The 123360-nt window shown below is 33.4% G+C and overlaps 11 protein-coding genes and 1 pseudogene across 14 annotated transcripts; 5 read left to right on the top strand and 7 right to left on the bottom strand.

Annotated features, from left to right (window-relative positions):
• The first annotated feature begins 9176 nt into the window (after positions 1-9176).
• Positions 9177-11743, top strand: LOC123005231 (mediator of RNA polymerase II transcription subunit 17). 2 transcript variants are annotated; one of them, XM_044398890.1, is made up of 5 exons: positions 9177-9355; positions 9408-10096; positions 10147-10352; positions 10401-11312; positions 11365-11743. In XM_044398890.1, the coding sequence occupies exons 1-5, from the start codon at positions 9267-9269 to the stop codon at positions 11368-11370; spliced, it is 1902 nt and encodes a 633-aa protein (XP_044254825.1). In that variant the 5' UTR covers positions 9177-9266; the 3' UTR covers positions 11371-11743. The 2 variants fall into 2 exon arrangements, with proteins under 2 accessions (XP_044254825.1, XP_044254824.1); XM_044398889.1 differs by having other exon boundaries at positions 10401-11743.
• An 829-nt stretch (positions 11744-12572) lies between these two features.
• LOC123005233 (RNA-binding protein Rsf1) lies at positions 12573-14060 on the top strand. Its single transcript, XM_044398893.1, has 2 exons — positions 12573-12680; positions 13065-14060. The coding sequence occupies exon 2, from the start codon at positions 13069-13071 to the stop codon at positions 13624-13626; it is 558 nt and encodes a 185-aa protein (XP_044254828.1). The 5' UTR covers positions 12573-12680; positions 13065-13068; the 3' UTR covers positions 13627-14060.
• A 375-nt stretch (positions 14061-14435) lies between these two features.
• LOC123005232 (peroxiredoxin-5, mitochondrial) lies at positions 14436-15872 on the top strand. The gene is made up of 3 exons (XM_044398892.1): positions 14436-14607; positions 14696-14830; positions 14882-15872. The coding sequence occupies exons 1-3, from the start codon at positions 14503-14505 to the stop codon at positions 15203-15205; spliced, it is 564 nt and encodes a 187-aa protein (XP_044254827.1). The 5' UTR covers positions 14436-14502; the 3' UTR covers positions 15206-15872.
• A 174-nt stretch (positions 15873-16046) lies between these two features.
• LOC123005008 (malate dehydrogenase-like) lies at positions 16047-17389 on the top strand. Its single transcript, XM_044398595.1, has 4 exons — positions 16047-16590; positions 16640-16840; positions 16892-17114; positions 17159-17389. Exons 1-4 carry the CDS (start codon positions 16114-16116, stop codon positions 17386-17388), a joined length of 1131 nt encoding a protein of 376 aa, XP_044254530.1. The 5' UTR covers positions 16047-16113; the 3' UTR covers position 17389.
• Positions 17390-17393: 4 nt separating this feature from the next.
• LOC123005009 lies at positions 17394-18472 on the bottom strand. The gene is made up of 2 exons (XM_044398596.1): positions 18325-18472; positions 17394-18276 (listed from the first exon to the last, which is right to left on the bottom strand). The coding sequence occupies exons 1-2, from the start codon at positions 18394-18396 to the stop codon at positions 17422-17424; spliced, it is 927 nt and encodes a 308-aa protein (XP_044254531.1). The 5' UTR covers positions 18397-18472; the 3' UTR covers positions 17394-17421.
• A 22-nt stretch (positions 18473-18494) lies between these two features.
• Positions 18495-40130, bottom strand: LOC123005010. Its single transcript, XM_044398597.1, has 4 exons — positions 39850-40130; positions 39476-39542; positions 26348-26922; positions 18495-20571 (listed from the first exon to the last, which is right to left on the bottom strand). Exons 1-4 carry the CDS (start codon positions 39913-39915, stop codon positions 20497-20499), a joined length of 783 nt encoding a protein of 260 aa, XP_044254532.1. The 5' UTR covers positions 39916-40130; the 3' UTR covers positions 18495-20496.
• A 2672-nt stretch (positions 40131-42802) lies between these two features.
• On the bottom strand, positions 42803-60795 carry LOC123005743 (protein bark beetle). Of its 3 annotated transcripts, XM_044399672.1 has the most exons (12): positions 59630-60795; positions 53188-53351; positions 46991-53136; positions 46725-46936; positions 46314-46669; positions 46135-46260; positions 45167-45181; positions 44713-44974; positions 44453-44660; positions 44149-44402; positions 43977-44095; positions 42803-43925 (listed from the first exon to the last, which is right to left on the bottom strand). In XM_044399672.1, exons 1-12 carry the CDS (start codon positions 59930-59932, stop codon positions 43205-43207), a joined length of 8886 nt encoding a protein of 2961 aa, XP_044255607.1. In that variant the 5' UTR covers positions 59933-60795; the 3' UTR covers positions 42803-43204. The 3 variants fall into 3 exon arrangements, with proteins under 3 accessions (XP_044255607.1, XP_044255605.1, XP_044255606.1); XM_044399670.1 differs by having other exon boundaries at positions 42803-44095; XM_044399671.1 differs by lacking the exon at positions 45167-45181 and having other exon boundaries at positions 42803-44095.
• LOC123005745 (metallo-beta-lactamase domain-containing protein 1) lies at positions 60303-61663 on the top strand. Its single transcript, XM_044399674.1, has one exon. It carries the CDS (start codon positions 61047-61049, stop codon positions 61644-61646), a length of 600 nt encoding a protein of 199 aa, XP_044255609.1. The 5' UTR covers positions 60303-61046; the 3' UTR covers positions 61647-61663.
• LOC123005744 (ribonucleoside-diphosphate reductase large subunit-like) lies at positions 61657-64731 on the bottom strand. The gene is made up of 4 exons (XM_044399673.1): positions 64378-64731; positions 64225-64313; positions 63995-64172; positions 61657-63833 (listed from the first exon to the last, which is right to left on the bottom strand). The coding sequence occupies exons 1-4, from the start codon at positions 64409-64411 to the stop codon at positions 61729-61731; spliced, it is 2406 nt and encodes an 801-aa protein (XP_044255608.1). The 5' UTR covers positions 64412-64731; the 3' UTR covers positions 61657-61728.
• A 167-nt stretch (positions 64732-64898) lies between these two features.
• On the bottom strand, positions 64899-68123 carry LOC123005977 (ribonucleoside-diphosphate reductase large subunit-like). Its single transcript, XM_044400088.1, has 4 exons — positions 67966-68123; positions 67818-67906; positions 67590-67767; positions 64899-67115 (listed from the first exon to the last, which is right to left on the bottom strand). Exons 1-4 carry the CDS (start codon positions 68003-68005, stop codon positions 65002-65004), a joined length of 2421 nt encoding a protein of 806 aa, XP_044256023.1. The 5' UTR covers positions 68006-68123; the 3' UTR covers positions 64899-65001.
• Positions 68124-87178: 19055 nt separating this feature from the next.
• LOC123005364 lies at positions 87179-87982 on the bottom strand. The gene is made up of 3 exons (XM_044399072.1): positions 87868-87982; positions 87622-87818; positions 87179-87570 (listed from the first exon to the last, which is right to left on the bottom strand). The coding sequence occupies exons 1-3, from the start codon at positions 87965-87967 to the stop codon at positions 87283-87285; spliced, it is 585 nt and encodes a 194-aa protein (XP_044255007.1). The 5' UTR covers positions 87968-87982; the 3' UTR covers positions 87179-87282.
• Positions 87983-88193: 211 nt separating this feature from the next.
• LOC123005193 lies at positions 88194-97845 on the bottom strand (annotated as a pseudogene).
• Between the last annotated feature and the right edge of the window lie 25515 nt (positions 97846-123360).

Below are 123360 nucleotides of genomic sequence, written 5' to 3'. Positions count from 1 at the left end.
TTTTTTGTTCCAGTACTATAAAGATTGATATTGTACTTATTTAAAACGATCCTCATATCTTTATTATAAAACTCTTTTCCTCTATCAGCATGTAAATTTTTCGGTGGATTGTGTTTATCTTTAATCGCTTGTTGTATGATTTTTAAAAACGCATTAGCTACTTCTAATCCTGATTTAGTTTTTAAAGGTTCTACCCATACAAATTTAGAAAAGGTGTCTTCAGCAACTAGAATATAGATAAATCCCTTATTGATCTTTTTAAATTTATTAAACTCATTTGACTCCTTTGACTTTAAGTTTTTTGTTCTTAAAGTATAGCTTGGATCTACTGATTTTCCTTTTGGTCTATAAAAAACATAAATATCTATTTGCCAAGTATCATCAATACCTCTGTGTTGAAAGCGACGTGTTGGATATTTTTTTCTAGCGGGTTTAAATAATTCAAAAATTAAAATATCTTTAGGTGATTTAGAAATATTATTTTTTACTGATTGACAAATTCTGCAAGTTGATATTCTTCTCCAGCGTTTATATTTTACAATAAATTCTGGTTCTCCAGTGGATTTAGTTTTTGTTTTGCATATTTTACAATAATCCATTTAGTTAGCAATAAACTGAATTAGCACGAATTGTCCAACTTGTCGAACACGATTGTTATTTTTAATTAGACGAATTTTAAGAATTTATTCAGATGTTTATGAGCTTCTTCTGGAGGTAATTTTGTAAGTAAAATAACAGTAACCTTTCGTAACAATTCAACTTCTTCATCTTCTGTCAGAGTAAATTCAATTTTTTCACCGTTTACTGTACAACAAACAGTGGAGATACCATTTTCATTTAAATTGATTACTATATTGCTTTCCATTTATATATGTGTAACCGGTAACATTATACTTCGCCAAGCGCCCACCAGAATAGCGCTGCAATCGTCCAACTCCGTCCGAAGCGTACCGAAGTCACCCTCTACCCCGAATAGTACCGAGCAACCCTTAATAAAATGACAACCACCCACGCTCAAGAGGCAGTTGCTTACAGGCCAACAAATCTAGCTTGAGCTCTGAGATCTCGATGCGCAGTGGACAAATTCCCCTACTACCGATTTAACTCATTTCTCGACTTGTTGGTCTCGCGGTGCTAACGTTTGTACAGTCCGAAGAAAAGTAGTTTTACTTGTAGTTTACCTATTTATTATTGGAGTAGATAAATAATTAGTTATACAGGTAACAAATTACTAACACTTGCATATAGTTTTTTGTTTTTTTTTTATTAACAGTATGCCTTTTCGTAGTAAAGTTAGAAACAAGGTTTTGAATAGCCAAGTCGTGAGATTGTTAGTACCATAACAACTTTTATGGAACAAGAGGCCATTAACGGTGAACCAACAATTCCTCTTGCAAGGGTGAATAGTACACAACTTTTTTATACTTAATTAAGAGGTGGATATTTTAGTTTATAAATTGTTTAAATTTATGAGGTTGATTAATAAATGTTACTGTAAAAATTTAACTACAAATCCATTTTCTTACAAATACAAAAAAAAATATGCCACTGAGTGTACTCTCGCTCATCTCTCCTTGTCCCACATAGTTCTGTGTCGCTTCCTCGTCTGCGCATCTCGCGGTTCAAGCTAGGTTTGTTGGGCTGTACTTGCATCAATCGGGCATCCTTGGGGTCCCAACTGGTCTCGTAGGCTATCTTCTGAATCACCAGGGCATCCGTGGGGTCCCAAATTGGTCAGAAGTCCGCGAATATTTACTTTCGGTTACCGCATTCTATAATCGCGCTGATTTGAATCGAACTTAGTGTAATTTAATATTAAATAAGTTGTAATAGTGAGCCTAAATAAACAGTTTACAAAGCCCCTTATTACATATGTTTATTTTTGTAAACGCGCAATGCGCATGAAGGTCAAAGACTGATAATTATAAAGAAAACTTGACTAACATATAAAAAAAAAATTGGAATACTTAATTTATATGGTTTATTGTGATTGTAAACACCGAGATTTTCATCTGTGTTTACTTTGTCTTTTTTTATCCTAAAAAGTAATAAATCAGTCTCTTTAATAGAAAAGGGTTTTGAAAGATCTATTGTTCCTTTATTAGTACTAATATCCAAATCTTTCAAATTAGCCGTTGAGTAGAATTTTATAACTTCCACATCTATTGGTATTCTAAGAAATAGTTCACCATCAAAAGAAAAGTCAAGCAAAGTAACAGCCTTTTGTCCATGAACTTCTTTAACAAAACGAATTTTTCCTACAAATTGTAAAAAAGAATAATGAGTTTTTTCACTAATTCAGTTTCCACGTTAATTAACCTTTCTCCGTAAACGGCTGTCTTTGGACTGCCTCTGCCAGGTATCATCTAGTTGTCCTTTATTGACAACATCATATTTATCAATTGCATTAGCAGTTTTAACTAATCTTCTAATACCAATATCGATATATCTTTTGTAGCGGTTATATTCACCGAATCTAACCATTGCTTAACGATTTTTAAAACGCTTTCTGAATCATCTTTTTTGATCATGTTACTGAGTTCAGGTTTAACGATTTTTAAAACGCTTTCTGAATCATCTTTATTGATCATATTATCGTTGACTTTATCCATAGCAGCATGCAAAGCACTAGTCCATTTTGTGGACGCTGATGCTAAATATTGTAAATTAACAGCATCACCGGGGTTTTCTGGTTGTTTTACATTAACTAATTTGTGTCCTGCGATATCATAATCGCCGTTTTCTGTTAGATTAAATCCTATACCTGGCGGTCCTCTTGTTGCTTTTCCACCTTTTCTTCTATTTTTTCTAAGAACGTATTCAGATGTCATCGTCTTCGGCTTTGCTTCTGAGCTGGCCTGTGGAGCCGTAGTCCCTTTCAGGGACGCCCTGCCAATCATTTATGGGCGTAAAATTCTTTCTATATTTCATTTCAGGAGTTTTGAAATCAATAGTTAAGCAATCAAAATTTTTAATATTATTTTCATAATATTTCCTGAGTTTCTTATCCAACCCTTTTTCTCTAAATATTAAGCTTATATCATTACCATCACATGATGGAAATATTGAAAGATAATTACATTGTAAACGAATTGATTTTGGCACTCTGTACCAATCCTGCGTTATATAAATCATTGAAGCATTCATTTTTCTTCCGCGTATAGCTAAATCTATCAGTTTCTTTTGATCTTTTTCCGTTACGAAATCATCAACAACAATCAAGTTTTGTTTATCTCTATCCAGTTCGTCTACATCGACTATGTCTTCTATATCTGATGAAAAGTACGATTCAATTATCGGTTTTTGATGTTCATGAGGTTCTTTAGGCCTAATTTTTTCATCATCAAACACATTTTGTAATAACTGATAATAAGGTTCTTCTAAATCTTTCGCATACAAATAAAAAGTATCAAAAAATAAATATTTTAAAAGATTGACAACAGTATTTGTTTTACCAGAACCGCTTCGTCCTATAATTATTAATATAAAAGGCCATTTTGGCGCTAATTTATTAATGTTGTAATGTTCTTTTTCATCGGCTTTAATAAAATGAATAGGCAAAGACGTATTCATTTATTTAACACAAATACGCACGCTTATCGCTAAACCGCGATACCGCAGAAGTTAAAGCGTCGCACACATTTCGCTGCGTGTTCGAATCCTGATAGCGGGCAAATTCTTTCGCGTTAGACTCATGACGTGTTTCACACGAATTAATTAATTAAACTAAAATAAAAATCAAGTTGTAAAATAAAATTTTCAAAACGAATCATAAAATTCAAAACAAATCCAAAAATTCAAAAAAAGTCGAAATGCAAAAATTGATACAACGATACCCGAAATATCAACTAAATTGAAATCATTAAATGCGCACCTTACAAACGCAAAGAAATCACAAGAACAAGAAAAAATTGATAATTTACAATTGAAAAAATATAAAAGTGTTTTAGAAGATATTCGAAAAATTCCTTTCTATGAAAAAGGAAGCGGTATTTTTTCAGATCCGAATGAAATGGTAGAACGTCTTAATCTATTAATTGCGTCAAAAAATGCTGGAAATGATTCAACTGATGTATACAATGAATGCGTGGAAATACTTGATAAATTGTTAAACCTGAAACTCATAAAAAAATCAGATCACAAAAAGATATTCTCGACGCAACTTGCTTTTTTAAACTGAATAAATGAGCCTAATACACATTAGATCTAAAAAAAATGATTTTGAAATAAGTTATTCTGAAAATCCTATTAATTTATCTGGATTGAAAGGTGAAATTGCTTTAAAAACAGCAAGTCTCTGGTATAGTTGGGATAACATTACCGAAGAGTATAAAAATAACGAAATAAAATACAAGTCTGGTAAAAACGACTTCGCAGTCAAACTCAAAAATAACGAAATCAAAAAAGAAGACGATAGAAATGAATCGGAGTGGAAAATATTAAAATTACCAAACGGTTTGCACGATGAAAATGAATTAAATAATTATATCCAAGAATATTTTGGAACGTTTGAAACACCACCGTTTTATTTTGATGTAAATTATGCAACTAATCGTTTTATGCTAATTATACGCGACAAAGACTATGAAATTGACTTTTCCCACGGTAAGATACATGATCTTTTAGGATTTGATAAAAAAATATATAAAGAAGGAATAAACTATGCAACAAAAATTGGTAATATCACCAAAGATATTGATCAAATCTTGATTCACTGCTCCCTAGTTTCATCTAGTTATCAAAATAATCTCAAAAGTGATGTTATATACGCTTTTATTCCAAATATTTCACCTAGATCTTTAATTAATATTGAACCGACGCATCCGAAATATTTACCAATTAATCGTACGGATTATATATTTAATATTCGCATTTCCGTTACAAATTAGCTAAATCAGTTGATAAATTTTAATGGAGAGTGCTTAAATTTTGTTCTAGATATTCAGTAAGTCTTTCTTGTAGAATAAATGGTACTTGTTGTTCATAAAAAACAATTATTTCCGAAACAATATGGGTTTGGTCTTAAATATCATAGAGATATTAGAGGTGGAAATATTTTTCAATCTATAAAAAAATTTGCTATACCTGCATTAGGCTTTTTATATCGTAATATATTAAAACCTTTTTGGAAAAATAATAAAGAGGATATCATTCAAGGTGTGACTTCAGGGATTAAAAATATAGCGTCTACATACGTATAATCGCCGCCGTTTTCTACTTATAAAGAAGAAATTATAAATCCAATTCTAAACAAAATGAAAGAAAAATCGATGAATGAACATTTACGAGGCGACGGATTGAAAAAGGCTAAGACAGGCAGGGCGAATCGATTAACTAAAAAATCAAAGGAGATTATTAAAAATCTGCTGAATGCTTAAGTTTCTTAAAAGACTTCGCCTTTGGCTCTGGGGCTGATTTCATCAGACTTCTTTTTATTTAAATAAATGGAAAGCGTTGTGGACAATTTATGGCGTATTGATGAAATGCATGTAATCGATGAATCAACAAAAAGTTATACTTACAATGAAATAAGAGAAAGTAATATCAATGTGAAAGAACTTGAACAGTATACGCTYGAAACTAACATAAGCGGATGGAAACATTTAMCAGGTGCTTATATTTTTGTCAAATCTAAAATTAAAAACAATCCAAATAATTATGCAACTATATCAAATAATGGGATAAATGATTTTGACTATGTGAGGCTATTCTATGAAGAGGTATTAATAGAAGAAACAAATTATGTGGGTGTTGCTACGTTAATTTCAAATCTGWTTGAATTTTCTGGAGATGTTTCTGATACTTCAGCATCACAATTGTGTTGGTATCCAGACACAGCAGATTCAGCAGATACGTCTCAATACAAATATGAGGCGCAAGATAAATCGGTAAAATTTAAAGATTTAGACGTTGATATAAAAACTATTATTTCAAAAATCACAAATAATTCTGCATTCAATAAAGGATATTTAGAGAGATGGTTGTTAACAAAAGATGAAAAAACAATTTTTTTAACAAAATTTATTCCTTTATCTAAAATTTTCCGATTTGTACGAGACTGTAACAAAGTTTTGAATGGAAAAATTCGTATCGAATTACGTAAAAATAGGGTAAAAAATATATTACACGCTAAAGTTGATGGAAATTATGACTATGAAATATCTGATATTAGTTTGTGGATCCCAATAGTAAAACCCTCATTAGAAACTGAAAAAATATTATCATCATTCTTAGTTAGCAAATCTAACTTTCTTTCTGGAAATGGGAACTGGCGCGTTGTAAATAATCAAAATAAAATATCTAGAGTTTTTATAGTTTTTTCTAGAGCTGAACGAAACMATAATTTTACCAAGACAATGATYATTTTTGATAATATGAATTTAGAAAGAATAAATATTAAAATCAATGGTACCCAACATCCTACTTATGAATATCAGGTGAATAATGAGGATTTACAACGCTTGTATGCCGCATTCCTCTCTTGTAATTATAAAAAAGATTTGGATGAAGGTACGTGCGTTAGCTATAAAGATTTTTGTAACCTCTATTTAGTAGTTGCTTTTGACGTAACAAAAGAAAATGATGAAAATTTATTTAGTAAAACAAAATCATCTGAACTAGAAGTTAATTGGATATTAAAAGATTATCAAAATGTTAATTACTATATGTATGCCGTAGTTGAATCTCAAAGAATTGCAAATATGAATATCATAGATGAAAAATTTATTTGGAAATGAAGTAGTTTTTAATTAAATAAATGAATGATTATAAAGTATATTTATCACCCAATCAAATAAAGAAACTCCAAAGTTGTAAAGAAAAAAGAATAGATTGTAATATAAGATTCGATTTAACAGAAAGACCTAATAATACTATTAAATTAAGAGAAAATCAGATTGATGAAATTAAAAAGTGTAAAAAAGAGAAGAAAAAATATTGTAATATCAAATTTTCTCCAACACAGATAGGTGGATTTTTACCTGCTTTAATTCCTGCAGCGTTAGCTGTAGCCAAAGTATTGGGGTTAGGTGCTGCTGGTTATGCTGGTACTAAATTAGCACAAAAAGCCTTTCAAGATGGTATAAAAAAAAGAAGACGAAGACATATGGACAAGGAATAAAATTGATAGGAAATCGGGTTTAAGTAATATAGAAATATCTGATATTATGAAAGATTCGGGTTTGCCTCATGAAGCTACGCGAAATTTTCGAGGTGTTTTTTCAATTGACATGTTACCAAAAAAAATTAGTAAAGATGAATCAGGTATAATTAATTTTCAACCCTCTAATTGTTATAGTTCACACTGGGTATGTTACATAAACAAACCATATTTAAGAAATATTTTATATTTTGACAGTTTTGGAATATCTCCACCAGAAAAAATTAAAAAATATTTATTAAGTAGCGGAAAAAATATAGCGTGGAATAGCACGTAGTTACAAATGAGTTCTTCTGTTTTATGTGGTCATTACTGTTTATATATGATAATTAATGTCAACAGAGGCAAAGATTTTTATGATATATTATATTCTTTTAAACAGATACCGTGTCGTTTAAATGAGAAAACTACTATTTCAATATTTGAACGTAATTCATGACAGAAGCGAATTATATATTATCTATATGTTATAAATGGAAAAATATCTTCAAAAACGCTTGTATGTATACAGAAAAAGTTACTTATATTTTTATAAAATTGGAATTGGATTATCTATTAGTAAATTATTATTTATGTACCTACCAGAAAAGTATTTTTTTAATACAATAACTATTGAATTTCAAGAAAGAAAAGTATATCTTTTCTTCCCATAAATGAAAGTTACTGCCCGAGACCACCAAAAAAGGAAAAGACACTTTCCTCCAAAGTTATTACTTAGGTCTATCTATTGATACATATTTTTCCTAAGACCCAGCAGAAAAACTTCAAAACTAACAATTACAATTAGGTACCAGTATCGCTATTGAATCTATCAGTATGTTTTCGTGTTGCTATTGAAGAAGTGAAAAAAGATAAAAGTCTTACTTCTCTGAAGAGTAATTCAAGTAATTGGCCACTTTCCTTTCTGAAATTAGGGGTAGAATTTCACAAATAAATTAACAAGTTAAGTCAATGTAAAAAAATGCAAGAATAGTATATTAAAGTACAAGTTGCAGAAGGTTTCTATTCAAGCACAAATCTGAAATGCCGAAACGAACCGCGTAGCGGCGAGTTGAGGAACAAATGAGTGCTTGAAGAACCTTCTGCAACAAGTGCTTTATACTATTTTTTCTATTTTACCGCTTTATATCATTTTATAAATTAAAAAACGAAAATTTTGTTTTTTTTTCTAGAGAATTTTGCGACGGTTGGCGACATTTATGTGGAATAATTTTAGGCTGTTGTAAAAAATAAAAATAATTCTTATTTTCACATTTGGAAATGAATTGTAAAGAAAGTCCGTCATTAAAATTAAATTAACGCCAACGAGTTATTCCAGCACTCAAATGACGTCATTTGGGTGCTGGAATAGACTTATTCTAACACCGAAATAGAAAAAAAAACTTATTTTCTGTTAGAGTCGTAGAAAAAATAATATTATTCTTGATTATTATTTTTGTCCTTGCAAATTAAGCGCTATCATATTTGTTTGCTTATTTTACCTTAGATTAAAAAATATAAAGAATAAAAACCTTATTCCGGACCTGTTTGAGGTATGTACAGTTGCGGAATTAAAATTTAGGGCAGTATTTTTTGTCACTTCAAAAAGTTTACTATAAACTGTCATCATGAATGACATTTGACAATTAAACTTTTCTATCGGTGACGTTATTTTTGAAAGTATTTAAATAGGTGAGACAAAATGACATAAACATGACAAGAGTAGAAAATGACGTTATTAATGTTCCTAAAGGTTGTTTTAGAGTTTAGATTATGAAAATGACAATACCTACTGCCCGAAATTTTAATTCCGCAACTGTACATACCTCAAACTTTCAAGTTTACCATTGATAAGACTTGATAAAGTAGAAGATATTAAAGTGTAAAAAGCAATTTGTTTTTACATCTGTTTCCTTAAAATTCTAATGATGATTAAACGGATTAATAGTTAAATAATTATAATTATAAAATTATTTTTGCTAAATTTAAAAATTAATTCAAATCCAGCTTTCTACTTTATCGACGGACGCCGTGACGTTCAGGGTTGCGCTAACCTCAAAACGTCAAAAAACGGTACCATAAACAAATAAATGTTGTTTTGTTAAATTAAATAATTCTAAGTGTAAAAATGTCTTACTCGGTTAATATATCTGTGGAAGCCCCCATAGAAAACCAAATACAAGAAATCACATACGATGGGACGGAAATATACCAACCGTAAGCATTCAAACTTTTCAGGTCATTTAAATGATCAACATTTTCATTCCAGTCCATTGACTTTATCCGAGAGTCTCACTAAATACGCCCAAAAAATTGACTTTAGCAAAACCAGTGACATTGACTTTAAAAAAGAACCAGGGGACGCAATTGACGACAATAAATCCGATTCTGATAGCAAAGATGCTTTCCAATCAAGTCTGTGGCCGTGGGACTCGGCTAGAAACAAACTACGCAACGCATTCCAAGAAGTCTGCGTCTTGGCTGACGTTCTCGCTATTGCTAAAGAGAAACGTTACATGGTTTTGGACCCAGTCCAGCAAGAACCAATTGAAACAAAACCCATGGTACAGATTTACGCCCGCAAAAAGGCACTAGCGGGCGCTGCCAGTGTCTTACTCACTGGTGCTGAAAGACTGAAAACTTCCCAAAATGAAGCGGCAAGAAATAGGACAATTCCTGATTTTCATATAGAGTTATTAAGGTTGAGACAAAACTGGAGACTGAAAAAAGTGTCAAATACCATTATTGGAGATCTCAGCTACAGAACGGCTGGTTCGAAATATACGCAAACTGGGACTTTCGAAGTTACTAAAGCCGAAGACGATGACAAGACAAATAGCCCCCCAAGTAGTCCAGTACCTGGAGGGGCAACACCCGCTAAAGCAAATTCAGCTTTAAGAGTGTCAATTCCGTCAGAATTACAAGGGGTTGCATACATTGAAGTCTTATGTCAAAAAGGTGCTTCTAACTTGAATTGATCGAATTTGATTGTAATTCATTTATTTCAGATCAAGAAGATCTCTGTAGCGTCAATGTGAATTTGTTAGGGTCAGGCCCTCCAGCTTCAAACCCTGACATGCACTGGCAACAGAAATTAGAAGCAGCACAAAATGTTTTATTTTGTAAAGAGTTGTTTAACCAACTTGCTAAAGAAGCAGTTCAGTTGCAAGCACCTATCCCACATATGGTTGTAGGAAATCAAATTATGGCCACTGTAATTGCGTTTATTAACACTTTCATGTTGACTTATGACTAATTTTAGGTTTTTCCCGGAATTCAGTTAATAATAGGGTTATGTCACTCAACTGCAGGCGACAAGAAACAACAAAATAATAACTCATCAAAAACAGATCATGATCACGTATTGGAACACTCATTGCATCAGCTGTTGAGAGAAGTGCACCACAAAAACACCCATCATCCGTTTCCTCACCCAGCGACAGGCCCATTGGGCCCCTCTAAGAAACGCATGTTGGCAGGACCAATGGCCGCAGACAGATATGAATTACTCGAAATGACGAAGTCTGAAACACTTCTTGAACAAATCATCAAACAAGCGCAACATTTTTTCATGAGATTGCGCACTGAATATGTTCTTGATACAATAGCGAAAGAAGTCAAAGATCCTCTTATAAGTTCCCACTGGAACACTTTAAACAGCCCTACGCAATCATGCGTTAAAATAAATATTTCCACTCATGGGTACGACGCCCTCTGTCGGACCCCTCTCGTCATCCACGTGGGTGAAAAAAGCCTTAAATGCATCTGCAGAGATGGCAAAGTCATGCATATGAGTTATGAGCCTCAAGAGCTGCGCGATTTGATTTTTTGTCACATTAACCAACATCAGATTTTGGCGGTGCAAGCGTTGGCGAAGACAATGGGGTGGCAGTTTTTGGCCAATTCTAATCATTTAGGCACAGGGGCTGTCGAGCCGTTGGGAAATGCCAGTTCTTGTCTATTGGCCTCTCCAACTGGTGACAGGATTATAGCGGTTAGGTGTGAACCACAGACGGGTATTCAAGTCTCGGTGGCTCATTCGCCAAGAAGTGACTTTTTTCCAAGTAGGTTGGTTACTGAGAGGAAGTGGGAACATTTAGGGGGACAGTTTAGAGATGTTAGGTTGGAGAAAATGGAAGGCAGAAATTTCTTACATAAGATGGAGTTGTTAATGGCGAGTTTGACGAGTAGCTCGTAGGTTTGGAAATAATAATTTTTTGTAAAAGTTATAGGAATCAAACCATGGAAGTTGTTTGTTTAATTCGTGATGTAACTTACGTCACAAGGATCATTACGAACTTTTTCAAATTTCTGTTTGTTGAAAAAAACAAAAATTACTTTACTTCTAAAGTCGCACAAGCTGTTCTTTCAACTATATGAACTAGGAAAAGAAAGAAGTCTTTGATTTGATTGATTGATGTGCGATTATCAAAAATAATTATTTAAAACCTTCAAATCCCTCTATTTTAGATTTGTGTTTAAAATATTACCTTCTTATATGTATGTATATATTACATTTACCTATTGTCAATGCGAATGCGATTAAAAGTTGTATTTATTTAAAAAAAAAAGGCCAATTTAAGTGATTAAATTCTATTTAAAAAATTTTTCGTCTTTTTCTTTACTTTAAAATGGGGATAATTTTAAATCGATTGCCATTCCTTCGTTTCAAATGATACTTCTCAATTTGTCTCTGATTTTTTAATATCTTTGTCTTCTATTTTTTTTAAGTGTTAAATAAATCCTATTTTTTGAGTTCAGTTATTATTTTCTTAAAAATGAAACAAAAAGTCTTTGGTGGTCACAAAAAAATCGTCCATAGGCACAAAAATATTGAACAAAAAGCCACTTGTGGCCTTATTTTGTTAAGTAAATAGGTATTAGGAGTTTGAGTTGGACTTTTAAAGATTCTTCTGATAACAAAAAATAGAAAGAAATCGCTCGAAGGAACAAAGAAATAATTTAACAAAAAAACACTTACCTATAGTCTTTATTAAATATCAGAGGGTTGGATTTTAAAAAGTATTTTTAACAAAAACTAGAACAAAAAGTTGCTCTCGCAATCATAAAAAATTAATCAAAAAATCGATTACGAACACAAAGAATTATTATTAAATATAAAAAATTTATTTTAAATTTTTAAAAATTGCTTGTATAACAAAAAAATCTTTGGTGGTCATCGGTCACAAAAATTGAGCAAAAAACCACTTATGGTCTTTCTTAAGATTTTGTAAAGTAAATATCAGAAATTTGGGTTGGATTTTTATAAAACTTTAATTGTGGGACAAAAAAATACTCATAAGTTAAAAAAGAGAATCAAAAACCCAAAAATGAATCACATGTGGGTTTTTCAAATATTTGTTTGGTGTTTTTCTGTTTACCAGCGTGGCAGCCCCGCTTTGCCCGGGCCTATCACAGCGCGTCGAAGATCCGGGGCTCGCGGGTTGGTCCATTTCCATTCATTTCCAAAGCAAACTTCGATCGCTGTTGTGTTACCTATAAAAACTCCGTTAATCTCCGTTGACCAACGCTTCGAATTTGGGTAATCTAGTTGTAAAAATAGTATCTGCGACAGCGCAATCATCGTATTTATAATTTCTTGTAACCAAATCGGCGTTTTGGCTGCGAATCTCGTCAGTATTCTGTACCTAAAAACCGACGCCCTGCCATACCCGACATTTTGTTTTTGATTTGCTTTGCAAAGTCTCGACGAGTGCGTCACCACCACGACTTGGGTACTCATCGTTAATTTAGTTAAGTATTCCGAATTCGGACCCATAACTAGCTCGAGCTACGATGAATCATCCACGGCCGGTAAATTGCACGTTAACCTCTCTTGTTTTGTACCCAAATCGCTTAAAAGTACGAATTCGCCCAAACGACTGATAGTTTGACCTTATCTACGCAATGCTTCTACGTTCCACAGAACCATGGGCGAACGAGACCCCGAAAGAAGCGCCAGAGTCTACGTCGGCGGTCTTACAGACAGCGTCAAGAAGGAAGACCTCGAAACCGAGTTTGAAAAGTACGGAAAACTGAACTCTGTATGGGTGGCTTTCAATCCCCCAGGCTTCGCTTTTATCGAATTTATCAATCACAGCGACGCCGAATCGGCCTGTGATAGTCTCAACGGCACCGATTTCTTGGGCTCGAAACTGCGAGTCGAGATTGCTAGGGGCAAGTCTCGCCGAGGAGGGTTCAGAGGTGGCCGAGGCAGGGGTGGCCCGCCATACCGCGGGGGCGGTTATGGGGGCGATCGCGGCTTCAGAGGCGGCCGAGGCGGAAGGCCCGGAGGCCGCTTTGATTCATACGGGGGAGGAAGGCGCGACGACGGGGGGCGCTCATACGGCAGGGATTTTAGCAGAAGGAGAGATGGATATGGCAGAAGTGATAGCTACAATGGAAGAGGTGGTGGCGGAGGCAGGAGATTCGACAGTAGCTCCAGGTTCAGGTCAAGGTCGCCGGCGGCAGCCCCACCAAGACACTAGTTAAGCTACGTTTAAGCAATCTTTATTTGTATTCTTATTTTTTATATATTTCGTTCAGTACAACATTGAGGAAAGCTGGTGATGTATGACATTAGATTAAGTACAATAGATCTGGAGTTTATGAAGACTTTTTCGAGAAACATAATTGTTGCAAAAGGCAACTTTAGATGTTTATTTTATTACTACATAAGAGTGAAATAAAACCTAGTACCTATACAAATATCACGTGTTACTACACGATTTTTAATGGCTTTCCAATGTATACACAGTGTGTATCACTGTTTTTCATCAATTAATTTCTTTGTGGGATGAATCACTGTTACGGTAATAATACCTTCAGTTACTATTACCGAATCGATGTTTTTTATAAAGTAGCATTCGCCACCCTTTATTTGTACAAAAGCTCAATACTAATAATAAAAGTGTTAGATCTATCGTTCATTTCTTATCCATTGTTGCCTTTTAAACTTTCCTTTTCTAGTAATTCCATCTTAAGATTTTAAAATAAAAACGCTTAACTTTTTAAACGAGTTATTGTAAAAAAGTTGTATTATACATATTGCAATTTGCAAAGAATTTAAAGAATTCTTAGTGTGTTTTTACATTAGCACGATTATGGTACTTATCTAATGTACAAACTTTTGTTTGCATTACTTTTATTAGATACAAGTTTATATGCAGAATTTGAATTTTAGTTAAAAATTTACTTTCCGGATGAATTATTAAAAATTAATTTACAATGAATTGCCTTGGGAATTAAAAATTAAATAATACAGGTGCATGCATGATTGCACTGCGCAGTCGTTTTGAACACCAAGGTCATATCTGTCTCTGTCTTATTCGTTTTCTAAATAATTAAGCCGGTGTGCATATAAAATGAATGTTTGTCAACTAACATCGAGCAGAATCATTTGCAGTTCATTGAGTCAGTTTATTAAGAGAACACTGAGAACAACAGCAGCACTCAACATGCCTGCAAAGGTAGGTATATTCTTTCATTATGTAATATCACATTTGACAAAATGGTTATATTATTGTTTACCATAAACAACACGATTTCGTACCATAGGTCGGAGACTCCCTCCCCAACGTGGACCTCTTTGAAGACCTCCCAACCAACAAAGTCAACTTAGCCCAACAGGCAGCTGGTAAAAAAATAATCGTTTTTGCAGTCCCTGGTGCTTTTACTCCAGGTTGTTCGAAAGTAAGTGGCCTTGAGTAGCGCAATTGCCATTGATTTATGCAATAATTGCAGACTCACCTACCCGGTTATGTACAAAAAGCTGACGAGTTGAAGAGTCAAGGGGTCAGCGAGATATTCTGCGTTTCTGTAAACGACCCATTTGTTATGGCAGCTTGGGCCAAGGACCAAAAAACAACCGGAAAGATTCGACTTTTGGCTGACCCTTCAGCTGCTTTTACTAAAGCTCTAGATTTGACTGTTGATATTGCCCCTCTTGGGGGAACTAGGAGCAAGAGGTACTCCATGGTGGTTGACAACGGGAAAATTACGTCGCTTCAGGTTGAGCCTGACGGGACTGGGCTGACCTGCTCTTTAGCTAACGCCATCAAGTTGTAAAATAACATTCAAGAGTAATTTCTGTTTGTAATGTTGCATGATTTTATTTTATGGATAGGGACTTTGCATAACTTTTTTAAGAAATGATATTTTTTCATAGAAATGATATTTCTGTTAAGTGCAAAAGTTCACTTGGTTCCTACTTTAAAAAATTAAAAATTGTTAGTGTAAGCAATAATTTCAAGGCTCGTCACAATGACCAAATAATATTCACTGGATATTTTATAAATAGGTTTATTAATTATATAGTACTAGTAATATAATTATCATAAACCGTTATAAGAAACTATTGAGCAATTATTTCTTCCTTCTATGTATTAAGTTCCTAAAAAATAATTTTATAAAATTGAGTGCAAGGAAAATTTTCTTGCAATTCATTTGTTAAGTATCGATAAGTTTTAATTATGCAAATCGTATTGATTGGTTCTGCAATTTCTACAACTGACTGACCTCAGTTTAAACCATGATACGAATATTACTAAATAAATAATTAAGAAAGATTCTCTTGTATTTAACAGGAATATTAAATTCAGTAGAATATTGATTAAATAAGTAATGCTGAATTATTTAACCATCCAAATGCGGATCTTTGTCATTTATATTACAACAGTTATTACATATTCAATAAATTATTTAAAATACAAATAATATAAACACGTCGCACAATTATACCATTTTGAAAAATTGTTAAACAACATATGCAACCAAGTTAACACTTCAGACAACCCAGTTTTAATATTCGTTTTTTACTAAATTCAGAATCATTGCAAACGATAAAATTTAATGTTTATTTACTTTATTTGGCAAAATTCTTTAAACAAAACCAAAAAGTTCACATATTTTGTTAAATATCACTTTACTGAAAATGTCAAAAAAATGCCACAATCACTCAAAATTCCCTCTGAAAAATGTTTTTGCAATCAAAATTAGCCCCCAGTGTCCTTAACAAAACCCTTCGTTTCTTGTCTTCGCTGTGTCCCCCCAAAGACCCCATCAAACCCGTCGTTACCCTCTTGGATGCCTTGAGCAGTGCCGGCTCCAACCTCGCCCTCCTTCTAAAACAAAACCCTGACATACACGAATTGCGACTCTTTGACGAAGACCACGACACGAATGCGTTCGCTTGCGACTTGAATGAAATAGATACGCGAACGAAATTGAAATCGTTCTCTTGCAAATCTATGAAAAATGCCATAACGGGGGCGCATGTGGTCATATCCACGGGCGGCTGCCAGGAAAAACCTGGAACGACCCAGAGAGAGTTGTTTGATAAGAATTTGGACAATGTGAGGAATGCGGCTATGTTTTTGGCGGAGTTTAATCCGGAGGCGGTTTATTGCATCGCGAAACCCCCAATTGAAGCTTTAGTGCCGATGGTGGCCGAAGTAACCTCATAAACACTTATCAACTTTCTCTTAATCACATAATTTGAAGGAGTACAAAAAGGCAGAGACTTATGACCCGAGGAAAGTTATTGGAGTGACAACAGTAGCATCGATGATTGCCAACACCTTCATTGCTGAACACACCAATAAGGACCCTGGAGAAGTCCTCTGCCCGATCATTGGCGGCTTAAGTCCAAAAACCACAATTCCTGTCGTCTCACAAACAAAACCAAACGTTCAATTCAATCCGGTAAAAAATTCATTGTACAAAATTAGGCAAAACCTGATGTGAGGCTTCCAGGACTTGTACAAAAAATTACAAGAAGCTATAGCACACGGCGAGGAAACCCTTCTCTGCAAAGGTTCACTATTTTGCTACTCGAAAGCAGTAGCAATCTCGCGTTTCATTGATTTAGTCGTAAAAGCACTAAAAGGGGAGAAACACTGCGTGGAATGCGCATTTGTGGCTCAAACAGGCCACATTGGGGAGTTTTTGCCATACATGACTTCAATAGTCAAACTAGGTAACAAAACCACCTCCAAATTAACCCATTTTAACAGTTTTTAGGCCCGCAAGGGGTTATGTCCACACATATGCCTAAAATAAACGAAATGGAAACGTCTCGATTGAGGGCCGCCGTGCCCCACATCGTCGAGAATATTCTCCTGGGGCAAACATTCATCCATGGAGACTTTTCAGTACCCCCAAAATTTAAAGTAAAAAGGACTTGTGACGAACTTTTGAAACAGAAAGTACAAGAATGCAACAGAGTTGCCGGTATACAATATATTAATTGACCAAGAATTTTTCAATCTTTTATTTGGTGAAATTTAATGCCGGTGAGTTCTGATGTATTTGGTTTTACTGCTGAAGTTGCTGGAGATGATTATGGGGCTTCCTGGACGCCCCAATCGGTGGCTCCCCTTACTGAAACTGCTGTCTTTCTTCAGGCATGATTTTAAGGGGTAGGAGCCCCCTCTGATGTAATTTTTCGACGTCAATTTTGCCGGCTTTTTGTACAGTCTGATACATTTGGGTTGGTCGAAACTTTCCTTCTCCTCGTGCTGTTTCTTCAAGTTGAGTATGAAGGAGTCAGTGTGTTTTAAAAACTTGTTATCCTCGAGCTCTTCCTCAGACTTTTTCTCCACCAAAATTTCTTCAGTGCCAGCCTCCGCATCTTCTTTCAATTTAGGAGTTTCGGGAATATCATCAGTTTGGATTTCTTGTGACTTACTCGTGATTTTAATTTTTTCAATTTGGGTCTCGTCGAGATGGTCTCCAGGGCAGGGGTACACTAGAATTTTTCTGCGCCTTTTATCAGAGGCGCTTTTGATCACTTGAATTTCCAACGACTTCCTGTTGCTCATTGAGTCGATAAATTTTTGCTTGGATTTATTTTTGTCCGGTTTCCAGTTTGCCCAATACGTTTCTTCCAGTTTCTCAATGACTGACTTCTTCGACTTGGTTTTGATCTTTTTGCGGTTTTTAGGGACAAAATCACCGTCATTTTGATCGCTCACACTGACGTAAATGTGGTTGTAAATGGGACATCTCTTATGTCGCGAAGTGTGAGCTTGAATTGAGTAACTATCACTGTCTGCTGACTGTCTTAAATTTTGGGTGTGGTAACGATCCAGGTCGAAATCTGGGGGTAATTTTTTGTGACGAAAAGATAAGTGATGTTCCTGCAAAAATGTGGTTAAAATGACAAAGGAGAAAGGCTTTATACCTACACATTCCTCTGTATACAGTTTCAGGGACCTTGCATTGTGTAATTTGGGACATTCGAACATAGAATACGCCATTTTAGACAATATAACATTTGAAAAATTTTTGACGTCTGTAATGACAAGAAAAATGAGATGTGGTGATCTGCTGAAATTGGATTAAAAGAAATTCGGTGTTTTAGATGATAAAAAATATTTTATTGGGTAATTTTTGTTAGTTATTAAAAAAATCGTTAAACTTAATATGTGTATTGCAACTAAGTATTACAACGTGCAAAAATAGTCATATAGAAACTAAACGAAAGGTTTGTATGATGATTTCTATATGGCTATTAATAGTTTGTATCACAAGAATAATGTTTACTCACAACTGCACGTAATGGTGCAAAGAAATACTTAAAACATATCACTGGTTTTTAAATGTAATTTATTACCCATTTCATAGGTAGATAAAAACTTAATAGATCTCAGAATCACAAAAAATAAAATTCGAGTGTTATAAATCTCCCAAATTCAACAAAAAATCAATAACTCGTGCAACACTGATGTTTCCAAAAAATGGGCAATATCTTTAAATAATATATAGTTTTACCCTACACAAGATCGTTTTATATAAAAAAATTATATGTACTATACACACCTTATAGTATCTACTCTTGATTATACAATTTTTGACAAATTCTGGTTTCTCCATTCCTACAAAATCGCAACATTTCCATTTTAAAAAAACACAATTCACTCACACACAATTTAAAAAAAGTCTTTCAATTTGTTAAAAGTCCTACTATCTTTACCTCTATGTTACAAACATGATCTTTTTCAAGTTCAAACACCCACTTTAAATTAATTTTGATTTCACCAATGCACCGCACAACTTCTGACGGCAGTTACCATTTGTGGTTGTTGTTTTTCTTCAACAGGGCAGTTGTTCGTTCGGCAGCATTGTTGTTTTCGAACTGTTCCTGGCCAGTGTTAAAGTTCAGTAAGCGGTAATATGGCAACAACATGGCTTAGAATAATTTCCCAGTTTAGGTCCACTACACACAAATTTTAAAAGTTTCATTCAAGTGGTGAATTTTGAAAAATTCCAAAATGGCAGTAAATGCATCGCAACAATAATTTTGTATCTAATTAAAGGCAACAGATTTTTTTTAAATAAAACTTTTAAAATTTGTCGCATGACGCATCGTCCATTAATTCAAAACTAAATCTATTACAGACACTCAACTACTTTGTAAAAATATTTCACATTGCAATAATCAACATTATATAAAAACAACGGTAGTATTTACAAAACAACTGAAAGCGAAACACTTTTGTTTTTATATAATGTAACATTTTTTTTAAATGCACAAATTTAAAATTCTCAATTATGTACAAAAAAGTCGACAACATTAGTAAATTGCACGAAAAATGCTCTCATATCTACAATATAAATTCGTAATTAATTGTAAATTTTTAATGCTTCGCCGAAATAACGTTTTGTACATTGAAAAAACACCGAAAATGTTCATACATACATGAAATATACAATTTTCCCAATCAAAAAACTTAGTCTGTAGGCCTGGAAACCTTATAAAAAAAACATCAACTTTTAATTATTCGATAATGAGCTACCGTTCCTCTTATTAGAGGTTGGTAACAAGAAACATTCCAAATTTGTTGTACAACTGCATTTTTGAAAATTCGATCCTCTAAATATTACTGTTACAACTATGATATTATTACAACATTAATGTTACTGAAGATTGTGGCACTGCTTATACAAATGGATATATATTGTCAAAAATTTGTTGAAATGTGTTTTCGTCGGTAAATTAGGCGAAAGTATGCAAATACAGGTGAGAAGGCCGCTCCACAGGCGATAATCTTCAGTAATTCGAAAAATTTTTGTGCTGTAAGTATAGTGCATTGAAGAGCCAATTTTATTCAGACCATATAAATATACCACATTGAACTTGAGGTGATTTGATTTAAATTATTTACAGTCATAAATACAAGCACTAAGTTTTACAGGCCACCACTTTTTCCAGTAATTACCCAATTTACTGACCAATTTCGAGCCAAACAGCAGTTTTACTCGTTTGGTGAGTGATCGGGCCATAACGCTGGTAAACTGCTCATGCATGGAGTTTTTGATAGTTCGCAGGGCGACGGTGACCGCCCTTTAAGCTCCTCTCACCAACAAAACACGGAAAGCTCGCCGCCGTGGTCTCCGCTGTGACGCCATGTCCTCACCGAGCGAGCTTTCAGCTGTAAAAAGACAATTGGTTAAATTATCATCAAAAAACCTTGAACTTGTTATATTTGTTTACTTGTGCAAAAAAGCGAGTAAATACGTGGCGGATGGAATAATTCGAAATCAAAACATTATCAATAGTAATTTTATGCTAATTGGAACAATGGTTGTATTTCTTTTATGTTAATTTGTGCAAAAAAAGGCCTTGAAGCTCCGGTTCAAGATCAGAGATAATTCGTTGCTTAATATTATACTAGTTTCAATAAATGACGAGATGAAAACAAATTTTTTAAAATCTGTTTATCCTTCGAAAGTCATTTCAAGTCCTGCTTTAAAATAAACAGTTTTATGAAATCGCAAGATAGCGGTTTTACTCCAAAATAAAAATTAATTAATCGTACTCTGATCTAAGAAAACAAGTTTATCTAATTACATCTTTCCTTTTTACAGTCGCGCAGCTTTTCGTATTTTTAAACAAAATTCTCCCTAATGATTGCTCATAAATTTCAACAACCTGAATATCTAGGCTTTATCTTCAAGTCAAATTAAAAATATCACTAATTGATACCACGATAACAACAAATCACTCAAAAATGATTAATAATTTTTAAACCTAAAATAAACATTACAGTCCTAGCTTTAGTTATCAATAATCTTTAATGCTTTATATCGTTTACTGGCATGCATACGAACGTTTTGACGTCAAATGGGTTAAAATCAATACTTTTTTTTGTAAATTTGTAATCAATGATACGAGATTGAAATGAAGTTTTTGAAAGATTGTGAAACCATTGTAAAGAACTGTTGCCAAACAAGATTCTTTCAAGGTGAATTTCAGCTCAAAATTGTATTTTATTCACAAGTCAAGCAAATAAAATAAATGACATTTAAAAAGCGAATTCACATTTTTTTAATAAAAAGAGTGAACATTAACAGAAAGTTAGAAATGGTGGAAAATTCTCAGTTAGATAGCATGTATGTAAAAACTAGTTTTACGTGAAATTATTCTTAATAAGGAATCAAACACGAGAACAGTCGGCAAAATCTTGCTGATGCCGTGTCAAAGTGCCTTTTTGAGTAGGTATTTAGTATTACAATTGTAACATTTCTGTCCATTTGGTGTGCATAGGGTAGGTATGTGTGTGTATTCCAAGTTGGAGGACATTCAGCATTATGAGTTTTGTCTTGGTGCCAAATGCGAACTAAAAACAGCCCAACAAAGACTCAACGTCACATTGTATTTCGTGGCCGAACAATGCAAGTAAAGTTATTAAAGAGACAGAAGCGATAAATCAAAAACTAAATGAAATTGACTACTTTTTAAGTCGGTATCGAAATAATGAAATGCATTGTCTTGTTTTTTGGCGCGAACCAACAACCCGATTGAAATTTGGCAACCGAGAGTGAGTAACGTTACATAATTATAGGTTGTATAAATTCCATCGCGTTGAATGCAAAAAGAAAGCGTGGTTTTATTCGTGAACATGTTGTTAATTCGTGGAACATTTTGACGGTGAAGGTCAAGCCGTATATTGAGGCAGGTTTTTTGTTTGTGGAATCGCAATTCGCGTAATCACCGGATATCTGTTAATGTTGTTGGACCAGCTCCAAATTGTATCTTAAATACTATCGTTGTCGTTTAAAATAATCGCGTGAACGTCGCTTTTATGCCGGATTAATGCGATCCAATGTGGCACAAAAACGGGACGTGCATACACACATTTTATATCTACTTTATTAAATTATTATTGCCGTGACTGTAACTTCCTCATTGGATATTTTGCAGTAAAACTTTCCAACCTTAACTGAGTTTGGTTTTAGTCTGCACCTCGTAAAATCGCCTGCTGCATCGACTTCCTGTAATGACAAAACATTAGCTGCAAATACCGAAGAAATAGATTCGCTCTCTGCAGCCAACCATTTCACTCAACGTCGCCAGAACCCAATAAAAACAACCAATTTTTAAAACACTGTTCAAATTCTTATTAGCTCGTTGAAACGGACACTTAATTATGCAATAAAACAGTTGTATTATTAATCGACAGTTTTGCCGATGATAAACAAATCCATTTAGGTCTTTACTACACCAGAGCGAGTTTCTACAATTTATTGAATGTGTTTTTAACATCATTTCCGTTTTTGAATATTTTCTCAAGAACAAATTTAAAAAAAAAGTGAAAACCAGACGAAAGGTCTTAAGAACTCTAAAATTTTATACCCCACTTGGTTGGGCTTTACACTAGAGTGAGGTCTCAAATTATCGCTGAAATGCATGACACCATACCTGTTTTACAACAGCTTTTCAATGAATTTTCTTGCATTTCTTGTTGTTCACAATACGGGGTGATTTTAAAGTATGAGCAAATATTTTAACAGTAGAACTCAAAGGAAGACAAAACAACTAAACTTCCCTTATCCACATGTTTATAAAGTCGCGGTCAATTCATAGTGGCCATTTAATTTATTGCAAAGTTGGCAGCTCCTATCCCGCCACGTCTAGTGTGTGAGTTGTGTCAATGTTGACAGCAGAAATAACTAAATTGTGTCAACAATTGTGACAGGCGCAGTAGATTTTTAGTGTGAAGTATTCCCCGACTTTTTGAGAATTGTCATTTTTGATACATATGTCCCTAAAAAACAATTGGATGTTTAAAGTCGGATTTACACAACTCAATTTTTACAAATTTACAAAGTGGCCACTATGAATTGACAGCGATTTTATGTATAGTTTCTGAGATATAAAGGATGCAACTTCTACTTTGGCAAAATTGACGAAAACATGCAAAGTAAACGCAGCTTGAACATTTTGAGTACTTTATCGCAAAGTTTACATTGCTAATTGTCGGTAACATTTATCTAATAAAAAAATAGATGCAAAATTTTTACCGTTTTATGCTGTTTTTTATATAAGGAGACTTTTTTTTCGACTAAATTGAGTTCTACTATCACCTGTTAAAATATTTGCACAAACTTTAAAATCATAAGTGGTTTTCCTTCCTTTATGTGGTAAATGATTTTACAAAAGTTATTTATTATAATTGGTCGGATTCCTCATCATTTTTTTTAAATCAGTAGTACTGAATGTTCCATCGATGTTTTTATTTGTCTCTGACTTGTCTAAACTTAAGTCAAAAAGAAACCGAATATGGAGTGCTATAGATTTCTACATTTAGCGATAAAGTGAGGTGATAATCATGGAAAGCAAAGCTGCCCCTTTTAATTTGTTTAATTTAATTTAATAATCGCAACTTTCTAGCAGTTTTCATTTAAGAAAATATTTAGCAGTGCGCCACTGGCGAAGCAACGCAGAAATTACGCAACATCCAATCCATCAACTGCAATAATCCAAATCTGATTTTGAAGTGGGTTTTAAGGGAGGTGCAAGAAGCGTGGATCGATAGCAGTTGGAAAAAATTCTCATCGGTTAGTCTAATGAAGCTTATTTTTAATCTGCGGGTTATTTCCATCCACTATTGATAATGAACGTTAATTATTCAAGTGTATAAAAACCAACGGGCTTAGCGGAAGAATAGCACACATCCCTGTCAAGAGTGGCAGTCCGTCTTATAAAATATTAACGAACTTGTTGAAGTGCCACTAAACCATCGATTTTTCTACAAAGTAGTACATTTTGATGAAGTCATTCGTTACTCACACCGAATGTTATATATTTTTTTAGCACACATGCAAACCATTCTTGCGGAATATACGTTGGCCCAAAGTTCATTGCTATTTACACTGAAATGAATAGCGCACGAGTAAGGCAGGCAGATTTTCAACAAAACGCGTTCCTAATTCCGGCCTTTACAATAGTCGAGTTTAGGGGTCATTTCAGCGTGAATTTTTGCCTCACTCTCGAGAGCTTTTTAAATATTTTGAGTACTGAACACTTCACGGTGGTAATGACAAAAAAGATAAAAACTCCGGCTTTGGTTTCTTACTTTTTTGTCAACTACCGAAAAACTCCTTTCAAGCACAGTGCATCGCCGAGTATTTCACATTTTTAATTAGTTTAATTAGTATCGACCGCTCCTGGCTTTCTTCACGAAAATATCACCCCAAAACTGGAGGGTTTTTCAAGTGCAGACTTACTCAACAAAATTATTTGCAGTATTCGGACACGACAAGAAGCTCCGGAAAAAAAACAACGTGAAAACTTCTTTGAAATATGTTTTCAGGATTGAAACTACAGCGGGTTTTTTATTTTTTTCAAAATGCACATAAATTTATATATAAACTACCGGTAAACGTTTCCTGGAAAGAGAATTGCAGTTTCAGGAAAATAGGAAATTGGTTGCAACATCGTGGAGAAACGAATAGACGATAATTTTAGCTTTCCACCAATTGATATCGAGTTCAAGACGAATTTTAAAATAGTTTAAAAGGAAAATATATTACTGTCTGTACCTCTATAAATCTATAATAGGTGCAAAGTACACGAAAACTACAAAATCGACTATGCATTTTAAAATATTCATAAGAACGACATACACTCAATCAAATTATACATTGCCAGTGATACTCTGCTTTTATCATTTATTATAACATAATTTATAGCCAATAAAATGATAATAACAATAAAAAATTCAAATATACAAATTTTTCGATAAAATGAGCCAAATTTAATGACGGAATAAACAAACAATTTTAATGTTATAAAGTCCAGCAGGATTCTCTCAAGAATTTCAATAAAAAGCCTATTTGCGCAGACTAAACCGCCTGACTATTAAAAAATGACGAATCAATGTTGAAACGTCACATGCATTATGCAAAAACCACCCTTTTTCAATTAGTTATTGGTAGTCAATTTACGTCTTTCTGATAACATTGAAAATGCATTAAATCGTCTGCGGAGGTTACATAAATTATTAACATCCTGCACCAAAAGTAGAATTGTGTGTGATTTAGGTAGCTGCTCTTTGCTTGTGACTTCACCATAAGCTATTAAAATCTATTTGGAAACTTTTAATTGCATTGTAAAGAGTAATGTTTCATGAGGCTATTAAGCGTTGCTTAGAGTTCAACCAATTCCAAACTGGAGGCTTTAAGTCCAAATTGCAAATGTTACAAAACATCTCAAATTTTTAAGTCAGTTTCAACTATTATCTTGAATTTTTGTCTTTTCAAAGTTTGCGGTAAGTGAATTTCGAAACTCGAGTAATAATAGAGCTATTAACATTTATGTTTTATTGAAGGCGGTACTCCATTGTCCTAATACCAATACAAATCGCAGTTGCATAATCTGAAATTGCAATTTAATGCACTAAATTAAGCTGAGTGGTCTAATTTAATTAGCAGTCATTAAAAATAAGCCAAGTTTTTGTAATTTAACGCTTGTGACTAAAAATTCGTGTGGGCGGAATAAATTGTAACTAAATGAGTTTTTGTGATTATAATTTATAAATTCAAAACCTGTAATTAAAAATTTGTGAAGCAAAAATAGCCAGGAATGGAAGTTAAACACACATGATAAAGATCTTGATAAGTATTACGTTTTCTTTGTGGTAAGTTTTATTTTTTCCTTTTAAGTGAAAATTGTGTATTTAAGGTCACCTTACGCAATGAAATCGATTTTAACTTCATCCCTAATTTCCTCATTTGAATGTATAAGTAGTTTCAGTATAATGAGTCATGTTTGCATATTAAAGTGGAAAACAACAATTTTTTGCACACGCTTTTGTATCAATAGAGAGGTAGTACAAATGAAGTCAATGTCAATGTCGATTAATTGCTATACTAGTGTTATAATTGCTCGCCATATAAACTAGTACCTTAATGACCCATACTTACATGCTGCATTTTTTCGAAGTCCAAATAAGGTCTCTGTACATGCGCGTGTCTGGTGTGCTTGGACCTTTTCCTTGGTGACTCTTCATAGTGCAACAATTTGGGTGGTGGACTCATGGATCGTCCCTTGTTCATGGGGGTTTTCCTCCCCGGTTTGACCGCCTCCAAAGGTGGAGAGGTGCGAAATTGGACCGGTGTCGCCATACTGGCGAGCAAATGATGGACTTCTTCGTCCGAAGAACCGGAATGTTCGATGTGGATCCCGTCCTCGCCGTAGCATTTATGATACGGGGAACACGGCGATGACGGACTCAGATTGCCATAATGTGACATGTTTTCTTCGTTTTCTGGCGTGTACTTGTGGCGAGAATACGAATCACCGACTTGAGACCATTTACGTTTTTCCGGCAGGCAAACGGACGTCGCACGGAGGGGCCGAGCGGGACGTTCCTCTTTGTTACTGTTAATCACCTCGAGCTCTTCTTCAGAGCTGTGAGGGTCGTGCTGGTCCGGTGCGGGACTCTCCATGGAACAACCGGTGTCTGCCGGGGAGACGCTACACATGCGTTCTGACATCACTGCAACAACAAAAACCGTAAAGTTTATAGAGTTATGGTTGTAGATAAGTGGTAAGAGGTGCAATGTTTGGTGAGCTATGAACAGGTTTCATGTTTACAAAGACGAGACCGGATTTATTTATTTAACAATTAAAATTGTTGGGGTGCGAAACAAAAGCAAGACAGTTAAACAGAGACGAATATCAAAGTAAAGGAGAACAATAAAAAGAGCAAGTATATTCTGAAAACGAATGTTGAAAGATGACAGATTTTTACATCTTCTATTCAGCTGCTGCTGGAAGTAGTTTTTGTGTATTTCGTTATTGAATTTATGAAAAATAAAAAATAAACCTTGGTTCTCAAGCCAGACACTGTGGGTCATGTAACAGTCAAAATTTTTAAAAATTAAGTAAAAATGCACAGTTGTACTCAGCAAACCTCAGTACGTTTGAGTTCTAGTTGCGAGAAACAAGTGGCGTAGCCTTAAACACATTTTTGTTTTAAAATATCACATTACACTATTCCGTAGCCATTCCTATGCTAGCATCTGGACGTCATATGAGGCGAATGGCGGGATTGCAATAATTGTCCGAGTAAGGTACTTATTCGTGGTTCAGTGCGAATTTTTGTAGAAATGTAGCCTGTATTATCAGTGCGTGCGTGTTGAGTATTTTCGAGTGCCTAATAGGCATTTAGTAGTGTGCAATTTTTAAAATTTCGAGTTATTAGTGAATGCCAAAGAGGGAAATGGAGGACGCAATGTTGCTAAAAGGATCCAGATTAAAAGGACAGCGAACATTTTCAACAGATTTTAATAACACATTAAACTGATTTTGTGATTCTTTATTTTCAGTAGGTCCGTTTAAAAAGCAGAGGCGAATTGCTACAAAGGGTAGCAGAAGAAGATGCCATATAAGGTTAGTATGTAGGTATATTTTAATTTATTATTCTGTTGTTTATCGCAGAGTAAAGTGTGTAAATTTGTGATTTTTGAGTGCAACATTAAGTATTGTCTTTTTTCTGAACAGGAAAGAAAAACCAAAAAAACTCGAAAAATCTCCAATAAATATTAAAACAAGTTTCAATTTCACATTCAGCCTCCAAAAAAATATATCTAAATCTACAGGAATAGAAATAAGTGTAAATTTGTCATACAGTGTAATCAGATTTAATTTTTTTTTGAATATTAGTTGTTTACACATAAGAAATTTGGTCAGATCCTTTAGTAATTTTCTGTAGATTCTAAATTTGATATTATGTATTACGTTTATAAACACTATATTTACTATTTTATTTAGTATGGTTAAAGCTTGATCTGTCTCAAAACTTATTAATATTCTAGTATTGCATTTTTTTAAGTTGTTAGAGTAATAAGAAACAGTTTCAAAGAAAAGTACTGAAATATTGTTCTGTCCATCTAAAACTTGTAATATCGTTCGTCCTTAATTCAAAGACTTTTCAAAAGCTTTTCGTACTGTTTTGAATTTTTTTTTCTCAAAACATTAAATACTGAATTTCGATAATGGGCCTGAGAATCGGTTCAAAAGTAGCCAAATTTCATTTTTCTTGTTTCATTATTTGTTCTGTAAAGGATAAAGGTTTTTTGGAATGAAAAGGTAAAAATGTTAAGAAGCCCTGTTTGTTAAGTGCTTGTACATGTCGGTTAATGGATAATACAGTCGTGTAGGTATCATAATAAAGTGTACCTCCTGAAGATAAATATTGTGGAAGCGAGCGGTCTTGTATGAAATCCCGAGTAATCGAGATAAATTCCCAAATGCCATATGCGGTTATGAAACAGCAGAGATATGGCCCGTAAAGTTCGCGTAAACCATCGTCCGATATCATACGGCATTCTTATCTAGAATCCTCATAAATACAACGCTATCTCACAAACAAATTCACTGCCCTTTATCTTAACTATAATATTATATGGCACCCATTGCATTATATGCAATGCTGCGTCCAAGTTGCTTTTTTAATACGCCATCAATCTTGTTTTAATGTAAATCATGTCCAACTCTAAACAATGCACACCTGAAAGAATGGTTATGGGTTGAATGGCGAACGCAATAAATTCAGAGACGTCGATGTGCATGAACAAACGATGGGAGTGCCTCGATCCATGATATGAATAACAAACCAAAATTAAAACTAATCTTTCTTCCCAGATTTGAGCGGCGACCTTTCCCAAAATCACGCAAACCTTACCCATTTCATTGTTCCACAACTCCAATCTCCCATAAACACGTTCTAAATCAGTTTTACATCATCGAACAATTTTTACTTAATCACGAAAATCACGGAAAATCGACATTCACACTCGAGAATTTTCAGACGAGCTCGATTTTCCCTCACCGGAAGCAAACAGTTTTACAATTAATTTTATATTCTGCCAGCACTAAATGGATGTTCTTGTATGGCTGAGGGGCTAAATATAGGGGCTCAAGGATTGCGATTTAATTATCCGGAAAAATCAACAAACAAAAACAACGACTGTATACCGAATGAATAAGATTACTTATCTTACATTTACTTAGTATCTTAATGTATAAAGTCGTGGTTACAGTTATTGCCCTGACGTAATTTCCTCAAATACAAAACAATGATAAAATTTGGGTTATTTCAAGTTAGCCCAGTGTGTGGTGCAGTTAATTAAACCTGCGCAGATCTACTAGTCATCATAAACTGGAATCGTAATTCCCAATAACGTATCCTGATCAACATAATACGGATTATTGTTTGAGGCAATAGACAAGAACCGTATAATTCTAGAAATTCAATATCAACACGATTGAAGCAATAATTGCGATCAGAATTGTCGTTGGGGCACCTTCAAAGTCACTGTCTATAATTGCCTCCAACAACCTGCATTATTATAATCGCGATACATAAAAGAATTCAAATCTTCATTGTTCTCCCAGCTATCGTATTTGTTATTGTTACGGTTGTAATTTTATTTTGCATTTTAAACGTGAAAAAATCCATCTTAAAGTTATTTCATTAGCGATGACCCATGTCAAAAGACATGAACCGGATGTGTGTAACAACTATTCCTTTTCTTTGCAACTTGTACTATTTACATTTAGCATCCGGAAATAAAGGTTTAGGAGCAAATTGCATAAAACTTTGCTCCACAACTAATAAAAAGGAAATGAGAACAACGGAGTTGTATGACAGAACAAGCTTTATTTTAAGATTAAGATTTTTCAAGATTTGCATCGTCCTACTCGCGATTGCGAAAAATTACAAGTAGCTTATTGTTAGAAAGGCTAAACTCAGCTTAACACGCCCTGTATTCCGTTATTTATATAATTGACAAAGCTGATGAAAAAATCACCTGCTTTCACTTTACCATCGTTACTTTTGACGGTTGCATGTCTGCAGTCGTTTCAATCGCACTCTTCGAGGTGCAAAATGCAGCGCTAAGTGGAAAATAGTATACTATAAAGACCTAGACCTCATACATGGCCGAGTACAATGCACGTATGACCATAAACATTTATTTTATACTTTTAAAACAATCTTGTACGAGTGGTTGACTCACTCCTACAAAGGTGCGGTTTCCATAAACGATTATGCCAACATTTTAATACTCCGTAATTATGGTGATGGTAACAGCACCTTTAGGTTTTCAAACGTTGCTATTTTTCAAGAGTATCATTTAATTACAATTCATGACCACAAGGTTATATTTATATTATATGTGTGGTAATGCTAGTTCCAATATCATTCGCTAGCTCCAGATAAAAGTGGATTTTTGCAGGCTTTCCAACTATGATACTGTTACAACTAACAAACGCCATAAATAACACAAAGCAGGACAATAAAACTAACAAAATTACCAAACTTTCATTTCATGTATTCAATAAACACAAAATTCCACGAATTAATCAAATCAATTAGGCCTTCTTTTCGCAGAGGTAGCCAATGACTTCGTTTCAAAAACAAATTGTCTGGTTTCAACAAGGAGCTTAAGGTTGAACAATATAAAGTAAAAAATTAACTCAACATTAAAATATTCCGAAAAAAAATGTACTCGTATAGTGTAGTCAGATTTGTGCTTTTTTTATTAAAAAAATTCAATAAATGTTATAAATCGTCGTTGATTTTCTAGATAGAACCTTCTATGTGGAAAAATCATAATTTTTCAGGAGAAAGAAAAAAACTATTAGGTACAACTTTAACTTTATTGTTTTGATATTTGGTTACCACAATTATGGAAAATACCAATACACCTATGTAAATAATTTATACATACGGGATGCGCCAGAACTCGCGCCCCAGAGAAAAATACCATATAAGGTAAGATACCAGGCACATGGAAAAAATGTTAAAAAAATTTTATCTATAAAAATTTAGAAGTTATGAGGGTTTAAAGTTTGCACTTTGACTCTATTTATTTCTGTTGGAAAAATAATTTTCCCAGTTTTTTTGCTATAGGCTATTAGAAGAGGAAACAAGGAAGCTATATCCTAAATTGTAACTTTATTCAATGTTATTTTTTATTTTACTAAATAATTGTAAAAAAACATATACAAGAATCATTAAATAAACATAAAAAAAATTCAAATGTCAAAAAATAAATGTCAAAATTTTTTGACAGATTGAATTTTTTAAACATTTTTTCCATGTTCCTGGTATCTTATCTTACTTGAATTTTTTCTCTGGGGCGTGAGTTCTGGCGCACCCTGTATGTAATTCACTAAAATTTCATTAAAATATTATTATTATTTCTTAAAATTGTGACGAAAAGTATCAAACTGCTAATTTAAACATATACCAGCTTTCTTTATAAGGAATAGAAATACTTATCTCAATTAAAGAATAACCTGATTATTATATATCACAATTCGTAATTAAATATGTTTATTATTATGAAACCAAATAAAATAAATAAAGAGAATATGTGAAACAAAATAAAAACCTCAATAAAAACAAAGAAGAAACAAAACTGACCGATTATGTAGCTGAAAGAAGCAAAACAAAAACAAAAAGATGAAAAAAAGATAATTAAAAAGCATATAAATTTTCACGGCAAAGAAAATTTGAAATACCTTTGAAAGAAATAGTAAGAAAAGAAAAATTTAAAACAGAATTAAAAAAAATAATAAAAGAGACAAATATAAAAGTAAGCAATGAAGGTAAATACATATGAAGTCTTAAAACATAGAAAAACAAATACCACCTAAAGTTAATAAAGAGACAGAAATATTGAAGAAAGGGGAAAAATCAAAAATACCAAAACCAAAGTACTTAAAAAACAAAGAATGTTAAAAAAACCAAAAGCACAAATCCAAAAACATAAAGAAGTGTATCTATTATAAACAGAAAACGAAGAACAAAAAGAGAAAGTAAAAAAGTTGAAAAAATTAGAGGATTTTTTGTCAATTATTAATTTCTCCAATGTTACCTTAAAATTGCAGAAATGAGAGGTTTTTGATACTTTTTGAAAAGCCAGCTGGTTTCGTGGCTATTTTCTCATCTTTCAGGCATGTTTTTGGTACGGACAGGCGTGTAGATTGTCGAGTGAGAACAGGTTCTTGAGAGGCAGTAAGTAGATTGGTGTCGATAGTTTGTAAGTAACAATAATTATTTTCGTTAATTACCATTAATGTGCACGAAATAAAAACGTTTTGCATAAGTAATTAATGAAAGAAGGGTGACCACGCGAATAATCCGAGCAATGAATACATAATAATGACAGCTTCGTGTGCTCAACACTGTCGAAGTTAATTAGAGAGAAACGCGTTGAATTTAAAAATAAATACACATTAGAAATAATTTGGTGTTGGAATAGGAGCGTAGATTAATAATGGAAATCATTTAGAACGGACTTTCTCCAGATTGCATCTTGTAATTTACTGGTAGAACCATCATGGAAATAAACAGTCCGACTTGGCTGGCAACTAATTGGAACTAATGCGTCCAGGTTATCCAATTTAATTGAATTATGATGTGAATTTATTATTAGTATCACCTTCCAGTTGTCTCATAACCTGAAATCGTAAAGGTAACGATGCAGAAAATGTCGCTGCAACTTCAATTTAATAAGACACCTATCTACAGAGGAGGTGCTAATACACTATTCCTTGCACAAATTCAGGACGATAAATTTCTTACACGGCCATTTTGTCTGCAACCGTCTGATTTATCCCGAAGAAAATTGCAAGAGGTTTTTTTTCTATCCTAATCATCTTCAATTGCACATTAATGGCTACAACAGGAATTCCGCAATAATCCGTCTTCGTCTCTGAGACTGTTTTATGTTATTAGCGACGAAATGGTGGTACTAACTAATTCATATCCCTGATTAAATTAAAATAAAGTGAAAAGTCGAGTGATTTCTCTACTTTGAATGAGAACCATACTCGAAATGAATTGTTCAAGCCCGAAGGCGTCAAACGCTAAATCACTAATTAAACTAATTAATAATTAGAATACATGCATATTATTTATAATGCGAATTTAGGCAATTAATCGATCGCAGTTTCGCAACATTTGCATTACTAAATAGATTTAATAAGCTCGAAAAAACACAATGACATATAATTGAAGTAATGCATATTATTTTAATATTCATTAAAACGCACAAGAAGTACAATTATCATGCAGTTTTGCCAACAGTAACGCCAAAGTCTTGTAATTGCAAATTGCAATGGTTACTACCTCTGCACAATAGAGCTGTAAATATTTTCAGTCAGACTAGTATGTTGACGTATTGATCAGAGGGAAAAGAACAAAGAACTCGTTTTAAATCGTTTTTAAAATTGCAAATGTTTCATTTTAACTCAAACTAAACATTCCAATTTATTCAGTAAATTTTTGATATTTTCTCGAATTAAAAACGCCGACTCCGGGCATAAAGATTTAGAAAGTAAAACCTAATTTTATGGTGGGTGTTCATCACTGGAATTCTTGGAAAAAATATTACCAGAGGCGTAGATATGTAATGAATACAAATTGGGCACCAAAAATCTCCCTCGCGAGCAGAGAGATTTAATTTGAATTTACACGATGCATTTACAAAATTATCCACTCTATGCATTTTTTTAATAAGTCTTCTGTAGGTGACAATTCTCGCAAACTTGTCTGCATAAAAGAGGTATTAGAGTTAATTCCTCACTCTATATTTATGAAACAAAGAAAAGGGTGAGAAGCGGTATTTTGTTCAACTAGCGTATGAATAAAGTAATTTAAATTTAACAATAAAAAAATTAAATTTTTACATCGGTTTGGACAACGTTTTCAATGGAGCGACAACAGTCGACATTTTATTAAAAATTCTTTAAATTTTAATTAAAGCGCATTTCAAGCGTTAAATTTAGATTTTCGATTTAAAAAATAATTATTTGCGGACATTATAGCCCCTATAAAAAGTACAGCTTTATACCACACGATCCTGGACATTAGAAATTATCGAAAAACGTTCAAAATAATGGACACAGGCACAACTATTGTTAGTTTCCCGGAAGGATCATGCTTTCACAGGCTTTCCTATTGATTTCAACAATACAAAACGAACCAGCGTGACAAAATTTCTGAGCAATTTTTTACCCTGAACGAAAGTGACGTCTAAAGACAATTGTTACTTAATTGGATTTAACCAGTCTGTTTCACCAACTGATATGTCTACCTGTTTAAGGAGGGCTTAACGGTTTAATTACTGTAAACGTTTAATTAACTGTTTGTTATTCTTCCAGACTCTAAACAAATCTAAACTATTCCCTGACTTACAACTAAACCCACATCTAATTAACTACACCTGAATTTGAAAATTTTGAATGCTGCTCAAGCATTGAAAAACAATGCCAGAACAGAATTCAGGGAAAAACCACGTTTAATTCCATTTTAATTTATAATTTCTCACTTATTTCTTCTTCTTGATTCGAAATAATCGAATTAACGACGATTACGACTTCACTTTTATTCGTTAACTTGGCAATTAAATTGTTTCGCTACTTGCCCCTAAAGTTCACTTTTTAATATTGCAAGTAAACAACAAAATAAGGTACTTGAAAAAACAGGTCGAGTCGAGAGAAACAACTTGTACTAAATTGATAACGGGAGCGATAATATTAATCATTAAACAATTAACTATGTTTAAAATTCATCCGGAAATAGCATTCAAACACCAAAAGGTTGATAACTATATTTGTTCTATTACCACATCAATAGAGAATATTTTTTATCAATCAATGTTTATTCCGTTGAAAAAATCACCTTTTATAGTAATTCCAGAATACCAAGTTATTAAAATCACAACGTGTTTTTTCTAAACATATTTTTTGTTTTCCACTTTTCCGCACATTCCTACTCTCATTAATAATTTATTATAAAGTATCCGACACAAAATTGAATAGCTTTGTCGTGCAGATCAATTTTTTATCCATCAAGACAAAATATACGAATAAATAACTCAAAGTTTGTCAATATCAAATTGATTTAGCTTGTTGAATGATTCCAGGGTTATTTTTGTCATCAGAGAAAATATAGTTAAATAAGTTTCTTTGAAAAATATGCCGTAGTCATTAGCGTCTAGTTAGGACGTAACCCATTAAAACTTAATTGAAAATCTTTTTTTAAAGTGATGAGTCAAGTTCATCCTTTAATAGAGAGTTGAAAACCACTGATGCAGAATTAAGTATCGGTGAGGGTGAGGCAAAACGTGTGCAGCAAATGTAATATTGAAATTTTGCTCGCTACTGATAATAATTAGTGGAGGTCACGTTCGATGCACAACTATTAGAAAAGCAAACAGTTACACAACTTCTAAACTGGTTCTAAAAATATTCGAGACTAGTTGCCGCTACCTTTACTTATCATAACTTGTCTGATCCAACAATTTCCAACTACTGGAGGAAAAAATCGAAGACAATGAAGTTTCGTTAATTAACAGAAAAAAAAAACTAATTTGCAGTTACGGTTAATGCAATTGGAAGGAGATTAGTGGTTAGCCGTAAAGTGGCATTAATTGCAGAATTATTCAAAAGCTAAGTATGTGAACATTCCTAATATTAGGCTGTTAGGAAACAATGCAGCGCAAGACAATGGATAATAAAATGGATTATTGTCAAGAATCGAGGGAATAGTTATAGAAAAGAAAATTAGCGCAGTGAATTTTCAAGGGAGCCTCTTAGCCAATGGCCACAACGCTAGAATTTTTAACACTATGCTAATGAAAACCCGATAAATAGTGGCATTTTTCCTGCAAAAATTCATTTGCATAATAACGAGATACCTACATGTGTTCCAATATTAGTCAACAATTTGCAATTTAGATTAAAAAAAAATAGTTGTTTTTTGCCTTGTCAAGAAATATTATTTATTCGAAATATCTGGGAAAATTACGTTATAAAAAAAGAATAAAGTCAAGCAAATAGAAAATCTTTTCGTTTCGCTGGTGGCGCTAAAAATAATGTTTACTCAAGTAACACGATAGGTATCGCTGTATAAATCTGAAATGTTTCATGATTTGTATAAAATCGTTTACGTAATAATCTTATCAACATACACAGCAACTGTTTCAAAATGGTAAGAAAGCGTATCACCGACAATGTGTCATGTTGGGATTTTTTCACACAGATCAATGAAAAGGCAATGTTTTCAACGAATCCATCATGAGGCTGCTTGCAGCAACGTTTGTAATTATTGTTGTCGACAAGTAGCCGCTTGTTTATTTTTATAATGCTAAGAGAATGATGCATTCTTTTGAAACTCGGCCAAAATTCAAAGATCAACGACATTATTTTTTACATTCGCGCTGCTGCAATCCTTAATCTTCATTAACAACTTTTGCAAAATGTTTCTCTTTAACAAATACCAAGTTTTATTGCTCCAGTATCTTCTATATCATTGAAAATTTATTTTATTACGCGGATTAACTGATATAACTTGTGGGTTCTTTTATTGTTATTATAGCACTACATATGCTCGTTTTTATACTCAAAGTTGGGAATTTTATAGTTGCATTAAAATGGTGAAATTTAAATTCTACTCTGATGGCCTTCCTACATAACCACCTACTTTACATTCTAGATCATCTCACTCGATGCTCAAATTATCCTAATTAAATTTATAATCAGAGAACAAATGGTTGTTTTTCATCTGTAACACTTCACTCACTTGTTTTTGTTATTAGAAACGCAAAAATAAAATACTGACACTAAATCAGAAAAAAGTAATTTATAACGATTAAATGTAAAAAAATACAAGGTTCGGTGTAAAATACTAATTGCAATTAAAACTGTATTGAATTTTGCTGGAAAATACTATGAGCGACACAACCTGTAATCAACTATTTCTAGGATTTTCCTGATTAATTAGAGTATTAGAGACGATAGAATTTCCAGTATATGCATTTATTTAAATTGCCATTGACGAGTCGAGACATCGATCCATCCATAAATATTGAATGTATTCATAAAATATACTAATAATGATGCAACAGGACTTGCTAGCGAAATTTTCTTACTAACACACTTTTTTAGAATTGATGAAATATTTATTTCTTTGACCAGAACAGACAAATTAAGAAATTTACTTTCTTTTGTGTTTTATTTAACCAAAGCATAACGACTGTATTTTTAATTTTCTGCAACAAAGTATTTCTTGATGACCGCAGGACTTGTCTACTTCTCTGAAAAGGTAACAAATGCCAAAAAGACATCAAAGAAATCATTACAGTCTCACACAGTAAACTTAAATCCTTTGTTGGGTTTAATAATTGCAGTTGTAATAAGAAGTTGTTTCATGTCGATTTTATTTTATTTTTAAAAATCAAAAGGATGCATCTAATGATAAAACCTATTTTCAATTTATGTTTTGTATCTAAATAATGTAATAACAATGACAATTTCCTGTTCGATTATCTGTATCAGATAAAAATAAAACCGGCTAAAAATCCAGCTTTTAATGCAAAAGTGAGTGTATTAATTGACCTTTATCTTTTTCCTCACTTATACAACATTCCGTTTCGTCTATGAATTAATAAGGGTTGCAGCAATAAAACTTTCTAATTCTTGCAAAATTAAAATTACGCGTCAATAGTGCCCTTCATTGAGAATTATTTTTACACATTTTTGACACAACAAAACAACACCGAGGTTATCAATGTATACAACGATAAATTAATGAAAAATGTACAGGAAAACAGTGAAATAAACAATTGTTAAAAAGTGATAAAATTCCGCTACATGTTTTGGAATTATTTAATGAGTACCGAGCAAATTGTTGACCTAGAAATTCAAATTTTTCGAATTTTCATTTTATGCTTGCACTGCATTCATTTATTAGAAAAGTAAAACTAAAATAGATTCTTGCTTAATTTTTTGTTTTGAAACGTAAAGAATTTTGGGTTATGCAAGCAAACAAATAGTTGGAATGACTTATCCAGAATTTCGACCAAACTTACTGGTTTTGGTTGAAGTAATAATTATTGCATTTCCGTTGAAAAAATACGTTTCAAGAGGGTTAGCCAACAACTTTTCAATTTTAAATTAAATTTGCAGGAATCCAATAATCTCAATTTCAGGATGGTTGAAAATGAGAAAGTTATTTATAGAAAAATAGATATGTATGTAGAGAAATTTAAAAAAGTTCTGGATTGTAATAATTTTGTTGCTATTTTTTGTTTCTATTGCCTTAAAAGTGTTTTTATTGCTATTCAGTCATAATTTAGTTGTTTGTTAAAGCTATGCTTAATTAGGTTTTGTGTTAAAGGCAATTTAGCGGAACAATGTGGAGTAGAATCTTCGCGAAAAAAGTCCAAGTCACGAATTTTCTGTAATCAATATAATGCAGTTGGAATAATTGTTTCCCTTTGCTATTGATTATGGTGGATTATTTATATAAAATTTCGGATTGATAATGAAGAGGCGTTCCGTCGTAAATAACCTTGTTAAAGAATAATCGAGCTCGTTAAGAATGTGAGTCGTTTTGCTTTTGTGAAACGAAAAATCTCGTGTATGGAAAGTTTGCGAACCATTTCTGATAAGTTTTCTATAACGGAATTGTTGTCGGTCGATTACAATGGCTTCATAATACGAAGATGTTTTTCAGCGAGTGTAACGGATGTATTGGTATAAATTTAATTTTTAAATTTGTCGATTGTCATGTATGAATAAGAATGCGTGTATCAACAAAGTGGTGGTGACGTGTCTTGTCTTATAGACACAAGACCAAACAAGTCTACCTTTGAAGCAAGATCCTGAATTATGCTATCGCAAACATAAAAGCTGCATAGGTCATGACCTCGCTCATGAAATCCATATTTAGATAGGGTAGGGTTTATAGAAATATTTATACGGTTATTAGAAAGTAACGATGCGTGACAAGAATCAAAAATAGGATTAGTTGCAGTCAAATCCGGAGGTTGGAGGTGTATTTTCGTAATAGGGTATCATTGATCTGTCCGCAGGACCACACACAAGTGTCGCTTTTAAAAATAACCCACCACTCGGGGGGCACTTGGCCGGCAATGACCACACAGGTGATTCAATGAAGCAAATAAAACATTTGTTATTGTCGGTAAGATGAAGAATGAAAGTAAAGTCGAAAATTGAAATGGACTTACCTAGAGGTAAGTCCGGGTCATCAATTTCCTCGTCGGATTCGGTCCCGGAATCGCGATCTTCATCAGCCTAGAGAAATCAACAATGAGAGAACGTTCAGACTCAAGGAACCTCGAATAACATTAACAAATATTCAGCCATTAGCCGGTTTATAAATAATCGCGACAAACACGCTCGAATTTGACAGTTTGACGTCGAATCAGTCCCCCGGACTGTTTTCCGGACGCCGAATATCTCTAAAAGCGTCTGAAAATGGACCCGGAACATGCATTCCTTTGTTCCGAGCTTTTGTCGGGGGCAGCCATTTTTCACTCGGTTATGACCTTCAATGAGGTTAATATTGTTACGAATTTCAGCTCCGGCAATGAATACACACCTTTTCAACGTAATTATCTTCGTTTATCGAATGCGTCCGCAATTTGTGAGTGAGGAACTTGAGCATATTTTCTTTCCGGGACTTACTTCCTGATTTCGTCGCCACCTTGACGATGCTTATTTATACCTGATTCACTAAAATTCGTCACCAACTCGCGATTTCATCATCGACGAGCCGACCTAAGCACAGCCCTAAGGACAACCGGATTGCATTTCAGTCAATTCACTTAGTACCTCCTCACTCCAAGCGAGACGTTCTACTACTGATTGTACGTCTAGTAAGTGCGCTGCGTGCCGTAAACAGTCTATTAATACTACCGGGGGGAAGTCAATACTTACAACGGCCGAAAAACACCACAAATACCCCAACCTCTCGTCTAAAACCCCCAAAACCCCCTAAAATCAACCCCCACAAGCCCACTCCAAGCCAAAAAACGCAAAATCCGGACTTTTTTGCGGAAATTCCCAGGAAAAAGACACGCGACCTCCCCCTTCGGCAAACATGGACTCGTCGGTAACCCATTGATGACAAAGGTAGGTCTGATTCCCAAGCGGTCTGTGATTGGTCTTCGCCGGTTTGTTATGCTCTCTTCTCGTCTGCATAATGCTTTTCTGTCTCACACAGAGGAGTTGCATAATTGCCTAACTAACTCCTTTCGTATGGCGTAGCGTAAGCTAGAAACTACAAGTGTAAAGCTAAAACCGGTCCTCGTTCACGTTTCAACTCGTTTTCACAGAGATAGAAAGAGAGAACCGGTTAAAAAGCTCGCCGAGTTTGGACGTGTCAACTTTATATGTCTTTAGTATGCTTTCCGAGCTTTTTTCTAAATTCAATTCCATTGAAGCGAAGCGGCAAAGCGGGAATTTCCCTTTTGTTTGCCACCACTTTTACCCGGAATCGATGCGGACGGCCTTTTTTGATGCGAGCTTGAACTAACCGGAGAATTCGCCTTATTACTCAATGGACCAAAATGTATAGATGGGGACTCGTTTCGCAGAAATCCTTCTCTCAACTAAAACGTAATTAACAGATCAATTTAATTTAATAGAAATTAAAAATTCTCTTTAAACATGAGTACAATTTAATTTAGTGAATTACTCACACACTGTTTTTAACAATTCTCAGCTAAAGTAAATACCACAACACAATAAAATAAATCTTGCATAACATTTACATTATTTTTCTATTATTAATGGTAGAAACTTAATGACTAAATAAATACATTATACGTAACATATTGTTGAAATAGTCATTTTTCACACTTTCGTGCTATTAATGCAACTAGTTATACGTCTTATTTATACAGGGTGAATATAAAGTATGGAACCAAGCGTTTTTTTAAATCATTTGCCTCCAGAAAATAATAATTAAAATGGCAATTTATGTAAAAAAAAAATTTGAAAAAATTAAATTTAAAGTAGATAGCTGTAATCCTTAGATCATAACCTTCATGAGAAAAATGATTTTATAGTGGGTTGCCATTTAAAAAAATTAAAAATTATGTAGAAACAAAAAAAAATTCGAAAAATTTTATTCTTGATAAAACATCAGATATTTATAGTACTTTATCATTCATCAATTTGTTTTTACAAAAAAAAAAAAAATAGTTTAAGCAAAAACGTTTAATTCCATACTTTTTATTCACCTGGTATAATACAGACCTTATTTTGCCCATATTAGTAAATGTACTATATGATCAAAATAATTTTGTGGTTGACTGATACAAATCGTGGCTTGATCCAAACTTGGCCAGTTTGTAAAAATTGGAACCAATAGGGAAAGTGTTAAAAAGCTTAAACGAATCCTGAGATAAAATTGTATAACACACGAAAACAAGTCTTGTGACTCCTTTTCAATAAGTCATATTTAGATAAGAGTGTGTTTGCTTCAATTTTTGCTGAATTTAATTATTTATATAAATTATATTATAAATATTACTCGGATTATTTTCAAGTCAAAATGATAAAATTTCGAGGTCATATTCATTAGCTAGGTATGCTTTTGGAAACCGCAAATTTTTTGCACTAGGCTGATCACGAGCTTCAGATTGGTAAATATTTTTGTTATTTCACCTAAGTTATAAAACATTTACAATCTTGGAGCGGGTCCAAGGGTTGGTTGAAGATATTAATACATTAATTTATGTTAAGAATTGGAAATGCCCTTTGCTGAAAATTGTGTAATTTCACCTTTCAAAGGCTATCGCGATTTCGATTAAACTGATCTTGGGAATATTTTTTTCAATAAGATTTATCGATGTTGTTCGTTTTTATTATTATAAACATAAAAAGTTTATCACGAATGAGCCTACCAAAAAAATGAAAACGCTTCCTTACATAATAAAACCTGAAGATAAAATTAGTTACGCAAGTGGCGTGAATACAAAGAATTAAAATGTAACCGTGCAAAATATTTTTATATTCCTTTTGCGTGAAGTTTAATAAGAAAAAATACTTGAACAAGTTTGTAAAAAATGTCGTGACATGGATACAAATCAGGGGAAATATATTGCTTTAAAAAAGTAAATTTTTGCCGTGAACTTTGCTACATAGTGGTATAATTACGCAAAAGTATGAATTACAACCGTTTGCCATGCCACGGATTGAGACGAAGCAATTAACCAAAGAAAAATTATTTCCACATTTGCAAAACACCAATTTAATAATTATTTTCAGGGCTAATTTTAAACTTATGGAAATGAAATGAACAAACTTTCAAAAATGTCAACATGAAATCGTCCAAATGCAAAAGTTTAATTATCTTTATTGCACATTAGCTGAAGTCTGTTTTGTAATTACTTTTATGTCAGCTCGAGCTCCTGGGATTAGAAAAGTGATGATTCTACAGTAAAACCTCTCCTTATGGCCACGTTTCTCCTCTCGGTAACATCTAAGGAGTTCATTTTTTCATTACTTTAATGAATTTTTAATTTAGGTTTAAATGAAAACAAAAGTTTTAATTATCTCATAATGACTATGAGTTGGTTTATTTCGCAATGATACATGTATATATTTACAAACATGAGATCTTATTTGCTATAAAACTTCTTACTTGTAACTAACATCCGTAAAAAGCAATTTGTTATCAAAATAACTACGATATTTTAATTGCACTTATGTAATAGTCGTAACAATAGATTTGTTCCTAAATTAGTCTAAATGCAGTCATTTTTATAAAACCATTAAAATTTAAAGTACAAAAACAATAAATTACAATTACTTCAGGACGTCTTAAGCTAAAACGAACACATGATCGATATTCTTAACAGATGATATTTTCTGTTCCTAGTATCACAATATAATCACTTACATGATTAGAGCACAATTTAAAATCAGTTCAAACACTTTTATCACAATTACATTGCTGTTTCTAACGGTTGACTTTTACTTCTATTATATTCGGTGATTGGATGGTTCAACTGGGGACTACCACTAGGCGGAGTATAGTCAAAATTAGTCTCTAATAACACTTCACTTTTGGCCCGCACTTTCGGCCTTGGGTGAGGCTCATCAAAGTCAGTTTCTAGTATATTCGCAGAATATGGCCGGTCATCGGGGGGCCCAGCTAGCCCAACAGTATTGTAATCGGGTGAATACTGCAGACTGTCAAGTTTTTCGGAATATGTAGGCGACTGGACTTCTGTAGGGACCGGATCGGGTGGAGGAGGTGGCGTGTGAGGGAATTTACTTTTCAATTCGTTCAACAAATTCGCATTAGGCCTCTCCCGACTGTATATTGGGTCATAACTCCGGTTTTTGTTATAATCATCAATTCCCTTTTTCAAATCAAGAGTTGAGTCCGACTTTCCCGAAGTATGACTCAAGGGTAGGGTATCATTAGTGTAGTATTCACTCGGCGGGTAGGAAACACTGTTTCCCCCCGCGTTGTCTTGTATAATTGGGATATCATCGTTTGTACTGTCTTGGATGCTCTCGGCACGTGATTGGTAGTTTGAGTTGGTTGCAAAAGTTGAATTGTCTCGAAAACCCTCATTTTTGTAGGCTAGTTCGAAACCGTTCGGTCTGACGTATTGGGCATCAAACCGGTTTGGTGATTTGTGATATTCGATCGTGGGGCTATAAGCAAAAGCGGAAGGGTTAGGATTATGAGCCTCATATACGTCATACGATTGGTTATCGTCGAGGGATGAGGTATAGGTGGATTTTTCCATACTGTCGAGTGATCCATTCGTGATCATTTTCTTATATTCGGGGTTTTTCGTTAAAGTGTCAGTTGAACGTGAACTCTGCAAAAATAAATTGTTACAAATTCGTTTTAATTATTTCTTTGATTAATTACAAGTTGAGCAACTTTTCGCCTATAACTAGCATCCGAGAAACTTCCAGGTGCCAACCCTACGGATCTCAAAGAATGCAAACTCTGTCTTATACTGTTCCGCCTTTCCAGCCTTTGAGTTTGCCGATATTTCGATTTACTCCACCAGAAAACACCAACAATGGCCATCAAAAGTAAGGCCAAAGCAAGACTCGAGAGGACGGCTATTGTGACAACATCGTCAGTCAACGGCAGGATATTTATCGAAACTTTGGGATCTGTAAAAATCACAATCACAAAATTGCAACACCTTGAAAACTGCAAATACCTATTTCACAAATAAAAGGATTCCTTTGATCACAGTTATCAACTTCAACTCTCTGATACGCAAACATGGTGCACTCGTTGATTTTGTCAATATGCTGCACCCAAACCCTATCGTTATACAAAAACCACTGTTGTTGTGATCTTAAAAATTCATACAAATCGATATAATTCAAATTCCCTAACAAATACGGCATTGTTGCGTTATCGGCCTACAATTGAACAATTTAGTATCGTGTTGTGCTCTTCATTCATTATTAATACCTGACAGAAGGCTCGAGCTTCGTAAAAAGTCATTGGAGCACCAATATAGATATAGCAAGTCCCTCCGACTAGATCCCATCCCGGGGGGCATTTTTTATTGAGCAAAACTGATTTATTGTTCATGTGATACGGCTCGTAGATGACTTCAAGGAGTCGAGGATCGTCACTTTGGTCCTTGATGCGACCTCGGACACCCAGAGAGTTGTTAAGGCCCCAGTAGTTATAAGCGGCGTCGATTTTTGTGTTCCACAGTTGTAAAGTGCTAAACACAAAAACTGTATTACATAAAGCATAACAAGGAATGCGACAAAAAGCATGCAATTACGAAAAATTGATCTTATTGCTGCAAACACAAATTACAAGCGTGCGAAAAAAATTTTGATGGCCTTTTAAAAGACCGATTTGCATATTTTTGCACACTACAACTACAACATTCAACTACGATATTTCTTACCTGTTGAATTCAAATCTGCATGCACCATGCAACATAAAACAATAAAAAATATGTTAGTTTACGCCCTTAAATCATAATACAGGTACTAAACTATAAAAACTATTTTTGTCTAAATAAAACTGAGTTTTATATAAAAAGCCATATTTTTATGTGCTTCGAATATAATAATTATTTTTCAAAAAAATGTTAGTTACATTTTCTAAGCTACAGAAAAGCACCACCGAATTTTAGACAATTGTCAAAAATAAAAGATTTTTGTTGTTTTCGTTTTTCGCCAGGTTTTTCCTATAGTTTAAGCCCAAAGACGAAACAAAACAAATTGTGCCTCAAACTATCAAAATTTCATAAAAACATGTTTATTGAAGAATTAAATAAGGAAAAAAGGTAAGCAAAACATGAGTAAATATTTGGAGAAAATCGAAAACAATTAACTCGTGACTTTTTCTTTGGTTTTAACTACGACCCAAATTTCCCAAAATTGTGGAGTTAAGACAATCTTATTTTATTTCTTTAAATCAGAGCTAAACATAAATATATTATAATTATTATCGAGCCACACTGTTTTAAGAGTGTGACAAGAATCTTTTTCTGATAAGTAAAACTTTTTATTGGTACATATGCTAAACTAAGTAATTAACTTAAAAAAAATCTCAATTTTTCTACCAATTAAATTATTATAAATTTAGATCACGCTTAAAATATATTCAAAAACATGTTTTGATGTATTTGTTCCCTAAATTCATTATTGTTTATTCTACTTCAGCATTTCTACTGTTTTAATAATAACTATAAAGCGATGGTGCGTTTCGTTACGTGTTTATGATTTTTCCATACTCACACCCCAAATGTCTTTTTTCTGACATTAATGAACGTGAGCAGGAAAAGGCCTAGCTAGACTACAATAAATTTCCCATAATTTGACCTTTACTTCGTTCTCTAATAAACAAAGGTACATAAATTCTACTTACAGAGATCTGTTTACTGTTATCATTTCATAATCATTATCTGGGTTAAAGAAGATATTATCCACGTAATGTTGACCTGCAGTTCCTGCGACAATAGTCGATCTGCTATCACGATGAATAGCATAATTACTAAAAAGTGACAAAATTATTTAAAATTTTAAATAAATTCGCTCAATACTCACTGATAAAACCCGTTATGAGACGTCGTTTGGTAAATCGGAAGTCTCACTTTATCAAACCCTGACACTTCCAAGTTTTGCAAGCCAATATTTCTCTTCATGTAATTTAGAGTGAAGTTGGAAACGACTTGTTTTAAAACGATATTATTGTAATATTGGGCTTTGTTTCTCGTGAAGTAATTCCGGTAAATGATGACTTCTTGATACGGTGAAGACTGTCGTCCCTCCACGTACAAAACCGGCAAATTGCTATTATTTACAAATAAATTATTGTGGATGTATCCTTTGAGAGACGTCGCTGAACCACGCGAATCCGCCTTGATTGATAAACCGCCTTGATTGCCTTCAACCAAATTGTTCTGGAATGCAAGTTAGTTATTGATTTTTCCCCAAACTGGCGTGCATTTCGCTTACTCTGAAGAAAATTGTTTGAGTGTTTTGGATATCGATCTCGACGGCTGCATTGCAAGTCGTGAAATTGCCGTAGAGCTTCTCGCAATTGTATCTAAACTGGTTCTTGTCAATAGTCACAATAGGGTTGACTTCGCCGGCTGACATGTACAGCATTGCTCCTTCTCGATTGTTATTTACAACGGAATAAGATATGTTGTGTTGCACGTCTCGATCTGGAAAAGTAATAAAAAATAAAATTTTATTCAACGGTTGTTATTGAGACTTACTGAAACCGATTGCTGATATTGGAAGAGTGACAACTTCGGCGATAAAGCCGTGATTGGATGAGGCTCCATTCGCGAAAAGTTTTATACTCAGACTTGGCAATTTAGTCCTGACCAGTCTTTTTTCATTATGGGAACTCATCGTAATTCGTTCAATGAGTTTCGAAGTGACGTTGAAGATGTCTCCGTCGTACAATGAGATAAAATCGGGGATTCCGTACTTTTGAGTCGAGTTAAACAAGTTGAATTGTAATAATCTGAATCCGAGAGGTTTGATATTGTAGGCACTCTTGAAAATTTTGATACAGTTGACTGGATGATTGTCATATTTGAAGTAGAGAAGGATTCTCTCCTGAATTTCAATTTCCTTATGTGTGTCACACATATCGACCAAACTGAACAAATTGTAAGGAATATTCAGACTTTTCAAAGGCGTAAAACTCGATTCTTGCGATTCGCGTCCTTCTCCAGTCAACGATAACGTATTTATTCCCACTCCTAAAGAATCCTCAACTGTATTATACAACAAATTCATTGTATTCGACGGCGAAATCAAGTTAATTCCATGCGAAGCACTCTTCTGAACCCGGACGAAATTTATTTTGGGACTTTTAATAATGCTCTGAATCGCTGGCGACTTTTCATTATGCAATATCCCAGCTCCTATTATATTAACATACTCCATTACAGACTCTTGACTCTGCATCGTCGAGTGTGTTTTCACATCATGAATTCTATGAGCGTACAACTGCTGTTCGAATTCAGGATTAGCAAACCTAATCCCGCCCCAATATTCATATCTCGGCTCCAAATTCCTCTGGCCGCAATGTATGAAAACAAATTTCGAATTCCACTTGCATCTGTGACGATGCCCGAATTGTTGCCCATTCAATCTTATAGGACAATCCTCGTACTTTTTCTCCGTTCCTTTGCATTGGAGAGGCTCCGGCCATGTCCAAATGCGCGACAATGAATTACTGTGAAACTCGACTCTGATATCATGGTCGAAAAACACGTTCAATGGGTCGAAACCCAACTCGCGACACACGACTTGAGCATTCCTTTCGGTGAATCTCGTATCGCACATCGGGATCCACTGAAGAGTAGTTTTATTGAAATATTCAAGGAAACCTTCCCTCGGTGTGCTTTCTTCACCCTCGTAACAGCTTCGGCCTTTGCACAAACGGATGCTTTCGCCCCCGATGAGATTCTCGATTTGACGTTTCTCGCGAACTATTGGACTATCAGTTGATTCCAAATGGCCCGTTTTTGAAATAGGTCGCATGATAATCTCATTCCCTTCGTAACCACGGGCTTGCAAACTCCCCAAAACTAGAATACCCACATTTGGGGCAAATTCCAAAACCACTCCGGGGTCTATAGTGAGGGTCGCTTTCGGCATCACTGTAATATCAGACTGGACAATATACGGCATATTTCTCTCATTGTGTAAAATCAAGTCTCGGGTTATTCTCCCCCCAAGCCGGTTCAAATTGGGGGATGTGTCACTAATGTAACCAGCAGAATAAGACGAACCAAAATCATCGTTGACTAAATAGGGCTTAAACTTGGCAATAGCATAGTTGTTCCAGTCGTCAAAGTCAAAAATTTTCTCTTTGATTGCAAGCTCGTCATTCGTGCCCCACCAGTTCTCACGCACGTCCACGTAATTATCGATTTTGGCAGTTTTGATCCCCGCAATTAGCTGATAATCGAGGTGATTCTCCGAAAACAGATTCCTAAAAATTTTCACTTTTTGAATCCCCTTGAAAGCGACGACAGAAGTCGGGTCTTTCTTCAATTGCAAAATGCCGAAACTCCGCCCCGAAAAGGCGAATTTATTGTGTCTTAGTTCATTGAAGGTAAATCGGGCCGGCACTTCCCCGATTATTTCCGATTGGCTGTTTGAAACAAATTCAACAATGAATTTGCCATTGTTCGTATTGAATTTATTGCGACTTATCAGCAATTTCTTCTCCATCCCGCCGATAGTGATCAAGCCACTGGCGCAATTATTATCACTAAACACATTCCGGGTTATATTGACGACAGCGAAATGGCCGTCAATGTTAAATTTAAAATTTCTATTGTGCATCCAAGTGTTGTTGTCCATGTACACAGAATGAGTGAAATTTTCATTGTACTGCCAAACATATGGTAGGTTGATATCGAATCCTCCAGCTCGGTTTCTTTCGATGGTATCGTCTTGCAAAATATAATGGAAAATGTTGTTTGAAGACCGCATATCGCGCGAGAAGTGATAAAAACCTTTCCCATTGTCCGTAATCAACGAGTTATTTATCATTATAATAACCTCGGAAATGTTACTTTTATGCAAGTCCCAGTGTGGTGAATGGACAAAAATGGCTTCATTCTGGTTATGAGAAATCTCACAATTCACTAATTGGAAACTTTCATTGGCTTTCCTCAAAAAGTGGTCTCCCAGTTCGTTCAAGTATCTATTGTAGTAAGAAGCGTGGATTCCAAATTGGTTACTCCTGATTTTCGAGTTTGTCAGTCTTAAAGTCGGGATTGGGCCTTTGATAATCCGGTTGCGGATATTTTGAACTGGGGCTCTGATCGTACTGATGACCAGAACAGTACCACCGATCGCATAGCTTCTACTATTGTACTCCAAAATAATTCCGTAACTACTTGAAGTTGTGGGAAATACGGTAAGGTCGCGTTTAAGCACCCAATAAATAGCGTTTTTGTTGTAAGAGAGTGCGTCTTGAATGACTACACTTTCGGTACTACGATTCTCTATGGGGTTCAACAGTTGGATTCCAATAACCCACCCTGGGTCACTTCTAAACCGGTAAACCCTCGAAATACTCTCACCAATTACTTTAGACGTGACCAGGTATTTAGTTTCCCCCCGATCGACTTGAATAGTATTCACATCTAACATTTCAGGGATCATCAAAGGTTTATACCGAACGTTATCATCACTTGTTAAAAACCAACCAGCAAATTCTCGTTGTTGCAACCCGGTCAGAACAGGATTATGCTTAATACCGAAATAATTATTCTCAATTAGACTCCCAAATATGTTGAAACCCAATTGTTTAAAACTAATTCCGGCCCCTTTGTTGTTCAAAAATTCCGAATTCTTGATAATGTTGATGGTATCATCGGTGTATATATCGGTATAAAGAACCCCCATGCCGTGGTAGAAATTGTTGGAAACTCGGATATTTTCAAAGTTTTGTCTTGCAAAATCGATCTGGAGGGCCGGCTTGAACGTCCTAGTGGCATAATCTAAAAGTCCGGCCATCTCTATTGTGATGTACTGGATGTTGCTTCTTTCGGCCAAAGCTCCAAATCTGACCCCCGCCCAAGAGGATTTGTAACATCTAATCCCCACATCGTTCTCATGAGTGCACGAATTTTCGAAATTTCCCTTTGTTTCAGCCTTACATTTCGTTATGTCCAAATCAAAATCGTCACACTGGACGTTTGATAAAATTACGTCTTCACTCATGCCAGCTGATGGTGTTTCGCTAGGTTTCAAAAACCAGTCTTCTGGGTTTAAAACATAACCCAATTGTTGGCACACTAAAGCAGCGTTTTTCATAGTCCACCCGTAGTTGCAAACAGTGCCCCACTCATTGTCGATTTTGATCTGGAGGCGACCTTCAGTTTCTGTGGCTCCTCCAAGAAGTCGGATGGGGACCCTGGGCTCGACTTGTACGACTTCAGTCTCAACTTCGTATTTTTCCGTTTCAATTTCGTAAGTTTCGTTATCGGGAGAATGCGAAATTTCCTCTTTGAGGGTGAATTTAATGCTGTCAGGTCTGATCCCTCTTGCTTCTAATTTCCCTCCAACCATCATTCCGACTGAAGGAGGAAACCGGAGTGTAACTCCTGGTTCGATTGTTAGCTTACCCCCCGGCCGAATATTTATGTCTTTCTCTACAACGTATTCACCCGGAGTCAGAGTTTCCTCACCCTCAACCTCACCACCGACTGAATTAGGAGTCACAAATTTCGGAATATAGTACTGGTATTGGTTGATTCGGTTGGTTAAAGGGTTAGTATTGTGCAAAAGAAAGGGAGTAAATTCGATTTTAGCTAAATTGTATCTGTCAAGACGGTGAAAAAGTCGCGGTAAAATCTCTTCATCGTGTCCAAATCCGAGCCAATTAAAGGTGCAATTAAGTGACTTGCTTTGGTCTTCAAGGTGGCTACCAATTTCGTATTTTGAGTGTGGATTTTCGATGATGTTTCGGAAAATATCAATATTGTCAGAACCCACAACAATGGGGGCTGCAACCCGACTCCGAGGATTCAAACTTGAAACTGATCCATCCTCAGGCTGGAACGGTTCCGAAATCCGGTTATTTTTCACGAAATTGCGGATAAACAACAAGTTTTGGTTTTCGGAATATGGGGATAAAGCCAAATTGGCCACAAAAAAGCCAGTGTTGTTGATGAAATAATTCTGGAACACTTCGATATTTGTTTTCAAAATGTTGAATTCTTCTAAAGGCTTGTTTTTGATTAAGAGAGCACCGAATAAGCCTTGTCTGAAGTGATTGTACTCGATTTTGGCCTCAAGGTTTAAGGCTGGTGTGATCCTCAAACCGATCCTGTTATTCCCGATAAATTCATTATGACCGATTTGAAGCCTCGTCGAGGTGTTACTATTCTTCCAACACGTCAGTACTTCAAGTGCGTCATTGGCACAGTTCCTGAAGTGATTCCCAGTGAAATTAAACAGGGATTCGCCACAGAAATTCCCGTGTAAAATCCCCGTGTCAAGATTTTTGTAAATCTCTGAATATTGCACAACTGTGGTTTGGTTCACTGTGATAAATTCAGTTTCTTTTGTATCATTGAGCCAGACCGCTAGACCATACCTGGAGTTTGAACTTATGGATGACCTGGATATGTTTCTGCTACCCCCAGTGTAAGTAATATTAATCCCATCACCCTCATTGAACGAAATCCGACTTTCGGTAACATTAACATCTCCAACACCACTTGTAACATGCAGTCCTGCTACATGTTGATTTTTCGAAACCGAAGACTTGTAAACGTGGACTTGTGACCGTAAATTATCAACGGCAATCCCTCGCCCCATATTTTCCGAAACATCCGAATTGCTAACATTCAAATCGTAACTTTTGCTATGACTTGAGAAAACTCTCATGAAAACAACAGTTTCGGTACTCGCAGCTGCTCGAAATTTGACAAAGAGGTGTCGCCCTGTACTTGTGATAGACTGAGGCCTTGTGTTGTTTCTTATCGGGAATGAAGTAAGTAACCGGTGATTCAAAGTGGAGCCATCGTAGACTTCGAAAGACGCACTATTATTCACGTTAGTGACAGCTCTAATAACTGATAAGGTAATGAGGTTGCTGTAACGAGTTGAAAAGACTTTGTCGCAGGATTTAATTTGGTTGTGAAAAATTGTTTGTTCGGCGAAAAGTTGCAACGGGAAGGTTTGACTTGAGACAATTGCGAGGTTACAGAAATCGTCGAAACCGTATCGGTCGATCCTCTCGTCGGGCCGTTCTTCCCCATGGACGTATCTCACCCCATCGCCGCCATTTTCGTTGATTGTGCACCCATCGATGTGGGTTAACATCTGACTGGAGTTGACGAAGATGCCATAACCGCGGTTACTTCTCAACGTGCAATTATTGACACTAAAAGGCCCCTCAGGACGGGTTATATTAATCCCATTGTAGGCCGAGTTAATAATTTCTAAATTGTCCATAACCGGAGGAGTCCCTTCAACTTCAACAGCACTTGACGCATTTTGATTACGCCCAGCCCCCGCGTATAAAATTTGGACGTATTGCAGCTTCGATAACGAGAGAGGAATATACAGAGTGTTTGATTGTGTCAAAACTTTCTTATACTTGGCATCCTCAAATCGGATGCCTCTCCAGAAAGGAAGAGTTTTATCGTGTCGTGGACTACATTGGATAGCCAAATCCGGGTGATAATCGCACACTCCGGCCCCCATTTGTCTCGAATTCCAGTCACAATCGAATAGAGAGCTTTCCGTTCCTGTGCATTTGGGTTCTTCGTAAAGAAGTCGCGGTTTTAGAGGCATTTGTCTATCGAACCAATTAAAAAACGATCCGCCCTGGAAACCGAGTTGTCTGCAAGCCGTTTCCATATCGGCACGCGTCCAACTGTTCTTGGAAATTAATATCACGGTTTTTTGGTGGAAAAAAGTTACTTACTTCTTGGAATTGGTGCAAACGCTACGCCAACGGCCATTGTGACGCACTTGGACTCGGCCTGCCAAAATCGTTGGACCGTCAGAGAGCCGGATGTCGGGGAAATTAATATTCTTCGCAGAGGTTTCCTCTGCGGTCGTTATAACGATTCGCTCATTTTCGGTACCCTGGAATAAATTTTAAGCGATTGTAACACAAAAGCCGTCGGAACGGATACCAAGCAATAACGATCACACATTTTTTTTTAATTATAGAGAATTGAATAGAAAAAAATAGTATATTAAGCATCAAGAACGGTAAGGACATTCCATTATCGATGGAAGACAATTGTTTGGAGGAAGAGCGAAGCGACGACTCCAATTATTGTCTGAGATCGGTAAGTCCTTAACGTTAGTTTTTTAATAAAATATCTTTAAAATGTTCTAGTTTTGGCGTTCTAGAATAGAACATTTATGAATGCTTACCGACTTAGCAACAATAAACAAAAATCCTTACCGACGAGTTTGGTATAGTAACGAGTAAATAAAACTTACTGTCTTGAAAACAAACATAGTAAACAATCGAATAGAGTCTAATCGAAAAAAAAAAATTAAATGTTTTGTGTAAATTCTTTTAGGAAGTAGATACATTTTCAAAACAGATTAGGCGAACTAGGCGACATGATTTTCCTAACAAGTATAATTTTTGGTACACTTGGTTGCAAAAAAATTGGAACGTGTTAAACCATAAAAATGTCAGATTTTTATATTTATCCATAGTTTGAACATGGATAAAATGATTATCTTGATTTGCGTTTGATGCTCTCGGCATTTAAGTGAAGCATTGCAGAAAAAATTACTTCAATGCGACAGATGACAAATCGACAACTAAATTGACAAGGGCAAAACCTGTTTCACTCTAAAGAAAATTCAATTTTCCGTTTTTATTGCAACCAACTGTACCAAAACACGCCATTTCACTTATAATGCTATAAATAAAAAACCTCCAACACGTCACATTTTTAATTTAATTTAATTATTTAGTTTAAATAAATTTAAATTTCATCCTTTGCTACTTACTTGTAATCGCAAATCAATTTATTTTCCGTTTAAGTAAGTAAGAAAATGAAACCTCTATGCCCTATAAAGTAAGTGATGTGAAAATTAAAAAGTGTGCAAAAATTAAATAATTATGTAACTGTTTGAAATTCTTTTAAGAGTATAGTCCACAGATTTTTTGGCAATAATACGAGTAGAAATAAAAGTTATTCTACAGGATGCGCCAGAACTCGCGCTCCTGAGAAAAATTTCAAGCAAGATAAGATACCAAGAACATGGAAAAAATGTTTAAAAAATTCTCTGTCAAAAAATTTTGACATTTATTTCTTGACATTTGACATTTTTTATATCTATTTAATGATAGTGATGATTTTGTATATGTTTTATACAATTATTTAGTAAAGGGACAAAAATTTTGCCAATAAAAGCCACAAATAACATTGAACAGAGTTACAATTTAAGGTACAGCTTTCTTGTTTCCTCTTTTAATAGCCTATAGCAAAAAAAAACTTGGAAAATTATTTTTCCAACAGAAATAGAGTCAAAATGCAAACTTTAAACCCTCATAACTTCTGATAAAAAAAATTAACATTTTTTACATGTGCCTGGTACCTTACCTTATTTTTCCCTGGGGCGTGAGTTTTGGCGTACCCTGTATATTGCATAATGTTGCTAACTTAATACACACTATTGTTAGATAATTTTAAAACTGTTGCGTTTTTTGCTTTTTGACGAATTTCGTTTTTATTTTGCAACATCTACCAAATCTGAGAAGGAAAATAGTATAAAATAAAAAATAAAATAAAATAAAAGTAGTAAAAATGGTAGTTTCAAATAAATGAGTTTGAAAATGTATAATTAAAATAAAATATTAATAAGGCATTTTTCTCTGAGGCGCGAGTTCTGGCGCACTCAGAATAGTTGTCAAATAAATAAAACCGCCAAAATCAAGAGAAAAATTAACTTTTCTTTTCACTGAATCAGAATAATGAAGTTTTAATTACAGATTTGCTCGTTTCAGGTGAAGCAAAAAATGTTTCGCCTTTGCAGTTTTGGCGTAAAATGAAAGAGAAAAAATTTTCCTCTTGTAAACCCAATCCGAGGACACACTCTATATCATGAATATGAGTGATTACTTCAACTTACTTCTTTAAATATGAAAACAAAAATAACAAAAAAACCTTACGTGATGGAGAATTTTGGTGATCATTTTTAGATTTTCTGAACAAAATTACATAGTATACCAGTAATCTTATCAATGTTAGAAAAAAAAATGAAAAAATGTCGCCTAGTGTTATTAAAGGTAATATCTCTATTTTATGAAAACTTGGAATATTAAATTCAACCTACTTTTCTGCAATATGACCATTTTCAAGATCTACATTCCATATCCGTAATGCTACTTTAGTTTTCAGTTTCACCATTTTAGTTGGCAGTTCCTACAAAACTTAGTTGTCTTTTGAAAGCGATTTTTATTACAGTATTTATTGTTTCTCATCTTTTTTTTTCTTTCTTTTTTAATGTTAACAGATCATTAAACATTGGTTTAACTTTGAAACACAAGGTTTTGTTCAAACGTTTTATTCTTAGAACAGAAAAGGATCAACCAGTCTTGTGTCTAAGCAACTTCGACCTTAGCAATTGAAGGATGTTATTTTGCAAGAATGTACACTCGGCGCCTTTGCACTCATATTATTATTAACGAGTGTACACACACAAGGTTAAAATCAGCTTTTGAGTCATAACTCGTTGCGAAGGTGCGGTGAAAAAAGTCTTTAGCTAAGTGAAGAACTTTCTTGTGTCTTTGCCGAATAACTGATTATTTTCCACGCTTAGTTAATCCGGAAACAACGGTTGAAAAATCGTCGGGCTCTGTTTATTAGATCTTTGATGGAACAAAGCAGCAAAATATGTCTTGAATCTTGGAATGATGTTAGCGATGCATATTAAATGCTACGGTATACACTCAGGTCAATGGCACATCGTGCAGTCTCTTATCCAATCTCTTCAAGCTCCTGCGAGCAAACAAAGTCTTCACGTTCACCTTCCTTTGCTTAAAAACTACCAAGAAAAGTAGTACAAGAAGAACGAATCGCGATAACATCGCCGTAACTGTTCGCTGACGAGTTTAGCAGTAACAGAGTTTTAGCTTGTCATTCTTCGTGTCTGAACGTGGGACATTGCTACATTCAACGTTTAAAGAATATTGATGAGAGACGATGGCTCGAGATGCATTCAATTGTATGATCAATATAATAAACGGTGTGGCTTGATATTATAATTTCCATCCACCTTTTAAAAAGGTTAATCAACTTATTGACTTCACGTGGGTGGACGCCATGATACAGGAAGAAATTCTTTTATTGTTTTAATTATCTTTCATCCTCTCGCGAACAAATTAATTAATTAGCATTTTTCGCACGTTTTGGGTCACTTTTACAAGTAAATAATGGTTAGCTCATTATTGCAATAACTGACAAAAAAATATGGCTTAGTTAATCCATAAATTAGAGAATTAACAACCGAAGAATGTTATTCGTGGGCACGGACCATACATTAAATAACCCAAGCGGAAATTAGCAATAAACTTAATAGTGTTAATTTTAATTGCATCTATTGAGTTCTGAGGTTCGGGTCACGGAATTAAAAAAATTAACTCTTAGATTAAATTAGGTGAGATATAGTTAAACGCACAGTCGTACCGCGAAATTGTTTTATTTACTCTTATGAGACTCGGAAAGGATCCTTTAATTACTCCTCTTCTGGTCTATTGTTCAAAAATTATTTAATTTTCTGTAGGCGTATCAAGAACAAAATCAGTGATTCATACGATTAACTATTTGACGTAAAACGTTATAAAAAACTTTCTCTAAAATCTACTATCATTAAATAAACACAAATCAAGTGCTACCTAAATATTGATTATGGTATTTGAAAAATCCTATAGAAACATTTACCACCGGTGCTCTAAAAACATACAAAACCATGAGTTACGAACAATGCGTACGGTATTTACATTTTCTTATCACTTAACATGTGTTTCACACCTGATAATGTATCGTCCTGTAATTAATTACTCAAATTAGATATGTCGCACTTTTTTCAACGAAATTCCCTAGACTAGACTTCAGGTAAAAGACGAGGTCATTTGTGAGGTTTCAGCCATAAAAGTGTCTCTCTGTTAATGATTATAACCTGCCCACGTAAACAAGGCTTTTATCCTCTACCGGAAAAAGGAAATTCCGTCTACAATGATGCATCCTCACATCTATTTCCCATTAAATTTTATTCGGTTGATTAAATCAGATGCTGATGACAAATTCCTAACATGCCTGTGGCAGTATACTTTTCCTCATTTTGTTTAAAATGATTCATTTTATGTTGACGAATGAAATTTTTTACTAATGGGTTGTGATTGTTACTAAAATTATTGGAAATGGAACGGTTTTCTGGGACGTGGGGAATGAGTCAATCATTTATAAAATAAATGACTCATCAACGTTGGTTTAGTGAATGTTGTTGATAAAGAGCATCTTTGTTACCTAACCTGTTGTACATTTTATAGAACTAGTAGTATAGTAAAATTTTATGTTTGCATAATTTTTATTTAGTTACACTGTCGTGACAATTTTTATCCACAGGGAGAGCAAAATCAGTAAAAAAATAAGCAAAAAACAGCATAGAGATGTAATGTTTGAATAAAATTAATAGATTTTTTATTAAGATCGTCAGCATGTATTTATGTAACTATAGAGAGAATCCTTTGTTCTTGTTCTTATCTATTAATGAAGTGGAAATGCAACAAATTACTTTAGTTTATTACTGACATACAAGTAGACATCCGTATCATTTAAAAACATTTCTAACTAATAAACTTTTATAAATTAAGATTTCATTTTACGTTTAATACAATTCAAGAAATCAAGAAATACAAGAAAATAATTTTGTAACACGGCATTACTATTTAATTAATAAAGGCATTTATTATTATTATTATTATTATTATTATTACTTGTTGAAAAAAACAATTTTCCTATTAATTAGTTGTTTTTCTGACTACAAAGGTGAAACTCCAACAGCGGTTTAAACTCGGGTTTAAAAGGTTATTATTATAAGCACTTTAAAACAGTTTTATGTGCAGTTTTAGGTTTTTATGTGCAATAAATATTTTAAAAACCTCTTCTACCATTCAATCATCCAAATTCCAACAGGTAGATATTCTAATTTTGTATATGTATAGTCTCAATATTATACTCATAAATTTAAAAAGTAAAAAGGAATGTCTAGAAGAAAAAAGTAATGTAATTTTTCTATACAATGGCGTTTAAACCTTCATAATTTTTAATATTTATTTGGTCTGCTGATTATTACATTGCTTTTGGTTTGAGAAAATGTCCTTGTTTAATGAACCTCAAACTATATTAATCCGATTTTCCGCGCATTATTTGCTTAGCCCAGATTTGTAGGTCACAAACCTTGACGCAAGTAACAATGTCGGTAGAAATGATGAATATTCCTCCCTTGTGAATCAATAAATATTATGAAAACTCTTTCGTCCTGTTATTTTCACAGTGACTTTCCAAATTTGGTGAAGGGTCAAATTAGTTTCAAATCAGGTGGAAACCATAATAGAAACGAAAGTATTTGAGGTGAAAAATGTATTTTTTCCGGTCTTCTCTACTTTTTCCGGAGTTGAAATTTCTAAATTAAGAAAACTGGGCAAAATATCACAAAATTATATCTCTAACTTTTAATGCAAATCTCAATAGTTGTGTCAAAAGACAAAACCTACAATAATTGCAAACTCAGAAACTCACGTTGTCAACATTTCGAAATAAGTTCGTGATATCCTAGCCTAGTGTAGGTATTTAGACCAAGCAAAAAAATAATAAATTAATGAGTGGTATTTTATCATAATGTAAACATCATAATTGTCGCGAATCAATACTACAGGTGACAAACAAGTGCAAATAAAATATTTTTCAAATTTCATAAATAACTTCATATCGATGGAACTGATGGTACCACCAATTTTCTAATTTTTTGGAACAAGTTAAACAAACTTTGAAGCGATCATGGTCATGGGCTTATTTTTTGTGAATCATATCTCATATTTGGCTATTTCGCAAACCAGATACGTGGGTTAATTGCTACCTTATCACTAAATTACGTTTATCACTGATGTATCATTCTGCTCTGATAAGCCCTTTGTTGCTTAAACCTGACTAAATCTGAATAATAGAACTTTTGTTTGCTTTCATTCATATTTCAACATGTTACCTACTTATGATTTAAATCTTACGCTAACGTGAAAGCTTATTACTGCCATTAATTTTTTTGTATTAGCTAAGAATGTTATAACAACTATTGATAGAAAATAGGTATAAATCATATCCAGAAATACTCACCACAGCAGTCAAAACTCCTCGAACGGTAATTCCAACCTGAGGTTCAACGTTGATGGTAACTCCTGGTTCAATAATTAATTCAGCGTTTCTCTCAACGATGATGTCATTTCTTAACCAGTAGGGACTTTTAAATTTCGAAAAAACCAACTTATCGTTGACTATCGTACCACCAGGATGTTCAGTCCTACCACCCCTAGATCCTTCCGTACTCCCAAAAAACCCTTCCGTTTCTTGCAAAACGACTTCATTGACACAGATGGCAAAACCAAAGCACCAAAACAACGTCCTCAAAAAATTAAACATTGTTCCACAATTCACGCACACGCATCACGCACCGATTTCCAAAAATTTTCTGACCGTTAGAATCACTGTTTACACCCGATATAAACTTTAACTCACTTTCTTTTAACGTACTTATGTTGAAATCGCATTGCCAATGCGGATAATCGATTGATTTCTCGTACGGATCAAAGGCACTTGAACTTGTGACGTTTCGAATAAAAAATTCAAACTTCTTCAGTAAACACCCACGAACAAAGCGTTTAATTTTTGAGATGCGTTTTTTAACGAACGAGAGGGTCGGTAGGCGCGGTTTGACTTGTTTTTTACGTAAAGAATCTAGTCACGTGACCGCGGTGAACCCCCACTCACCTGTACAGGTAGAACAGGTGTGATTTTGCCTTGTTTTTCCGGCAGGGAGCGCTTTGGGACGATCCGTTGACCACACCAGATGGGTTCTGACTGTGCTGATGAGCTTTTCGTTGCATTCGAAGGAATACGTTAGATGTAATTACGCGTGGGTGTAATTAACGAGACAATTTACCTTACGACAGAGGTCTCCAGCGTAATTACCTCGTGAACATAAGGCGAGGTACTAGTAATAATTGTTTGTTTCTGTTATCGCTCTAGACTGGTAATTTTTCACAAATATTTGAACATCAATTTAAAAGTGATTAAGACGTTATTCTTAATCCCTGAATGAACATTACGGACCAATTGCTGCAAGAGGTTGCTGGCTTCATGTGCACGAGGCATGTCTAAAGAAAGAACTACAACACACAGGAAGAGGATATTTCGTCTTCAATAAATGAATAAAACAAAGTGTAATTATTGTTTTTTTAAATTTTTTTCATTGCAAATTAGGAAACATTTGTATTGTTAGACATTTTTTTATTTTCCTTTTAAATTCTAAACAAATATTTTGATAAATAAATAATTTTAGTTTGGTTTTATCATTGATTTATTGATAAAAAATTAATATTGTATTGTTGGTTGCTTATATTATGTACAAAGTGCGAATACCCGATGAACACTTTTTTTTAAATTACATAACCTCAAAATAAAAAGTTTTGTGATTTTTTCCCAAGGGATGAATTAAAGGCAAGAATTTAATGACAAAAAGTGCATTTTTAATAAAATGGAAGGTGCTGAGACCCCTCAAGTCATTGTGCTGTTTGATGGCTACTCGAAAACTGAAAAAAATTTCATGCTAGCTAATTGCTCTTGTACGTTAATAAAAGGGCCTCCACATGTAATAGTGGACACAATGACAGCTTGGGATTGTGAAAAACTAAGAAAAGCTTTGATTGCAAATGATTTAAGCTGTGAAGATATTGATTTTGTGATTTGTACTCATGGTCATTCTGACCATATTGGTTGTAATTATTTGTTTCCAAAGGCTGTTCACATTGTGGGTTTTTCCATTTCACAAGAAGATATATATTTCAATCATGATTTTAAATCGGGGAAGGAAAAAGTGATTAGTGATAAGGTAACAGTGATTCCTACTCCAGGACACACAATGCAGGATGTCTCTGTGATTGTTAAAACTTGTAACGGTGTCGTTGCTATTACTGGTGACTTGTTTGAAAAGGAAGAGGATTTACATGATGACAGCATTTGGAAATCTGCTGGGAGTGACAGCGAAGAGTTGCAAATGAAAAATAGGAAAAAAATACTTGAAATGGCTGATTTTATCGTGCCAGGACATGGGCCCATGTTTAAAGTTGATAAATAAACAAACTCTATTGTAAAGAACTAGTTTATTTACGATCAGAAATACAAAAGAAATAGTTTAAAGCTTATGAAAAACACTGAATTTAGGCACTGCACATATCACATGCGCCGGGATTTTGTAGCGAACATTGAAGAGCCGCATCCTCTTTCTCGGGTGATCCCTTCATCCCATCGCTTTTCTCCTGGACGCCGTTTTCTTGACGCACACTTACTTTGCTTCTGTTTCCGTTTTGAACAACACTTGTTGGATTGATTCTCAAATTAAACATCCCAGTTTTCAAACCTTTCTGCCAGCCATAGAAGTGCATAGAAGACATTATCCCGTAATTTGGTGTCCCAATGTGAATATTCATGGCTTGACTTTGGTCAATAAAAGCACCTCGATCGGCGGCCATTTCAATAATGACCTTTTGCGGAATCTCCCAGACCGTTTTATAAATATTTTTCAAGTCATCCGGAATGCCGGGAATGTCCTGAATTGATCCATTTTTCTCCGCGATCTCCTTTTTTAAGTCATCGTTCCAAAGGCCCCTCTCAGTCAAATCCCGCAAGAGGTGTTTGTTCACACCACGAAATTCCCGCGAATTTACTCGCCTCACATAGATATTAGATAAATAAGGTTCACTGGACCTGTTATTACCCAAAATTTGGGCGGTGGAAACAGTGGGCATGAGAGCGACAAGTAACGAATTCCTGACCCCATGTTTGGCAATTCTCTCCTTGAGGGCAGTCCAATCCCACATGTTTGTGGGCGTGACACCCCACATATCGTACTGCAAAATCCCTTTGCTCAAAGGACAGCCTTCGTAGGTTGAATAAGGCCCATCTTTTTCTGCTATTTCCGTACTGGCTTCAAGTGCGGCATAATACAAAGTTTCAAAGATTTGTACATTTAGTAACCGAGCCTCCTTACTGTCAAACGGCATACGCATGAGAATAAAAGTATCAGCCAAGCCTTGCACCCCAATTCCGATTGGTCGATGTTTCAAATTCGAAATTTGGGCTTCAGGGATTGGGTAGGAACTCACATCAATCGCTTTGTTGAGATTTCTGGTTAGTGTTTTGGTCACTTTTTTCAATTTTTCAAAATCGTACCCGTTTCGTTCGGGGTTCACAAACATGTTTAGTGCAATAGATGCCATAATACACACCGCGGTTTCCTCAGATGAGCTATATTGAATGACTTCAGTGCTCAAACTGCTGCTTTTGATTGTACCAACATTTTGTTGGTTACTCTTCCTGTTACAAGTGTCTTTATACAAAATATAAGGCGAGCCAGTTTCCATTTGAGACACACAAATCGCTCGCCAGAGATCCCGAGCCGGCATTTGTTTATTAAAACGCCCCTCACTTTCGTACTTTTCGTACAATTTCTCAAACTCTTCACCCCAACAATCGGGAAGACCTTGTGATTGGCGAGGACACATCAGTGACCACTTCTCGTCGTTTTTCACACGTTTCATGAACAAATCTGGCACCCACAGAGCATAATGTAAATCACGTGCCCGATATTCCTCTTTCCCGGTTGTCCTTTTCAAATTTAAGAAATCAAGGATGTCGGCATGCCACGGTTCGAGAAAAATCCCCTGATTTGAGGGCTGATTCTCATTTTGGGGGATTAACCAAGAGGCATTGTTGAAAACCCGTAACATAGGCACCAAACCATTCGAAACGCCGTTAGTCCCGGCGATTTCCGTTCCTTTGGCTCTAATATTTTGAATATTGACTGAAATGCGTCCAATGGTGTTTGAAGTTATAACACATTTGGTGATACAATCGTAAATCCCTTCAAGGCTGTCAGCGGGCATCGCGATTGAGTAGGTCGAGGGCAGATAAGGGTTAGGTGTGGCGGCTGATAACAGTGTGGCACTTGAATGAATGAAATATCCCTCAGACATGTAATTGTACGTTTCTATAATCGAGTCGATGTCCTCGCCGTGGATACCGACAGCTACACGCATTAACATGTGCTGGGGGCGCTCAACTGTCTTCCCATTTATTTTGAACAAGTAAGAACGTTCGAGTAGTTTGAATGCGAAATAATTATAGGAGAAATCTCGGTCGTAAACAATGCATGAATTTAAACGAGAGGCGTTTTTCATGATTATTGCGTAATGTTCGTCGGAGATTAATTGGGTTTTTCGTCCAGAACGGGTATCGATAGCGTGGTAAAGGTCGTTTACTACATCTGCCAAAAAATCATCACGTGATAGCACCAGAGAAAAAAAAATTGTTAATTGCAAAATTACTTCTACGTTTGCTTTGCGCCCAAATGGTTACTTTAAAATAGAGAATGAAAGAAAGTCCAACAAATGAGCCCCAAGTAGACGTGTTATTTTTTAAACTTACCACTGAAGTGCTTATTGGTCTGTTTTTGTAAATTGGAAACTGCAATTCTTGCTGCGAGGGTAGCATAATCAGGATGATCAATACCCATGACAATCGCTGTTTCGGCAGCCAAAGTGTCCAGCTCAACTGTGGTGACTCCTGGATATAAGCCACCAATTACTTTCAATGTAATCGAGACCTAAACATTTGTAATTAGTTGATAGTGTAAAAAGAGTAATTAAAAAACCTACAGGGTCTACAACATCCATATTTAAACCGTAACATAATTTTTGAATTCGTGAGGTGATCTTATCGAGGTGTACTTCTTCTTTTCGGCCGTCTGTAACAAAATTGAACGGTTTTTTACCATAACCTCAACTTCGACGTCGCTTGATATGACTTACCTCTTTTCAAGACGTAATTTTTTGCGTTTGCCATTGTGACTTAATAACAAAAAACGTAAAACACTTCTACAATTAAATCAAGCCCTTGCAACAAAAAAAAAAACACTCACAACACAAGAGGAGATTCTTTCGCGCCTAAAAATGTTACTAGGATTACTAGCGCCACCATCAACAATTGCCAACAATTCTCAGCTATAAAAACTAAATAAATTTAAGTGTCAGGGCTTTTTGTTGCCAGTACAGACTAATTAATAATAAGAAAAACACAAAACAACTACTAACAATTAAATAAAGTCTTTGAAACAAAAAAACGAATTTTATAGCACACTTTCTAACCTAAAAATATTTCTAGCGCCACCATAGGTACTACCAACAATTCTTATCTAAAAAAACTAAATAAATTCAAATGTGAGAGCGTTTTGTTGTACACATACTAATTATTAATAATAAAAAACATAAAACACTACTTACAATTAGGCCCCTGGGTATATACGACAGTTTGGGATAGTGAAAAACTAAGAAAAGAAAGAAAAAAAGATATTTATTCGAGACAGAACGACTAACATAAATTAGTTAAACCTGTGGTTAAACCTTACAATTACGAACATAACAAAGATTTTAAACTTAAGCACTACACATTTCACATGCTTCGGGATTTTTTAGTGAACAAACAAGAGCCGCCTCTTCCTCTGGTGTAATTTTTCTCTCCTTTTTAATGCCGGTATCTTTGGTCGCGATTAATTTGGTTTTGTCGACAGTAAATTGAATGGGATTAGCGGCCGGTTTCGTTCTCAAATAGTACATCCCGGTTTTGAGACCTTTCTCCCACCCGTAGAAATGCATTGATGACATGACCCCGTAATTGGGTGAGGCAATATGGATATTCATTGATTGACTCTGATCAACAAAAGCGCCTCGATCAGCTGCCATATCAATAATAACTTTTTGCGAAATTTCCCAGACTGTTTTGTAGATTTTTTTAAGGTCGTCAGGGATTCCCGGGATGTTTTGGATCGAGCCATAATTCGCGATTATTTGATTTTTCATTGTATCATTCCAGAGACCCCTGTCAGTTAAATCCTTCAAAAGGTGTTGATTGACGACTTGGAATTCTCCAGATAAAACCCGCCGGACATAAATATTTGAAGTGTAAGGTTCAGTAGATTCATTATTTCCTAAAATTTGGGCCGTGGAAGCGGTTGGCATAGGTGCCAAAAGCAGGGAGTTTCTGACTCCATACTTGGCAATTTTTTTCTTTAAAACACTCCAATCCCACAAATTAGTCGGAGTGACTCCCCACATATCGTACTGTAAAATCCCTTTGCTGACCGGTGACCCCGCATAAGACTCATAAGGACCACACTTTTCGGCCAATTCACAACTAGCCTCCAAAGCGCCGTAATAAAGCGTCTCAAAAATTTGTTGGTTTAAAGTTTTAGCTTCCTGGCTATCAAAAGGCATCCTCAGGAGAATAAATGCGTCAGCTAAACCTTGAACACCTATTCCCACTGGTCTGTGACGCAAATTCGACCTGCGGGCCTCTGGCAAAGGATAGTAATTCAAATCGATGACTTTATTCAAATTTTTTGCAACAACTTTAGTCACTTTTTTCAAATTTTCAAAATCATAGCCAGTTCTATCCGGTTTTACGAACATATTGACGGCAATTGAAGCCAAATTGCAGACAGCAATCTCGTCAGGTGAAGTATACTCAACAATTTCAGTACATAAATTACTACTCCTGATGGTACCCAAATTTTGCTGATTACTTTTCCTGTTGCAAGCATCTTTGTACAGCATGTAAGGGGTGCCAGTTTCGACTTGAGACACACAAATGGCACGCCATACGTCACGTGCCGGCAATTGTTTGACAAACCGACCCTCATTTTCGTATTTTTCATACAATTTTTCGAATTCTTCACCCCAGCAATCGGCAAGACCTGGTGACAGGTAAGGACACATCAATGACCATTTATCGTCATTTTTCACTCGCCTCATAAACAAATCGGGGGTCCACAAAGCGTAGAACAGTTCTCGTGCCCTTAACTCCTCCTTCCCTGTATTCTTTTTCAAATTCAAGAAATCCAAGATATCGGCGTGCCAAGGTTCAAGGTAAATAGCACAAGCCCCCGGTCTTTTGTTCCCCCCTTGGTCCACATAACGTGCAGAGTTGTTAAAAGTACGTAAAACGGGTACTATACCATTGGATACTCTAGGGGTACCAGCCACAGTGGTCCCAAATGCGGTACCTTTGGACCTCAAGTTATGAATACTGACACCTAAACCGCCGGCTGTTTTCGAAATCATCGCACATTGGGTTAAGCATCGCGCAATGCCGTCGGGGTTATCAGCCGGCAAAGTCACCAAAAAGCAGGAAGAGAGTTGTGGTTTGGGGGTTGCAGCAGAGAACAAAGTCGGGCTAGCGTGTGTGAAGTATTTTTCAGACATGTAATTGTACGTTTCTATAGCCGCGTCGATGTCTTCGCCGTGGATGCCCACAGCAACTCGCATCAGCATGTGCTGGGGGCGTTCCACAATTTTTCCGTTGATTTTTAATAAGTAGGAACGTTCAAGAGTTTTGAAACCAAAATAATTGTACGAAAAATCGCGGTCGTAGATTATGCAAGAGTTGATACGGTCGGCGTTTTTCATGATAATGGCGTGGTGTTCGTCGGAGATCATTTGGGTTTTTCGGCCAGTTTTGGTGCTCACGGCCTTGTGCAGGTCGTCGATTACATCTGTTAAAAAAAGAGCATTAATTAAGAAAAGCAAAAACATTACATATTTCTAAATCGCCATGTTTCTTGTATATTTTTTTAATTTTAATATGAAAACATTGTGGTCACATTTATGATTCTGAAAATGTATTATTAGTTGTTTCAAACACTTGATATAAGGCTATTAAAAAATACACTGCTCAACAATTGAAGTGAATATTAGAAAATACTCTTATTTTTTTTATTCAATGTTGTAGTTAATAGATCATTAATTTAATAAATAGATTTCTACTCATTCGCGGTCAAGATTAAGACGTGAAGAAAATTATCACTGAAAAACACCACTACAATTAAAAAATTTAAAAATGAATGAAAGGTAACAAAACAAAAAACCTGGAAGTTTTCGCAACATAGAACATCGACTTCAGTGAGCACTGGGATACCAAGCAACTCTCGAAATAGAAATGATATAAAAAAAGCAATCTTCCAACTTACCACTGAACTGCTTTTTGGTCTCTTTATGCAAATTAGAGACCGCAATTCGGGCAGCAAGAATTGCATAATCCGGGTGATTCGTAGTCATCATAGCCGCAGTTTCAGCAGCTAAAGTATCCAATTCCACTGTTGTAACACCGGGGTATAATCCATTAATGACTTTCAACGTAATTGAGACCTGGAATTATTAAATTTAGCAAATACTTTTTTACTGCAAACATGGATTACAGGATCGACAAATTCCATATTTAAGCCGTAGCATAATTTTTGAATCCGGGATGTGATTTTATCGAGGTGAACTTCCTCTTTTCGTCCATCTAATAACAAAAATCCAGAAATTTTATTTTATAACCTTAAAACCCCTGGCGAAACTTACCTCTCTTGCGAACGTAATTTTTTGTTGGAGTATTAACCATTTTGATTTTTGGTTTGGGAATGCAATTAAAACGAATTAAAAAACGGTTAAAAGTAAAATATCACGAACTAATGTAAACCCTGAGTGCTTTTCCCGCTCAAACAAAAATTATGGCGGTAAGAAACACTCAAACTAAAGAAGAGTTCTTTATTGCCGGCAAACAGCCGGCAAATGTTAACATGTGGAAGATGTGGAAGTTCTCTGCAGGAGGGCGCCGTGCATCTTTCTCACGACTCAAAATTTTCAGTAAATTTCAGATTTTTTTTAAACTAAATTATTTGTAAGTAAGTTATATTACATATTATTTTCACAAAAATATGTTTATATTTTTGTTGTAACATTTTGAAATAACAACAAGAGTGGATTCAGAGGCTAAAGCATCAGAAAGTCAAAAAATAAAAAATATTATATTATATTATTTTGTATACAGTTTTCTCTAATTTCATAAAATCGAGATATGTTTTTCTTATGTATTCATTACAGTTTAGTAACAAAAAATTTAATAATTTACTAATTATTATTAAAAAAAAGTACAGACTAATTGAGACTTGTTATAACAAGTTTCAAAAGTGTTCAACGCATATATGTACCAGGGGCTTGGATATAGAAAATTAATATGGGAAATTAGTTTTTATTTTTTTCCGGTTGCAGGAGAAACAAAAATCAAAATTGATTGATGGAGCTTGTAGTGCTCGAAAAGGGCTATTTTTTATTCTTTTATTTTATTTTTATCGATTCACCAATTAACTCCAATTGGGCGAAAACGTGCCCCAAAAATCAAAATTTTGAATTTGCGGGGTTAGAGTTACTAAGAAACGAACTGTCTCTATTGGCAAAAATGGCTTGATAGTTCGTTTCTTAGTAATGCTAACCCAGCAAATTCAAATTGTAATTTTTCTAGGGCCGTTTTCGCCTAAATAGAGTGAATTGGTGAATTGATAAAAATGTCGATTAGATAGCCCTTTTCGAGCACTACAAGCTCCATCGATCAGATTTTGATTTCTGTTATTACTGCAGCCGAAAAAAAAATAAAAACTAATTTCCCATGTTGATTTCCTATATCCAAGCCTCCCTGGGACACCCGGTATTCTTACACAGTGTTGCATAAATATAATACGACTCAACGAGTACGGAAAGTGACAAATAACGCACAACTGAGGAGTCCACAAGTACGTTAGACCTTTTCAGCGAGATATGTGTACATTATTTTATTTCCACGGCCCTACAACCCCATGACAAAAAAACACCATTATTTTTAATAAAACAATTTAATGTTTCTGTTAAAGATCTAAGATCGACAGTTTTTAAATCATGCGTCTATTAATATTAAATACGACACATAGGTAAATTTTTATAAAAATGTTTTAATATTTTTGTTGTAATATTCTAATAAATAACAACAAATAACAAGAGTGAATTCAGAACCTGAATATGCATCAGAAAATCAATTTTATAAAATATAGGTACATTAAACAGTTCTCTCTTGATCATAAATCTGAGATATGTTTTTTTTTCTATTTATTATGGTTTAGTAACAAAAATTTAAATAACTTACTAGTTAATTAAAAAAAGATTCTGAGACTAATTATTGAGACGGTTCCATAATGTTCATAATGCAGACTTGTTCGTTTACAAATAAAAAAAAATTANAAATAAAAAAAAATTAAAAATTATATGACATTAATGATTAATTTGTATAACATATTTTTAGATAAGAGTTTATTCAACAAAATTATTTTCTATTTAATTTAACAAGATCAGGTTCTAGAATTTTTTTGCCTTAAAATTATCATCAATCTTTTGTTATAAAGTTTTATTATAAAAACCGATGGGTAATCGATAATTTGTGTGAGTTTTGCTCTAACGTTCGATCGTGTTTGAAGTGTTATGATGTATTTACTGTAAATCTGGTTAGAAAGAAAGATGGAAAGCAATTAGAAAGATATAATTACAGTGGAAAGTTGCACAGAAGTTTCGTTCGCTTCATAATTGATCGCCTTATTAAAGATAAGTTAGCTCTCCTTTGTCTAGCTAGGCAGACCAGGGGTTGCCACGACGACGGACTTCTTCTGTTTGCTTATTGCAGAACTCATATCCTAATTGGGTTATCTTACATCTGCGTCATCGTCGTCTAACATTACAGGTAACGTAACTGTAATAATATTACATTTCTATTATCTACTTCACTGATGTGCAGTTAAGGAGATTTATATCTATTTTTTCTTAGGGTATTTTTAAATCGCATGGACACACACTCTACGACTACAAATAATTTAAACTTTGAGACCGTGAAGGCTTAATGTTCCCAGTTTCCGTAAGGGGATCCCCGGACTTCGTCGTGTCATAGAAAAAATATCAACGCTTTTTCATCAAAACTTTGGACACAAATATGATCCTTTATTATTGGCAGGGTTAATTGTTTGAAAGCGCAGCACGTTAGCCTGCGAGCACTAATCAATAATAGAATAATGAAATAAAAGACAGTCTACAGTGAGAAAATTGTTCCTTAATCATTTTATACGACAGCTGCGACTTTTTCCATCACCAAAAACACTTTCAAACTTTACCTGAAGTTGGCCACTTTTTTTTAAATAAAACAGTCGGGGGTTATTTATTGCATTGGCAAATCTAGAAATTTTACAGAATTGTTCCCGGAAAGTCACGGAAAATGCCCTCGCTATCAGCAGGGGTAATGTAGCATAAATCGCTGCGGGGGCGCTATGATTTTTAATGTGTTGTATGATTTCGTTGGTCTGAGGCCACAGGGGGCTATCGAGATACACCCTCTTTGACAAATTTCATTTCATGATAATAACAGCGTGTCTAATTTTTAAGATATTGTTGTGGTGGATTTTTAAACTCGCCGATAGGGTGTCTATCATTATTCTGCACCCGACCTCACTGTTCGCAATTATTTCGACCATTGGACAGCGGAACATCGTGTTCGATTACATTGATCTGCGATATTAGCCAAATTTTTTCTATTGTTTCGCCCTCACGTTGTGTCATTAGGGAAACGACCCTCATAGTGTGGGTCATAGCACTATGTCTTGTACAGTTTTGAACAAAAGATAAATATAATGCAGAGAAATGTACCTAGTATTGGACTTTTTATATCTTATAAAAGTTTTGATGTTGGTAAAAATAAAATTGTATTATTGTCCAATTCTTATCTACGCGTAGCTTCAATATCAATTTCTTTTTGTAAAGTTGTGAAATAAATGAGTGACATCCTTGAAATGCATTTGAAATATGAGTTTTGTTTAGTTCTCTATTTTATTTTTGTAAAGGTGGTGTTTTACAGTGTTGCTAGTTCAAAAAAAATAAATTTACCAGATCCGAACTGAAAAAGTTTCCTATTTTTACCAGATTACTAGATTTAAGATTTTACTAGATTTCAGGTTTACATCTTGCAAATTTACTCAAAAACCTGCTTAAACGCAAGAAAAAGACAATAATAACACTACTTTTGGTCTAATTCTGTAATTTTTTGACTTGTTTTCAACAATTTGCAAAATATTTACGTTGTTACCTACAAAACAGACAAAAACACTTCAGAAAAGAAATATAATGTCGATTTTGACTTAATATATCACCCAATGTTGTCATTTTTTGACGCTCTAGATTGAAATATATTTCATAAAATACAAATAAAACCATTTTCTTAATTAATTTAGTGATTTTTTTATTTATTTTGTAAAAAGTTTTGTAAAATAATTGAGTTTTTGGCTTAAAAACGTGCAATCATTTTTGATCTAATTTATTTACCTAGGTACTACTAATTAAAAAAATATTTTTTTTTCCTTGACGATGGCACAAAAAAATTAATATTAAGTGGTTGGGGGAATACTTAATTAAAAAACAAAGATTTGAAAATACACTAATTATTCCTGCTTACATAAAAGATCATCAGAGTTATTGAAATTTTTACAACAGTTTTCACCAAGTCACTGGACTGGCATCAGTAGCATCAAAATCACCAGGTGTAGTGATATTTCACCAACGTTAACTGCTATTTGATGAAAAACAAAATATCGATTAAAAAATAAATTATTTCTAATAAACCGTGATTCGAAAGAAGACAGCAGAAGACAAAGTCGATTTGAACTCATTGGTTAAATGTCTTTTTCTAATTATTTTTTTCTTTTCTAATAATTCTATCTTTTCTAATAAATACCGTGCGATCAAATAAAAAATAAATTAGGGTAGGCGTCGATTAAATTCTACTGTTGGCAACACATTGGCTGGGAATTTGGGCTAGAAATTTTCCACACAAACTGAAAGTGGTCATTCACCGTTTTCGTCTTGTAGAGCAATATAAATTTTCTGCTCTAAAGTGAACATTATTTCACTCAAAAGGAATAAAACGCAAACTTGTCAATGTTTCCGCTGACATTTGATGTCAAAAATCAGGATTGCCATCTGAAGGACTTTAATCACCGCCTACTCTAATTTTTTTTTTGATCGCACTGTATTTGCTTTCTGTACCAACTTCTTATTCCAAAATGTACTATTGTCAGTCATATGATGTCAGTCATTTATCTTGTCATAATTACTGTGCCATTTAATTACAAGTTGGCTAAATTTTTAATCAGTTTGTGTCACTGTAACTAAATTGATAAAAAGTGACATACAAAAGAAAAAACTCCTAATTTTTGTTTAATTCACAGTTTAAAGCGAATTTATTCGAATTGAATTTGTCTGTAGCGGCGCCATCTCGGGCACATTCGAGCGTTTCAAGCAGTTTCCTGCTTTAGCAACAACTGTCAAATGTCAAAGGTAAAAAGTTTAATTTTTGTTTACTAACTTTTTAATTTTTGTTGTTTTAGGTATTTGGTTAGAAATTTAACAATGAATCAACCTTGGGATGAAAGTTGAGCAAACACGGACACGTGCGAGTTTTTTAACACCCTGCGAGTCAACCCTACCACCCCTTTCAGTTGTACCATCTGCAATAGAAGGGAAGGTACCCTTTTATGTTTTTTAGAGAAGGGTTGAGATTATGTCAGTATTTAATTTCAGTGTTACGTAAAAAAAAAACAGCACATAAACTATAGGAAATTTTCTATTATCTGAAATTTTTAATTTTTATTTTTTTTAGTTGAAAATTTTTATTTTTTTTAAGTTTTATAAACTTGACAATTTGTTTTATAATAAGCGACGATTGAAAGTACGAAGACAACTATATATTCTGTGAGAAACGACTCTTAGTGGAATATCATGATGCATCCTTCGAAGTAGTTCGAAGCCACCCCAACTTGCACATAAACGTTTTTTAGTTAATAAAGGGTTGTCCCCCTTTACAAACTAAAGGGTTGGCTTATTACATAGTAAAAAAGTAAGGGTTGCAACCAATGTAAAAGGGGTTTAGTCAATACCGTGCTTTAAAGCTTCGAAGAGTGGATCCCCTCCACCAGGATTTTATTCGAAGGAAATCTATATGTTAGGTAGTCCTCTCTAAACCTTTGAGAGTGAGCTTTACATATGCTCCACCCCCTTTAAAAAGTCCTGCACACTTTTTTATGTAAAGGGTAGACCAGTTTGGAGACTGCTTTAGTTTGCTGAGGTGCTTTGAAGAGCATTCATGTATTATGGTGTCACAATTTTGATTTTATTATAACGTGAATTTATTTTAAATGCTTATGAAGGATATTTTGGATAAAAAGTCTCCTCTGGTGAGTTACTACTACTTTCAAATTTGAAAAAATCTAATTTTTGAATACAATTTCAAAAAGTGGAAATATATTCTATATTGCACGATTGCATTGTTAGTTGCATAACATTTACAGTAATTTACTATTTTACTTTTGTAAAATTGTTTGAATGGGTTTTTGTAATTTTTTTGTAACAAATGTGCATTTTAACTTCGACAATTAGGAATAATTTACAAAATTGTTTCTGTGATTCCAAGAATACATGATTCTTTTTATGTAGATTTAATGCATTTGTAATAACATCGCAGCTTTGGTTTTTATAGTAATTCTCTTATTTATATGACAATTCTGAGAGCTGAAAAAAATCTTAAACAAATTAAGAAAAAGTGAAGTTGCACACTTGCAGGATGGAACGTGTTACCTAACATCCGGCCGATAGCGCGTTTGCTGTTTCTTATCAATTTATTATGTGTAGTGATGTTGAATGAATGTCTTCATTAAAAAGTTAATCTTGTGCTAATGGTTATAATTATTTTCAAATAATGATGATTAATGATGGAATAAAACGGATTTCTGTCTTTTTAAGGACGATTTTATTTTGAATATATTATAATTATTTTATTTCATTATGTGCATATTCAACTTATTTGTAAATTCTGTAAGAAGTTATGACATTTTTGGATTAACGAGCTTTTTGTTACAGAGATTTAATTAGATTTTGTCGTTTTTACTAAGCATTAATAGATTCTATCTTTACTGTATTTTAAACTGTTATCAGTTTATGAGCTTTGCAGTTATTATTAATGTATAAGTGCATTGCTTTATTTATGCTAAGCAGTGAAGATTTTCATGAAATCTTTGAAATTAATGCCATTTTCTCCTGTTTATGAATTATTTGTACGCACAGGATGTTGAATTATTTAACATTTTAATCATAAATTCTCTAGATTGACAGATTGAATTTACTGCGACCATTTTTAAATCAGCAACATCTGGTCCAAGGATATATTTTTTTCAAATAATATGTCGAAAACTAGTTATTTTTTAAATTTTACATCTTGATTTAATTTGATTTTTTAATAATTTGATACAACTTTACATTTGCTTAAAACGCAAAACAATTTTTCAAAAATGTGGATTCTCATTATTAAGGCTCGGATTATATACACGAAAAATTCGTAATATATGCGCTTATAGTATATGCACATATTTTCACAAAAATATGCACAAGATATTAAGAAATATGCTCTAAAGTATACCAAATATGCATCGATATGCAAAACTTTTAACAATAAAAAATCAAAGTTAGGATAAATTTTTATCCTGCACACTACACACGATGAACGAAAGAGAATAAATCACTTGGTTTTGCCTCAAACCAAGCCATTTTAATAACCTAGTAATTAAGTCTTTCTAAAAAATCATTTGTAGGCAACTACTTATCCCAATGGAAGGATTATGGCCATACCAGGTGAATAAAAAGTATGGAACCAAACGTTTTTTGTTTAAAGTATTTATTTTTTGAAAAAACTAATTGATGAATAATAAAGTACTACCTACTTATAAAAATGTGTAGAATAACATTTTTCGACATTTTCTTTTGTTTTTATTTACTTACTTATTTATTTTTTATATTTTTTTTTAAGTGGCAACCCACTAAACACCATTTTTCTCATGAAGGTAATGAGCTAAGGATTACATCTGTCTACTTTATATTAATCTTTTTTTTGATTTTTTAATTTTTTTACTTAAATTGCAATTTTGACAAAAAAAATCGCATAACTCAAAAACAAAATAAAATTTTGTTCTCAAAATACGATCCCATTTTTTATATTACTTTAATTTATATTAATTATTATTTTCTGTGATTAAGAAAAAACGCTTGGTTTCATATACTTTATATTCACCCTGTATAAACCGAATTAAAAAAAAATATTTAGCAGTCCGGTTTACGAATTACCTGCTGTTGTACCATATTTTGTAATCGGATCATTTTTCTTAAACTGTCCAATTTTTAACTTGAACTGAAATTTTTAATCAGAAATTTGTGATTTATAAAAAATATGCACAAATATGGAATTTTTCCTAAAATATGCTCGATGTTGCCAAAATACGAGTATACATTTTTTATTTGGCTTATTATAATCAAAAATAATTAGATATGCATAGAAAACTTTTTGTTTTTGTTGAAGTAGGTACTTCTTAATAACAAATATGCATTTTGTATATAATCCAAGCTTTACTCAATATGTAAGGCTACATTTCTTTTTTCTTTGAGTTAAAAATGATGTTTTTAAAGGTTTTTTAGTTAAACTTAACAAATTAGTCTACATTATTGTTGACATGTATTGCAAAATTTATGGGAGAGAAAATAAATTGTGTCCTACAAGTTGGCTCAAATTCTATTAGTTTACGTACCTATTTTTTTTAATTTACAACAAATCAAATCAACGTCTCTAAAATATAAAAGAATAAACGGCAATTTTATAAGTTGTTTATGATCTGTGTGACCACATTTATTTTAATTAGTAAATGAAAATTTAATTTTTAATAGTTTAGGACGAAATGAAAATAGGACGAAAATGAAAATTAAATGTTCTGCAAACCGGCCCTTAGAGTTTCTTATTAACTAATTTACAATAGTTATAAAAGTAAAAAAAGTTTTTATGTTTGATGCAAATCTTTACAAAACACCGAGTCGCTACTGAATTAGTCACAAATCTGTAAAAAAAAACATAATTTAATTGCAGTTTTTTCTAGAATTAATAGTTTTCTATCTTTATTTTTTTTCCTTTATTGCCACACTGGTGGCAATTATAAATTGCTGCGTCTGGGCGAAAACTCCGGCATCTCATTTTTCTTGATAACTTTCGTTTTATTTTCGCCGGTAACTTATTCCTTGCACGTGAATGAAATGCATTATCTTAGACATTATACCGATTTCTTGTTCCAAATGAGTCCAAGATTTTAAAATAAATCTGATTTATCGTCTTCCATATATTAGCATTATCTAGCAATAAACGTAAAAATACTGATGTGATACGTTGCCGGTATCCAGAATGTATTCCTAAATTATGAGTTCAGTTTGGCTCTGAGATCGTCCAGTCCGAGCCCCATACATATTCCCAATCCAACGGATACGGCCACATTAATGCAGGATATAGCTGGCGTTGAATACTGTATGAGGAAAGATACCCTCTGTCTCTCCCTTTTTGCCATACTATCTGGAATAGTCCGTCGTCGCCCTCGCGCAACATTTCCTTCTAATCATAATATGGAAAATGTCGGAAAAGGTGAAAAACACATCCGAGATATGACGTAATATATTGAATTCTCGTGCTGCGGTCAAGGGAGTGAAGACATTTTAATGCTACGGTGACGGAAAGCCTGTGGGATATCGAGGGACGATGCATTTTCTATATGTTGCAGTTTTATGTGACATGATTATTATACCATGAACGCAGGTGGTTCCTGACACTACAATATATCACAAGGGATATATCTGTTCCACAGAAAAGGGAAAGTTTCAAAATTAATATCTCCAATAATCTCCAAGTTTTTAAACCTTTACAAGACAAATATCGCACCATTTAAAACAACATTTTCTCGTTTATTCCGAATATCCCTGGACAGCAAAAGAAAAATCCCTTGAGATACAAGGTTGATGTCCTTCGGGATAAAAAAAAACTGCCGCATGCAAAGACAAACACTTGGGGAGAAAGCTTCCTGCATTATATAAATTGGAAAAATATTTATTCGTCTTTTATCTAAAATCCATTATGGAGAAATTTTCTTATACATCACTATTATGTATAATAGCGCAAACATTTGATAAAGTCACAAAAAGATTATTTATGGAGCGAAATATAAAAACGTTATTGATAAATGGTCCTGAAGAGGGTGTATATGCGATAGCTAAAACTTACTTAACCTACGACCTCTCATCATCTCCTGTAACAACTGAACAGCTCTAGGGCCGGAAAATTGCAACATAAAAATCATCCCTAAGTCTGCCTAGCCTGCAGCTATCTCATATAGCCTGTTTTAGCAATGTATTCATCCCCTTGTCAAAGTAGATTGATATCGTGCGACGAATTCAGGAACTTGTGCTACGCTGCTAAAGAAAAACCAACAATAAAACCCACGTCAGCGGTATATTGAATTTTCGCAAAATTGCTAACTAAAATCTTAAGTGGATTCTGTCGTCACATGACAAACCTTTCTACAGTTAATATAACAAAATTTAATAGGGAAGGAAATGTATGTAAACAGGACCGGCGCTTGGAATTTTGCCGCCCCGTGCAAAGTTTTTTATACTCGCTCGCTCCGGTCGCTTGAATTTACTACGACCTCGCTTTTTACACTAGTTGTTTTAATAACTGTTAGATGAAAATGACATAATTATGAGTTCATTCCCTAACTGCAAATCTGTTGAAGAAATCTAGTAATATGCATTATTATGATTAGAGTACAAAATATGTTTGCCAAAGTTGATTTTGAATTTTATTTCGTAGTAAACGTTGCATATGCATATAAAATCAGTTATTTTATTTAAAAAAATTGTATTATATTGATTGAATTTGATAAAAAATGTAAGCGGACCAACTTAAATAAAAATGCTTCTAGAGGGAAAACTGTTAACAAAAAAAGATCACAATCATGTTCCTACTTTGAAAATAGGAACTTCCAGTTCGGCTTTTCTTTATTACATTAAAACATTTTATATCAGAAATGTTGTAAAACTACCTTAAATCTTAAAACTAAGTATGTAATTACAATTTGACACTCGATTCAAACTTGAATAATTGTTTGCCAAATTTTTTTCTTTTTCTTTTGACCAGTCAAATTCTTTTATTAAAGAAAAAAGAAAAATAGGAGAGACAATGTCTAGCTAAAAAATAATTAAAATAACATCCATGCAAAGAGAAAATAATAAAGAATTATAAAAAAAACAATAATTATTATTAAAGTACCTAATAGGTACTTTAATTTAACTTGGTTTGTGAAAAATTTTACTGGACTTGAATTCTCAAACGTAGATTAACATTATGCAGAGATCCACGATGTACAAATTTTAATTTTGAGAGAAATACTATCATATTTTCTTAGGTTAAAAATGAACGTGCTACGTACAATTGTTTTGAACTTTTTGTAAGCGATTTCTATAACGAGAGTCAAGACAAGGGTAAAAAACAATTAAACAGCAATTAAACAGTACTTTATTATCGGTAATACAAGTATTTCATAGAGCTTTTGTCTTAGTTTAACGTTAATTAGTTAGAGAGAAACATGGTTTTTGACACGTAAGTCGTAATTAAAGACAACATCCAGTAGTTTTATAATTTGACAAGTTTTAATTTTGTTTTTCTAAAATATACAGTATGTCTTCAGATTAAGTTTCCAAGAGGAAAAAAATATCTTTGATTTTACGCCAAAACTTCAAGGGAAAAAAATAGCAAATCTGTAATTAAAACTTCATTATTCTGATTCAGTAGGAAAAAAAGTTAATTTTTCTCTTCTATTTCTATTTATTTGGCGGTTTCATTTTTTTGACAACGATGTCAAATTGACAATTAATTTATTAATTGATCGTTTTTCTTAAAAATGACTGTATTTTTTATCTTAAAGCTCTTTTTTGAGTTGCCATTTATTAAAATGTTTTTTATAAACATTTTTGTTATTTAACTTGCATAAACTCATTTATCAAAGTGACATCATTGTCAAAAAAGTAAAACCGCCAATGTGATCGGAACCATGGAGGTAGTATTTACTATACTAAAGTTTATACAGAGTGGTTATAAATGAATTTCATGTAGCCAGCTTTGGAATTTTTTGCATGTAACTTTATTTGTGCCGCTCTACTTTTTGTAAAAGCTCTAGTTCTGTTCATTAGAGTCAGTTATTAATTAATAATAAAGTGTTGTTAATTAAACTTTTATTGTTTCAACTAATTTCCAATAATAATTGATAATAATGTATACTTTGGAAATAAACAAGTTTATAATTGAAGTCTATTTTAGAAGTGGACGCTTAGTAAACGGCGATTTTTTAATTTTGAGTTAAAACAAGTAGCTAAAAGCGGCATTTTTTATTTTACATGCAAAATTCACAGCGGGCTAGATGAAAATCATTTATAGCCACTTTGTATTTTATTGAATTGCTGGTGGGGGTAGTATGAATTAAGAACACGACATGACCTCCGTGTGTTTTTGAGATTTGACAGCTTCTGACATTTTGGTACTAAAGACAAAAATTAAAGCTACTCCCTGGCATTGGATTTTTATAGGGCTTGAATTAGGATTATTATGATAATGTAGAGGATATAAATATTAGCCTGAAAACAGTTTTCCCCATTAAAATGAAACACAAATGACGTACGTGACGGTAAGACACTCTTTTGACGTACGTCATTAGCTCTACGTTACTTTAATCACATTTGTTAAAGTGAGATAAATAGCGTGACCGACCTTACGCAAATACGTAGCGAGAGAGCAACAAGGCTGTTTACAAATGTTGAAAAGAAATAGCTATTTGGTAGGTACATACGTCTTTCGATTTATTAATTGATCCACACGCATATAATTAACAAACAAACTTTAGGTCCATGGATCGGATTTAAAACGTACAGAAAACTAAGACAATTGCAAGTCCAAAATTAAGAGAAAAATGAACTTTTTTTTTTACTGAGTCGAAATAATAAAGTTTTGATTATAGATGTTTTTCCTTTGTAGTTTTGACGTAAAAACAAAGATAATTTTCTTCTCTTATAAATTGAATCCGGAGGTTGAGAATAATTTTAATTTAATTTAGGTCTAAAAATTTTAAGAGAACATTTATTTGCAGACCGAAATTAAGAGAAAGATTTGCTCCAACAACTGCGTTGTATCTAAAAGAGTACACAAGTTGAGTGTCATTAGCAAATACATGAATGAATGAGTGTGAATAGAATTAGCTATGTAAAAGTTATAACAGGGACTCTAGACGGAGCCTTGGGGTACACCTGATGTAACTCCTCTACAATTATTAAGTTAAAAATTGGAAAACAAAAAATATAAAAGGCTTTGATATTTCTTCCTACGCAATTATGAAGACCTTTACTAGAGAAAAAAATTAATACTGGTGTATTTATGAACGTAAATGACTTGCAGGGAGTACTTTGTTGAGAGTTTGATGCCGTTTTAGACAATAAAAATGATTATAGATAGATATCAGCAGGATAACATCAGATCTTTTTTCTTTACAACTATCGCATTTCAGTGTTTATCTCCATAACCATACTATACCAGTAGTACAGTTGCTGTTTAGTTTCCTGATACCGAAAAATTGAATTTTTGTGGTCTCTTTTCACTTTTTACTTGAAAATTGATACTAAAAACTTCTGTTAAAACTTCTTACTTATAAAACTGCGCATATGGTACTTCTTGGCCTCACCTGTCGATGGCAGCGGGTCGCCACCCTCATTACGCCAACTTGTAGACAATCAACGTCAATTAGCTTTAAGTTGGTAGTTAACCGCGTTAAAGTTAAAGCGGGGGTGTGTGAGTACAGCAAGTTGTGACGGTCGAGTGCCAGCACATCGTAACTCAAGCAATGCGCGGGGCGTGGCGCACTAATCGATGCTATATTGCGCTATCGATTGCTTCGCTTTGCTTCACTTTAACCACTATTCTGCAACTTCACAATATACACAACAATCGAATAGTCCACACGCAACTAGAATTATTTGCCAGTGCAGTTACTCTTTTCCCAAAGGGGTGAAACCGCATGGAGAGGAACGGAGGGTCCATTTTAATATTAAGTCCGAATGTTTTGAGAAATATAAAGGGAGCATAAAATACAAGTTCAATTTAGTTTGATTCGCTATTCGTAAAGGTCAAGAGAACCCTCATCAAATCAGCCATAAACCGCGAACAATTTTTGACATGTAGGAGGGCAAATCCCCTGGTTTTAGAATAAAATTCACATTTTACACACTGACATAAGACGCATGAATAAAGAATAAACTGCGTGGGTTCGAATTTTTGAAGGGGAAGAATTATCGGACCTTTCATAATTTAAAAAAGGCTTTCATGTATTCTTGATAAAGGATTCCGTCAGAAGAATTAAAAAAAATGCCCCAAATCTAGTATCTTAGCAAAGTTGCATATTGTGGTGTTACTACCGTTGACATGTTTTCAAATTGTTATTTTAAATCCACCCCAATGCAGGACGTTACACAATGTTGGGTAAATAACCTGAAGTTATTCGATTTTATACCAAAAACGTTTTTATTCAGAATTCGAGTTCCCCCAACACGCTTAAAAACATAGGAAATTGTGTGGGCTAGAATGGGGGTTGATTGCGAGTTATTTTGTTTAATTTGTGAATTTTGGAGTGGTTTATTTTAGTTGACCGATCAATGCGATTATGGAAAGGAAAGCGAGAAATTGGATATTCGTTTTTCGTTTGATCTTGGTTATATTCGAATTTGGGAGAACGCTATCGCCCCTGGTTATAAATATTGAAGTCCAATAAAAGTTGTTACTTAGGATTCGCGTCAGCCGACATCAAAGCGTCTCTGTCGAACGTCCGAGAGTCAAAAGAGGGTGCGAATAAATAAAGCGTAGCTAGAAAACGAAGGCATTCTTTTGAAGGGCGAGTCGATTCCAATCGCGATTTGCTTTTAATCACACACGAAAATAACAGCAAAGGTGTTTTGGAATAATTCGGATCGCATAGATAAAGAGATGAATAAAACAACGTAGAATGAATTATGCAGTGAGTTTTTGCATCAGCTAAGTAGTTTTCCTGTCGCGAATGCGCTTATTTACAGTATTTCAACGGAATAGAATTCAAGCATAAAAGCAAGTTCACTCTTCGACAGTGGCGTTTTAGAGATCCCCAACACGCGCTCTGAATAACATCAACAACTCGCAACTTCTCGCCTGCTTTTGCCACCGTTGAATACGGAAATTCTATACAAGTGAAAAGTTCTTTGCTCCCCATTCCATTATGTATGTGCGTGTGGTTGAGTTACAACCACCTCGGGGACCAAGAAAGCATTAAAGCCAAGCTTTTCGCCTACTGCCTCCAACGAAATGCATTAAATATGTCCTCCACCTACACCACTTCTCTATTTTTCGAAAACCGTTTTAATCAAACGCGGAATTAAGCTGTGCTCACACAAATAGCATTTTTAACCACGCAATTAATATTAGATTTCTTCTCAATTATTTTAGTTTTTAATTTATTAGAATTATTTAGCACAAATTTAACCTTTCAGTTTCTAGATGCATCTTCCGAACAGTTGACTTTTATGGACTTTCAAAGCATATCTCGTGTAATCTAACAAACTAAAAATGCTAGTAGGTACAGTAAATTTTGGGGTGAAAATTGTTTAATACAATATAGTGGTTGCACAATAGTATTAATTTAAGCAGTATTAATGTTTCAGCAGCAATGTTACAAGAAAAAAAAAAAGCTATTCTGTAATGCAAAAATTTTTTAATAAAAATTGTAGCATCTATTTTAATTTAAAAACATTTACTTGTGAACTATAGCTTCTATAGTAAAAGATTTAAATTTGTCCATATTTCCAGCTACGAGTATCTATGCGAAAGGTGCATAGAAACAAAAAAAAGGAATTGGATTCTCGACTACAAATACAGCAATGATGATTAAAAGTAATTATTTTGTAGATTTGTGTATTTTAATGATGAACAATGTAAAAATGTCAAAAGTTTTTCATAAAAAAACTTTCCATGTTTAGTAATATGTGATGATTGTATTTCTCTATAAACAAACTAAAAAAAAAATGAAAATAATTGTAATAAAATTGTAATCCTTATATCATAGCCTTTGTAAAAAAAAGTTTTATAGGTGGGGCAAATGCCAGAGTAATAACTAAATTTGTGAATTCAATTTCATACGGCTCATTTATTATTTTATTATAAAGAATTTTTATTTATATAGCTTATTACTCATATATTAGGCTCTTATTTTAAGTATTTAGTAAGAGGGAATTTTTTTTTTAATATGAGTCTAAATGAAGTACCATGTCTTATTATTACATTTACCCCGTGTAACGCATTTAGTAACAGGGTTTTTAGATTGGATTCTGGGGTAATACAAATAAAATAAGACAAAAAAAGGTTATTTCAGAGAGATCAGACAATCACAACCAAAATTAGACAACTTTTAAGAAAATATCATTTACATACCATGTCTTTTGAAGGACCGTCACGAAATGACACGTCACTCATTTGTCCGTCGATAAAACAATATCAACATGTGATTAGCTTAAAGTTGATGAAATAAGGGTGTGATATGAGATATGGTAGCACCGGCTTCTTTTAAGGAAATATAGCTTTAGTACATTATTGCAATTCCCCCGTTATTGTAATTGACCCACCTGACCCTAACTGAAAAACAAAAGTAAATTTTGAAAAATTTTATTCATTCTTGACAAAACGTCACATCCTTATAGAATTCTATCATTCATCAAAATTAGTTTTTTCAAAAAATAAATAGTTCACGCAAAAAACATAAGAATTCATACTTTTTATTCACCTGGTAGGTATACGTTTTATGTTAAATTTACACAGTGAATTATTAAAAGTTTTGCAGTGACTCTTCTGAGTACTATCCTCAAATAACGAATATTGGCTTGATGTACTTGGTAGTGTTACAGGTTCTATTGAGAAAAGAACGATTGCATGTGCCGAGGATCGATTATTTATACCGTAGTTGTAAAAGACAGAAGAAATAAAAAAAAATATTGAGTTTTGTTAATAAAAATTTTATCATCATATTTTAATCGTTTATGATAAATACTACTATGTACAGGGTGTTTCATTTCGATTGTTAGAAATTTAAATCGGAGGTAGAATATTCAATTTTAAAACAAAAGTTTTCTATGAACATATATCAAAAATGCTACACAATGGAGCTACACCTCAAAGGAATGCGTTTTTAATGGGTTTTTTCAATATTTTAGATAAAATTACAGAATTTGATACAGATGATAATCTTTATACAGCTAATCGAATTCAAAGATAAAATGTAGAAATCTTTAATAAGGGATTTCCTAAACTGGATGAGTTTAGGGTAAAACGTACTCTGACTATTTTGGTTGTAGTTACTTGCCACTTTCAGCAACAAAATTCTAGATTTCATGGTTCTTTATACAAAAAGGTCATTTGCGTTTTTTCGATACAACTTACCAATTTTGAGTAAAATCAATTTTAAGATTTATTTTACAGACCATAAATTGCATAAAAATTAAAAATTAAATTCGTTTTACCGTTTAGGACGCCCCTGATTAAAAATTTCGACATTTCATCTTGGAATTCGTTTAGGTGTATAAAGGTTATCAGCTGTATCAAATTTTGTAATTTTATCTATTCTGAAATATTGGGAAAAACCTTTTAAAAGCGCACCTTTTTTAGAGAGTGTAGGGTGTAGCTTCCTTACATAGCATAACACCCTGGATATTATTCACCTTTTTGAGGTATAGAGATTGTTTTGTAAATATGTACCTATACAAAAATCATTGTCATCAAAATAGTGTCGTAGATACAACCTTTATAAATAATGAATATAATAATTTATAAAAAAAATCAATTTAAACTTTATTGGTATATATTTAGTATCTAATAAAATGCACAAATTAGAAGTTAAACGACACAATCACTATAGGTTTAAATTTCGTAAAGAAATGTGTTATTTTGTGTTGTGTAATTTTAGTGTTTTTGGAAAGTCCATTTTAATTTTAAAGTTTTTTTTATTTCTGGACGTTTAAGACATTTACAATACAAAGTTATGTGACAATATTTTAAAAGGATTTTTGTATAAGGACGACACAGAAGTCAGTGAGCTGGAAGGAGTGGGGCAGAACATTGAGGACCTGAAAAAGTGTAAGAAACCGTCGATTTCTTCGGTTCTTTCAGGTTCGGTGCTGATTTGGGGATAGTTTATGGCATGTGTTGTAAATTCGCGAGTTGAAATTGGCGCGTCGAGTGTCGAATCGAATCGCAGCAATCTCCTTATGTTTGATCGGAAGAGGTTTTGTGTGGCGCTTCATAAAATGGCGAAAGAGAGGCTTGTGAGTCGAGATCCTATTCCAATCTGTCGCTTAAACAAAGAGTAGCAAACAAACGGTTAGACGGAGTCCGGACGGACTGTCATTGTAGGAATGCAATAGCAAATCAAGATTGGATTTCAACCCCTGCCAGGGGTCGAAGTCGCTAGTCTAATCTCGACCTCGCACTCGACCGCCAACACATCTCCCCGAACCCCGGAATTACTCCGACTGCCCCTACAATCCGCGCCGCACAATGACGTGTCTGAATCAAAGCGAACTTCCAATTCGACAAATTGAAAAATACTCATTAGTTGGATGTTTCGCACTCACCTTCGTTCCTTGTGGCCCGTTTCTCGCCGGACGGAAATTAAAAGAACTAAATATCTCGAATTTTTACGACTTGAATGGTTGGAATGCTCGACATTGTTCAAATTAAAAAGTTTCGAATTGTTAAAATGATCCGGCGCATCCACCATTTTTACCGTTTCAGTATTCCATCAGCAATTCTCTTTCATTATTTTATTTCTCGGGTTCAGCGAGATTCTTACATCTAGTTTTGTGCTCTTAATTTTAAGCAATTTCAGTACAGCGCTCCGTGTAGATACATTATCTAGTGTTGCTAAAAGCTTTACGGTTGGCAGCACTGCAGTAATACACTAATGCGTGGGTGGGGTAAGTGACACCTTGAGCTGTCAGCAACTGAATAGTTGATGGATGATCCACTGGAGATGCCCGAGACAACCCTTTATAGCTTTCTACATACACTAAACTTCAAAACATTGTTAAGAAAAATATCTTTTTACTTACAATACAAATTATTAACACAAATTTGAGCTTTTCTTTCTGGAAGCTAGAAAAAAATTTCTTTGTGGTTACTACACTGTATCTGGGAATAGTTGAGTTTTTTTTATAACAAACATTTTTTTCTGAAATAGAATTTTTTTAAATTAGGTGATTTACGAGAAATAATGAGCCAGACAAATTCTCGATACAACCTACATTACATTTGTCGCAAAGCAACTTGCGTAAAGTAATGGTGGTGTTGCATCGAGAATTTGGTGAGGCTCATTATTCCTCGTGAATGACCTTGTATAAAAATTTGAAAAACTCAAATTTTTGAAATAAATTTGAAATAATTTAGCTGAGCCACATAAACTCACTTTTACTCCAAATAACTACAAACGTATTTAGATCAAGAGTAAAGAGCAACTATATTAGCAAGTAAATGAACAATATAATCGGGACGCTTTGCAAGGAAATCATATAACAAACGTTACGCGTCAGTAACGAAATTTGTGTTAAGATTTTTGAAAGTGTTTATTGATTTAACTAATGCAGATAGTGGTGCTGATGATCTACAATGTACTATCAAATTTATGAAAAACTAGTACACCAACATTTTACTTGTGTCATTTAGTCATAAGAGGGCCATTTTTGTGATGTTTGCAGATAAAAAATATTTTAATTATTTAATGCATTTATTCGAAAAAAAATATCTACTGGTACTATGGCTATAATTTTTTTCTTATTATAGCACCACATTTTTTAAATTTGTATATAAGATTAAACCGACATAACGTTATTTGGGTTTTCTTCATAAACAAGCACTTCATATGAGTCACATTCAATTTCTTCGCCTTTATATGGAAAATAAAGTTTGGCTTTTCCTATCGTTCCGGAACAGACTTTCCCCACAATTAATTCGCCTTGATATTTGACACGACCAATGTTAAGGATCTTTCCCCATTCAGTTCCACCTGACACTAAGTGCTTATTAATGGTTGTTAAATGCAACGTTGCAGCGTTTCCTGGCACCCAAGAAAAATTTTCTTTGTGACCGCTACACAATATCTGGAAAAAACAAACTTTAACATTTATTTTAAGACAAAATTGAGTTTTTACTCTGTTGTAAACGTCAGTAACGTGTATTTTTTCCTTGGAGGTTGTTAAACTTTTTTGGCCGGGATATATTTGTCCAATTAAAATACCATGGTGTAAGACGAAAGCTTGACCTATGTATGTGGGAGAACCTCTTGAATCTCTACCACCCACAATGGCATCGGAAGGGATTGACCCATGATAATCCCTCCAATAATAATCTGAAATTAACGATAAATAATGCTTATAAAATATTTTATACACAATTACCAGGATCGTAGGATGCTACACGAAAAATACAAATTATTAAAGACACAAATGTCACCTGTTTATTCATTTTGTTATTTATAACTAAATGAATCATCGACATCTTTTCATATTTATAATGTTGTTCTCTTTGTGATAAGGATGTGACCTTATGACATGGAAAATCCAATTGTTGATAAATTTTTTAAACAAACCAGTAATTTAATCGAGTTTTTACGTAAATTTGAATTTTTAAATTTTTAAAGCACTAAATTCTTAAGTATGTTTTGAAAAAGACGCTAAATTACAAATAATAGATAAACCAACCATCACAGACGTATTTAGGTTGTTTATTTGACCTGTTAAAATTAGTAACCAGTTAACATAAAGAGGGCAGAAATGTTACACTACAAAATTTTTTAAAAGTTGACTACGCGACATTTTACTGTCTTAGTTTTTCATGAATTTGATAGTACCGCTCCAGAAATTATTGCTAAAGCAAGGAAGGAGACAACATTGGTAAATGTCATGGTAAAAGTAAAAACACTTAAGCGAAAAAACAGAGTTTTTACTCCATGACTGAAAGGTATAACTTTTACTTGTGTCATTTAGTTATAAGAGGGCTACTTTTATGATGTTTTCAGATAAAAAATATAATTTTTTTATTTGAAAATTATTGTGGCTATTATTTTTTTTCTTATTATAGCACAAATTTGTATATAAGATGAAACCGGCTTAACGTTATTTGGGTTTTCTTCATAAACAAGCATGTCATATGAGTCACATTCAATTTCTTTGCCCTTATATGGAAAACAAAGTCTAGCTTTTCCTATCGTTCCGGAATAGACTTTCCCCACAATTAATTCGCCTTGATATTTGACACGACCAATGTTAAGGACTTTTCCTATTCAATTCCACCTGACACTAAGTGCTTATTAATGGTTGTTAAATGCAACGTTTTTGCGTTTCCTGGCACCTAAGAAAAAATTTCTTTGTGACCACTACCCAATATCTAGAAAAAACAAGTTTTGTACATCTACTTATTTCAAGAACAAATTGAGTTTTTTACTCTGATGGAAACTTCAGTAACGTGTATTTTTTCCTTGGAGGTTGTTATTCTTTTTTGGCCCGGACATATTTGTCTAATTAAAATACAATGGTGTAAGACGAAAGCTTGACCTATGTATGTGGAAGAGCCTCTACCACCCACAATGGCATCGGGAGGGATGGACCCATGATAATACCTCCATAATAAATAATCTTTATTTTGTACTCAATGTTAAAGAGTGCTTTTATCAACTATTTTTACTGGATAAAGTAGTCTTTTATTGTCTAGTGAAATATAGTTATTTATTGTAAGAGTGTGTTAAGTAGCGTTTTATCCACGCAAGAATGTTTAACTGCTCGAACTAACATACAAGTTACTTTATCCCATTAGTGGATAAACTGGTACTTGATACGCATCTAAAGTGTGGGATAATGTCTTTTTTTAGAGTAATTGTGGATAAAAGTAATTTTTATCTACTGTTTATATTTTATTAACTAATTTCAGTAGATAAAGTAGTCTTTTATCGTCTAATGAAATAAAGTAATTTTTATCTACTGTTTAGATTCAAGAAATTCTGGTAGGTGAGTACAAAATAAAACGTCACTCGTAAACTTAACCTTTTCAGTAGTAGATAGACAATTTCTTTATCGTCTTGTATAATAAATAACTAGAAATTAACAATAAATAATAATTATTAAATATTTTGTTCATAATTACTAGGCTCGCAAGATGCTACACAAAAAAATACAAATTATTAAAGACACAAATGTCGCCTCTTTGTTTATTTTGATTTTTATAACTAAATGAATCATCGACGCTCTTTCATATTTACGAGTATAATAAGGATGTAACCTTGTGACATGGAAAACCCAAGTGTTGATATTTTTTTTAAATAAAGGAGTAATTTAATCAAATTTTTTGACTAATCGGGTAGCGAATTGAATATAAATCAATCTCGTTTGATTTGTCGTTCGAGCACTGAACAATTATTTTTATTTTGCTCCTATTTCAATGCATCGTCGCATTATTGAAATGTCTCTTTTCCTGTGGTTGTCTTTGAACTGCACGCTTGCATACGTCGACAAGTAAAGATCGTAAGCCCTCACTGTCGCTAAGATCGTCGCATTATTGATGGTTTCCCCATAAAGCTTGCGCTCGAACGTCCGTTGGACATAAAAACTTTTTAAAATAATGCGACTGGTGTCCGGAAAAATGGCAGGCATTATCTTTTGGCTCGGCAGGGGATTAGGTTTCATCCGAACATTTCGCTCTACCTTGAAAAAAATCTTTTCTTATCTGAGATGTAAATGCCATCAGTCTCAAATTGAGATCATAAATTAGGACGAAATGTTACGTATGTATTTCTAAATTAAGTAATCGGCGAGTTAACCGCCCACGGTGATATTAAGACAGTTGCTTTCTGCATGATTTGTAGGGTGGGTGGATTTTTTTTGAGGGTGATGGGAAATTTACTAGTTAGTTAGTGACATGGCTTTTAATTTAGAGACTTTAGTCACAGTTGATCGCAATAAAACGCTTCGATAATAGTTTCTTGTGGCGCTAACGTGCTTCCATTAAAATTTATTTCTCTAATTTATTTATATCATAGATGTGGCATATGGTCTAGTCGGAAATTTATGAGACACAACCTATGGCGTTTTAATTTAACGGATCATTCAATTATCTTAAACCAATAGTTTCAACCGCTGGTTGCCCACTTAATTAGCTACTGAAGTTTTTATTATTTCTGGGTTTTATTACCAAATAATTCTAAACGTTGTTTTAAATAGGCTCAAAAAATAAAGGTTTTTAATGAGGCTTTTAGGTTCCAACACTATCAATATTAATGATGTCAAAATCAACCTACATTATCACTTTCAGTGTAAAATTTAAAAGCATCTCATTACGTGAGTATCGACAGCGTTAGTGATGATTTATGATGGTTGAAATTAGTCAATATTTCAACAGGTGGAATGTTTTAAGACAAAAATACACGATGTTTTTAGTTGTTGCTTAAAAATGGACGTATTTGATTAGTTTTATTTTCACTTTTGTAATGAAAATTGTATTAAAGTTGTACTAACATAGATGTTGGAAAATGCATAGAAAAATTTATAGATTGTAAATATTACATGAAAATAAACAATAAAGCCATTAAAACAAGGACAGGTAATATTTTCAAATTGAAAAATGGACACATACAGTCTTTTTTTGCTTACTTCTTATAGTATTTTTATAGCTAATAAGACAACAAGAGTTTTAACTATAAAATTTGTGTTGTCTTCAAAATTTTTTCCAACACTAATATTAGGTAGATAATTGTTATTTATTGTAAGAGTGTGTTAGATAGCGTTTTATCCACGCAAGAATGTTTAACCACGAGAACGTCAGTTCGAGTCCACTTGTCAGTTACTTTATTCTACTAGTGGATAAAGTGGTACTTTATACGCATCTAACGCGTGCAATAAAGTCTCTTTATAAGTGATTGTGGATAAAAAAAATTACTGAATTCTAAAGAAATTTGTCAAAATTGACAAAATGTCAAGATAAGAGAATTTTATGTAAAGTCTGTTTTTTTTTAAATGGAAATGCTAAACAGTGTTAACGTTGGCATCACTAGTAAATTCATTATTGGTAATTTTAAAAAAGGAAGTTGGCAGTTCCGGTTTTTTCAATTAATTTTAAAACAATGTCATTAAACGTCAACACAAAAAATCGTCTAAGAAAATTTAGAGACGAAACACCAAAAAAGAAACAAATTCGGTACACTAACGGTTTTTCGAAATTTGGAAACGAATAGCAAGCAGCAAGTTAGAAAAAGGGCCTTTTAAAATGTAGACGCAATTTGTAATGCAGGTTTGCTAAATATTCTTAATTTTAAGCAAGAAATCGGCAAGAATACAAAATAAACATGAATGAGAATGAACCTCGGAAAGAACGCAATTAAATTAGTGTCTTGTGCATGGTTTTTTGAGGAATGAGTTGAAAAAGTAACAATTTTGAAACTAAAGCTGAAGAAGAATTTATAAAATGCATCAACTTTGAGCTCATTTCAATAATTACACCAAATTTATTGCCAATCATCATAATACCTACTTGTATCTTTTGCTAAATAACTTTTTTCTGTATATACATCCTTTTTCTTCAAAGTTTTTGTAGCAAGAATCTCATTTTTGTCCATAACATTGTACTTACTCGCGGTGTGTATTTATCAAAATTATTAGCACTGAATTCTGTCTTTAGACCTTAGGTAATGATGTCTGTCCTCAGGTATTCAATTATAGCGCTTTCAAAGAGCAATCAGGCACACAAGATTCATAAAAGTAAAAATTTTGACAACATCTCAATTTGAACACATAACCATATTTTTTTTAACAAAATTTCTAGGGACAAAAACAAAGAGCAAACAAAATTTGTGGCTATGGAAACAAGCTGTTACCAATTTTTTCACCAAAATTTTGACTTGGTAATTTACATTTAATAAAAAAAAAACAGACTTTAGGTACTTATAAAATACGTTGTGATTTATACCAGGTGATGAATAAAAAGTATGGAGTCAAACGTTTTTTTCTTAAACTATTTGTTTTTTGGAAAAACTAATTAATGAATGATAAAGTACTCTAAAAATGTAATGTTTTATGAAAAATAAAATTTTTCGAAATTTTCTTTTGTTTTTGAATTCTCCAAAAAAATATTTTTTTAATGGCAACCTACCTACTTTTTTTTTGCTCCAAAATTGCGTCTTTTGAAGTGAAATTGCTTTTTGCGCGTTTTAGTTTCAGATGGCATCAGGATAAAAATCTGTAGATAGAGTTGATATTCTGTTGTCGCCGTTTGTTTGTTGAATGGGGTCATTAGGCTGGAAGTTAGGCTGGTTCCTTTGTTAATTTTGCAAGTTGTGAAGAATTCGATCATAAATATGTATGTGGTCTCTGAAACAAGAGGCATGTGTCGGTTCTAAACAGCCAGGCAAATTTAGTTGCAGTGTCGGTAGCATCTGCTCGTTTATCTAGAAACCGTCTTGAAAAATTACTCCATTTCGTCCGGTAAGATTGCAATCTGTGGCGCCATCACATTATGCTGACTGACTGTTCTAAAGGCGTTCTACAATTCGGCCAGTCTCACTTTCGTTGTAGTCGTAAAAATCAGTCAGGTGTTCCTACCTGCATAAATCAATAAGCGCAAATGTTGTGTCTAAATTATCAACGATACTAAATTAGAAGACTTAATGGAATTTTCTTAAGAATAGGTACATTTGCGTAACTGCTTTGTCGAATTCCTTTGAGAGAAGGGGGGTGACAGGACGGGCTTCATTCCGTAGATGACTTGACGGATGGTTGACAGCTGACATGAGCGCTATCTTCTAGAAAGACAAAGAAAGGGTTTTAACGGACAAAGACGGGGGATTATTATGCTAAATCCCTATACACAGTCGGTAGCTGATTTGAATGCAGGAGCAACGACGGAAAAATGCCTTTTTGCCACAGTTCATTTACTGGAAAAGTATACATGAATGAAACTGAATACCTGTTTACAGCACTAGTCCGGTCTCTCTGAAACTCAAAATTATACTAAAATCGGAAAATGGCAGCAAAAAACAACTACTTTAATCTCGAGAATGTATGTAGGTAATGCTAGAGGGGACAGAGGGGAACCGAGGGCATTTTCATTCGAGGGATGCATACAAAACTTTCCTCCAACAGACTAAGTTAATAACATAAATATCATTATTTGTTAAAATATCCAGTTTATTTAAAAGTAATAATCGGTGTTTTAGTTATTTTATTTTCGAGGAAATAAGGTACCTGGTTATTAGTCAAAAACGAGCAAATAAAGCGTCACTTTATTCTTTATTGTGACGAAAGGTTATTTTATTTTTTATTATTTTTATTTCAAATTTATCCTAAATATTAAAAAAAACTTGTGATGATTTTAGCGACCAGCATGGAGAGCACTTACATAAGAATATTCAATAAAAAAACTTAATTAAAAGATTCTATTAAACGAAAAAAAATAAAAAGTAAAATTGTCTCATTCTAAGTTCAGCTCGAAAAATTCATACTTTCTGTGATTTTTTTTTTTATTTTTTAAATTATATTTTTGAGACATCTTTGTCTTTACTTTTGTTTACTTTGATTTTACTGTTTTACTTACGCATTTGTTTCTTTTTAATTAGTAGATATACAGAGTGTTTTCTTAATAATATTAAGAAAAAATGCAATTACATATTTTACATCGAAAAATAACACTAATAAAAAAATAACTTAAGTGGTTTCGGATCGAGTAATGGATTTTAATTGTTAACATGAAACTTCATCACCCTGTATATAAGTCACGAAGCTTTATAGGACTAACGTTTATTTGACAAATTAGTGTTATTTTTGATGTAGAATATGTGGTTGCAGTTTATGACAATATTAAAAAACATCACTCTCAATTTTTAATTGAAACATCAAAACTTATATGAGCTGAGTAATTTTAAGATTGTCCTCGCCAAAATAACAACGAAATTGTACTAAGAAAATGTGGAAAATTGGTTGATTAGTGACATTAATTACAATAAAAATTGCGTTACTGAATAAATTAAAACCTTTATTTGTAAGCGTTTGACACCTAATTACAGAAAACCTAAATAATGACAAAATAATTTTTTCATAAATTTTTATTTACTAAAGCAGTGTCCTCATTTCTTACCCTTCTTTTATTTACTGCGGAATATTATTTGAGACATTTAATGGAGTTTTCTTTGTGTTTTAAAGGCGGCAAGCACCAGTTGCAGAAAATGAGTTAAGTGCAGCTTAATGTATCCATTACATTCGTCTGGAACAAGATTATCAAAACTAATGGTAAATAAAGGTAGCCATATTGTCGCCTGCTCTGACTATAATTTAATTATAGAACGGATGTATTCTTATTACTCGAATCCCACTATTCGACTGTTTAAAACCTTTATCTTTGTTTTCTTCCAACTGTTTCACCCTAATTAATTTGCGACTGGCCTTTTTGGAGCGATATCGAAACTGTTTAAACTTCTTGACTTTTATACGACAAAATTGAAACATAATTCGGTAATATCAGAGAATGGACATGAAAGATAAAAAAAAATAAAAATAAAACACTGGATGGCCCTCAACGCCATTAGTGCATGTGCGATAGAGGGCCACTACTAGCAACGTATGTAGACACATAACGAGGGCTATATTCTTATGTGGAGGCCGTATCACACCTCGGGCGTTCTCTCCACTTATTTAATAAACTCCAAAGCAAAACACTTGGCGAGTAATAAAATACTACACTTGGATATTAATTAAGATACAGTTGAGTATAATCACTCTTGTAATTAACTCCTCGTCGGGTAAATGAGGTTTACTGCCTTACTGGAGATTAGGAATGTTTAAATTAGTTTTTTTTTGATTTGTTGTGTTATTTTGTGTAATTACTTATAGGAAGAGCGATGGCGGTTACAAAGTGTGATACGGGCTTTATCCCGGAAACCGTATGGGGAGGAATCCCTGGTTTACGCAGGGCTCCTTATCGCGCCCGGGCAGCGCTTTTGAGCCTAACTAGGCTCTGGACTGGAGAGTCTTTTATTCCGATCACTTCGCATTATCCTACGCTGTGCATCCGCTGATAAGGCGTTCTCTTGCTCGTTTTTCTTTTCAAAACTGCAAACAATCAAACAGTCTGACGATGTCCACCTTGAGGCTAATGAGGCAGGGCTCGTTAGTCAATTGTCTTGCTGACAACGCCGCCAAGATCTGAACGGAATGTTAAACAGGCTCAGATAAGTCCGAATTGATTAGCTGGGACGCTATTATCAAATTACTTGCCGGTTTCACTTAAACAATTAAGTTTGGATTGTTTCGAGAATTTTTGGCTACTGTTGGGGTAATAAATGCAACGGAGCTCTATTTGGATGCTTTCGTCAATTCTCAATTGGCTTTTGTTGTGAAATTTAAAAAGACGGATTGTTTTGCTGAAGCTCGGCACGTTTTGACGGTGGATAAGTTGATTGACTTGTAGCGGATCACAACTTTAATAGAATAGGACCACGAACTGAGCCATGAGGCACGCAAAGAAAAATGTAGTTTTAAATTGTAATTTATTACAGACTAAATGAAAAATTTATTCTAAATTTAAATTTTGATATTGAATATTATTGAATAATTTTTACTAATTTCATCAGACATGAAACGACTTTCGTGGTTTCGTAATTTAGAAAATATTTTTTGAAATTCTTGTTTGTTTTATCAATTTTGTTTAGACAGCTGCAGTGAGAGACTTCAATTTTTTTTAAATAGATTGCCATTAAAAAACATAGATCTCCAAAACAAAAAAATTAAAAAAAAAAATTTTTTAAAATGGATGATACTCGTACCATTATTCATCATTATTAAGAACTAATTAATGTGCTTCAGTTTGTTACTAAGTATTTTTGTATTTTTTGTAATAATATAAGTATTTGAAATGTTTTTTTTTATTTTGAAACTTTGTTTTTTTACTTATAGTACAACTCTCCATTTTGTATTTCTTGTCTTTGAAATATATTTGCTTGATTTCGTGGAAGATGGTATACAGAAGGACAAAGAAAATAAAACCATTAAAACAAAACTTTTATCTCTCAACAAATTTTGACATGTAATTTTTTATGTCTTTTTGTTACCAATGATTTTGTATATGTTTTTTCATAATTATTTAATAAACGTACAAAAATTTTGCCAATAAAAGCTACAATAAATAACGTTAAACAATTGATGATACAGCTTTTCTGTTTTCTCTTCTAATAGCCTGTAGCAAAAAACGTGTAAATATATTTTTCCAACGAAAGTGTCAAAGTAAAAAGTTTAAACCCCACTAATTTCTAAATTTTTATGGATAAAATTTTTTAAACAATTTTTCATGTTTCTGTCTTATCTTACTCTGAGACGCGAGTTCTGTAACACTCTGTATACTTTGAAAATTCGATAATCCGGAGAACCTTTTGCGATTAGTTCGACTTATACAGTAGTATTATAGTTTTAAAACTGATTAGAGTATTGAGGCTTATTATCGATTTTGTTATTAAGTTAGGAGTATTAATTTTAGATTCAAAAGTAAGCTAAAAGGTAGAGAAGGAAGAACTCATTGTGCATTCTTAAGTTTCATTTTCACTTAGAAAAATGTGAATAAAAGTGTGTAATATTGCTGTAATTACGAGAAATTTATAAGAGCATTTTTGTTTTTAATTATGATAAAACGAAAACAGCAACTGAATTTCTAAAACCAAGCAAAGTAATGTGTTTGTCATTAAATATTAGAAACAAGTTTGATTTAGGGTGCGTCGTAGTTGATTTATCGGCTTTTCTAAAAAGTAAACTCATAAATTCTAATACTTTTGAGAGATAAGATCCTTCCCGCAAAAGACCGATCTAAATTGGTGCACGCCGTAATCATAAAGTCCTAAAAAAATCATATAATGGCAACACATTTCAATTTCCCCTTCACGATGATGTTCTCTAACAGTAGGGGGTAAATGTCACCAATGTGGAACACAGTATTGATAGTAGCGAAAGCGTCTTGTATTATCTCTCCTCAGAAATATTTTAAAAAGTGGCGGATTAACTCCCTACAAATTATGATAGCTTCATCGCCTATTAAAAATTTTGGCTCAGTTTTCAGTAAGCGGCTTATGTCCTATTTGGAGAGGGTTTGCTGGCGTGCGCTTTGCGAGATTAATTAAAGGGGGTGGCAGGCGTCTCAGGCAAATGAGCGAAGTGGAGGATAATGCAGAAAGGATGGCAGTTCTACATATGCAGTACGAATAGTAGCGACTGGTCCAGACGAGGGTGAATCTCTCAATATCGATCAGGCAGCAGTCCAATCAAACCCTGTGCGTGACAACTCTCACTCTCTGAGCCCTTCTCGGCACCCCCATCATCCCTATGCGGCGCTTTTCCCCTCACCACCCCATTCATCTACACTACATAAACATACTTACACGCAAATGTGTACGTTTAGCATCTATTCTAATTTCGACCATGACTCATGCAAGAATCCCGAAGAATATTCACTATGACGTGAACTCCTCTCCTATAAATATTTAAATAAATTGGAAAGCAATTCCGCTTTCGATCGTTTGTTATAAAAGTTGAAATTCCCATGTTGTTAGCTATACCAATATTTTATATAACCTGGGGAATTTTGCTAGCAAAATATTTTGTGCAAGAGAATAAAACAAAAGATAAAAGAGTGGGAAGGGCTTTGTTCCACGTAAATTGAATTTGAAAATTGGCCGCCATGCACTTGGCTTGCTAAGATATGATATACTTTGTTTTCTTTGTGTATGCTATTCTTGCTTCCCGTGTTTTCTTTTGGATTTCTAATACAATGAACAGCGAAATTATTTTATTTTAGTAATTATAAGGGATCAAATTCAGGAGCTCGCAGAATACGCTACTTCATCTATTTCTCTTACATCAACAAACTTAATTAAATTTTTATCATCCCTCAACAAAAATACCAACGCAAACATACGCCATCTAAATTTCTCCGCAAGTTCAAAAAAAGAGTGTAAAAGTGCTGACGCTATTAATTCAAATTCTTTGGTGGTTGTTTGACAATTGAAAAGCGTTCGCCAAGTATCTCTTGCGACTTTGTCTTTATTGTTGAAGTTTCTTTCTTAATTAAAGTTGTTTGAAAATTTGAAACAGAGCGGTACAAGGGTGTGCTTTTAAAACCATTAATATTGAGGTTGCAGAGGACATTGTGCAGTATCACCCCTATTCTGGTGCAAAGTTAAAAAGCGGGTGATATGATTTGGTGGTTTTTGACTGTATTAGTGATGATTTATGATGTTTTTTATTCAGTATTGCTCGCTTACCGGATACTTTAGCATAGTGTATCAGTCACGAGCTGACAGGATCTTATATAAATCATCATTTGATCCTAGTCGAGACACGTCTGGATCACGGGATCATTTATCGCAGTTTTTCGTGTCGATAGAGGGAAAATTCTGCTTTTCACGCAGAATTAATTGTGTCTGAATCTGAATTAAATAATACGCTTTTTCATTTTATTTCAGGTCGTTTGGGTGAATTTTGAGCTACATATCGCTAAATTGAAATCTCCATTGCGACGGAATAGTTGAAGCCGGACTACGGAAACATTTGAAGCGAGTAGGTCTGTCGATGGCAACAATGGGGGTGTAATTGGTTTCAACTTTGGCCCCACTTCACCTATAATGATTCTAGTTGACTTCTCAATTCCATGCTTTGAAACCTCTTCCTCCAAATGTGGGACGACACGGGAGATCACCATCATTGCAAATTACGTTCACCATTTTCCTTTCACGATTTATAATTTAAAACAGGGATGAAATCGACGACGGGATTGGTTGAGGAGTTTCAAGGAGCACCCTCGCGGGTTTTCAAGCTCGCGCATGGTCGACGCTACCTACATAAGGCACACGTCGACCTCATTGGATCCTGATTTACATAAGGGTAAGATCACCCCTTTGGCCGAGTTTTTTTAGGGACTCGATTGAAGCGAATGTAATTTATACGTGGTATCTCTCCGACTCTACGATGATTGCTGCGAGATCGGACCTGTGGGAACAAAGCGGTCGAGGGTTGCAACCCTACTGATGTTATGACGTCAGGTCGGGATTTGAATGTATTCGCGTGTCCTCTGGGACTTGGACTTCGCATTTCGCTGTGATCATGTTTTTACTCGGTCCACAACGCACACCAAGCGGACAACGCGCTGGACCAACACCAAAAATTGCTCACTTTCTTAAATTTATATTTATAAAAAAAAAAATAATGAAAGAAGAAAACTAATATCACTATCCAACACCAAAATTTTTCTTTAGTTTCTTGGAGCACTGAAGGCGAAATTAAAATTGGAAGCTCTCAAAATTACTTTTTTTATCCGTTTTTTGGGTGATTTATTGTCAATTGTCTGTTAAGAATAAGTTCAAAAATGGAAGAACTTTTTTAATGAAGAATCCAAATTTGTATCTCTCTGCTTTACTTTTCCTCATAATCACGTTTTTTTCAAGTAAATTAAAAAAAAAAATTTGGTCTGTTTGAGCATAAATGTTATACAAACTGTCAAATTTAATAAAAATTAATGAAATCATACTTACTTTTTTTTTACTTCTTTTTTACCAAAGAAAAAATTAAAATGAGCTTAAAATTTACATCCTTCGAAAAATAGAAACCACACGTTATTGTAGAGGTTTTAAGAATGTTGAAACTTTTTTTGGCCATGGGCTATATTGTCAGTTTCCACTTAAGAAAAAAGGTTAAAAACAGAAGAACTTTTTTTTATAAAGAATTCAAATATGGACTCCTTACTTTTTCAAGTACCATATTGTGAAAATGTGATCTCTTTGAATATAAATTTAAAACAAATTGTGAAACCTAATGAAACCTAATAAAATTTTACTTTAAATCTTTCCATTAGCACAAAGAAACGAGTTATAAATGCGCATTTAGCCTTGGAAAAATAGAATTTACACTTTATTGGGGGGATTTTAAGAAAGTTGAAATTATTTTTGACCGTTTTTGAGTGCTTTATTATCAGTTTCCTGTTAAAAAAAGGACACAAATAGAAAACCTTTTTTCATGAAGAGTCTAAATTTAAAACTTATTGTTTAATTTTCTCTGCCTTACTTTATCGTTCACGTTTTTTCAGGTAATATATTATTACCATATTACGAAATTTGATCTCCTTGAGTTATAACTAGGAGTTATAAATTCTATACAAATTATGAAACCTTCTAATATTTTTTTCTATTTTACTTCAAAATCAATACATTTCCGTCAAAGAAAAAATTAAAAAGAGTTTGCATATAGCACCCCGAAAAATCCAAATACAGCTCCCGTCGTCTCAAGGAAGGAAAAGCAAATATTTGTTTGACATTATATGATGAACCAAAGAAAAAAATTAAAGCTGTGGGATGAAACCGCAATTGTTGTGCAGTTGCTTTTAAGTAGAAGTTACTGTAACTAGAGCGACCGCAACGATTAAACCGTTCATTTGTAAGGCTAAAAAATGTTTAGTTTGCCCTAAAATGAAAAGTATTGTAAACTCCGTGTCAATCTAAGTGATTGGTGCGAAATCGCCTCTTGTAGAATAAATCCATGTCTGAAATGCTAAGAAAATTTCTCCCTTGTGAATAAGGAAGCAGCTTACATAAAACAGGGGTGGAAACATTTCTTTTGAAACTGAAAATGCATGGATATACACGCATCCATACACATGTGTCCTGCTCGCTCTATTCTTATTCCAGCCACGAGTTGGGGGCGCCAGAGGAAAAGCTTCCCTAAAAACTTTTAATCTTATTGGAAATAATTCTGAATAGGTCGCTTAAGATATAATTGTAAAGTTTTAATTCAGTTTCATGATCGTTCCATTATTAAGTCTTGCAGCTGGAAACTTTGCACAAATAATTTATATATCGTAAGTATTTTATGGTGCGTTTAATGCGAAACTGCGATGTTATTTATTATTCCCCGTGTACGTGTAATAAACATAAGGTATGCCCGTGTTACTGTGTGCGTTTAGATATCACATTTGTCTGTTGTTTTGCCAACCGAATCTGAAACAACCCCGACTTCCTTAATGCTAACTGCATTTCTTAGATCTGATATCATTTAAATATCGGTGCCTGCCTTCTACTATCTCTGTTATTAATGCAAAAACTTAAGCGCATTATGCAAATGGCGAAAATTACAATGGAGCCCCTGTTTGCTCATATGTCGTAGCCAACAGAACAATAATTAATTATGGAAATGCGATCGACTTGGCTTGTAGCACATCAATAAGATGCATTTTTTATTAGAATATCTAAGAATCGGTATGTTAAACTTCATTATGCCAAGTGGGAATAATTGCAACTCGGTGCGTGCTAATTGGAGAAAAATCACACTTAATAATTCAACAACTATTTAAATGATCTGATTTTAATGGCTCAGTGCCTGCAGCGCGCAGATAAAAACAGATAGGTACAAGATTTATTGTAAATATTACTAACCACACATTGGCGAGAAATTTCAAATCATCATGAATATCCATTTTTTAAGTAACAGCATTTTACCAGTTGGTGCAAGTTTGAAATTTCGTTCATCAAATTTAAAAAGGAAAAGTTAATATCGTTTGCGGTTAAAGTGGACGTGATAAAATTATTAAACTCTATTGCTTTCTACAAAAATAACAAACTTGCTTCGTGTTTGTTCTAAAATGACTTGCGGCTACTTTATAACGAAAAACTGAATTCGCTTATTAAATTAACACTAAAAGCTAAAATCTTGATTACTGTAAACGGGATTTTACACTCAATGAAATAACAAGTGGTATCAAAATGCGAACACTGATGTAATTAAAAATGACGTGTGCAAAAAAGTGTTTACAATGCTCTTCCGGAAGTTTCACTTAAAGTGGCTGTGGTGAAAAACTAATTTATAAATATGTATTAATGTCGAAAAAAATGTGGATGCGGTGAGCGTGCAAGTGAATATAAATCTGAAACCAGAACTTATGAGAAAGTAATTTCATAACCATATTTGTGTTAGTCGAAGAATTAATGAAAAGCGATGTTTAAATAGAGATTTTTTCGCAGTGACATTAATCAAAGTTGGAGCGATTGAGTTATGGGAATTTAATAAGCAAACATGAATTTATTTAATATTAAATCATTTTGTTAGTTTCGGTCTGAGAAATATGGTGGTCATTGTATTTTCGCAAATGAGCAATTTTGTAACGGTTTTTGATACATAGTATATTATTTATCTTCATTTCAATCAGAAAACTTGATTTCTGAATCGTTTACTAGGTGCAAGGGGAATTAATAAAGCAATTATGTTTTGGTTAAGGTTTATTCATAAGTTGGTTTTGTGTTTATATAATTTTTAAATTAGAAGCGAACGGTATTTCTTTTGTTTTGTGTGTAAATATGATTTGTCGTTGCAAAAACAAGAGTAAAATAATTCGGCATGGCCGAAAAGTAATATTTATCTGATCGAAAGATGTCGAACCGCGATGGCATCTGTAAGACTGCAGTTGTTTCCACAAACGCAATGCAATGATAATATTGGCTTGTTATTGTACCATTACGAATGCAATATGGACTTAATAATTAGTTGGCAGCCAAGTTTGTATTGCTGATGATGCATGATCGTTCTCAAACAAGTAATTACCATTACAAATTAAATTTCTTTAACCGTATTTCGATTTATTCCCGACTTTTTTTTGAATATACGTTGATACATTTATAAATTCTGGTTCGGACATGTTTTATATTTGCATTTTAAGTGCGATTAATAAATCATCACAGTCAATTATATGCATTTGGTATGATTTACAAAGTCTGCAGTTTTGAGAAGCGATCTGATTGCATCTCCATTTCTGGACCGATTTAATTCGCTCGATAAATATTCGAAAAAAGATAAAAGTTTCTACATTATTCAGTTTTATTCCAGAATTCATGGCTGGGAAAATCCATCCGAGATGGCTGGCTTTCCGGGAGCCCGGAATATTAGAAAACACAAGCTGCGTTATATCTGAAACAGAACCTTCTTACCAAGTCAATAGACTTCGTTACCATTTCGAATAAGCCCTTAAAGGAAAAGGATTTTCGTATAGAAACATTTCGTGAGTATATGCGATTTTAATTATGACAGTCCGGCCCTGGCCGAGGCTTTTAAACGAATTGAAATTCTATCCGGCTATCTTACGTAAATATATTTTTCAGGTTATCCTGATTGTGATATGACAACGCCCTGCGCTAATGAATTGAAAGTCTATTCCGGCAACGGCAACAATGTCAACATGGGGGCGAACACACACACACACACAATTCAATCCGGGCCTGATTGGCCTATCCTGTTCTGGACTTTCAAACAGAACAACGTTTGTCTTTGAAGTTTACTTAAAGTCGTGCTTGACAATGACAGGAATTTCGAATTTACAACGCGTCAACTTTGTCCTCAAAGTCTTTCTTCTGCTACCTTGAAATCGGATAATGGAAAAAGTACCGAACTGAAATGTTTCCCATTTATCTTAAATGAAAAGATTCATCCTAGAGGCTCTTATGTCTCTCGTAGTCTCATTAGAGGATGATTTTAACAGACTAGGCTTCATTAAATTGAAAACTCAACTACTATTACTTTATAACGATGAAAAATATAAAAATATTTTTAATAGCATGTCTAGTTTCAAAAAAATATAAAACTTTTAGATTGTTTAATATCAGTTTGAAAAAAACTTAAAAACACATTTATGTGATCATAAGTAAACAAAATTGATGAAAAATAAACATTTTTGATTTTGCTTTGTTTATTATTGGAAACCTAACTAGGTACATATTTCCTATTGTTCCTGTTTTGCAATTTAATTTCAAAGAAACAATTTTTAAGTGGTTTTTTGTACTTTAAATTTGTCAGAATGAGTAAATTTTAACTTTATAATATCAAAAACTAATAATACAAAGATCAGCGTTTACCATAAAAATTGTGTTTTTCTTGTAATAAATATGTTAATTTGCTGCAGAAAAATAATAATTTGTATTATTTTTAATGTTTTTTAATTTTTACAATTTTTTTTTTAAAATACGCCATTTTTCGCTAAGAGGGTGCTGAATGTTTTACATGGCAATGCAGCCCAAAATGTGTCTAAAAACTCTCAAAAATTTTAATCTACAGGGAAAAAAACAAAGTTTTTCATGGAAAAAGCTGATCTTAGTGTGACAATTAGTTTTGAATATAAAGTTAAAAAATACTTTTAGTAAATTTCCGAAAAAGATAAGCGTATTGCAGAGTTTAAAAATTTTCTATTTCGTTTTTTCAAATAATATTTTCTAACTTAAAACATCGATGAGAATATAAAATAAATTAGCAAAAAAAGAATTTGAACAGCCAAGCCGTCTGGTTGAATAAAACAAAATTTTTTGTGAGTTGGAAATTAATGAATGTTAGAATGTCATTTCGGAAATTTTGCTTTCGATAGTAAAATTGACAAAAATTAAAAGTTGACGTTACTCAACATTTAAACAAAATAAATTGAATGAAAGAGTGTAATTTTGCAATTTTTTCGTTTCAATTAATTTTCGTAAAATAAGCAAGATTTTTGCTGGAAAATCATATAAATCAAACAAAATAGCTGACAAAATATTTTTTTGCTTTAATTTTCTAAATTTTTAAATAAGAAATATTTTTGTTAATAAATAAGATAAAATGGAACCAGCTAGGCTTTGTCTCCTAAATGTTTTGTTAATAAAGTCATCTATTATAAAAAAACAAGCAAGCAGAAATAACACATTTAATGTTTGATTATCCGAATTTTTGCAACAAATTCTTTCAAATAAGAGCAATTATTTTTAAAATAAATAAGCCAAATTAAACTATACAGGCTGAAATATCACGAAGAGTATGATGTTTTAGTTTCTTAACGTAATTCAAATTTTTTTTTAATCAAACAGATTCTTTTAAAAAAAAAATACTCTCCAATCAAAAAAAGGTCAAGTAAGACGAGCTCAGTATTATTTCATTTAGTCCACATCTGTTTCTGTTTTTGATAAACATACTCTTAATTTCTATCTTCAAAAATTGATGAAAATATAACAAATATAGAAATAATAAAAAAACAATTAAAAATACAAGATTGGATAAAGCATGTTTTTATAAATTGATATACGTAACTAAGGGACCTTTAAAAACATGTTTACAATTCAATAATTTTGCTCTTCAAGAGGAAAAGAAACATCAAAAAATAAAACTTTACATCAACTCAATTAAATCTCTTAAAACAAACTGGATTTTTGCTGATTAATGTGATAAATTAAATAAAACAAGCAAAAAAGTATTTTTTGCAGACATTTTTGTTTAAAAAATAAAATAAAATGGAACTTAATAAACTCTGCATTTTTTAATTTTCTTTAATTAAAGCATTCGTTATTAAATATTACTAAAGAAACAGATTTTTTTTGAATTGTATTAATTTAACAAAATTGCAATAAATAAAAGAAGTCAAATCGCAATTTTCTGCTTTGATTCAACAAAATTTCTTAAAATAAGGCGATTTTCGTTAATTAAACGAAACAAGCTGAAAGAAGATTTTTTAAATATTTTATAGGGCGGATGTTTTTTTTTAACTTGTTGTAAACCTTAAATTAAAGTTGTTTGAAGTAGAAAGCATTTAGCTAAAGGCAAATGAAGAATATCTGATAATGTGAAAACAATTAAAATAGTTGTATTTGCAATTCCATTTAGATGATAGATCTAGCGATGAGTAGATAGGATGTAAAAAAATAGAATAAATGAATATTTTACTTGTAAACATAATTAGTGGCTTAAGATGGATTTTTTGTTCAGAATCTCATAAAGTTAATAAAAGAGTGGTAATCAAGAAATCATAAAATTGCGTACGGTTTTTATTATTAGTTTCTCGTTAATACAATTAAAGTGTAATTTGTTTAACTCGTTTTCGTAATAATTTCAACCGAATAGTAATGTTTCGTTAATTTCCTGCGTTACTGAAACGTACAAGTCCCGAAGCATAAGCGTGGTGGCATCACGTAAACCAAAGAAATGCATGAATTTATTAAGAAAAACGGCTAAAAAAGCCGAAACCACAAACCTATTTGATGCTTAAACGCCATGAATAAAGCATTTATTCGTCGGTGATTAAAGGAAGAAACCCAATGACAAAGTGAATCTGAAACCAAATCGAAGTAATTTAAAATGCACGATTAACGACGATTACAAAGTCCGCTTTTTCAAATTCATTCATAAGTTTTTGATCTGGACTAAAACTAAACCGTCAGAAAGTACGTGACGATGGTTTTTAACAACTTTGAAAGCGATCGCTTATTTTTGTCAGTCGTCGACAAAAGCCCGAAAAACAAGACCATCTCGTGTTTATGTAAAACATTCGATCGGATTATGCATGCACGTGTTATCAACAAATTGAAATTTCCGAAAAAATTCCTCTTCGGCCCGATTTATCATTAACATTTTTTAGCAATTTAGCTTAACGATACAGCTATTTTCCTGATTAATTTTACAAATGCTTCGCCACTGCACCGGAATTAACATTTATTTGTTTTCATGCAATGTAAATTCAGGTAATCTTTGAATTAAAGATAAAATCGTCTATAAAAATGTAAATGCTACTACCGTAAAAATGTAAAGCAGTCTCGGTGAGAAAAACCGGACACGCTTCATTAAATAATTTCCCCAAAAACTTTGATAATTATCATTTTTGGTTTTTCGGTCCAGAATTCAAATTATGTAGATGTGAGTTTTTCAGTACGTTATTAGCCACACCTGGTCGTACTTTGTTCAACAAAAACCTGCAAGAAAAAGGAACACAAAATGAGATAATTTATTGAAACGAATCAAACACAACGGTCCAACGCTGTGTGAACATCCGATTATTTCTTGCACGCTGCATACTATTTGATGGACAAATTCCATCAGTTCCCATAAACTTTTCCAACACTTTTCTATTCGATTTGGACAATTTAAATCGTATTTATTCATTTTTGTTCTCCTGCGACAACAGATGCACAAACTTTACATTACACCTGTCTCGTTGGGTGGCATAAAATTGGATTTTATTAAGTTTGTAATTCCAACCACCATAAATACACAATGAAAATAAAACGAACTGTTTAACTCGTCTGATTCTGACACGTTATTACGGAGGCAGTTTATTTTCACTCCATCTTGTATCATTTTAATAACTAATTATTTTTTTCATTGCAGACGGGGAATCTACAAGAAAAATTGGATGTTCAGGCGGTCATTAGAGAGCCGTCAAAAAATGGTAGAACCAATGAAATTGCGGGCAAAATATTCTTTTCTCATCGATTGCTCATTTCATTAATTTTGGCTACGAATCAAAAACCATGAAATATTAATCTGCGTAATAAATTCAGCGATTTACGAATGAAAAAGTCAAAAATTTCAAGTGAAACATCATTCCGAAGAACCCGAGTCGGAAATTTTTCACTCCCACGAAATGTTACGGTTTGAATTGTTTTCGTAAGTAATGTCAACAGCATTTAATGAAATTTCTGTTTAACACAGCGCAAAAAGACTGCGACTCAGTCCAGAACAAATTTCTTCACTATTTGTACTTGAATCTTGCACAAAAATTTGATTTAAAACATCAGATGCGGTACAAAGAAGCGGCTTCTTTTCACTACCTGAGGTCGCAGGTTATCGGATATTTACTCGAGGAGAGGCGAGAATAACAAGTTTTATGTAAATCTGAGCACCGTTTTTTTGGGACAATCTTGACAAACTATTAAAAAAAATCAAACATTGTTGACGCCTTGGTTCACTCTGTAGTGCATAAACAAGGTGCTCTCTGCACCTGAAGATATATGAGTAATTATTTATGCTGGTTGGAAAAGTCAGCGAGAACATAAAGCAAAATTCAATCTGCGAATTTTGCAATAAATTAGATTTTATGATCGGAAAGCAAATTAAGTCATCAAACCCGACGTTTGAGAATATATAGCAAGTAGACGTCGCTTTAGTTACATTTTAATTCTCCCCGTTTAAAAATCTGCCACGTATGATAAACACCCGCCCTTTCGAGGTAGTTTATGGCCGTAATTCAATTTCTATTAATGTATTTCGTTCGATTACCATACATATTAATTACACTGTTGTCGAGCGTGTTGAGACAAGGTGCTATCAGATACCTCGGTAAAATATGCATATCACATCGGGAAATTATGTATAGTGAACTTGTAAACATGGCCCTAGCATGATCTAGTAGGCGCGGTGAGATCAAAGAGGCGATTTGGGATCTGATTGTTCCGGGAGAGGCGTTCTTTGCACCAGATACGTGACACTCAGGTACCACCGAGTATCGCCTACTGAATATTTAACTAAGCGTATTATTGTACTTCTTCACTTTAAACAGATAACTTCTTGTAGGTTTTTTCATAGACGTACGATTTCCACGAAGATCCAACCGTCAACTGCCGTCCTGGGAAAATAGAAACGACGAATCATGATTGGCGCGGAATTTTGCAAAGACATCTTCTAGTTTTTGTTTTATGAAGAAACATTTCTCTTATTGACAGAAACTTCAGAGAAGTGTGAAGAAAAAGCGAAGCTTTTTATTTTCCTCCATCCTAATTTTAGAAAGACTCCCATGATCAGCGAGGATGAAAACGGCGCGGATTCGCAATTTGCTGTTAATGGCAAAACAAGACTGTAAATTGTATGGAAAACACAGAATAATGAGTAAAATTATGTAAATTATTATTATTAATTATATAATCTAGAAAATCTACGGTATAGAACTGACGTTTCAATTAAGTAGCTCTAATTACAAGATATAATTAGGGATATGTATAAATAATAACCCTGAGATTATTTTTATGTTGATTCTTATTTTATTTTTTGTTATAAATTATAAAAATTAAAATTATAATGAAGTCATATGGGTAACATTTTTTTTAATTGAGAATAGTCCAAGCATTCAGTAGAAAGTATTAGGTGTATTCTTGACATTTGTGTATTATTTATGATTTTAGCAGAAATGGTAACTTCCTTTTATTCAAATCAAATTACCTTGTCTGTGAAAAGTTGGGAAATGAAATTTTAGCTTATTCATTTAAAAATTGATATGAAAAAAGTTTAAATTGGAAAATGGCTAGTTGCCAATCCAAAAACTGATAGGGAAATGATTACTTTCCAACCTGAACTGTCATATGTATAATGTTTTTCAAATTTTGATAAACTTTTTATTAACTTTTTGTTTTTTAAGAAGGATGATTGTGAATAAAATAGTATACAAACCTTGGTAGTCATTGCTTCATCGTACCTGGGGTTATTGCTAATCATAAAATTCGCCTTGGTTATAAAGCACTTCCCACCTCGGTGGAGACTTTATAGGCCCTAAATTTGTGATTAGGATCCAGCTACGGACGCATATTCTTTTTTTACAAAAGATTTTTTATATATTATATATTTGTAATATATTATATACAGGAGTGCGCCAGAACTCGCGCCCTAGAAAAAAAAATTGTGTAAGATAAGATACCAAGAACATGGAAAAATGTTTAAAAAATTATATTTGTCAAAAAAATTTTACATTTATTTTTTGACATTTTACATTTTTTTATCTCTAGTTAATCATACTGATGATCTTGTATATGTTTTTTTTTTACAATTATTTAGTAAAGATACAAAAATTTTGTCAATAAAAGCCATAAATAACATTAAACAGAGTTACAATTTAGTAGGTATACAGCTTCCTTGTTTCCTCTCCAAATAGGCTGTAGCAAAAAAACTTGAAAAATTTTTTTCCAACAGAAATAGAGTCAAAGTGCAAAATTTAAACTCTCATAACTTCGGAATTTTCATAGATAAATTTTTTTAACAAGTTGTTTTCCATGTTTCTGGTACCTTACTTTATATGGCATCTTTCTCTGGGTCGCAAGTTTTGGCGCACCCTGTATATTACAAAATTATTACTTTGCAAGTGCATATTTTTAAAGCAGAATGGGCTACAATAATGTGGGTTTTATAAAAGAAAAATCTGTGCAAAAAATCTAGATAGAATGAAAGTAGAAATATACTAGAAGTATAGTATGAAAGTAGTATGAAAGTGGTTTATAGAATTGTCACAAGATCTTATTGTCTTCGGAAATAAAATATTTGCTTTAAAATGAGAGGAAAATAATAGAAGATGTTTGCATTAAGTGTTGTGTTTGACAATATTTTGCTTGTATAAATAATAATCTAGAGCTTTATTAGTTTTGTAGTTGAAGGTATTTCATTAATATTGTATGTTTTCTAATAAAGTTTTCAGAAAACTTCATAATACTTATTTATGGTACAAGTGAGTTTTGTTGCACACAAGAAAATGAAAATATGTAACAACACATTACACCAAACACCTGCTGCAGTAACAAACATTTTTCTATTTTTGTTTGGTGGTTATCTCAATCTATTAAATGTTTAAAATGTTAATTTTTATTTTGATAATAAAAAATACTTAATTTAATTTGAGAGTGACACGTGACTTTGATTATAGGAAGTAAACTATAATTGTTTTGTTTGTTAAAAAGAGAAGTAGGAAGGTCTAGATAAAATAATACATTGAAAGTTTTTCACATCCGCAAAGTATTTATTTATTGTTTTGTTCAATAATTATACCTTGTAAAATAGAATTATACAGCGTGTCTCAAATTTTAGGGCCAATCCAAAAATAAATATTTCTAATTGATTAAAAAAAAAATTGCTAGTGCAAACGATAAAGGATTATATAGACTTCAATTTAGTGATCTGATATTGTTCAAATTTTTTTGGAATGGCAGTGTGATCATAAAAACCATATTTGGCAAAAAATTGACAATTTGTACATGAAAAAAAATCCTTGATTTTTTCTAGTAATAATGCTTAAAATAAAATACAAAAGTGGATAGGTTTTGAGTAATTAACATTTTAATATTGAAAATCTGGAACAGTAAACAGTAAAAAAATACAAGAATATTTTATCTATTGTTTTTCAGTTACTTATTGCATTAGAGAATTTTCTAGGTAGTTTTATATCCCAAAACATGAATTCAGGATTTCACATAACTTTTTCTTCTATGTTCTTGTTTTTCTTGTTTTCTTATTTAATGTTAGTGAATTTTATTTTTAGATTTTATAGCTTATTGCTTTAAAAAGTATCGTGCAGATATTAGACTTTCACATGAATGAAAAATATGAAATCATATTTTGTATTATGATCTACTTATTTAACTTTTTTTAACAAGAAATGAAACATTTTTAATTTTATTGATATAGTGGGTAAGTTGTACCTGTTTTAGATTACGATTTTTTTGGAAACTTAAAACACACGTAAACGTGACCACTTATTTTTCATCAATGTTATGATTTTTGAACAAAATCAATTATTAAATATTGGGTCAAACTAGTGAATATCCACAATACCTCAGACTTCGAAAATAACTTTTGTGTAGGTATAAGATGCCTCGAATCTGATTGAATGACATCATTTGTAGAAATAGGAATTCGTCTATTGAGGGACTTTTCCGCATAGAGTAAGGTAATGTAATATATTTTCGTATTTTCCAATCGTACCGGATAGAGTTTCCATATTTTTCGGTTGTCTTTTGCTGATGATTAAAAGAGAATACTCTGCGAGCATAAAATGGTTACGAGGCAGGAGTAACGATCGAATGAGATTTTAAAATATTGATACAATGTCGTAAAGTGTTTACATTACTCAAATGCAATGCACACGATGTGAATTTTATGGTCCAATCATAATACACACTTACGAACGTAACAAACGACAAAAATAAAACAATAAACTATAACAATAACCGACCTAGTCCGCACCGTAAATCAGAAGAGCGGAAATCGACGAGAGATGCGTGGTTTTCTGATTCCGATTCGCAAAAACACTATATCAAACTACCGTTTCCGACGTGTTTAGGGATAGACGCTTTTTATTCCTTTTATTCGAAAATACGATCGAGAACATTGAGATTTTGCCAATTCAGTAATAAATTCATTTCGTTGCGACACGGACGTTTTTCTTCCGGTACGAATATCATATTTTACCATTTAAATGATCGACAATGACAAAGCGAAACCGTAAGCATGAACTAATCCGTTCCGCACAAGTAGATTAAGCTCATCCGCAAAAATTAAAACGATTTTTAAGAAAAAATTCGAGAAAAAATACGCTATTCACACTTTCAACTCGTTTCAATAAATTCTCGACAGGTGATTTCATCGCGAACGTTAGGTAACGGAAACGGATTAAAAGTCCTATCATTGTTATCCCTCGACTTGCGTAAGGAAAAACTTGTTAGTGAGGACAATTTTCCTTATATAAGTAGCAGATTTTCTATCATTTTCTGCTTTGAAACAGTTATAAAAAGCTTTTCATGTGTTTCTTACGTTAAAATTGATTTTGTAACCGTAGATGATTCTCTCTTTGTTCCTTTTTATAAACTCTGTTGCAACCAAATACTAGCAATTTAGTAAAATCTTTTCAAAATTGCTAAGAACAGCCAAGGTTGCTTAGAAACAAATAATTTTATTTACTATTACCTGGCAATTAGAAACAAATACTAAACGCTTTCTTTTATTGAAATCGTTGGCGAATTGGACTATGTAGAAATCACCGTCGAAGACTCTTTTATTTATATGCAGCCATATTTCCACGAACGTAGCCTAGCAACGAATTCAGTTCGGCAATTTGTCATTTTCGGACGCGTTTTTTGTGGTGCACATTTTCCTACTTTTGTACACAAAATGTACGCGGAAAAGTTGGTCGGAAAAGCGAGGGCTTTCCACCGAATAACGTCATAAATTTTTTAAACATATTATTTATTTTCCTTTGTACCTAATACTTGAATGAAATATTTTTGCACGTGTGAGTCAGACTACATACTGAATGGAGGAAACGGTTTTACAATTATAATGAAAGGATTCGTATCGCGATAATTTTGCATATTTTCGGCACTTGTACAAGAAGTGTTTGCATTTAAATTGGGTGATGACTAAAAGAGATGTCTCTGATGGTGTAATTACCACCGAACTCATTTTCATAATTTTGAAATTGGCGTAAATCACACTTTATCTCTCTTTGTGTGGAGGAAACAAAAATATTAAATCCACATAAATTATGGGCTTGAAACCAGCGTAGATTTTAATTATTTTTTATCGATCTCACGGTACTAAACATAAATATTGAATTATTTAAGACTCTATTACATAGAAATTAATAAACAAGAATAACCAGACGATTTAAACGAGTTTTAAAAAATTACAAGCCATTAGGAGGTTGTCAATTAGATATTATCTTTTTAATGATAGATAATTATTGCAATATTCTATTAAAGAGATACACACATAAAGCTGTTGATAATGCCCGCAGCGGTAATAACAATATTATTGTTTTATACCTGGTGAGCCATTAATATACATCATTAGTTATATACATATTAGTCATATACATATTAATATACATCATACATCAGAAGTTTGTTCACAAAAGGGCGTTATCAAATTTGCTTTTTTAAATCAGTTATTTGCGTAAGTTAATTACTTATTATTCTACTAAAAGAATTTGTTGAAACACCCTGTGTTTTTTTACTTTCCTTTTTATATAAGGACAGTATTGTAATCGGCTGAAATTTGACCTACCCAGATTTTTATTTTCTGGACGAATTATAGCTTCAAAATTATACGGTTTATTAATAAATTCATGGGAATCAAAATTATTTAGAATCATGAAATATACCTTATTAAACAGTAAAATATGATACAAAAAAAATAATAATGGGTACCGAACTAAAAAAAATTGCACCCCAGACTGGAACCCGCGGCAACTATGATCTATTTCGTGTGTAATCCGGCAGGTGGCACTAACGCAAATATTGCTGCTCGGATTTCCAACACCGTAAGGATGTTTTCCAAATAAGTTGGATAAGAAAAGTTGTGTGATGTTCACACCAGACTTTCTTGCTATGCTCTAGGCAAAAAACATTTTCTTGCTTTTCTTTCTGAATCTACTCGTATATAGAAAATATCAGGAAAGAGCTGTAGGTACTCTCAGCACCACGAGAGAACCAGGTTTTTCGGTTTTGACCACAAAAGGAATGCTCAAATTTGTTGAGTAGTATAAGTTTTCAAATATTCTAACTATGTTATATTATTATTTTCTTACTATTTTTTTTGTTATTATTTTCATTTAACACTATTGTCGTTTTAAAATTTATTTTAACATTTCAAGTTTTCGTAAAAACTTGAAGAAGAATTTTTACACGGAATAAATAGGAATTGGTTTTGGGTATCAGTACCAAAACAGCGTTTATTAGAAAAGCGTTTGTGGTATGGATAATGATAGGCCTTGCGGCTCGGTTTGGAGCAATTTGCGCCGCGTGCGATACTCTATTTCGCATCGTTAAATCTGTAATCCTATGGAATTTTATAGTGAATATTATTAACATAATGAAGTTTTTTAGTGAATGGAGTTCAAGATCGTGCTATAAGCCGGACCACCCGAGCGCCCCATGTAATTAAAAGTCGATACTATATTTACAGAGTGACCTGGTCGTATATAATCAGTATGTAAATCGTGGCCACGAACGAACCATATTTATTAATCCAATATTGACGTTATATTTAAATTATATACCCGTCTAGTATTGTACGTCCAGAGTTATTATTATAGCGAGCTAATTATTAGCTTGCTTTCAGAGATACGGAAGAGGTAATGACTTGGATTGCATTACCCACTTTGGCTTTGGTCATCTTCTCATTAACTCTGGTCGTATCATTTTAAACCGAAAAATTGAGAGTTCCTGGTCCTTTCTAGGGTAGTTATCGCATGATTGCCCGTAAATAACGTCTATGGGGAATTTCAGAGTGACGATAAAAAAATCGTTATGGAAAGTACACAATAGGCAGACGATTGCAAATTATAGCAGCGAGTGTAGGCCAGTTTTTGTGGAGTGGCGGCCTTCTTTGAACGACTTGCATACATATCTACCAACATTTAAATAATTTATATGTATGTACGCATTCGAGGATCACTTTTTCAATTGTGCCGCAGAACAATGAGGGCGACTGAGACGGATGACGGAATCTGACGGAAACTGGCTCCGGGTGACATCCTAGAAGGAGACGGCACCATTCGAGACATTCAATTGTAAGAAATAAGTACATTGGATTTATTTTGTAACGATCAGGCGGCGAGTTTTGCAGAACTCATTTTTATTTCAAATGGAATACATTATACGCCGCCGCAATTAATATAAAGTTCGACGGACCGATTTTCACGCAAAAAATTACTCACAATTTTTCCCATCAAATGGCATCTGCCCAATGGCTCACACGCTCATAATTCCTATTTAAGCCAAAAATTGTATAAATTATCAGTATTTAACATAATTTGCTAAAAAGTTCTTGGGCTTAAATTATTGATTAATTTTCATATTTATACTGCTGTTTTATTATTAATGCATTTTTTTAACTACGAATAGAACTCGTTAGAGTAAATTAATCAACTTTTATTTTCATATATGTTATTTCCAAATTGATTCTGAATGTTGAAGAAATTTATCGTAAAGTACAGGAATGAGATTTTGAAAAAGCTTCTTTGGCGACTACAATTTGCAGAACAAAATTTTTGTTATTTCAGTTACTAATTTTTTATTTCAACCGAGATTTCAACACAGAGAATCTAGAAAAAAAATTAATTGCAAACTAAATTATTTTGAACAACCATTAAAAAAGTAAAATTTTAGATGAGTCTCAAAATATCTTTAATTGTAACTCTAATGAAATACAGTAGAACTTTGCTTTAACGACATTTCAAGAAACCAACATTTTTACTCGTTACAGGTATAAAAAAGATCTTCTTTTCTTAAACAAACGATTTGATTGTAATACTTATTCGTTGAAAAATTTCTAGACCAAAGTAACACATGTTTAACTTTTTTCAAGAGTATTAAAATTCAGAATTGCCAATGGGGGATAGTAAAATTGCTCATAATATCTGATTGTCACTAAATATTTATTTGTTGAACATAAATTTTTACAAAAAATATGTTTATACCAAATGATTTGTTTTGCTATAGCCGATTTTGCGTAAACAAGCGGAGTTTTGTGTAGTTGGAAAAAATAAAGCAAAGATCGAATAATTCTTTGTCTGTTTCTTTGTCAACTAGATTTTTACCAGATTCTGGCAATTTTTATCAAATAGCAATTTATATGTGAAACTTTGTTCAGTATTTTAACTATTGCAGTTATTTATTAGATTACAGAGCAGGCGCACGTTTTGAGTGGTGTTTGTTTTTCTTGACGTTGGAACAGGTGGTGTAAATCAAGTCCAATTATTTATTGAAAAATATGAAATTATGACAATAATTTTCGCATTTAAATAATTACAGTGTATGTCCCGCTATTCCGCTTGTTTGAATCTGAAGAATTAGTATGCAATTACAGTGTCACAAGTGAGCTCGCAAGTTATAAATGAAGTTTAGATTCCGTAAATTTTTTCTCGTATAATTTATAAGCTTCCAAGTTGAAGTACGCTACTGTGAAGAGAGTAGCGCTTCGAGCGGAATAAAATGATTTTCGTCGACAACTTCAACAATTCTGCCAACTGCAATATATTTGGAAGTTAAAAATAGCGTCGAGACTGTAAAACTCATTTTGTGATTAAGTGCAAAACTTTGTTAAAACATTTTTCTAAACATGAAAAATATTAGAACAAAGCTCGTGAATTTTTTACATCTAGAAATTTCATCCAACCTGTTCAAGTGGTCAAGTAACCCAATTATACGAACCGATAACGTCGTTTTAGATCTTGTTAGATAAGCATTGGTGCATTATTGTATCGAGTGGCCAGCGAAGGAGTTTAACAAGAGATCCGTGCTATAGCCACCAAGATGAATGGGCCAGCGTCTCGATTAATTACCAGGATCACGATTTGGAGCATATCGGGGGCTTCATCTCGTAGTCTTGCTGATATCGCAATGCGGCCACCACCTACGTATTTTACATGCACCAGATTTGAGATAAGAAAATTTAACACTAGCTTGATACGAAAAGTGGGAAAAACGCACAGACATGGCTTATAAAGCACAGATTCTAATCAAAAAATTAAAACTCACAGCTTGATCCGTCTCCGGGCATAATTTAATTATAAATCGTCGAGGAAAACTCCGGGACTTGAGTTATTAGTAGTCTAAAGCTGAAGCAAAGATATTAAGGGTGCAACTTGAAATAACGCGGGAAATAATGAGTTCCGGACGTGACGTCATTATAACAGGAACCTGTTATTTATGTCTTCTTATTTTGATTCCACAAGGGAGGAAAATTAACACGCTGCTCGTGTTCATACTGATTCAGTATATACTTAAATGGAATAACTTTCTAGGTATTAACTCAAAGCACTCTTGGAATTTCAAAATGTATCAAACTTAACGGCTTTTCTTTTATTAGCAGATTTTCTTCGAGAACGTTCTGCATATTTATCTATTGCACGGGCAATAAATAAAAACAGTAGTCACAATAAATTAACTGTTGAAATTTATGGACTCATTGCTTGTATAATTATGCATGAATAGTTAATTTAATTGTACCCGCATCAAAGTTTGCAAGGTAGCATTGGCTGTGCGACTACTGTAGATGTCAGAGCGATTTTTTCTTGTAATCTTTCAACACCAATTAAAGATAACAAGATCGGTGTGAGTGACGATGCTCGTATTTAAACAGGCATGAAAATAATTGCGAATTCAAGCGACGTTTTCTTCTCATATGTATGAAATGGCATAATTTCGTCTTTATAATGGCAAGCCTCGTATAAAAACCGGCTGAATGATAAGCGGTAAAAGCGGCCCGATTTTCATAATGATTTTTTTTAGTGCATAATCTATATTTCAATGTTAATTTGCAACCGGAGACAATACATTATTAATATTTGTGCAGTCCGTTTTAGTGGAGGATGATTGCTCGGTCATCATAAATCGCCCCCAAGAATGTTAAGAGACGACTGTCGATACCGATAGATATCGTTTTCTTCTTGGAAGCCTAGTAGTTAGAGAACTTTTTAACCTTAATCATATTCAGTGCAATAAATGGTAAATATACCAGCATGAGTCCGGAATAATAGTCCTGTTCAATTATTAATAGTATCGACGCCAAATACGGCAGAGGGGTGATGTAACGGTTCCGGTGAAAAATGTAAATGTGCGAGCATTCCTGTGACAAAGCTCATAAAATTAAGCGAATGCAAGTCACACAACGTGTAATAAGAAACGGTAATATATCGGTATAACTATAAAGAATAGTGGAGACAACCATTATCTGCAATTAACATTGATGAGAATTTCACTGCGAATAAATATAAAATAAATAACGTTGATTGCACGTCGACTTAACCCACTCGTTACGTTTCCTTCTATGTGCACGCATAACGCATTACATAAAGTAGATTTCTGAAAAAGCTGGAAAACGCTGATCTTTAATTACGAAGCTTTAAAAAATCGCGTTAAGTCACAATGGATAAACGGATCACGATTGCGCTCATGTTCCCACATTAGCGAGAGCTTTCCGAAAGCTCAAAACATACAAATCTAGTCATTTGCTTTATAAATTGGAAAAGAATTAAGTCGACGTAAAACGCATCTGTCTTTGTACGTTACGATGTATTGTGTAATATTGTAATACACTCTTTGCATGCAAATTAATGCAAATTTCTAAACAATAAAACAACGATCAACACGATAAGATTCTTATATTCTTGGAAGGTAACCACTAACTGTCAGCTTTACCTAATTCATTACAACTGTTGCATTTCACAGCGAGGACATACAGGCTTTATACGGCAAACGCTGAATTACTTGTTTTTGCGACTAATCAGTAATCGGTATTTATTCGTCATTATTTATTCCAAAATCTAACTGTTTAGGCGTGCTTTTGCATGAATATTCATAAAATACAAATACATTTTTCTGCCAGAAATGTATCTGAATTGTCATTCTTGCATTGTAAAGAAAAAGTGTGTTCGCTGTCGACTTAAGGTAGGTAATTAAATAAGAGAGACGACTACCGACTATTGTTAACCGGTAAATTAAAAGAGAAGTTAAATTGTAAGTTGTAACTGTATAAAATTTTAACTCGTAACATCCTATCAAAAAAGGAAAATACATACAACAGTTATGCTAACTTTTCGGTTGAGATGCTGACAAGTACGTGACTTGACTGTTTTTTTCTATTTTTATCTGGTTAATTGCCATGTTTTGTTGTTTGGAACTAAGTGAAATATGTTCGTATAACATTTAAATCCAAAACAGAAAATGAGTAAAAGCCGAAACGAAAGGATTTAGCTTAAATTGCAAAAGAAAGCAAATATTTTCTACTACTACTACAAGGTAAAATGTGGAGAACAAAAATTTTTATAGCAAAAAATGCCTTTCTGTAATTAAATACAAGTAGTTTCTGCAAATCGATCAAACGGACACTGTGTAATTCAAAATTCCAGAGGTTTGTGTCATCACAGAAACCATTTATTGTAAAAAAATAACTTTCTCAACTATTTTTCTGTTAGAATAGTGCTCAATTAAACTTGATTTTATAATACTAATATGCCTAGAATTTACAAGAATTTTATAAATTTGTTAAATTTTTTTGGTTGCTTTTTAGTTATACACTTTTTGAAATAGATTACCGTATGTTTTGAGGTTTTGAGTTTAAAAAAACATTCTTGGATAAATCTGAAGTTTTGAAAGTTTATAGCAAAAGATATTGTGATGTACGAATAGTGCTATACCTGCGTCTCAAATTATGGTATACATTAATTGTATAGAAATTCTTAATGCAATGCAAGAAAAATATACTTTTCTTCTCGTAAAAGTTTTTTTAAGTACTTTTACTTTTTATGAAATCAATAATAATTACCACGCATGATCGAAAAAAATAGGTATGTGAAATAAACGAGTAAATAACTATGTAATAAAAATTTAATAAAATCAATGCCAGGGTTACTGGACCGTAATCCATTAAATAAAAAAAGAAATTGTATTAACATTTAAAAACAATGACAACTGAAGAAATTAATTAATGCAATGCAAGAAAAATATACCTATACTTTTCTTCTCGTAGTCTTTTTAATAAGTGCTTTTAGTATATGCATCGAGAAAATACATTCGAAATAAACTAGTAAATACTATGTAGACAATAAAAATTTTGAAGCATATTTTATTGGTAATGATTTCAAAAAGGTTTCAATTTTTTTCTTTTCTAGAAAATTATAGCAATCAGAACAATTTATATTTGGTATTATTTTGTGTGAGTACTTTTATTAAAATGATGGAATCTGACACGTATAGAAAACTGATAAATGTCAAAAATGAATTTAAAAAAAATGTTGCATTTAAAAAAATGAAAGAAGAAAAAGCTTATTGTTATCTTACTAGTAGTTATTCGTAATTTGCATGATATAAACTCACACTCATGTTGTTTTTTAACACAAATGTGCTGAGTAGCTCAGTCAAATTAGACAAAATTGGTACAATCGGTGGAAAAAAATCCTAGAAAGTTGGATTTTTTTAAAACGCTTTCTTTACACTTGGGTAGACATATATCAAAAGAAGCTCGAAGAGAGAGAGGGGGTTAAAGGTGTCTTTTTGTGGTTTACTGCTTATATCTCGAAAACGATTACTCCTAATGGTTTTTACCTTCTTATCAAAATTAAATTTTACAAAATTTTCTACAAAAATGGTTCTTTGGATTTTTGTTGAACGACTAACAGTAAGCGAGTTATAAGGCTGACAAAAAACATCTTAAAAAAATGTGATTTATCCGCATTTAAAAGAGAATTAGTCTTGTGATTTGAAAAAACTGTCAGTAAATTGAATTTATTGGATCAACACTACATTAGAGAGTCTATGAAATCTTCCGAGTAGTCCTCCTATGCTGCATCTTCGTCTTCAATTTAAACATTGAAAATCAAATTACAGTCTTCTTCAGTACAATATTAATAGATAGATGATTTAATATTAATGAATGTGATTTGAAGTCAAAAAGTTGCTACATTTCCCAACACAAATCAACGCGAGACCACAGAACCGATTTTAAAATGCAAAGAACCATTTTTGTAGGAAATTTTGTAAGCTTTAATTTTGATAAGAAGATAAAAACCAGTAGAAGTGATCGTTTCTGAGATATAAGCAAAAAAACACAAAAAGACACCTTTAATCCCTTCTCTCTCCTCGAGCTCGCCACCCATATTCGGAGACTTGATAACTATATGTCTACGTAAGTGTAAAAAAAGCGTTTAGAAAAATTCCAACTCTTTAAAATTATTTCCACCAATTTGTCTAATTTGACTGGGCTAGAGGTACATTACGTCTTTCTCTAAAATAGTATTTTTTTTTACACTTTACACTTTGATCTTAGCCATAAGACCGAGAAGCGATAGTAGTAATTTTCTTAATTATATAAAAAATTGAAAAACTATGCAACTAACATTACACTAAATGCGCAACTTTAGGGACTTTTTTGACAAGTTTACGGACTATTTTGATAACTTTACGCACAATTTCAGGTAATGAAATATTGACATATTGAATTATTAAGTACTACTTTACGGACAATTTACGGATTATTTTGTTCACTTTACGGGCGACCTTGAAAAAATAAATTAAACGAAATAATAAAACTTAGAAAATAAAAATAAGCTTGTGGTTTTTGATATTCAAATATTCTTTTATGTTTTCCTGCTCGTAATTTTTTTACAAAATCTCAGCAAATTTAATAATTTGGACTAGTATTAAGAGAAATGTTTTATTAAATTAGAAAAACATAGAATAGATTAAAAAGCAATTTAATTGTTTTGTGGATCAGAATCGAATGCTGACTCGGAGAACAGATGCAGTTGGGGTGCAATGTTTCTTTCTGTACTAATTAATTCTAATTTTGGTGGCAATTGAAGCTCCCTTGTTTACCGAGGTGGTGGAGTGGCGTCACCCCGCGGCAATTATTTGCCGTTTATCAGACTAACACGTTAGTCCTTATTAAGACGAACCGTATCGTTTTTGTCCAGTGTGAGCAGGAATGTTAGTTCAGAGCAAGTACCGATTAATTGAGTTTTTGTGACGTACCTGCTGTGGCTCGTTACTCCATATGGGTAATTAAGTGGGTAGGATTTCCATGTTGAATAATAATGTCTAATTAGCACCGAGGTGATGTCCGCGCGACCAACAAGAGCCGGAGGGACGACGGACGCAGGACACACAACTCCGGACTTTTTACCCGCCGTCTAGTGGACCTGTCACCTATCAATCAGAGGTAGCGCGACCGCTTTTTGTCAACCCTTCATACCGGACGCTAGTTTTGTCTGCATGCTCTTTCGGCATCAGATGCGAATATTTAAAATAGCCGCTCTTCTTACCGAACTTGCATATCAATGCGGTTCGTGTACCGACTTTTTACCCTTTTCAGAGCTCTGCTTTGCTTTGCCAATTTGAATCGCCCGACTAAAAGAACTCGCCGACTAATTAGGTCTTAAATCATAGGCCAAACCGACCGGTGCCGACATTGTTCCTCCGACCAAGAACAAGATAAATAAACGGCGGGATGAATATGACTCACACACAACTACCTACCTAATCACAAATTACTGACAATAGCAATTTACATACCTGAATAAAATTAAGCATATCAAAAAAAAATACAGAAACTGAGTTTTAAAAAATTGTAAATTTTGAGGACGAAATCTTAATAGTTATTTATGTATCAAGTACGCAAAATGGGATTTTAGGAGACGAATCGTCCGAGCCTAGGAGGAGTCACCTAAAACCTCTTGGGTACGTGGTGTATACAAGATTTTTTTGTTAAAATTCCCAAAACACGAATTCACATCTCTTACTAATTAAAAAAAAATTCGTTATCATAGTAACCAATTTTATTTTTTAGTCCGCAAAAACT

The sequence above is a fragment of the Tribolium madens genome, unplaced genomic scaffold (assembly GCF_015345945.1).
Source record: "Tribolium madens isolate multiple individuals breed KSU strain unplaced genomic scaffold, Tmad_KSU_1.1 Scaffold_20;HRSCAF=117;Tcas5.2_LG4, whole genome shotgun sequence".
Classification (NCBI taxonomy): Eukaryota; Metazoa; Arthropoda; class Insecta; order Coleoptera; family Tenebrionidae; genus Tribolium; species Tribolium madens.
Note: the sequence above shows the minus strand (reverse complement) of the source record. Positions and strands in the feature narration are given on the sequence as shown.

Coding starts and splice junctions, on each gene's coding strand:
- LOC123005010 (XM_044398597.1), bottom strand. CDS start 39,915: ATGCTCAAGTTCCTCACTCACAAATTGCGGACGCATTCGATAAACGAA. Junction 39,543..39,849: donor AAGATAATTACGTTGAAAAG/GTGTGTATTCAT, acceptor TGATTTCTCTAG/GCTGATGAAGATCGCGATTC. Junction 26,923..39,475: donor TGACCCGGACTTACCTCTAG/GTAAGTCCATTT, acceptor TTGTTGTTGCAG/TGATGTCAGAACGCATGTGT.
- LOC123005231 (XM_044398889.1), top strand. CDS start 9,267: ATGTCTTACTCGGTTAATATATCTGTGGAAGCCCCCATAGAAAACCAA. Junction 9,356..9,407: donor GGGACGGAAATATACCAACC/GTAAGCATTCAA, acceptor TTTTCATTCCAG/TCCATTGACTTTATCCGAGA. Junction 10,097..10,146: donor TGAAGTCTTATGTCAAAAAG/GTGCTTCTAACT, acceptor CATTTATTTCAG/ATCAAGAAGATCTCTGTAGC.
- LOC123005232 (XM_044398892.1), top strand. CDS start 14,503: ATGAATGTTTGTCAACTAACATCGAGCAGAATCATTTGCAGTTCATTG. Junction 14,608..14,695: donor CACTCAACATGCCTGCAAAG/GTAGGTATATTC, acceptor TTCGTACCATAG/GTCGGAGACTCCCTCCCCAA. Junction 14,831..14,881: donor TTACTCCAGGTTGTTCGAAA/GTAAGTGGCCTT, acceptor CAATAATTGCAG/ACTCACCTACCCGGTTATGT.
- LOC123005977 (XM_044400088.1), bottom strand. CDS start 68,005: ATGGTTAATACTCCAACAAAAAATTACGTTCGCAAGAGAG. Junction 67,768..67,817: donor ATATGGAATTTGTCGATCCT/GTAATCCATGTT, acceptor TAATAATTCCAG/GTCTCAATTACGTTGAAAGT. Junction 67,116..67,589: donor GACCAAAAAGCAGTTCAGTG/GTAAGTTGGAAG, acceptor TTTTTTTAACAG/ATGTAATCGACGACCTGCAC.
- LOC123005744 (XM_044399673.1), bottom strand. CDS start 64,411: ATGGCAAACGCAAAAAATTACGTCTTGAAAAGAG. Junction 64,314..64,377: donor AAATTACGTCTTGAAAAGAG/GTAAGTCATATC, acceptor ATTTTGTTACAG/ACGGCCGAAAAGAAGAAGTA. Junction 64,173..64,224: donor ATATGGATGTTGTAGACCCT/GTAGGTTTTTTA, acceptor ACAAATGTTTAG/GTCTCGATTACATTGAAAGT.
- LOC123005364 (XM_044399072.1), bottom strand. CDS start 87,967: ATGTCGATGATTCATTTAGTTATAAATAACAAAATGAATAAACAGGTG. Junction 87,819..87,867: donor TGTAGCATCCTACGATCCTG/GTAATTGTGTAT, acceptor CGTTAATTTCAG/ATTATTATTGGAGGGATTAT. Junction 87,571..87,621: donor TTACTGACGTTTACAACAGA/GTAAAAACTCAA, acceptor TGTTTTTTCCAG/ATATTGTGTAGCGGTCACAA.
- LOC123005745 (XM_044399674.1), top strand. CDS start 61,047: ATGGAAGGTGCTGAGACCCCTCAAGTCATTGTGCTGTTTGATGGCTAC.
- LOC123005008 (XM_044398595.1), top strand. CDS start 16,114: ATGTTTTTGCAATCAAAATTAGCCCCCAGTGTCCTTAACAAAACCCTT. Junction 16,591..16,639: donor TAGTGCCGATGGTGGCCGAA/GTAACCTCATAA, acceptor CATAATTTGAAG/GAGTACAAAAAGGCAGAGAC. Junction 17,115..17,158: donor GACTTCAATAGTCAAACTAG/GTAACAAAACCA, acceptor AACAGTTTTTAG/GCCCGCAAGGGGTTATGTCC.
- LOC123005743 (XM_044399670.1), bottom strand. CDS start 59,932: ATGTTTAATTTTTTGAGGACGTTGTTTTGGTGCTTTGGTTTTGCCATC. Junction 46,937..46,990: donor AATATCAGCAATCGGTTTCA/GTAAGTCTCAAT, acceptor TTACTTTTCCAG/ATCGAGACGTGCAACACAAC. Junction 46,670..46,724: donor CTCAAACAATTTTCTTCAGA/GTAAGCGAAATG, acceptor CTTGCATTCCAG/AACAATTTGGTTGAAGGCAA.
- LOC123005009 (XM_044398596.1), bottom strand. CDS start 18,396: ATGGCGTATTCTATGTTCGAATGTCCCAAATTACACAATGCAAGGTCC. Junction 18,277..18,324: donor AACTGTATACAGAGGAATGT/GTAGGTATAAAG, acceptor ACATTTTTGCAG/GAACATCACTTATCTTTTCG.
- LOC123005233 (XM_044398893.1), top strand. CDS start 13,069: ATGGGCGAACGAGACCCCGAAAGAAGCGCCAGAGTCTACGTCGGCGGT.